The sequence below is a fragment of the Scomber japonicus genome, chromosome 10, assembly GCF_027409825.1.
Source record: "Scomber japonicus isolate fScoJap1 chromosome 10, fScoJap1.pri, whole genome shotgun sequence".
Taxonomy (NCBI): domain Eukaryota; kingdom Metazoa; phylum Chordata; class Actinopteri; order Scombriformes; family Scombridae; genus Scomber; species Scomber japonicus.
This window is the reverse complement of record NC_070587.1, coordinates 10,317,737-10,461,915: the sequence shown is the minus strand read 5'-3', so window position 1 is coordinate 10,461,915 and position 144,179 is coordinate 10,317,737. Positions and strand designations below refer to the sequence as shown.

General features: G+C 40.0%; 9 protein-coding genes across 11 annotated transcripts in view; 8 read left to right on the top strand and 1 right to left on the bottom strand.

Moving 5' to 3' along the window:
* efna3b (ephrin-A3b) overlaps positions 1 to 48,336 on the top strand; it is a 55,800-nt gene extending 7,464 nt beyond the window's left edge. The window contains exons 2-5 of the mRNA XM_053327875.1: positions 38,854 to 39,146; positions 41,191 to 41,256; positions 42,263 to 42,340; positions 48,218 to 48,336. Of these exons, the coding sequence (XP_053183850.1) occupies positions 38,854 to 39,146; positions 41,191 to 41,256; positions 42,263 to 42,340; positions 48,218 to 48,336 (556 nt within the window). The remainder of the gene's footprint in view (positions 1 to 38,853; positions 39,147 to 41,190; positions 41,257 to 42,262; positions 42,341 to 48,217) is intronic.
* Positions 48,337 to 85,035: 36,699 nt separating this feature from the next.
* efna1b (ephrin-A1b) lies at positions 85,036 to 95,437 on the top strand. The gene is made up of 4 exons (XM_053326976.1): positions 85,036 to 85,149; positions 93,556 to 93,851; positions 93,952 to 94,137; positions 94,296 to 95,437. The coding sequence occupies exons 1-4, from the start codon at positions 85,052 to 85,054 to the stop codon at positions 94,415 to 94,417; spliced, it is 702 nt and encodes a 233-aa protein (XP_053182951.1). The 5' UTR covers positions 85,036 to 85,051; the 3' UTR covers positions 94,418 to 95,437.
* Positions 95,438 to 99,608: 4,171 nt separating this feature from the next.
* Positions 99,609 to 104,219, top strand: slc50a1 (solute carrier family 50 member 1). The gene is made up of 6 exons (XM_053326936.1): positions 99,609 to 99,836; positions 100,076 to 100,153; positions 100,238 to 100,361; positions 100,453 to 100,614; positions 102,934 to 103,053; positions 103,185 to 104,219. The coding sequence occupies exons 1-6, from the start codon at positions 99,769 to 99,771 to the stop codon at positions 103,284 to 103,286; spliced, it is 654 nt and encodes a 217-aa protein (XP_053182911.1). The 5' UTR covers positions 99,609 to 99,768; the 3' UTR covers positions 103,287 to 104,219.
* A 7,866-nt stretch (positions 104,220 to 112,085) lies between these two features.
* On the bottom strand, positions 112,086 to 119,846 carry trim46a (tripartite motif containing 46a). 2 transcript variants are annotated; one of them, XM_053326907.1, is made up of 13 exons: positions 119,787 to 119,846; positions 118,626 to 118,884; positions 117,759 to 117,909; positions 116,722 to 116,920; positions 116,490 to 116,636; positions 116,308 to 116,403; positions 115,642 to 115,895; positions 115,408 to 115,529; positions 114,980 to 115,309; positions 114,074 to 114,303; positions 113,872 to 113,939; positions 112,628 to 112,749; positions 112,086 to 112,591 (listed from the first exon to the last, which is right to left on the bottom strand). In XM_053326907.1, exons 1-13 carry the CDS (start codon positions 119,844 to 119,846, stop codon positions 112,296 to 112,298), a joined length of 2,334 nt encoding a protein of 777 aa, XP_053182882.1. In that variant the 3' UTR covers positions 112,086 to 112,295. The 2 variants fall into 2 exon arrangements, with proteins under 2 accessions (XP_053182882.1, XP_053182880.1); XM_053326905.1 differs by having other exon boundaries at positions 112,086 to 112,749.
* A 970-nt stretch (positions 119,847 to 120,816) lies between these two features.
* On the top strand, positions 120,817 to 123,613 carry tmem107l (transmembrane protein 107 like). 2 transcript variants are annotated; one of them, XM_053327180.1, is made up of 5 exons: positions 120,817 to 120,948; positions 121,779 to 121,846; positions 121,918 to 122,018; positions 122,833 to 122,929; positions 123,240 to 123,613. In XM_053327180.1, the coding sequence occupies exons 1-5, from the start codon at positions 120,862 to 120,864 to the stop codon at positions 123,307 to 123,309; spliced, it is 423 nt and encodes a 140-aa protein (XP_053183155.1). In that variant the 5' UTR covers positions 120,817 to 120,861; the 3' UTR covers positions 123,310 to 123,613. The 2 variants fall into 2 exon arrangements, with proteins under 2 accessions (XP_053183155.1, XP_053183156.1); XM_053327181.1 differs by lacking the exon at positions 122,833 to 122,929 and adding an exon at positions 123,002 to 123,098 and having other exon boundaries at positions 123,240 to 123,309.
* A 324-nt stretch (positions 123,614 to 123,937) lies between these two features.
* Positions 123,938 to 127,674, top strand: krtcap2 (keratinocyte associated protein 2). Its single transcript, XM_053326770.1, has 5 exons — positions 123,938 to 124,055; positions 126,306 to 126,460; positions 126,695 to 126,758; positions 126,971 to 127,037; positions 127,134 to 127,674. Exons 1-5 carry the CDS (start codon positions 124,052 to 124,054, stop codon positions 127,252 to 127,254), a joined length of 411 nt encoding a protein of 136 aa, XP_053182745.1. The 5' UTR covers positions 123,938 to 124,051; the 3' UTR covers positions 127,255 to 127,674.
* Positions 127,675 to 129,018: 1,344 nt separating this feature from the next.
* On the top strand, positions 129,019 to 130,529 carry s100a10b (S100 calcium binding protein A10b). Its single transcript, XM_053327035.1, has 3 exons — positions 129,019 to 129,151; positions 130,024 to 130,178; positions 130,279 to 130,529. Exons 2-3 carry the CDS (start codon positions 130,041 to 130,043, stop codon positions 130,435 to 130,437), a joined length of 297 nt encoding a protein of 98 aa, XP_053183010.1. The 5' UTR covers positions 129,019 to 129,151; positions 130,024 to 130,040; the 3' UTR covers positions 130,438 to 130,529.
* A 5,477-nt stretch (positions 130,530 to 136,006) lies between these two features.
* On the top strand, positions 136,007 to 136,437 carry LOC128366296 (protein S100-A6-like). The gene is made up of 2 exons (XM_053326978.1): positions 136,007 to 136,147; positions 136,264 to 136,437. Exons 1-2 carry the CDS (start codon positions 136,007 to 136,009, stop codon positions 136,435 to 136,437), a joined length of 315 nt encoding a protein of 104 aa, XP_053182953.1.
* Positions 136,438 to 141,610: 5,173 nt separating this feature from the next.
* Positions 141,611 to 142,293, top strand: LOC128366598 (protein S100-A6-like). Its single transcript, XM_053327336.1, has 2 exons — positions 141,611 to 141,751; positions 141,860 to 142,293. The coding sequence occupies exons 1-2, from the start codon at positions 141,611 to 141,613 to the stop codon at positions 142,025 to 142,027; spliced, it is 309 nt and encodes a 102-aa protein (XP_053183311.1). The 3' UTR covers positions 142,028 to 142,293.
* The last annotated feature ends 1,886 nt before the right edge of the window (positions 142,294 to 144,179 follow it).

Sequence of the window (144,179 nt, the reverse complement as noted above, 5' to 3'; positions counted from 1 at the left end):
CTTTCAGAGAAGAGACAGAAGGATTGCAACTAAAATTGGGATCAACATCTGAGCGATGGCTGCGACAGATACGAGCTGATAGACAGGTGCTCCGTTTACATCCACTTCATGTTGTTGAATCACAGTGACTCGCTCTGGCATTCAACAAAAACTAGGAAATATGGCTGAGTGATGCTTGTTAATACAATATTTCATTTTTGAAGGCTCTTTATTAATTTATTGCACCAGCGACTACTTCGCTTTTACAATCCTTCCCCCTCTGTCATCTAGCCTCTCATCCCACCTGGATGTCAAGAGAGTACATTTCAGCCTTTAGCCATTTGACGAAGTAGCCATCTATCCATTGTGCTTTTCTGCCATTTACTCACTGAATATACATGAGCAAGACCTTTACCTTTGTGGGACCATACAGTTGTTTTTACCTGTAGATATAAGAAAAGAGACACATTTCACAGGAAGGCAAACATCACCTACATTGATATTGTCTTCTCCATAGCTGATTTCAAGGTGTTTTAAAATGTTTTCATTGTTCTGCTTAACCTGGAGGTAATCTCAGGACAGCATGTGTATAAGACATACAAAGAAATGTAGGAAAAAGAGATACTAAACAAATGTTTTCAGCACATTGTGGTCTTCATCGGATCTTTACGATAAATTCTAATTCTTCTTTGAAATAACAAGAGGAACTGTGTCAGAGTCTTGCAGCATTTATGCTGATTTAAGGTAAAATGAATTGCCTTTTTCTCCTTGACAGCCAAATTATTGAATGACCGTCTTCTCTGATTATCTGTAGATTTTAGGCAAAATGTGGGGTGAAACAAGAATTTATCTTTCCCACCCATGTGTTAAATTTGAACAAATTGTCCAGAGAGAACAAATCCCACAGCGATGGGCTGGAGGCGAAACAGAAAATACACACACACACACACACACACAAGCTCATGTACTCACTCAGACGCTCACACTCGATGTTGTTGTTGATATCAACATTATTCTCTTAGCCGATGCCTAAGCTCCAGCAGTGTAATCAGGTGCTAATAACAAGGCTGTGATGTTTACAAGCTGTTCAAAGCGCTTTATATATTTGTGTGTGTATGTGGGTATTCTCTATGTGGTGCTTACTCTATTCCCCACCAGCGCTCTTGGGGCTTTGGGAGGGGGGTGGGGGGTACTAATAATGTAGACTGTCAGCTCTTGCACACATGCACACACACCAGATGCGCATATGGTGTGTTTGTGACGTGGCTAATGATAGCAGCGTAGCGGCAGTCTGAGGCCATATGCTGAGCCTGATTACAACAGAGCAGAGTGGCCTAGCATTAATAAACTCTACCGACATGACAATTAGGAATTAGGATGCACAATACTGGATTTTTGCTGATATCTGATATGCCGATATTTTCTAAGTCATTTGGGCTGATTGCAGATGCCAATACTGATATATACACATTTCTTTTTTCCTCCTCAAATCAACTTATTATTATGCCTACTTGAATGCAGACATAAAATACATTCACTGGGTAAAATAAAACATATAAAACTGTAAGACTCATCCTACTTTAACAGGCTTGAATGTTGATGTTTTTTAGACTATCCCGACAACCACAATCAGGACAAGTTTGACCAAACAAGTAAATGTATGTAATGTCTGTTCACAGAGATCATGTGAAAGTAAGTCCATTGTACAACTGAATAGCAATTTGAGCCAACTGAAAGAACCTTACATATAGTGTACCAATACTCTAATGATATCATATATAATTATATATCAGTCATAGAGGCCAAACCACCATACTTTAACTACTCAAGCTGATAATATTTTTACTTGAATGCAGGACTTTGACATTGCTGTATTGGTACCTTTACTTTGGTAAATGATTGTAATACTTCTTCCACCTCTACAATAAAGCTGGATAACATCCAGAGATCCAGGGATGCAGTTCTTCCACACTGCACCGGTCAGTCATGGCCTGGGTTTAGCATGGAGGATCACAGAAGCTGCTCATGTTTACAACAGATAACAATCTAGTCATTGAGCGTCTACACTGAATGATTTGGGCTTTTATAGTATATAAATAAAGCCCACAGTTACTATTTCCTCACTAACTGCCCCATTCAAAGCTAACAGTAACACTGAGCATGGAGTTATCAGTGAAACTAACACAGAAGCATGTTTCTTAGGACATTAAACCCATTTTCTTTTCGCCTTCCAGCAACATCTCCAAACAACTGTCAAGCAGCACGAGTGAAAATATTTCAACGTTAATTAATTTAGCTGTTTTTAAATACCTAACATGGTGATTACATCCACCTACACGAAGCGTGTTTACTGGACTAACAGTTAAACAGTTCATTGAGGATTTGGTCAACGGTTCGCATTGCATGAGCATAATTAAAGCACCATCTTATCAGCCTGTTATACTGGCAGAAATGTCCATTTTGGGCTGATGTCAATATTTCATCATTTCAAGCCTTTTTCGGCTGATACAGATGACGTGCTGATATCATTGTGCATCCCTATTAGGAATTCTCCACATTAAGGGAGTACAGTCACACGTGAAAGTGACCATCACATCAGGAGTCGACTGCTGCTGACGAGGCAGAGGAGCAGCGGGGAGCTGCTGTATTGACAGGAAAAGTGTCTACTGTCACAGCTCGCTGGGCAGAAGTGATGCTTTGATTATGAATATTGTTAGTGGTTCCTCAAGATGTAAACAACTTAAGAATTTCAGAAATAATGAGAGCTTTTATTCAGTTTTATGCTAAATGTAGGAATGGTTTCTCTGTAACAGCTTTTCATAAGAAACAATTATGGGGAGATATGAGAAAGATTTGATTGTGAAGGTTTGATGTAGCAGTCAGAGGGAGAAATGTAAGGCGGGGTCCTCACTTCAGTAAACTACAGAGGACACCGAATTATGCTTATTCCATCCACAGAGAGAGCGCAGCAGAGAGGGAGAGTCTTTAATTGAGGTTTTATCCATTTAAGCTGTCACTAAGAGGCCAACTCAGAAACCTTTTAAGCACTCTTCGTTCAGTAATGACACAAATCAGAGAGGAAATGTGTTTGTGTCGGAGCGTAGGTGCGAATGTGTGCTGGTGCCGTGTGTTCGTGTGTGTTAGCGTTTGTGAGGCAGGAGGGTAATTATGCGGAAATTGGGAAATGGCTAAGTGAATTATGACCTTGTTTCAGCAGAAGGCTTTAATCAGTCGCAGCCAGGCCAGAGAGGCAGGCAGAAATGCTCGCTGCACAAGCACTCTGCTCCTGATGGCAACAGCAACCAGTCAGTAAAACTGGTCTGTTGTGTCAGTCAACCAGTGATTCATGTAATAGCAGTCATACACAATACCAATGGTAGAAAGGCTGAAATAAAAGTGGCATTCTTTTATTTGTGTTTTGGTGCCTGTTTAAAGTCTTACATTTTGCAATTAGTTGTGTGTACAGTGAAGGGTCATGTGTGTAAAGTCTGGGCAGTAATTCAAATAAATCATCATCTCAATTATGCGCAATCATTGGTTGCGGCCAGTTTCCCATGGTGACATCAGCAAATTACTTTTATTGTCTAAGAGGCAGGCCAAACTCAAACCCGAAGACACTAAGTTAGCTATGATATAAAATGCAATAAATCCTCACAGTCAAAAAGCTTATACTAGGCTTTACTACAATAAATCAGCTGTTAAAATCGCTGTAGATCATTTTTCTGTCCATCAAATAATTGTTTCAGCTCCTAAGATCATATATAAAAAATTCTGCTGTCCAAATGTATCAGTCCAAGCAAATAGCAAATGAAACTTAACATTTGTATAAGGGTTTTGTTTGGATATAGAATATTTTCCATATTTTGATCTAGTCAATGTCCCAAAAACATTCTTTTTTATATTGTGATAGTGATTTCATACAGCGAAAACACAAAATAGAACTGCAGCAAATTCAAATCACTGAATGGTGCTCATCATGACAGCAAGGCACTTATCTGATAGGGAGGGGGCTCGTAAATCATTGGGTTAAAGTTTGAGATAAGAGAAGTTACCTTTTTTTCTTGATTGTCTTTGCTGTGCTTTTGTGCACAAAATCTCTCACAACTCAAGCACGTTCCGACTCAAACTGCCAAACTGATTCATGTCAGAATGAACAAAGAAAAAGGAACATGAATAAAAAGGGTAAACAAAGATAAAACAAACACCAAGAAACAGTCCAAAGAATGCATAAAAAATAATAAAAAATAATGTGTGTGATGATTGCAGCTGGTGTTGCACGGAACAAAACACAAAAGTGAGAATGGTGGCAAAGTGTGTGTATACTGTTGTGATGGATGCCAGCACAACATGTCACTTTGGTCTCAAACTAGCCATTTTGACAGTAAAAGCAGCTGAATTTAATATAGTTTTTGCACATTTTGGCCTGTACTGTTCACGTGTTTTGAGTGTGTGTGTGTGTGTGTGTGTGTGTGTGTGTGTGTGTGTGTTCATGTATGGGTAGCTTCAGCTCTTTTATAATAGCTGTTTGGATGTGTGTCGGCCGGGTCAGCAGCACTGCTGTGTGTCAACCTGTCTTAGTGAGCCTCTGTTGGTTCTGGTCTGGCTGTCTATTTCTGTCAGTATTGGATCGATGGCATCCTACAGACACTGCACTCCTGTTTTGGATGTTTCAGCCTGTTCTTTTCCTCTCTCACTGTGTATCTGCTTCTCTGCCCTCCCCTTCCTCCCTCTTCTCTGTAAGTCTCTCCTGCTGCCTCTCCTGTTGGCTCGGCTTCTCTGCATCACTTCCTCTTCTCCTCCTCATTTTCCTCCTCTGCATCATCGTACTACTCTCGAGTCTCTCTTCAGATCAGACAATGAGCTATCTCTCTATGTGTGTGTGTGTGTGTGTGTGTGTGTGTGTGTGTGTGTGTGTGTGTGTGTGTGTGTATTTTTAGTGATTCTTGCTGCTTCTTTGTGAGGGATTCCTGTGCTTGCCTTCGAATCTTGGACAGTTTGTGAGTCAGTGTGCTCAATGTAAATATATGATGCAGGTTTCTGCTAGATTTTAAAGGAATTACATGTCTTTGTATATGTGAGTTACAGCTGAAATGATCAGTTAATGGAACTGATTAGTCCAAACATGAAATATGAATCAACAATTATTTTGATGATCAATTAAGCAAAGGGCCATTTACTGGTTCCAACTTCAAAAATGTTAGGACTTGCCGCCTTTCTCTTGCTAATCAAATATGTTGGTGTTCATTAAAGACATGAGCAAATGGAATAGTGATTGTTTACTTAAAGATCAACTGAAAATAATTGTGATATTAATTAATCATAAAAATATTCATTATTTATAGCTCTACTGTGATTAAGAGTGTGCAATATGGATGAAATCTTCTTTCATGGTATATGCAACAGTGCTCAAACAATAAGTTGATTCATCTATTGGTTTGATAAGCAATTTGTTGTTTATGTGATTTATCAAGCAAGGGAATTTTTAAAACCATTTTCTGACTTTATAGACTAAATAATTAAAGGATTAATTAGAAAATGTTTAGAGTTTTTTTTAAATCAATAGATATAGCACATTTCCAAATCAAAGTTCATAAGATGCTCATTTCAGTGTGCATTATTTATTTTTAGGGCAAAACATTGATATACATCAGTGAGAAGTCATATAAGGGTTTTGTGTTTTCTTTGTTTCTTATTGTTAATGCTCGCTGTATGTATGCTGTCTAATTACCATGTATTGTCGCTTCCACTTGAAAAATGAAAAAAAATTGGTTGCAAAATAAAAAGTTTTGTGTCACAGCCCTAATATACATATGTATATAATGACTGGTAATATTCTAGAAAGTCATTAGAGAAATTATTTATAGATGAAATAAAATATGGAAGTCTGGTTTTGTTTAATCCCATCAAATAAATATCTGACAAATCAAGGTTCTTTATCACAGAGATGCAAAAAATTCAATACTGCCATAAAGCAGCCCCACTCATTGATTTTCACCTGCAGTGAGAATTGACAATTTTCTATGGAAAATACAGTATTTTATCGTATGTGTTGTACATGTGAGGTGGAGAGCATATGTGTGTGCTCCTGTATGTGTATGCAGTTCACGCATGATTCCATGTATACCACCTTGTTTCTGACCCTTGAAGATAGATTTTGTAATGTGCACATGCATTTACATGAGGGACAGCGGTGACTGTGTGAGTACATACGTGTCTGCACACTGAACAGAGTCAATGGCTGTTAATGGAGGGAGATGAAGAATAAGGATGGCTGAGCGCTACAGCAGTGATGCTGGCTGGCCTCAGTGCTGACACCCACGCTGTCTGTAGGCTCTGCTCTCTGCTCCTACGCGTTGAGGCACAGGAATGTGCTAGCCTTGCTGTAGTAAGGCCGCATATGAATGAGTGTTTACTATCTCTCTTAGCCAACTTCTCTCTCCTGCATGGCTATCATGTTTTTAATGAAAGTCCAGGGCGGCTGCTGGATAGAAGTAGACTGTCTTTATTTCACTTGAGTGACGGGGAGGGAGAGAGAGAGTAGGGGATAGAGGGGGTGGAGAAAAGAGGGTGCAGGGGGTGCAAGGGATGTGGGGGTTGCAGGGTTTTAATGAATGTACTGCAGTTAAAAAGAATTCTGTGTCACTTCCCGGGAGAGAGAGAGAGAGAGAAATAAAGGTGGTGGAGGGGTAGAGGGAGATGTGGGAGGAGATGTTGCGAAATAGGATGTGTTGTGTTGATGGAGCAGAGATCTTTGCAGCCAGGCAAACTCTCCTCCCATCCTTGTATGTGTGTATGCGTATGTGTGCGTGTAGAGGGGGTGCAGATAGAAAGCGAGAAAGAAGGCATGTGAATGCCCCACAGCCTACAAGCATACCACCCACACACATTACCCACATGTATTAGACCCATACATATGCATGCTCTTCACTCTCCTCCTCTGCTACCTCTCTTTTCATTTTTCCTCTTGGTTTTCCCTCTTCCACACACACACACATACACACACACACACACACACACACAAACACACACACACACCACATACACCACACGCACACACACAAACTCATACACATGTGCAAGAAAAACTTGTTTCACAGGGACAATCTCTGTCATTACCTCCTACAGATTCCTCTAGGGAGTACATTGTTATTTTCTACCAGCCCTGATCAAATAAAGTGGAGCAAAGGGGGAACACACACACACACACACACACACAGACGCACACACACATTTCACCACATACAAACATATACAGCAGAAAAACCCACACCATACACTCCAACATTTGCTAAATTGTGATTGAATACAGGATGATGACACCCATCCGCCCACTCACACTGTGTGTTGTAAATTGTCAGTCACACATATTGAGTGCCCCCCCCACCCCCACCCCCCTCCTGAGGTGAATACATATTGCATCGCATGTTGCAATTTTCTACAGCATCAATTCAAATAATCAAAGGCTCCATGATGGCCTCCTCTTAGAGCGGATAGGGCCCATAGATGGGAGCAGATAGGCAGAGACCAGTTTAACTCTCCATCAGCCGTATCTGTTGAACTCTGTTGTTCCTGGAAAGAGAAAAAAGACACAGAGAGCACAGAGAACAAGAAAGACCAGACTGAGAAAAAAAAAACATTGATGGAGGGCGAAAGGGAAGGAGGGGAGGACACTGAAGAATAGAGAAAGGAGGGCCCTGCAGAACAGTACTGCCAAAACCGAGGTCAATTGTGATGAAAATGGCCGTTCACATGACCACAATAGCGGCTGAGTGACAGCACTAAAGCAGCATGGACGGGCTTATCCTGATCACTCAGGGCCTTGACTGGGGAAATCACAATGCCCTAGAGATCTGTCCTTTTTGGGCTTGGAGGATCACAGAGCGCCCACGGTCCCAAGCTTTGGCCCTGAAATGTCCCTGACATTACCATATCAATGCCGCCCTGGCTATTCCGCCAAGGAGCAGGGCAGCTAGCGATAGTGCCTCCTGGTTAGCATTGCCCTGTGCCTTCACAAGGCTATTCAGCGGGGAGTCAATGCTAACTCAATGCTAAGTGTGAATGGGAAGAAGTGTAAGCTCACTCCTGTAGCATGAACTCATGTCTGGCGGTCCATTCAAGCCGGTGTGTGTGTATGAGTCTCTCCTTCCCTTTTTTATATCTCTGCCTCACTCTGTTTTTTATGTTTTAAGTTGTTTTCATGTATATTTCCTCCATAGGGCTGTGTATCAAGACTTGATATGTTTTTCGTGCCAATTAAAATGTGTCTGGAGCATGAACTATGGAAAACTTTCAAAAACCAAAAGCTGGCATTGAATACTTGTCCTTCTGCACTTGTAAAATGGATTTTATTTAGGCCAAATTCTGCAAGAATTTAAATTTGTTTGAGAAGTTTAGATCTTTTGTAGAAAGAAATCCTCCCAATAAATTAATGGAAAAGGTCAACTACAGTTTCAAAGTCAAAAATGCACTTAAAATGGATTAGGAGTCCTTAAAGTTATTCCAAATCCCAAACTAAAAACTTCCAGGACAAATGGGCAACCTACCTCTAGATTGGGCTGCACCAGCAATTCATAAATCTATCTTAATATGTAAAGCAGTTGCTTCGTTAGCTACGTAACAGTTACACCTGGCAGTTTGTATACATATTTAGCAACAATAATGTTCTATATGTAAATCATTAACTGTAAATTGGTACGACACATCTCCACTTCCTACCACTATGCAAAAGTGAAGCCAAAATTCCTCTTTGTGGGATTTGCCATCTTGTTTGTGTGATGTCATTTGTGACCAGAGTCTGTGTAGTAAAGTTAGGAAACACCTCCTCAGCTGTCCTGCTGCCTGATGGAGGTTCAAAAGCAGCTGTCATAGCTCTTAAACATGACATCACACCCTTTTTAATATAGTCAAATAACTAATTAAAGACACACTTGTGAACTTTGATATTTTAGTTTGGCTCATGTCCCATCTGCTAAGAGGGTGGGATTTGTTACCTATACTGCAGCCAGCCACTGGGGGCGATCAAGTTATTTTGTGTAGTGTGCTTTAATTTAGTAATGCGTAAATATCCACTTAGTAACAGTTTGAACTTAAAAACAGCTGCTGTAAATAATCAAGATCATATGTTTGAACGCTACAGAACAGCTGCTACATGGACCTCATGGTGAGATTGTTTTCTCAAAAAGAAAAAAAAAAAGTTTTCTTATCAGTACCACAATTCATGTATCATATCCGCTGAAGTGCCTTTTACTCCACAACCTTGTACAGCTTTCTTCAAATAGAATATGACGGAAACAGCAGTCTTTCGGGTGTGAAAGAGAAAGTAATATTGTGTGAGAACAGCCCTCCTGTGTTGTGAGGATATTATATCACGTGATGCTCGCCATAGATGGGTTTTGATATCATCAACTCAATTAGAGATAGCATCCCATAAAAGTACAACCCACAATGCAGTGCTAACCTTATTATTACACAATGGGAAGGAAATGATGATCTAGAGAAGAAGGAGATTTGGGGGGGGGAGGTGTAAATGATGCAGAAGAGACTGGGAATGAAATAGATGGAAAGGAAGGAATAAAGAAAGGATGGAGAAAATCGATGGCTAAAAGTAAAGGATTGGGAAATTCAAAGGGCAATGAAGAGAAGAAAATGAGGGAGACAGTTGAGATATTGGCCGTAGACTTCTTGCTTTGTCATTAGAAATCAGAGCTGTAGGGCAGGACACTGATTTGCTGTTCTTGTTTTAATCTGTCAGTCTGCACACTCACAAAGGCATGCACACACACACACTCACAGATAGCCCCCAGTCTGTCACTGAGTATCGGCAGAGAGCTGAGGGGTTATCATGCGTCGTCAGGTGCCAGACCGACTCTTGGTAGCAGGTTTGTCATTTGTAATTAGAGAGAAAAGGAGAACTGGCTTGTTTTTTTCTCGCCTCTCTCGCCTACTCTCTGGCTGAAGGCTGTCTCTGGGTATCGACAGACAAGTGACGAGGCTTTCTCTCTCACACACACACACACACACACAAACACACAAACACAAACAGATACATGCACTGAATCACGTTTGATGGGCCAAGTTTGATTCCATTAAGAGGAGTTTGTCAGTTAGTCAGTGAAGTGTTGGGGTGAATGTTGATGGTGAATCGCTCAGAGCTAAACAGGATCTGAAGCAGGCTGTTCAGACACTCACAACACTGAGGGTGACTGAGCAGTGGCAAGCCAAACTATGACTATTTTATGTCAGTCTCTCTCTGTCTCTCACACACGCACACACACACACACACACACACACACACACACACACACACGCACACAGCCTATCTGGTGTTGTATGGCTATGTGGTCACGGTCCATGCAGCTCTGAGTTCTGGTCACGGTTAAAAAGGCTTCCCTCTGGAGAGGAGGGGGGAGCGGAGTCTTAAGACGGAGACTGAGTGGGGGGGGCAGCTGGTGGGGGGATAAGAGAAGCAGGAGATAATAGGAGAGGGCTAACAGTGGGGGTGGAGGGCTGGGATGGACCAAAGAGGGAGTGAAAAGGGGAAGATATAGGCTGAAGGTGGGTTTTCGGAGTATGAAAGCCTGTGTGCCTCCATTCCTGTGCCATTGATGTATTCTAATGCTAAGTGTGTAATGCTGGGCCTCGACTGGTCTCTGGGAGAGACGAGCCTTTGATAGGCACAACCAAGCTCTGGGACAGATCCCTTGCATGCCATTCATATGCATATCTCTCTTTCTGTGTATATGTGTGTGTGCATGTACACACAGTTTTTTGTAGCCATTTAAGTAACAGTTTTTTAGCCATTTGCGCCATTGCTAGATTGGTGTAATTTCCATATCAATGTGACCATGTTTTAGACTTGTTCTGAGCATCACACACCCAAACACTCATTTACCCCCTAGGACTATGCTGGTGGATGTTTTTCATGATCTGGCTTCTATGATTGTGTGTGTGTGTGTGTGTGTGTGTGTGTGTTTTTTCTATGAAGGGAGCATTTGAACATACATCGTTACGTGTGTGGCCGCATTGAAATAGACCACATCTGATCATGTAATTGGCCATCTGCCGGACAGGGCAAAGTGCAGAATCTCAAAGTGGACTACATCTCACCAGCCTGTCCGCGAGGTGTGTGTGTGTGTGTGTGTGTGTGTGTCTCTGTGTGTGTGTGTGTGTGTGTCTGTGTGTGTGTGTGTGTGTGCGTGCCCCAATAAGCAATGTGTGTGAGAAGAGATGGTTGCGTCGTTGTGCGGATCGCTTTGTTTGCCATGTGTTCCGGTCCCCAACCGATTATAGCATGAAATTCCACACACATTGTAAAGCAATGGGGAGTCTCACATGTAGACAGACACACACAAGCAGGCAGACATGCACAAAAACACACCAAAGTGAGAAGTCAGAGAGGCCGGTTAATGACTGTCGAGGACAGAAAGGGAGCAGAACTGTGGCGGTGTCAAGGCTTTGTGACAGATGCTGGTTGTTAAACGCCTTGCTCACAGGTTTATTGTAATGGAAAAAAAAGTAACCATCAAATTCAGCAAGATTGATGCCTTTCCTTCTTTCTTTCTCACTTTTTCACACACACACACACACACACACACACACACACACACACCCTGGGTCCTAATCCCCTTCTGAGCCCTGGAGAGTCGCCCCCATCAGTGACCCTTCTATCACTTGATAGTTAGTTTCTTCCCCTCCCCTCCTTACTCGGATTTGTTCTCCTACTTTAACCTCCTCTCCTACTTGTTCATCTTACTTCACCTCATCTCACCCGCGTACTTCTCGCCACGCTGTGTATTTTTCTGTGTGGGTGCGCCCCCTGTGCGTGTGAGTGTATATGTGTTTTTGCGAGATATGGGCGGGGGGGGGGGGGGGGGGGGGGGGAGTGTGTCAAAGAGTGCTTGCCTTTATACTTTCATTGCCTCTCTTTCTGCTCAAGAAAAATGATGGATGTTTCAAAACAGAGCGAAGCCTGAATATCAGTGCCAGCCACTGATGTTGCTTTCACCTCCGAGTGTGTGTGTGTAGGTGTGTGTGCCTGCGCTTAGAGGCACTGGAGGTTATTTGATCTCAGTGTTGTTGGAGAGAAGGCTGCTCTCTTGCTTTATGACCGGCGCTGTAGGGAGATATTCAGCTTCACCTGCTTCTCCTCGACAATCCATCATCCCTCTCTCGGCAGACAAACGCACTCCACTCATCTTATTACTTCCTTTTGCACTTTCAGAAACATTTAAGACTTTCTTTCGCTACGTCTCACACGCTGCTGTAATATATGCACATATTCCCTGACTTTCTCCACAGTTTGTCTCATAAACCAAAAGAAACTAGCAAAATTGCTGGAGTCTTTGTGTCTTTCACAGCGTGTAAATGGGCGACAAAGTGAGCACGCGTGTTATAATTCTGATAGCGTTTCTGCAAGTGATTATAAGCCGCTGCAGTGTGAAGGCAATGCGGCTCCTTCGTTAAGATGTTAAGTATGTTGTAAACTGAACAGGGACGAGGACTCAGCTAATGACTGTTTCTGCACACTTCATCAGATTGCTCGCCCGCAATATTGCCTCATATCACTCTCTGGCACCACTGGCGCTTAATAGTGTGTGTACGTTTGATAGTGTTTGTGTGTGCGTGTGTGTGTGTGTGTGTGTCTGATCACGACGTACATTGCTTTGTAGAGCCATTACAGTTTAATAGGCATAGTGGAATGCGCGGCGTGTTAATGCTCTGGCAACATGAAGTAATGACACAATAAAACAATTAAATATGGTGGAGCAGAATTACTTTTCGAACAAGCTGCACCTAGAAGCAATTTGGACTGAGGCGGAATAAACAGAAAGTAGATGATCGGGCTTATGAAGAGAAGAGAGTGAGCTCTACCTCTCTCTGTCTCTACCTCTCTCTCTCTCTCTCCTTCTTCATTGGCTTTCACGCTGTCAGTATGACTGTATATGATTCATAGACTTAAGAGCCAAAGAAATTCTCTTTGAAATAAGAGAGATGTGATTTTTCATTTATTACATGTCTACGTGAGTGTATATCAAAGATGGGCTTAATGTGTTGGTCTCTAACACATTATAGTGTTTATATTTATGGCCACATCAAAGATAGATTCGTTCCATTATCGATGAACCTGTTGGCAATTTTTTAAATTAATAGTTTTATCTATAATATGTCAGAAAATTGTGAACAATTACCGTCCCTGATTCACAGAGCCCAAGGTAAATTCTTTAAATTGATTTTTTTCAATCCAATTATATTGAATTTACAGTAATATTAAACACAAAAAAGAAGCCAATCCTCATATTCAAGAAGCTGGAAGCAGCAAATGTTTGGCATTCTTGCTTTATAAATGATTTAAATGTTAAAGTCAGTTCATAGAAATTATTAAAATTAAAAAGATTTTTCAACCATAAAGACACTGAAAAATTGACTACTTCCTTACAGATCCTTAGATGCCTCCAAAGTCATTTTTCCTTTCCCAATTGGGGCCGTTTTGACCAAGACTATTATATTTCAGTCTACATGAGAAGATTTGTTGAAAAATCAGATTGATTACTTTAGAAAACGGTTATTTTTCTCATGTTTTCCATTTAAAAAAAAATCTTTTCTGACAATTTTTAGTCCGGCTGCCTATCAGGAGCCCAAACAGAAGGTTCATATGTAGAGAAAGTGTGTCTTAAATATACTGTGAAAGTATCATAATGTGTGTTTTACTAACTTTGTAATATAACTACTTAGTATTTTAAGGGTTAAAGTTTCTATGAAAGGGGGTTCAAAATTAATTTTGTTTGTCCACCAGCCAAATGGCTAGTGAATGTTTAACGTTCACCAGCCACCCAATAGATTACATCTATTAGATCACATCTACCAGCTGCTTGCATATTTGACCAGTTGTGTTTTTTGAGGCTTGCAAGAAAGCAAAGTATCAGTAAAGCAGTTTTGAAAGTGGGTTGTTTTTGTAAGTGTGTGTCTCATAAAGACTTGGAGATGAGCTAGCAGTTACTAGCAGTAAGCTGGACACCTCTCACTACCACTCAGTAACAAACAGTCCCCTTTTTTATGTCTGTTATTTTGGAAATGCTTTGACACAATAATGAGATGTGTCTTTTTCAAGGTCAATCTAAATCACATAAATGTTGTCTGGAGTTAATTCAGAAATACCACAAATCAGTGTTGAGATGTTTTTCCAAAGTGTTGTTAAAATCTGGCCATCGTTTGACAAATGCACAAACAGAAGGAGACCAATTAGGGTCAGACTTCCAGTAATATTCAGTGTGGGCGACAGTCATATGTTTACAGTATATCTGTGTTTAAATGTTGATTTGTTTCTGTGTGTTAAGTGTAGGAGTCAGTGTGGCGGCAAATGCACTGAACAATCAGACAGGAAATTCTGAGGTGATTTGTCAGTTTTATGTAGGTGTTCAGTCTTTCTCCTTCTTCTTCCTCTTCTTCTTCCTCTTCTCCTGTCTTTATCTTCCTTTGTCCTCTCTCTCACACATGTCTTTATGTAATCGTTTATAGAGATCTGTTGAGAATTAGAGATCGAAAACCCATTTACAGAGGTTACCTACGTAAAGTCAGCCTATTTGTCTGCTGTGAAATCGAAACCGTACCCTCTACCGTTCTCTCCCTTTCTCCCGCTCTTTCTCCTCCTCTCTCTCAAACTGCCTCTCCCTCAACCCCTCTCTGTCAGGGGGTTACAACACCACAATGAAGGAGCGATGAGAGGAGAGATAAGATGATTGGGAAGAAATGAGGGAATTTGTTAAAGATGGAGAGATGGGCAGCGAGGTCGTTAGTGAGGAATAAAGAGGAGGCAGAGCGTTGGGGTGAAGCCACATTTGATAGAAGATGGAGAGCAAAGCCGTGTTCGCATACTGCACATGTGTGTAAAAATGGTTTCTTTTTGGCTTGTACACTAACCTGATGTCTTCAACCGGAAAATGAATCTTATTGAAAATGCTTAAAGCTTCATAAGAAATTGAAATTGCCATAAACATTTGATAACACCCTCATATCAGCATAATGCATTAGATATAATAATGTCTTAATCATAACATTTTATCAGTTTTTCTGTTTCAGATATATATTAAATATTTCAGACCTGTTTTGGGTATCTATGTCTTATATGGGGCTGCAACTAGAAATGATTTTCCAAATTGATTAATCTACTGATTTGTTTTCACGATTAATCTTTCGACTAATGACGACTAATTTTCCAATGTCTTATTTTGTTCGACACACATTTCAAAATACCCAAAAATATCCAGTTAACTGTAATTTAAGACAGCAAATTCTCACATAAAAGAAATTTGGTATTTTTGCTTAAAAAATACTTTAAGGATTGTTTTATCATCAAAATAGCTGCTAATTAATTTTCTTTTGATCATTGCAGCTTTTATTTGTGTAAAATACACACCATATTACGACGGAGTATTAGGGCCACATTGAGAGAAAAAAAATCACAAACTTCGAGAATAAAGTCGTAATTTTATGAGAATAAAGTCATAATATTACGAGAATAAAATCATAATATTACGAGAATAAAATCATAATATTACGAGAATAAAGTCATAATATTACGAGAATATAGTCGTAGATTTATGAGAAAAAAGTCATAATATTCTAACCTGTTGTTTTAGAGGACAGTTGGTAAAATGAGGGCCGTGGAGAATTTTGTGGAGTTGTACTTTAGGATAGGTTTCACAAACAAGGAGATACTTAATCTTTTGGCACATCAGCATCATATCATCATAAATATTAGGACTTTAAAAAGAATATGCAAGTCTGGTTCTTCCGGAGAAAGAACCAGACGGACTTGGAGGAAATCATTATGACTTTATTCTCGTAAATTACGACTTTATTCTCGAAGTTGGTGATTCCCCCCCCCCCCCCCCCCCCCCTCAATGTGGCCCTAATACTCGTACTATATAGTGCCCTCTAAAATTCCCAATATGGAATGGGAAAAGTAGTTAATGGCATTTCCACTACTACAATCCTGTAATCTGTTGTGTGGCATTTTATAGATGTGAAAATTGTAAGTTGTTTGGCTCCACATCGATGCTAAATGATGATTCATGAGTGTTGAAAGTTTTAATTTATGGTTCACTGTGGAGTAAACTATACAATGATTATTATATTGGGAGCAGTGAATGAGTGAATGAGAGAATTGTTTTGGAGACAGCAAACAAGATTTTGTTTGAATAAATTACCCCACTTTGATTCAGTGGGATGACTGAACCGATTGTGAATACTTTACTAAACATCATGTATTGATATTGGAACAGAACAAAGCTTTACCTTGACAACCAAGAGTAATGTCCTGTCAACTCGAAATGGTCTACACTGCTCACCAGATGATGGTGTTGGAATGTCACCAGAAAAGGACACAAAAACTGTGCTTTCAAATATATCTGCTTTAGTGTGGTCGTGGCTAAAGTGAACGAGAGAGATAAAAAAGATGGTTTGGAGGAGGGGTGAGAAAGTGTTATTAAATGATGCGTAGCGACCGAATGGGGGGAGTTTGTGGATTTATGGTGAGAAATAGCATGATGTGTGTGTGTGTGTGTGAGAAAAGAGAGGAGAGCGCAGAATGATGGAAAACAGGATTAGATAGACAACGCCGCAGGGAAGTGGTTTGGGTCTGTAGCAAGGAGAGCTGTGTGAGTAAGTAAAGTGACAGTGAGAGCCAGTGTATGAAAGTGTGTGAGAGAGACATAGAAAAAGAGAGAAAAGAGGCATAAATGAGTCAAGGTAGGGAATGAGAGAGGATAGGCTGGGACTGGGCAAAGGAGGAGGATGAAGATGTGTTGGACAGAGGGGAAGGCAATGAAGGAGAGAGAAGAGGGAGACAGAAAATCAGTGTAACTGTAACAGGGTCTGACACAAAGCTCCAACCCAAGCTAATAGCACGACTATTAATATCTCCTGCTAATGACTGCCACTCCTTGTCACAGAACGGCAGAGAACGTAATCCTTATTCATCAGTTTTTTTACTTCCTGTATAATGATCCTAATAAATTCTTTAAATATGGAGGAGAACAGGTGCAGTAGCTTGAACCCAGGAAGAAAATTTGGTTTAAGGCCGGAAGGTTGAAGGTTTGAGTTCCTTGATCAGCTGAAAAACGTGTAGGAGGCATGCTGAGTTTATGAAATAGAATCCACGAAGGACAGTTTAAAGTCCCCCTCTGCTCAAAAATGTGTTGAGCTTCTTGTTCCTACAGTTGGATGTTTCAGCTTCAAAGTGGAGATTGATGTTTGTGCAGAGTTTGAAACTAGAAGGCTGCTTTCATATTCGTCTGCTGAAAGTGGAAAGTTTCTCTGTGCTATCTGAAAAATCTGACTTTAAGGTGTGTACCTGTGAGCAGAATTTATGACATCACAACTAGTTTGGAGCCAATCGTAATCCAATATACAACCTACAAAATGTGATGTGGAGACTTCACAATGGACTTCACAGTGTAGTAGGAGTCATCTTGTGTTTAGCAGTTAAACCATTGAAATGAAAAATATTTAGACTTTTAATGAGGCAGTAGGAGAAGATGTCATTTTGCGGATTTTAAGGAAACATTTTTTTGTGGAAAAAACATGTCGGGCACAGTTTATTATTCCAAGCAGACAATTCTTAAGCCTCTTTCACACATGTACTGCAACCTTGAACTTATCTGGACATTACACGGAATGAATGTGTGAATACAAGCGATGGGGCTACAACCGTTCGCTGCCGTTAGTGGAACAAAATCAGGCAGTAAGGGAGACGGTATGAGCAAAGTATCCAAAAACTGTTAAACAATCACAACATAAAATGAAATACGACGTCTTAGACTTCCAGCAGTCAACACCCCTCTCATCCACATCTGCTATTTCACACATGTGACTGGTGCTGGATAAACACAGCAGGCCAGCTAAGCTGCGTTGTTTTGACTGGACTTGAACACTAATGGGAGAGGGGTGTTCTTGTGATTTCTCATAGTTGTTGTCAGTCAGTTGTTTTATTTCTGATAAAAAGCTTAAAAATGCTGAATTACAACCACAACATACTTTTTGCATCATGTCCTGCCTCCTATACTTCTTGCCTAATCCAAATGGAGTACTTCTAGTAGGTGAGAATGCATCCGTACCTAATTCTCCGGACACTGTCCAAAGTTCATATGTGAAAACGGTTTTATGTCTTATACACATCCGGAGGGAATCTTTAGGTAATATGCACACTTTGCAGCTGCTGGAAACCAGTTTGATATGGTTTATCCCAGTCTTACTCATAACAGCCACCCACTACAACACTTGTCCTCACACCATTCCTCTCTGTTTTCAATGCAGCCGTTCACCTCCTCCACCATTAAAGAGGCTTTTCCGAACATAGACCGAAGGAAATCAACTGGTGAGGATAAAATAGATCCCCTTCTCTTAAAACTTTGAGCTACTTACATTGCATACCAAATTACATATCTGTTTAATCTCTCAATTTCCTCTGGAGTCATACCCATAGTCTGGAAAAATGGACATGTAGTCCCACTTCATAAGATTGGTGATAAATCAAATCTTAATAACTATCGACCAATTTCCAAATTACCCTGTCTTGCAAAGGTCCTAGAATCAGTAGTCAATAATCAGCTCAAATCATTCGTTTCACATAATGATGGGTTGAGTCCTCACTAGTCCGGTTTCCGAACCAAACATAGCACTTCTACTGCAATTACATCAGTTAACAAATGACATCATATGTGCTATGGACAAGGGTAAATACTTTGCAGCCCTATTTGTCAACCTAACTAAAGCATTTGACACCGTTGACCATGCTCTGCTCCTACAAAGACTGAAAGATATCAGATTTGATTCGAATCTGATATTCGATGAAAATGGTTTCATAATTATCTGTCTCACTGACAGCAGTGTGTAACCCTCGAAAACTATCAATCTGCTTTTTTTTTACCATTAACAAAGGGGGTTCCACAAGGCTCAATACTGGGTCCTGTAAATCAACAGGTAAATTAAAACAAAAATTAGGATACCTATACCGGAACAAAACCAATTTCCCCTTGCCCTGCAGGAAACAGCTCATCCAAGCAGTCTTTTTTTCAGTTCTAGATTACGGTGACATCATCTAACATGCCTCTGTCTCCACTCTAAAACCACCGGACTCAGTTCATCACTCTGCACTCAGATTCATTACTGGTGACAGCTACTCCACCCATCATTGCACTTTATATAAAAAGGTGGGATGGGCACCTTTACCCACGAGATGAGACATGCACTGGTTCTCTTTCATTTATAAAGTCTTGAAAGGCAACATGCCATCACATCAGCACTTTATTAAATTGGTCTCACAGTAACTTTTCAACACATTCAAATGATTACTTAATGCCCAGCATTCCCTGGATTAACACTGAATTTGGTAAAACTGCTTTTATTTACTCTGCTGCATCATCCTGGAACAGACACTCAAACTCATACTTTCCTTTTTTTTCATCCCTTAATTTGGTTTTAATACGCGTGGTTAAATTAGTTTTTAAAACTTTTTGCGATACCTCTCAGCCTTATTAACTCTCATTCAATTACAAACAGCACAGAAAATCTCAGAGACATCTAATTCATTCAGTAAAGGTAATCAGTTACTGTGAATGAGAAGCCAATAATTGTTTTGTCAGCACTCTGGCATCAAGCTATGCAGCTATACAAACAACTTCAACTTCAGTTTGCCTCCTCACATGAATCTACACATTCAGAAGAAGAGTGATCAAACACAAGAACACCAGAAAACTAGACCTAAAGTTTCCTTACTTGTCTGACTTTTTTTCCTCTCCCAAAAAAGCTCAAAAATATGGTGGAAGTCAATTGATTTCTGTGTCACAGGCTGAAGGAGGGAAGATTCAGAGGGTGAACATGCATAAATTGTGAATTAAGAAAAAAAAACAATCTCTCTGTCATCTCTAGCGATGTGTTGCTTCCTGGAAAATTGCAACCTGACAGACAACTAAAATGTGCATCTAGATTTACAGTTTAAAACAGGCTTCTCTGTGCTACAATATTTGTTTCAGGATATTAAAACGGTTACAAAGGAGGAATGAGAGAATGTGATGCATCGCATTCATTCGTTTGATGCTCTTATCCAGACTATTCTGATGAAAAGTAACAAGTCACACTACACCCACTGCTTCCCTTCTCGTTTTACCGTGTACCTGCTCATCATAACCCAAAAATCCACCATCTTTACTTTGGTTCTTCATCATTCCCAGTATATCCCCTGCCTCATTACTTCCTTAGGGAGACTCCTGATGGACAACTACAACCTGCAAGGAGCGGATCACCTGACAGATAGAGATGGTCGAAGCCTAGTTTTCGATAGCTTTGCTGGCTTGTTAAGTTGTACTGTAACATAAGGTAAACAGTGAAGAACAACAAAACACAGCTGGTCGTCGTTGTCCTTCGAGAGTCTATTCACTCTCTTGAATCCCTTCCAAAATCCGTCTAGTGTCCACTTACAAAGCAAAGAAGGATTGTAAGGCTCCAAAGCGAGGACAGATAAGTCAGTGCGACACATATTTGTTAAGTTGTTAAGCAGGATTTCTTTGCTTAGTGAAGCTTCATGTCACACATTTCGACTCCTCCGGAAAGCCAGACTTGTGCCTGTCCGCCTGTCTCCCTCCATTTCTGAAGCATTTATCTGAAATCTCCCTGTAGATCTGACCCTTGATACAGACACAGAGAAACACACACACTAAAGCAAGGGTATGCCAAAACACACACAATGTAATGTTATGCTGTCTCGGGTTGCTCTACTTTGCTCCTTGCACAATGGGTTATGTAAAGACAGGGCTAGTGTGTTATCACTGCTAGTACTTACACACATGCATGCAATATAGGCTACCATACATGACGTTATATTGTCACGTCATTGTTAAATGGTGCGTTTAGCCCTCTGTAACGGGCGGCGAGGGGAGCGCAGAGCAGTGAGACGTGTAAAGCGACATCATATAGGCGCAGTTGCACTGAGAGGACATGATGACATGACATCACTGCATCTTCTCTGCCATTACGACTGTACAGAGAGAGAAAGAGGCAGCGAGTCGGGGGAGGAAGGGAGAAGAGAGTGGGATGGTGAATAAGTGTGGAGGAAAGTAAACAAGATGAGAAAGAGAGAGGCGAGAGACAAGGGGATAATAATGGGAAAGCAGGGGCATGAAGGCTGACGCTGCAGATTCATACTCAGTGGGAGGTCCGAAGTGTTGTGTGTTTCTTACACCTCTGAAGTTTCTTTGTCTCGTTTAGTCTTTTATAAACCGGTGCTGATGTGTGTGTGTGTATGTGTGTGTTTGTGTTTGTGTATCAGACACGTGTCTAGACTGTCTGCTGCTAGATTCAATCTCTTGAAGACTTTTAGAGTCACCGGGGTGGCAAACACACACACACACACACACGCGCAGGATTGCTACATGTAAATGAAGAGCAATCTGTTCCTTGTTACAGCTCGCATGACTCATTGTAACGGAGCAGTGCCTCAGACAAAGGGTCACATACACATTTACACACCCAGCATATTAGCCAGGCTTGAAGGTTCATGCATCTGGAAACATCCACACAGTCCTCACCCTCGCCTTCATTTTCTCCCTGACCTCTCCAGCCTCTCGCTCTTTCTCTCTCCCTGACCACCCTCACGTCCTCCCTCCATCCCTTGCTCCTCTATTTCACACGTCACTCACTCTTCCCCCCCTTTATCGCCAATTCCACCACTAGCATCTTCCATCTCTTTCTCTCAACAAATCTAAAAACAGCGACGCAGTGGCATGGGCACACACAGACACACAACATAAACAAGGGTTTAATTTGTGTGTTTATGCAAAGCCAGTATTTGCTATTCAAACCAGCCGACCACATCCAATTACAACCAAACCAATTACCTTCAACATGCAACACTTGATATCAAGAAAAGGTCTGCTCAGACCTCAGTGAACAATGCTGTGACTCCAACAAGCACAAAAGGATGTGTGTGCATGTGTGTGTGTGTGTGAGAGTGTGCATGGCTGTGTGCTAGCTGACCTGTAGGTTATTCCCTGGTTGGCTCGTCGTCATGTCTGATTGGCTGCCTGCCGGTTTCATCACATTGCACCAGAGACAGAAACAGACCTCGTGGCCTCTCACCCACAGGTCTCTCTCTTTCTCTCTTTCTCTGTCTCTCTCTCGCTCCATCTCTGTGTGTCTCCCAGTCCGACTGAGCTGAGCTCGGAAGCCCAGTGTTGGCTGACTTTGGTTTTGTCTGGCAGGCCGAGCTGTAGGGAAGCACTTTGATTGAAGAGACAGAACAAAAGCTCACACTGCCATCTTTGAAGCAGCTGTCCTGCGCATGACAGTCTCACTTCTCACACACACACACACACACACACACACACTGAGAGAGAGAGAGAGAGTGAGAGATAACACACACACACATGCCAGACAAACTGATGTGGATACAGTAATTGACTCACACATACACACATGCATAGGCATGCAATCACGTGAGGTTTGTCAGCCTGTGGGAGCAGCTGTGACACCTACAAATGTGTATGTAACCTGTCTGTCTGCTTTTTATATTAGCAAACAAATGCCCCTTTCTTCTACCTATCCAAGTCACACACACACACACGCACACAGAAACACATACACCATCTGCTTATCATCTCTTCGTTAACAGCTAATGTTGTGGGCACTGAAGCTACAAAGCTTTACCTTCATTTGCTCCAGCTTTAGAAGGACATGTAACAGATTTCACTCTAATCTGCCCAATTTGGCAAAGACTGTCCATAAGGATTTGTAAATGTATATCATCACAGAGATAAATGCATTTTCTGTGCATTTTCTAGTAACCATTTATAGAAAAAACAGATAGGGATCAGCACCAGGTGATAACTGTAGTACTTTTCGCCATCTTCTTCCTGTATTTAACAGACAGGAAACATGGGGAGAGCAAGAGGAGTACGAGATGAAACAAAGATCACTGGCCAGAACCACAGTGGGGATGTCATGGCTGTATGGCTTGAGCTCGAAGGCATCGTTCCCATTCAACTTGAGGCTGCACTGAAATGTGTCTTACCAAATGGGGTTTTTCAATATTTCTGTTACATGCAGTATAGTGTTAATAAGTGTCATTCAATTGTAGTTGTAGTTAGTTACTAATAGGGGAAACATTTGCAATAAACAAAAGCTAAAGCAGATAATTATTGGTATGTGAGCATTAGCATTAGTGTGAAACTAAAAAAAAAAGAATATAAGCATCAGGACATTCCTTATTGGGATATGTATTTTTAAGTCTGTAACTTAACTCTAATGCAGCCTCAATGATCATATTAACTAAATTACAGACAATATTAGACCATCATCATCTCTTCTTTTTTGCTTCTGTTCCCATTGACAATTACTCAGTTTGCTGTTTCCGTGACTAGAAAAAAGAAATAAATTTTGTGATGAGAACATCAGAGTAGGAAAAGTGACTTTTGGACAGGGAGAATAGTCAGACATGACAGAGGGAGAGAGGAAGAAATGCAGAGGCCACCATGAAATAAGTTTACAGCTAACTGCAAGTGCAAGTATTTAGAGTGAGTGCCTCTGAGAGACAAACTAAGTTCAGAGTTCAGACAGATGAGCAAGTTGCTGGCTGGCTGCCGGCGCTGTTAGCTCAGTGGTAATGATAAACAGCAAACTAATGGATGGACGCTACAGCTGCTGCGGTCTCTGATGTCGCTTTATCTTCTCTCTTAACACCCAACACCAGATTGCTCACAACCTTCGCAGCCTCGCTCAGCAATGTATGCTAAGCAAATCACTACTGCGCGGACTGACAATAAAGCTCAGGTTTGAATTTCAATCAGCCCGTGACCAGGAGGAGGGATAGAAAGATGGAACCAGGCAGGCAGAAGGAGGGTACTGATGAGAAGAGATAGAAGGATGGAGGGAAGGAGGCGAGAGATGAAGGGGTCAGCCCAGTGAGATAAGCGAGGGCAGGGAATGAGAAATGGAGTATGAAAGTGAAAGCAGATGGAGATATTTTACATAGAGGCAGATAGATGGATGACAGAGGGTGCGACAAGGGGACAGGGCGGAGAGATAATTACTAAGATAGAGAAGGAAGTAAACGACAGGAGAGAAAAGGGGAAAGGGATTACAAGTTTGCTCCACGGTGGATAGACTGGCATTGCCAGACAGACAGAAAGAGAGGGAGGACAGGTAGGTTCAGGAGACGAGGGGAACAGGTGATGTCGAACGGAGAAAAAAAAAGTGTTTTTGAAGGGGACTAAGGACAGTGAGGGAGAAAGTCCTTGCCAGAGGGAGTGAAAATGTCAAAAAGCAAACAGTTGATTCATTTCTCTCATGTGTTGTTTTCTTTCTGTGTGTGTGTGTGTTCTCTCTTCACACTTGCTTCATCTCACACGTCTCATCCTTAGCCAGCTGCACACCGCCATCCACAGATGCACAACAACAGCCTCCCAAGACACATAACAGCATCTTTTCATATTCCTGAAATTGGCTGAATCAAAGTGCTGTTAACAAGGCAGGGAGTCAGTCTGTCAAAAGAGCTCCACAGCAGCCGAGGTGAGCAGGTGGCAAATCTGGTTTCAAAAGAGATATTTTTAAATATCAAAAAGAAGGCAGCAGAGTATCATCAGCAGTCCCTGAGTATTGCTACATTCACATTTTGGCAATATCCAGTACCCTGGAGCAAACTGGAGGTATCACCAAGGAAAAGGATAGTAAACTCTGAGAAACTGTCGTGAAGTAGGATTAGAGTAGAGTTATTTTGGGCTCCAGAATTAAAATCCTGTTCATTTCCTTGCATAGATGATGTTAGGTGACTCCTGGTTAGCATAAGATGAGCAGCTGTTTTAAGAAATATCTCATTCTTTCAAGTCAAAGTCAAAGGTACAACCCTTTGTAAGTAAAAAAAGAAAGGAAAGGAAAGAAGGCAACTACAACTCCCAACAACAAGCATCTAATAATCAAGCTTAAACACAGTTGCATGATCTAATTCCAAGCATGAGCCAATGATTAGATTTCACAGGAAACATTCAGCAGTTTGTATCAGTTCATTTTGGGATCCTGGATAGATCTTCCATGAATTGTGAAATGTCAGTTGTAGTATTTTGTTCCCAATTGTAGCTACTGTACAACGCATTGTCAATTCACACACCTCTTTCTAGCTTTTTCTACACAACAAAAACAACTCATGAGGCTCATGGGTAATGCAGTATTTGGAGCCATACAAAATTGATGGAAAAACATAACAGAAGCATAACAGAAATGAATATTTGAAACTGTTGGTCATAACAAAAACCTATACTATTGTTCCATTATCCAGGAAATTGACATTTGAAGTGAAGATTTTTTTCTGCAACCAGCAATTCCTCCAGTGCTGCACCGCTACACACAAAGAAGTGAATTATTGCACCTGCAGGTAGAGCTTGGCAACAAAGATAGAATTTTTCTAACTTTTGCCCTCTGTCGGGAAGGTGAAAACGAGGTAGAGGCTGGAAAAGTACACATGCTCGTTTCCTCCAACTTTTATTCTTACCCTCAGTCTTTCGAAATAAAATGAGAGCTTTCCACACCAACCAGAATATGCTTTTTAGGTTGCAGTGACAAGAGTTGCAGTGGCCATTAGCAGACTGATGTTGGCTCCACCTGTGCCGATAAAGTTTTAGGTGTAAGCGGGATGGAGGGATGAGGAAGGAAGAGAATGAAGGAGCACAGAGATTAGATAAAGACGAAGCCCATCTTGTAGCTGTCCTGTTTGCGTGTACTCCCGTCTCTGTCTGCATGGATGATAGAATATGACGCTGACTTAGTGTCAGACTCCTTGCTGACACACACACTGTAGTTAAAAAGAGATTAGAGAGATGTGGGTGAAAGGAGGGGAGGGTGTAGGCAGAGAGTGATGGAAGGAAAGAAAGAGATGAAAGGGGACAGATAGATTTAGATACAGTGGTGTGTACCCAGTGGTAGTCTTGTCTGTAAATGTATCAAATGAATGAGACTCTTCTCTCTTTTCGAGTCATTCTCTCTGTCTCATTTGTCTCCACCCTCTTCTTCTTCATCCCTCACCTTCACTTCTTCTTTTTTTGTCCATTCTTGTAGTTCATCCTTTTCTCCTTTGTTCTCCTGCTCTGTTAACACTTTCCACGACTCTGCTCTTACTTTGCTATCTGTGCATTTCCTGTCACCATCTGAAAAACCATTTGACCTGGCTTTTTCTGATTTACTCTCTCTCTCTCTCTCTCTCTCTCTCTCTCTCTCTCTCTTTCTCTTTCTCTTTCTCTTTCTCTTTCTCTTTCTCTTTCTCTCTCTCTCTCTCTCTCTCTCTCTCTCTCTCTCTCTCTCTCTCTCTCTCTCTGTTACTCTCTCCCTGTGAGTCTCATATTAAATTTGAATTCCCTGCAGTGGAGAGCTGGATAGTGACAGAGCCTGATGGAGGCGAGGTAAAGAAAACATAGACAGAGTGACAGCTTAGAGGTGTGTGTGTGTGTGTGTGTGTGTGTGTGTGTGTGTGTTGGGGGACAAATACATATGTTCATGTTACTGTATGTGAAGACTATGTTCCTGTGTGACAGCTGTTCATAATGTATTTAGATTAAATTTGGGATGAACAAATGTACACAAATGTCAAATCTCTTCCCTTTCCTAAATGTATGTGCATGCGTATGCCTTTGCCTCTTATTGCGTGTGCACAGTCAGCAGGAAGTTGGCACTGAAACTGATAAACCATTATGCACAATGTGGGAGTGCATGTTTATGTGCCATTTTGTGTGTATGCATGTGTGCCAGTGTGCCTGTGTGTGTGTTAGCTTTAATGATCTTTTTTGATGGTCTGCTGTAGCGGATATTGAGATGGATGGTCCATATGCTCTTTATGGTCCATGCATATTTCATATTTCAGCAGCAAAGCAGAGTAGAGCAGGCATTGCTTATATGGCAAGGATGTTGCACTGGGACGTGGGCTGACTTTATGAGAGCTCATATACACATCCCACCGCTTTTTGTCCCCTTTGAATAAATGTCCAAGTACGAATAAATACAACACATTTCATAACGCTTTCAGAAAGACATCTACATATCTATAAAACCTTAATGTCATGCATAGAATATCAGATTTTAAATGGACTTGTGGCCACCCACTGTATGATTCACTGCTGATGTCACAAAGTGCGTGTTTGCATGTCACACATTGCAAAGGACAGTAGTTGAGTGAAAGTAATAACTGGCAGTATTCACGTAAATAAACGCTAACTTTGCTACTTTTCATTCCCATTTATAAAACACAATAGTGATTCAGCCGATACCTTTTTCATTTCCTGTTCTTTCTTGAGAATTACCCTTAGGCACACAAAAAAGATGTTTTTTATGCTTCCGGCAGCAATAGCAGCAGTTTGTTTTGGTATAAACAGATGAGCTCAATAGTAAGAAAGAAAGAAAAGAATGAAAACCAATAGCAACTTAAAACTCATCAAAAGAGTGCAATGAAAGGACAGTTTTTTTTATCAGTGAAGTCACTTTTTTGGGGGTTGGGGATGAAAGTACAAGTCAACTGATGATTAGTTAAAGCAGAAGTCATCGACAAAGTAATAAAAAGTAGTGAAAAAAAGTCAATGTGGATTACCGCTTAAATTAAAGCAGTAACTCAGTAAAGCTGCAGCGTGAGTAGGGACACAAACCCACACACAAACACACACAGAAAGTACTTCCAGCATGGTGAAATTACATTGTCAAGTCCATGACACAGTGGCTTGTCATGTCATGTTACTCGCACATATTAGTAGAATTGCATAGGATGTTGACAACATGCTTATATGTATTTGCTATTGGCTTCTGAACAATTTGTAAAAACATGTGAAACAGAAATGAATTATTTCTGATGAGGAACATTTCCTTTTCCTTTGAAGCATAATTGTCTGGACAAAATGTAGTATGTCAGTATTTCTGATATTTTATTTAATACACACTCAGGTGCACTTAGAAAAGCCTCCCCACACAGGTACACACACACACACACACACACACACTGTCCACATGAATGCACATTTTGCTGACTGTCATATGGTGATTGACAGGTTGCCGCCACATAGAGAGGCATATTGACTTCACGAGAGAGAGAGAGAGAGAGAGAGAGCGAGAGAGAGAGGGTGGGGACGACAGATTGACAGGCCAGTAGAGGAAGACAGAAAAGGAGGGAGAGGTGTCGTCGGAGGAGTGAGAGGACGTCAAAAAGATTGAACCTGAAATGAAAAATTGAACGAGAGACGGATGGAAGGACACTGATAAGAATGGAGAGACAGAAGAGGAGAGCGAGGGCAGAGCGAGTGATAGTGGGGGAAGAATGAGAGTGGAGGGAAACGGGAGAGGGATGTTCCACTGATAGACTGTCGAGTCTGACAGGGTCTGCTCATGTTCAGTGGAGAGAGTCAGCCGCATCATGAAATACTGACACACACGCGTACACAAGCTAGTATATAAGTATATAATAACAATTCTTCTGAAAACACACTTTGATTTATTTACATTTGAATTGCTGCAGGGAGGAAACAGCATGTGTTCTGTTGTGGCCCGTCCACAAGCTAAATATGTTTCTCTGCAAATTCTACCATTTTCATCACTGTTGTGTCCCACTTTCATGTTGTATTGTGTAGTTGAGTTGTACGCTTCTGACAGGTAATTAGCTGGATCTGGACTTTGAGAACATTTCTCAGACCTGGTTAGGAGTTAGGAATCAGGAATGAATGAAAATAGTGGAACAATGCTTATAAAGATACATCTGTAACACCCCACCACCCCCTCACCTCCAATACACACACACACAGCTGAGTGATACACTGCACAAGCTCAAGTTAAAATCTGGCATTAGATGGCTCAGTCGTAATCATCACCCACCAAAATCGTTTAGTTTCTGTTATCACTTTGGCCTGCGCACCGAGGAAGGTCTGAAGAGCTGAAACATCTGCGCTGTGCTTGTCTTTCATGTTCTGCTTTGATAAAGAATAAAAATAGAAAACTCTTGAGATGAAGTGAGCCTGAACATTGTGTTTTTTAGAGCGCAGGCCTTTCATTGTTTTACTCCATTGATTCCTTACAGTGAAATTATTTTCCTAAATGGATAATTAAACACTTATCGCTTAGATTAGCATTGTGTCTCAATCTGCGTTCCTTAATTTCAGGCCTTTGTGACCAAGTATATATTAATACATTTAATTAATTCTCCATGCCACGGTGCATTAGTACAACATCCATAATGTTTGAAATGTGTGAGCTCAATGTCATCTCCTATCTGACAAGATTACCCAGATGTATTTAAACACGTTTTTAAAGGCTGCTGGTGTCTGTGTGTCCTACTAACTCTACTCTTTATCAGACTGTCTTTGTATATGTGTGCAGTGTGCAGTGCACGTGTGTGCATGTGAGTGTGTGTCACTGCCTGAGAGTAACAGACCTTCTATTTGACCCTAAAACCCATGTGGTTGGCCTTGTTACCAATTTAAAAGGTTTGAGGCACAAAGAGAGCCTGACTGAGACAAGTCCACTTGTTATTTTGTTTGTTGAAACAGACGCAATTGTTTAAATTTTAATAAAATATTCAGCTCAGTCTTTATTTTAGCTTTGGGTGTTACCACATAGCTCTGCACATGCAGCTTGTCGGACATGAGAAGCCCAAATTTTGCCTTTAGCCCTTAGTAACACACCAATGCTCTCCCACGCAGCTTTTAGCCTTTATTCTTTGTTCATTTGCAGCCAAACTGAGATGTTAAAAAAGAAAAAAATTCTCCTCCAGAAACCAGTGTGAAACAGAATTTGCCACAGTAATAGCCGATAATTTGTGATAATGTGGAATAGTACAAAGTGGTCCTTAATTAGCCATTAGTGAGACAGAGGAGAGATGGCGGATAAAGAGAGGATAGATGGGTTTGTGCACAAAGCAATGAACCCCTGTAGCCCCCTTTTTTGGGGGGCTACAATAGCTCCATAGCTGGGGCTTCTTCTGTCGTCATGGAGACTAATGTTGAAAGCCAGCTGTGGTTTTGTCTTGGAAGTCCATTAGGCTAGAGCGTAGTTGGCACTCCTCTCTGTATCGCTTTTCTTTCTGGCTTCGCCTCCTTGGACTTACAATGGTGAAAATACCCTATCCGTGTTTAACTTGTCTGCGATATCGGACATGGTTCAAATAACGGCTGCAAATCACTCTGAGTCTTTGTTTTACACTGTTTGAAGTGCTAGATAGGGGCTTATTTTCCCTATATTAGAAGCAGAATGAGTTTTTAAAAGTTTCCTTTCAACATCTTACATATAACAGACCCCACCTTCCTTGCAGTTCAAGTAGGTTAAAACGTGTACAAGCAGATACAGAATTATTTGCAAATCCTATCTGACCCAGGTGTGCTTGATGAACGGCACTGCTTCTCATTCCACTGTGTCCTTCTGCCTGGCAAGCACCGTTTCTCTGCCCTGGATCCTTTATTAAATGTGGCTCAGGATAGGGATCTGAGTAATGTTGTTGTTGTAGTTGTTGAGGATGGTTTATCCCAGCACTGGAGCTCTTTTCTCCCTGCAGCCCTGATATTCAAGCCTCCAGACCCTGACCCAAACACATCAGTCAGCGGGACGCAGTGCCATGTGACCAGGCCAGGAAGTGGGATAAGGCAGGGAGAGAGAATGATTGTTATGCAGCAGATTGATCAGGTTTCACAGGACACCGCCAAACTATCAATCTGCAGGACTGTACACACAGGCCAGTGTGTGTGTGTGTGTTTTGTTGCACGGGGCAGGGTCAGGGCTAGTGTTGTGTGTTTGGGACAGTGAATACAAGAATCAATAGCTAGGTCAGAGGGTAATGTCTCACTGAGTGCTGAGTCTATACACAGCCATCAGACATGATCACTATCAATCATGGGAGAGCTTAGGGAATGTACACTCTTTCTCTCTGTGTGTCTCTTTGCCTCAGCTGGCCCAGTGTCTGATGGGATCACTATTGCTCATGTTAGGGCTTCGGGAACAGAGGCCGAGGGAGATGTAGAGAAACAGAGGGATAGAGACGCCCAGGAAGGATTGATGGGAGCAAAGTGATGGAATAAGAGGGAGAGATTGGTTGTTATTGGCAGATACACACGGTGAATGACACATGGGGTTTGAGAGATAGAAGAAGCCTTAAAGTGAAAAAAGCCTGTGGAGCATAAAATAGGCTGTAGAGTGGGATGGTTGTAAAATGGATAATAAATTAAAGTTGAAAACAAAATCAATAAACATGCAAATTAAGGTAAAGACCACTAGTCCTGATCTTATTCACAGGTGAAACAACATTTTTCTTCTTTATCGAAGTGGTCTATCATTCCCCGTTTCCGTTCTTGTCATTCATCCTTTCATCCACCCACATCTCTGATCTCCGCTCGCTTCTCTTTTGTTGTCTTACTCTTCATGTGTTTACGGCCTCTGTGGCATCTGTCTGTTCATTTTTAATTCCTCTCTTTCAATCGCTCCCTCGTCACATCCATCCATCTGTGTGGTGTGTGTTCGGACAAACACCACCAAATAAGGCACACGTGATTGATTCCAAAAGCATGCATGTGAAGGAGAACATGCTCGTGCACATAACTGCTCGGGAGTGTGTCTGTGAAAGTGAGACAGCTCAGTTCAAAGGGCTCATAACGCCTGCCATTAGGTTCATGCTGCTGTAACACTCTCTCTCACCACATAGTCAATACCCACGAGCAGAGAGAGGAAGTGAGGGAGGGCATGATGGATAGAGGAAGGGGAGGAAGCAGTGACGATGAAGAGAAAGAGGACTTCAGAAATGGAGAACAGCAGAAAAATTGAGCAAACGAAGGGAGAATATTTAAGAAACTGGTGGAAATAGAGAAATACAGAGAGTGCTGGTCGTTTTACGGGATCATGTCAGCGCAGTTTATGGCTACATGAGAGGCCTCTTGGCAAGAAACCCTGTTAGCTGTAATACTTTGATCAATTACCAATGATGAACCATTGCTCTGCAGGGCAGGGCAGGACTGTGTGTGTGTGTGCGCGTGTGTGTTAGAGAGAGAAAGAGAGAGAGAGAGAGAGAGAGAGAGGGAGAGAGAGAGACAGAGAGAGTGAGAGAGAGAGAGATAGAGAGAGAGAGAGAGAGAGACCTTGAGAGAAGGAAGCGTCTGTTGGACATACTCTAGACCACTGGTTCCCAACCTGGAGGTCCAGACCCACAAAGGGAGTCACCAAAGCTTCAAACGTCACATGGTCTTCTTGGTTTTAGGGAGTGTAAGAAAACTTATATATGTATATCACAGCATTTCATTCATGTCTGTGAAGAAAATAACTAAATGTAGTTGTTATTTTTAAAGGTTTAGATGTTTAATTTTTAAGACAAAAATGTGGATAAGGGAGTAGTGAAGACATGAATACAAGATATACTTAATCTCTGCTCAACAGACTCGTCCTGCATTAGACAAGTTAAAGAAACTAAAGAACTAATGAAACAACAGCTGAGCGTGAGGGATAAGAAAACACATTTGTCTGTATGCTAATTAAAAATAAATAATGCAGAGTATTGTATAAAATGTTCATAAAATATCAGGAAAACTCAGTTCTGATGGAATATTCACATAATCTGCTGAATATTCATCCACATTTCTCATTTTACACCAACTTCCTGCAGTTGTTGCATTCACTATTTGGGTTAATTGTCCAGTTTCCAGTTATTCTGTGCTTGTTACTGTTATGTATTCAATATGTAATATGAAATATCCATAAAATATGTCACTTTGTCAGGGTACATCTGTTTACTCAGTGATAGAAAAGGTGTCCCTTCAGGAAAAAGGTTGGGATCCACTGCTCTGGACAGGTATTGATTTATATTGGGAGATTTTAGAACCTACTCAACCCATACACACACTGTCAGACACGCACCCGAAGGCACACGCGCATGCTTGTTTTCCAATGGTCCGGGGAAATATGTTGGGGAGAAAGAGAAGAAAGACAAGAGGCTGAAAAAATGAGAACAGCAGTTACACCTATCAGTATCATCAGTGTCAAACAATGGTATCACTAAGAGACATGTTGATGCACAGGTTCTTTCTTAACACTCTTGTATGCATGTTAGACAGAAACAGAGAAATGGAGAACAAATGCACACAAGGAGACAAAAGAAAGAGGGAGACAGGCAGAGCAGAGGGAGTATGAAGAGGAGGATACAGTAAGAAGGACTCCTGTCTATGTTTGATGAAGGCCTCATTGATGCTACACATCTCTGGGAGTCTCATTTAGCAGGGGAGCCATTCAATTATACCTACCGCTCTGCTGGCTGATTGGAGTCCTCCCGCAACAATGTTAGCATCTCCCCACCAAACTGAGATGGGATTAAGCATTATGGCCTCAGGAGGCAGAGTGGCTTTTAAGTCCTGATTGGCAATCATTTGTAACACTGCTGGACAAGTTTTAATCCAGCCCAACCTTGTGCCCATCAGCAGTGTCTCCTTTGATTTCTTTAACCTTGATGTTTCTTGGCATGCTTGTTTTGATTTTTTTTGGCAGTTCTCTGATGCTCACACAGTTACACACACTTACACCTTCGCAACCCAATCAGCCACCTGTGATTTACTACTTTTGATCGCTGAGTGCTTAGTAGGTAAAAGGAATTAAAAAACGCTAAAATTGTGCCAGTGTGTGTCAGATGCGCCATTCTAATATGCTAGCGTGATCGTTTTTTCAATGTGTCTTTTGAGAAAGAAATTAAAGAACCTAAAACATCTTGTATTATTTTTTTGTTGTAATGATTTCTAATCAGAGTCTTGTTTTGTTTTCAGCACAAATAACATGACACAAAACTCCCACACGCTGTCTCACGCTGGTAAATGATACACCTTGAGGACACACACACACATCCATGTAACTAGATAAAGGCATTGTTTCTTAGAAAATCTATACTCACACATCCCCTGTACAAGTGTGTACGAGGAACTGTTGTGATGCTTGTTTTTAAATGCATAAACCAGAAGTTACGTGAGACGATGTGCAGGTATTTTTCATTTTTATTCAGGTTATGCTTTTAGTCTTATTTAGATTTTTTGTTGTATTTATTTTAGTTATGTGTCAACATCGCAAAATACAATGGCTGCAGTAATTAATGAAAATCAATCATTATGCATTTTACATAGCACATATCTTGGCTAGTCATAGTAGGGAAAGCACAGATTTTACGAATAACATTAAAAATGTGTATGTCTATTCAAATGTGCCATGTGTCATTTTAGTTGTATTTTTTACACCTGGGCTTTCCCTATTGTCCCATGTCAAGGCCTGTCAATGAAAGTATGTGAATCTATAGTAGAGCCAGACCAAGACTGGACTTTGGGGGCCAATGCCAATACTAGGGCCCTATGATTTCCGCGATCACGGAATTGCGGATGGAATCGCGGAATTGGCCGATTAAAACTGAATTTAGTTTTAACGTGGAATATCACGGAATTTGACATAATTTGACTGAAATGCTGTTTTCGTGTGGAAGAGGAACGTATGTCTGGGGAAAACTGCACGGAGGGAAGCAAATCTGGGTGGCACAACAAGCCCCCTCCACACACTGAGCCCATTCCCCATTCGACTCTAACCCCTCAGTACAGAGCCGAGCAGTTCCCGAAGGACTTCTATGTGTCAGGTGAACTGTTGTTTTGCAAAAACACACAGGTTTTGTTAGTAAAATAAGAGTAAAAAAAAACGGAATTCACAAAAATGTAAACGGGAAAAACGGAATTTGGGAAAAAATAAAACAGATTTTATAGGGCCCTACAATACTGATATGAGGGAGTGCAAATATTCCGATACCGATACACCGGCAGATAATCTTACACATAAACACACATTTTTGGCAGTGATTCCTCAAATATCCTCATATGTAATGGAGGCATGATATTTAACAGTTTAACATTAAACTTTATTATCTAAAATGACAGAAGGGCCCTGAAACAGTAAACGTCACTGGGAATTGAATAATTACATATAACTATCATTTTAAAAAGCACATGCAAAAACAGTATGTATTGAATTTAATGCCATGCTATCACATCGTCATGGGAAAAAGTACACTTGCTGCCTTAAATCTTTGAACATCCTCGGTTCCTCAGTTCCCTCTTCCCGCCCTCTTCTTCACAAAGTCTACCTTCTTTCCAACAGAGAACAGCAAAGTAAGCTGGTCCTCTGAGCTCTTGCTACAAAAAGGAATGATTGCTCTTACTGTCAAAGTGTTTTATTGATGTACGATGCACCAACAGGCCAGGAAGATAATAGGCAGGCAGGGGGTAACTCTGTGGCATTATGTTGCCTACGACTGATTTATATAGGCAACATACCCTCTCTGTGTCTCTCTCTCTCCCTCTCTCTCACACTCTCTAGTGTGATTTTACAGTAGTGACATTGATCCAGGCCCACTTTGATCTTGCTTTTAGCTGTTGCTCCTTCTCGCTCCCTCCCGCTATCTCCCTCCACTCCCTGGTGGCCAGACTCTGCAGCTTTTAACCCCGACTACCCCGACTACCCCTCGTCTCATCCTATAAATCCTCCGATCCTTCTCTCCATCTTTCTCCCCATCTTTCTCCCCATCCTTCCAGTGCTCCTTTCCTTTGGTGGATCTGTATCTAAGTGTTCGTTTTGCTCTCGGAGCCTCTGCTCTGCTCCTCAGAGTTGTGTTGCTGATGATCCCTCCGCTCTCCCTCTGCTGTCTGAGCTTCAAACTAGCCACGAATCACCTACGAGAGAGAAAAAATTAGTGGTGATCCAACACGAAACGAAAAGGGAGGCATCTGGAGGGAGCAGAGGCAAAGCAATTCTCAGTCAGAATGAATTTTCTCTCATGATTCTTAATGAAACTAAATTTCAAAATACAAGTCGCATTGCGGTGTGTTCAGTGTTCTTTAAACATAATCAAATAGTTTATTTATTAATGGCGTAGATTCATTACATTTCTTCAGTACACATCTAACGCATTATAGCACTGTTAAGGAGAAAATAACTTAAATAAAAATCTACAGAGACACTGAGAATCTAGAAAAATATAAACACAATGTGCAAAACATATGATATCTTTGTTGAGACTAGTGCTAGTGTTATTTGTGTTGTTATGTTGTTGACTGGTACATTTTGTGACTGTTGTTGAACTGGAGTGCATTATAATGAAAAGCATTCTCATATTTTTCCCAGCATATGAACATATGCAGGAAATACATTTGTACATAAAAGAAAACCACAACCAATAGCTGTGAATAACCAGGATTACCACAGAGTTGAATCAATAACTCTGTGACACATGAACAGTGACCTACAAAATTTAGAAGAAGGAATTCACTGATCCCGGTTTTTCTCCTACCGTTCCTGATCCCATACCAGGGCTCTTTTCTTTCATCTTAAAATCTGTATATCATAGTGTGGAACTGATTGCAGTCATTGTTCTATCTGTGAATGAATATGCAGATTTAAGTAGACATAAATGGTAGTGAAAACATTCTTTTTGGGCTTGTGCACATTGTAATCACAGTGTTCACAGGTTTACAACATTGTGCTGTTACAGTACGGTTTTTTAACAACCGAGACAAAAAACGTATTTAATGTGGATCAGTTACATCTGGGTGATAACTGATCCACTTAATAAGTATATCAGCGCCTGTACTGATTCACCACTGATTATACATTAATGTCATACTGGATTATGTTACAATTTACTGATCACTCATCTTACATGTAATGTAATGTTAAAAACATAGAAATGTTCCAAATGGCACAGACAAAAAAGATAACTGGTAATACACATCTCACTGACAGTTTGTCTCGTTCCGCTATATATTTACATAATCTTTACATGATGCACAATACAATTGTTGATTTCACTTTAGGGGCAATTAAGCATTAAGCAAATGCAAAGACAGCAGTATCATTGTTACGTACAACTGAGACTGCAGAGATATGATTAAAAATCATAGTTTTAATACCTTTAAATTTGTAGTTCACCAACTCAAACTCACTTTGCAATTGGCTGCACACTATTATCACTATGATTATCCACATGTTGTGGTCTTTGATGGTTTTGTACATTTACATGATAATGTCTTATGGTTACATCACATTTTGGGGTAATTATCGTCATTTTTTGTATTTGTGTGTTCATACCAGAGACACACCCCTCATAGATGTCACACTATCAAATGCAAAAGTTGGCAGATGAAGGTGAAATGCTTTGATGTCACACATAGAAATGCTTGTTCACACACACAAACACATACGCAGTGGGAATCCTAAAGCCAGCTTGTATCTTAGAGATTTGCTCAAGATGCTCCAAGCTGCCCTCCCCCTCATTTTTCTCTATTTCTTTTCTCCCATTATCCCTTCATCTTGGAGCAACTTGCTTTTCTTTGGTAGTGTAAAACTCTCAAGCTGCCTCTTGCCTTTTTTTCTGTCTGCTTCGTTCTGGCTCTCACAGCTCTCTTACTCAATTTGCATTCACGCCTCCCTGGTGGAACCAAACTCATCCCTCACTCGTGTTCTTACTCTCTCGCCTTCTATCTCCCTCTCTTTTTTTTTTGCATTGAAGCATTTTACGCTTTTTTTTTTTGTACCACTAATACCATAAGAAGTAAATCTCCTCTGCAGGCTAGTAAATGATGTAATGAGAGAAAGTGAGAGGAGATGAGAAGAGAGGAGAGGACAGAAGCAAAGGATGAATGCTGAACAATTACTCTTCTTCCGTTCATGTTAGTCTGAAAGAAAGATATTAGAGAAATGAAGAGCAGGGAGAGAGAAAAATTCAGGAAGGATCTGAGGAGAGCAGTAAGGAGTCATGGAGAGAGGGAGACATTAGGAACAGTGTTTCGATCTTCATTTAATAATTGAATAATAATCTCCCTGGAGACATGACCTAGAACTGGCAAAGAGGGAAAGAGGTAGCATTAGGCTGAGGATGACACACTGCTGCCCCCTTGTGATTTTGCAGTGTCACCACTATGAAATTTCAGTGTGTATATGTGTGTGTGTGTGTGTGCATGTTCATCGGCGTGTGTATGATTTACAACAGCAACCTGTCTCTGTCACACAGATATGGGCCCGTGTCTGTGATGGGGAGAAAAAGAGGGCTTTTGGATGTCAGGAAAGAATCTATTTCACTTTGTCATACACACACACACACACACACACACACAGACAGAATCAGATCTTATCTTCCTGTCAAGCCAACTCTTTTTTAGGGTTGACGCTGATATATGAGCTTTGGGGGTGAAGAAACGTGGCCAGGACGTTGACGGCTGACGTGAGCGCAACGTTGCGCTCAGGTTGATGTACGAGCACTGGGGTTAGGGGACAACGCTGCACTGACACCAGGAGAAGGAGCTGTGGCCCTGGGGCCTTGAGTCCATACTGAAGAGCCAGCTCTGCATTCTCTGCATGCAGCAGCCCTGCAGCCACAAATACACACACAGATGCATACACTCACTCGTGTTATTAATAACCTGATAACGCCCAAACTAAGATCCGCATGATCCTGGATGAACATTCAAAGATAAATGCATACATATAGACACTCTACATGCAGTACAGTGTTACTTGACCTTGCAGGTCTGGAATGTGTCCGTGGGTGTTGTTTATGTTTATATGTGGATAGGTGACAAGGTGTAAAACTTTTGAAAGCATCTGAAAATGTTCTAAACATACTTCGAGCCAATTATTGCCATTTATTGTAGATATGGAAGTACTAGTGCAACTACATTATGTACTACAGTTTGTGCGGATGTGTGTGGTCATATGTACAGTATGTGTGTAATATGTCCGTGAAAATCCTAAAATATAATTTAGATGATACAGAAATATTATGTTATTAACTCTGTTTCTGCTTTGTCTCTTTGTGTCCAGTCTTCGCAGGGAGGGCTACACAATGCAGGTTAATGTCAACGACTACCTGGACATCTACTGCCCTCATTACAATGACAGCCAGCGCATGGTGGGCACCGGTGAGCAGTACGTCCTCTACATGGTCAGTTACCGAGGGTACAGGAACTGTGACCCCCAGCTGGGCTTCAAGAGGTGGGAATGTAACCGACCCCACGCCCCCCACGCGCCCATCAAGTTCTCTGAGAAGTTCCAGCGCTACAGCGCCTTCTCGCTGGGCTACGAGTTCCACGTTGGACAGGAGTACTACTACATCTGTGAGTGGACCAGTTTTAAGTGCTTGTGTTTGTCCTCAGAATTGAAATGGGAAAATTATTATAATTATATATCATTATTGTAGATAGACTATAGTAAAAACATGTTATTCTTGCAGGAGGAGGTCATTGAGACTAGAGCAGTTATCATCTAAGATTGAACATGTTATTTTTTTAATTGTTGTGTGAATTTGATTAATACTAATAATAATAGTTCAGTTTACAGACACACAATCTGTCCTGAGGCACTTACTGGAAAACAAATTGCTGTTTCACATCTAATAATATCACCCTGCAGTCAAGCAGGCTCATCCATTTTGCTGATTGCTAATCAAATGAATTTGTAACACTTTGTGCCAAACTGACACTCTATAAATAATGAATGGTTAGCTTGTCATAAAACAATTTAAAAGCACACATTTTCCAACCAAAGATAAATATGTTATAAATTAAATAGCAGTAGAATAAGTGCAATACTTTTTAAACCTGCATTACTTGATAGGAGACATCTCTGGAGGGATGTTTTGTTCTGCAGCTGTTCAGCGTCTTGTTTTGTTTTTTTTTTTGTTCTCTACAGACTGGTGTTTGCAAAACCTCAAAAATACCTTTCAGTTTTCAAATCAAAGTGACATATCAGTTTGAAGTATGCATGCATTGGTTTGGTATTATTTGAATAAAGATGTTTGAACTTGAAGAGAAAGTTTGACAATTTGATGTTTTTAAAAAAGAAATCCGGTATACCTTTTATTAGGCTTTTTTCACAGCAGGCATTTTGACTTGTACCAGTTGCACAAGTACAGGTGTTACTAACAACATTAATGATTCTGTTCAAGTGTCCCAGTTAGCCATGACATGTATATTCACAAGCAAAAATGACATTTGAAATTCAGCTGTCATTGAGGTTGTTCTTATTTTAACCTGAGCTTTTACAGCTGACATGTCAAAATGTTGTGAAACTTTGACTTATTTATAATTAATTCAAGTGAGCAAAATTAAGACTTATGAATTGTCTTAATTATTATGAAGGTTGTAGTTGGTGTTTTCAAGTTTGTCCCTAAGTTGCCTTTTTTTCTTGGTGCTCTTTTTTTCCTAGCTGATGCTCATACAGCCAGTTGAGAGAATGCTAAATATGGTACTTGTATATAGAGATATACCATCTAAGTTTCTGACTTTAATTAGCTGGATTGTGAAAGACAAGTAGTTTGTAGAAGGCTACCTTTGTACGAAAGAGCTCACAACGAAGATTAAAGGGATGTATCACACTTTTGAGACATAACTTCTATGACTTTAACAGTTGCGTTTGGTTAACTATGATAGAACTACTCAATGAGCCTTCCACATTGTTGCATTTACCAGCTTCCACCATGGTTGTAAATATTGTTTTGTGGTTATGTTGAGGGCAAAAGAGGGCCATTAAAATTAAGAAAGTTTACCTAATCATACGCAGAGTGCTCATTTCATTTTACTTCATAGTAATGTACACAGTGTAAAAACTATCGGAAGTAAATATGTTTGTAAATCACAAACACTGGCTGTACGACGCTGTGTCTGGGATCATATATATATATATATATATGTGTGTACATATATATATATCGCAGGATAATTAAGATTGTAGTGATACACTGATCCCACATTTTCTCTTCTGATATTAAATCTGAAACCTAGATTTAAGGTACTGATACCACCTGACTGTGTGGAACTGATGTTCTCACTAGTGGGCATATTCATAAACACATTAATTATAGGTTTGTGCTAAATTAAATCATATTGTTTAAAAGTTGTGTTAAAGTTTTACATGAAATTTTAGGTTGCCCGTGTTTAACAGTGTTAAATGTGGAACAGCCATGTCCAGCTGTTATCTCTTTAATAAGGTCAATATCCGTGCTGGTACTCGGTGCATTACTTTTGAAATGTTCTATATTATAATAAAACCATCTTATCAGCATGTGGACAGACAAAACTTTATTTCAACTCTGAGTGCAATAAAATCACATGAATAAAGATCAGCGTGATGTTGACATGTTGTACTTTTTTATTCTCACAGCCACGCCCACCCACCACCACGGCCGCAGCTGTCTGAGACTACGAGTGTACGTCTGTTGCTCCACGGGTGAGTCTCTCACTTTGTGTGGGTGTGTGTGTGTGTGACCTGTAATACAATGCTTGGACCTGTTTACAGGCTGTACCTGGACCCATCTGGCCCCTCTACCCGTTTGGCAGGCACCGGGCTTCCCATAAACCCACGCACACAGACTGCATACAGATGCATACACAATCTAAACACAGTCTAAAACAGGCAGAGCTATTAATACGCCTGCTGAGTTTCCCCCTGCAGCATGTTCACTCACAGCACTGAGCCTCCCTCGCTCCTCTTTCTCTTTCTTTCCTTCGTGCCTTGTTTCCTCTGTCTTTTTTTCTGTTTCTCCCTCCTTTGTCGTTCCTCTCTGCTTCTACAGCAGCAGAAAGGAGTAGCTGTAGCTTTGAAGGCCCTCATCCACACCCCCCCCCCCCGCCATCCTCCATCTCCTCTCTCTTTCCTCCCTCTTTCACCCCTCCTCTCTCGCTCCCTGTCAGAATCCATTTATTGCTGTGTGCGGTCAGTGGGTGGCTATGTATATGTAGTGTTAACCTCTCTCACTCGCTCCCCTGCCAACCTTCCATCTCTCGACCCTCTTTCACACACACACACACACACACACACACACACACACACACACACACACACAGATACACACCGACTTTGATCCCTGGCCTGTCCGGTCCTTTTAACTTCCACAGCCCTGTAGTATTAACCTCTCCTCCTTCTTTCACTCACCCACCCACCATCCCCTCCAACTCCATCCCTTTTCACACACTGCCTCTCCTCAGTTTGATCTCCCTCTCTCACTTTCTCGTTTTTTCTCTCAGGGCTGCTGGTGATGTTATGGCTTGTCAGTCTGTCTGCTCCGGGGGATTTTTTTAACCCCTACACCCTTCCCTTGCTGTTCTCTCGCACGTTTCTCTCAGGATGTCAAGTTGGATGTAATTAAAATCCTTTGGGTAGGAGCAATGGTTTAACCCTTGCTCCCTCCCTCTTTTTCTGTCTCACTCAATTTTTCTCTCTCCCTCTCTCTTAGCCTCCGATGTGGATGATGAGCCAGAGCCAACAGAGCCAGACTACACGCTTAGACCAGGCCTAAAAATTGACGATATTGGTGAGTCATGAACACACTCCCTTAAGCTGATACACACTTAAATCTGAGTACGTGTGGATCACATCTATCCAGCCCATCTGGATTCATAAAAAACAGACAAAGACACTTATTTGTCATTCAGATCACATCAGTCATGAATGAATAAAAGAATAATTATTCATCATCAACAATTCTCTCCATTCTCATGCCCAGGCCCATTTAATTCTTCTGAAATAGTTTTTAAAAAAAAACAAGTCACAAAAATATATATTTATAAAGGTTCAGTAATTTCCTAACACAACTGGACATTATAGTTTTTAGTAATGTTACTTTCATCTGTTTATTGAGGACTATTTTCAGTCGTGAAATAATACATATTTTATTCTTCACTACAGCAACGGGGAGATGTCGGTTTGACTCAAAATAAAGTACAATGTCCATGTTTATGTTATTAGGGAACATGTAACCCAGTGCAACTGTGTGGCTCACTGATGTGTTTTAATAGTTTTTGGAGAAAAATGACACAGAGGAATATGATGATGATGATGATGATATGAAGCCCTGGCGACACTGACAATACTTTTTATAAGTAAATGCTTCTTCATACTTCTTTACTGTCTTATCTTTGATTAATGAGGAGGGGGTGAAATGGCCCTAAAATAATATTACATTATTTCAGGGTATTTCTGCGAAAATGATAATATGATATGAGAATATAACAAAATACACTTTTTTGGTTCTCCTCATACTCAACCAGGTGCTTCTGCTTTTTTAAATTATATTGAAAATTATATCCATATTATCATAAATGATACAATGTGACACACCCTTCATTTTGGTGTCTTTTTAGGAGAATACCATATTTCAACATTGTCACTTGTTGATCAGGACTTGCGTAATTTTTCCAGATGCTTTCTTTTGGGCAGCATCCAGCCCCAATCAGCCCCATTAATTAGATATTCTGGAGTGTTGCCAGAATAAAGTTCCCATAGCGCTTGTTGTTGCAATGTGGGAACATAGTAATAATTCAAAGTAGATGAACGCGTCCATATTTTTTATAATGTATAACTTTAAAATGTGGCGGTATGGGTAATTTGCAATTGCGAGAGAAAATAGATCATTACTATCTGATGGCAGAATGCCACGCAACAACAAAAGTGACCAGCCAAACTAAAATGTGCCATTTCCAAACGAGACCTTCAGCACAGTGAACTTCACAGCTCAGGCTGTCTTAGCAAGCTGCTGATCCTGCTAAACAGCTCCATGCATATTCATTTCACACTAGCTGTTTTCACCCAGATAAGAACACAGAGTTTCATGGTTATTGACCAAAAAAAAAGAAAAAAGAAAAAAGAAATTCATTCAGAAAACTGAGACTTGTTCACATTTCTTACAATTTCTACATCTTGGCAAGTGATTCCTATTTGCCCTTATGTCACTGTCGTCTGGATTACACGACTGGGTGAATGGGAATTATATGAATCATGTCAAATCTGTTGCACTGGCACTGTATGGATTTCGACAGCACTTTAAGAGAGAAGCAGAGCAGTAAATCAATAAGTAACAGACTATAGTATAATCTCTCAGATGATCATGTGGTATCTTCTAGTGTTATGGCAACAACAGCGCTGCTCCACAATAAACAATAACAACATGTACACCTAGCTTGGCCTAGCTAGCTGCCACCCATTACACAACCACACACGTGTGTATCAATCATCATGCTCGTCAAGCATTTAGACTGTTCTCCAAGGTAGCCTGTAAATATATGGTGCTGTGTTGTTAATCTGTGTGTGGGTGTGCATGCTCCAGTGTGTGCGTAATAAATCAGTCTGTTCTCATAACTGTCATAAGAAAACTCATCACTGCTGTGGAGAATGTCTGCAGGTTAAATAAGTTTGTTGAGATACCTCTCCCTCACTTCTTTTTTCCTCCCTCTATCCATCCTTCATCTTATTTCTCCATGCCTTCCTCATCCACCCACCCTTTAATTCCCATCCTCCATTTTTCCTCCCAGTGCACAAGTAGGAATGCAGTGGAGGGGAAAGACACCAAAACTCAGTTTATTCACCTTCTGATGTGTGAAATTGAGTTTTTTCTCCTCTTTTAAAATTTTTCTTTCAAAACGATATTAATCTTTGGCTTTATGGTATGCATTAATGCTATGATGATGATGTAAGCCATACGAAAATAGAGAAATAATTATATTTCAAATGTACATTGTTCATGGCTGTTTACCTCATGGGAATCACAGATTAGAGTTAGTTCACCTAGATTTTGTTTGTCTACATCACTGAGCATCACTGTACATTCTCGTCACGTACCCTCACCACTTGCACTGCTTCCCTACTTTCCAGGAAAGACTTTTGAACACAAATGCAAGAAGATGTTCATTCCAATAACAAATATACGCTTGAATCCAAATCACATATAGTATGCATCTAATTACAAGTTACACTAAAGAGTGTACACAGAAGCGAAGGTTATTTTCACAGAAGAATATCTGTATCTGATGTATGTACTGTTAATATTTAGTGAACGGCTGACACAATAGCAGAGCACAAATTACCCCAGCTCCTGTGGGTCGTTTTCACCTGTAGTGCTGTGTTGCCAATTAAATTAATAGGATAACCCAAGTGGTGCAAGAGGAAGTGAGGAAATCAGCAGGGAGCTGTGAAATGAACTGAAAACAAAGAGGCAGTACAGTCTTCCTATTCTTCTCCCTTGTTCTCAGTCCTCCCAACTGCTGGTTCGACTCATCACATCATAATTTTAATTACTGTTCTTCAAAGTTAACATCAGCAAATTCACAGAAAACACGAGATGACACACAAACTGTTCAGTTCAAATCGGCCTGATTACTGTGTCTGAAAATGTTTAACTAAGCTGAGTGTTGCAGGCTCATATTGTGAACTGCCCATCTCTCTCCCCTTCACTGCTCACAGTTAATTTCCTGGGCGCTGCCCCTTTCAATCAGTGTCTACAGCTCAACAGTAGTTCCCTCCTGAATACGGCCTCTAGTATTAGATTTCATTTAGATCTCATTTACATCACAGATGGAATGGTGCTAGCAGCTCCCCGTGCAGCCATGTGATTACTGATGGCTTTCAGTGGGAGGATACTTATTTACCCACCCTGCTAGCTTGAGTTACTGCATCTGACGATCAGGTCCGACCCTTAGTGGAGAAATCGGAGTCTTTTTCTTTAATGGGCTTTGTTGTAGCAATTACCACTGCGTTAAGCGACAGGATGTTTGACTTCCTTTGCCAGCAACATTAGGTTGGATGTCAGTGGGCAGAGCATGGTATAAACTGTTCTCACTCATCTGAATATCACCTCTGCTGTTTGTAATATTTGCAGCCAAGATTAATGATCTATTATTAATGATTACATTTTGTCCAGTTCTACCAGTTAATCATATATGTTGTAAAATTTATATGCTTATAAAATATACATATTTATGAGTGATGATATTTATTTTGGCCAATTTTAAGAAGATTTAATACGTGATACAACTATATGATTTGTACATGCTAAATAGAGGCACGTGCATATTAGAGTTGGCAAAATATTTCATGACATAAAAATGTCATGTTATGCAATATGGAGATTAAAAAAAGGACACCACTATCAACTAGATCATGTATCATCTATACCTCCTAAATGTCACTTGTTCTGTTTGTTTACATCCAGTCATGCTGCCAGAATGTGAAACTAAATAACAAACACTAACAAAGCGAACTGTCAGATGTGACAGCTGATGTCTGAAAATGTGCAGATTTTCTTTTAAAATGTCCTTGTCCTAGATCAGAAACAAAGACTCAGTTTTGAACAAGTTTAAATGAGGTCAAGCTGACCAAGTTCAGAGATTTGCTCTTTATCTTCCAATGGAACTTTACGCGTCACAGTCAATTTACTAGTCACATGAAGGTTTACTCAGACTATGAAAACAGTTGTAAAATGTCCTCTCTATCTTTGAAGGAGATCTGTCAAGTATTGAGTTTGAAAGAAATGAAAACATGGCTAAAGCTAGAAAATGCCTTAGCCTCTGCTGTATCATTTTTGACCTTTTTCATTTAAACTATCTCTCCAAAGTGATCCAAATGTATGAAAGTACAATACTAAATCACTGGAATGCATCTTTAATGAAAACAACTCATCCAGTCACCACCAGATATAACCTTAAAGAGGAATAGCACAGAGTTTAATCAACACCCCTCTAAGACAGTGTCGTCAACAATTAAATATCTTTTTTTTAAATAGTATTTATTACAGGACTTGTGTATTAAATTCTATAATAATGCACAGGGGTTACAAGAGATACTTTGTTTTGGACTATTTAACTTCCATATTCAATGTAATATGTGGCTATTATCATTCTGCCAAATTAAAAATATATTCTTTGTAGATGTATATCATACAAATTCTATTAATTATTTCTTACATACAAACCACTATAGATGATGACCACTGACAAACACACAAACACCACATTCAGACACAGACAGAGACTGTCACAAACACATTCAGACACTAAGATATCTCCTTGTTCTTTTCAACATGACGCTGGCTCATCGACGCCTCCAGGTGTCTGGGCTTCCTAATTATGAGAGGGAATCTACCTGCTTTTCTGCTTCAAACTCTGGCACACACACACACACACACACACACACACACACACACACACACACAAACAGCTTCCCTTTTTGACCTGATGTTTGGCACTGGAACATGTCACAAGGTCACAATGTACGTCACATACCCGCTGTACAAACAACGTGCTAAAAGTGTGTGTCATTAATTATGTGTATCTTTGACAGCTAGTGAGAGACAAGCAGGTATGTGTGGGTGTATCATGAAGCGATTAGCAGACCCACACTTTAGAACCAGTTGTGCAAGATGCTCTGAAGTCTGCTGTTTGTGTCTTCAAAATCACATTCCTCTGTCAGCACCAAAGTAACACGGTGTCCTGACCCTGCAGGCGCACGCTCGGTTACAAAACGGTCAAAGCATTTAACCTGAACTCCGCTGCTGCATAGACCTCATTAGATCGGACAGCATAGCATACCGGAGTAGGCCATCTCAAAAACTAGGTGTCAGCCAGTCATTACTATGCTGTCTGACCCAAAGAGCAGCTGGGAATATTTTGCAGCCAGATATGGTGTTGAGTGGAAACTCTGAGAATACCCCCATAACAATTTGATGCTATTGAACATTACAGTACGTGCTAATCAGCATCAGCTGGTGTGTGTACAGACTTGAAAACTGTGCTCATGTCTGGTCTCTGGTCTCATTAATCAAATGGGTACAGAGGGTGTGTCTGACCGCACTTGTGTCTCATAAGTGCAGGCATGCAGCAAACTGTCTGGTGGCTCAACGAGACATCAACACTCAGTGTGCAGCCCACAACAAAAAGACCGCAAACTATTTTTAGGACATCGCCAGGTGTATATGAGGGGGCGTTTGAAGGGGGGTTATCGTACATACAATGTGTCTGTTTGCGGGAGTGTGTGTGACTGGGAATGTGTCCGTTTATTAGAACAATAAGAGCTCTCTGATAACAGCTGCAGTCTGCCGAGCCACTGCTGTGGTGTTGTCTTTGTAGCAGACTAACCATATTTCAGTGGGAGTGAGACCGTGTGTGCTGTTAGTTGCCTTATGTGCAGTGAGGCTGCTTCATTAAAACATTTTTAATGTGATGTTTTAGTAAAAGCCCTGTAAGCAGATTATTATGAACAGAGATAAAGTCATTTTAAACTTTCAAGTTTTTGAAGTGTAGGAAATTATCTGCTTGTACTTGGAATAATATTAAGACATCAATCTCTTTCTGTCTTTCCTTCTTTTTTCTTTTTCTTTCTTTCTTTAATTATTTCTGTTTGTCTGTCTTTGTTTTTCCAGATGAATTTAACCCTTTTGTTCCCAAACTGGAGAAGAGCGTCAGTGGAAGCAGCCCATCCAGGGATCGCCTTCTACTCACCGTGACAATGCTCCTTCTGGCCACTCTCTTCATCTCCTAGCAACGGCCATCCCATCAGCGTCACCATGCCAACTAGCCTTGGGAGGGTGTACAGTACCAGCGGGTGGGACAGGGGGTAGTCAGGAGGAGGAGAGGAGAGTTAAGGTACCACAAATATAGCAAAAGGCAAGACGTGCAAGACTTTGGAAATGAGAGTTTTCAAGCATCACATTGTGAATGTGTGTGTGTGTTTGTACAGCTGTGTGTGTGTGAGGGAGTGTGGTTCTGGCAGAGCTGAAAGACCTTCAGGCACTCAGTGACACAGGCTGAACCCTGTATTGTATTAAATTCAGCCTGTGCACAGATGCAGGTGGTGGTCTGATAGACTGCGAGTGAGTGTCTGTGTGTCTGATTGAGTGTCTGTATGTGTGTGTGTGTGTGTGTGTGTGTGTGTGTGTCTGAGTCTGAACAAGCCACATTTTGAGCTTGTTGAATCATGCACACCACACAAAGCATTTCTACAACAGGAGAGGCAGGGCTGAAATCCAAATAAAATAGGAGAAAAACATCAAATCCACCCAGCCAATTGAAACCACTAGAAGATTTTCCCTTGGATCTGATTGGCTGTAAAACTTCCTTGGGGCTAGTTGCCATAGTTTCTCGCAACAAGACAAACTGAACTCAAATGAACTGAATCAAATAGATTTCAGCAGAAGTTAACTGAAATTGCCTTTTTTGTTGTCGTTGTTGTCGATCTCGACGCTGTGAACTTGTGTCCCAATCCGCGGAGAATTAAGGAACCGGCTAACGAACTGTGCTGGTCCCATGTATGAGACAAGTCAAAGTAGCTGATAGTTCATAAACACCACCCTGGGACTCCAGACGCCAGTGTTTTAGTTTCCATCTACACTCTGCTGTGTCATCCTGTGTTCATCATTAATCTCCAGCAAGTCTCTGATGAAGGACTTAACAGGACTGGAAGGGGTGTGGGGTGTGTGTGTGTGTGTGTGTGTGAGGGGGGGGGGGGGTCCAGAGCATTTAAATAATGAATCATTTCACTTTACTACTTTTTTCTGTCCTGTCTTTGAAGTATACTCGGTTAGTCCTCTGTCATCTCCGAGGTTAGCGAAGCACACGATGGCTACGGAGCAGCCATAGATACACTCAGCAATACTGCCCTCCTCTCAGCTGCCAGGAGAGAGCAACTGCAGGCTGGTTTGGGGGGAAAGAGGAAGAGGAGCAGGGAGGAGGAAGGACAGTCACCCACACAAGCATCTGTGGACAGGTCCAGCCCCACACAATAAGAAACTCTCCACTGGTCCACGTTGGTGTAGCGACCTGCTCCACCAATCTCATCCTCTAAACCCATTTGTCAGATGCCACATGTAAACAGTTTTCTGTTACTGTATGCCTATATGTGTGCCCGAGTGAGAAAACATATGTCTGAATGTGCACGTGTGTGTGTGTGTGTGTGTGTGTGTGTGAGAGAGAGAGAGTGAGAGAATATTTTAAATGGTACTAACAGCCTGAAATTACATCCACATACTGTACATCTTATAAGAATGAAAATGCAAAAGGAAAAAAAAACTGAAAAAGAAATCAAAACACAACTAAAGCAACAAGTACTACATACAAACCAAGTGCTTTGGTGGGGAGGTAAGACAATTCAAAAGTCAAACAACTGTACCAGTCGGTTGCTTCAGAATAGCGTTTCCATAGCAACTAGCACCTTATTCACCATGGCTACCCTACCCTGCCAACAATGGACTCTAGTAGGGCATGGCTTACCATAGTAGCTGATAACAATGATGAAGGTGATGATGATTAGAATGAAGATGATGATGATGATGATGATGGACTGCGAGCTGACATGCAGCTCACCCACCGGCATGTGAGACATTCAAGTACTTGTGTAAATGTCACAACGGACAAAGAATGGAATTTCAATGTCTTGAAATCTGCCGAGAGGAAATATGATGTAAGCTTTTTTTTCTTTTTTTTTTTTTACAAATTTGAAGTTGAGTTTTCTTGTGGTTTGTTTGTATTTTTTACTATCATTTTGTTGAGTTTGCTATGGTGTATAGTTGGTTATCCCAAGGGGAAGGGGAAGGGGTTTAAAAATTGGAACTTGGGTGGCTTGAGCCATGAGTAAACCTGGGCTGCACTCTGTCCCTCCACTCAGCCGACTGATTAGAAGATCAGTTTCAACATCATGAGTACCAGTGGTTCCCAATCATTTTGGCCTCTTCCTCTAGTAATGAAGCTTGCACATGTTGCATATGCCTGGTCCAGGTTTTGGCCAGTTGAACCAAATGGTGATTATTTCCTCTCTGAATGTTTTATTTGTATACTTTTAGAGTCATCAAAAGTAATTTTTTAAAGAAAAAACAGAAACAGAATAATAATAAAAGTGTCAAATAATAAAGCAGATTTTTTTGTGAAAGAAATGTCTTTCTACTTTCCTATCCTCTCAATCATCTCACATTTGTGTTTTTGCTGACCACTAAGTTGGGAACCACTGATAGATTTAAATCTAAAGAAGCCACTTTTACTTTATTGTGTGGTTACAGTTGGACAGTAATGTCAATTTTCTTTTTCCAAAGGTGTGCCAAATTATTTTGGAACAAAGTCTTGCAGCCACCTTTGCATCTTTTCATCAAATGAGAGAGAATTCTTAGGGAAACAAATGAGGATCCTGTAGTTTTGCATGTACAGTCAGGTACATGACACTACAACCAGCCCAGGTGTATGTATGGCTCTTGGTGGGAGGGCAAGGTATAGGAAGGGCTCCATGGTTCTGGTGTGGAGTGGAAGGGTTGAAGAGATGTGTGAGACGGTAAATCATTCTTCAAGAAGTTGCACTTAAGAACATAACATGAGAGCAAGAGTGTGTATGTGTGTCTGTGTGTGTCTGTCTGTGTCCATTTTACTCTGTATGTGTGTCAGGGACAGTAAAGGCTCATTTCTGTTAATCACTTCATGGCTATGTGCAGGAGCTTTAGCATGAGGTGCACTCTGTCTTTGTGTTTACCTGTATGTGTGTGTGTGTTACTGTGATTGAATGAATGGGTGAGTAACAGTCTCTTTGTTTCTGCTTTTTTTCCACGTGTGTATGAAAGAGGGAGTGTGACCGATTGTCTGGCAAAACAACAAAAGCATTTAATAGTGTTGGAAACAACAATTACAATCATGTTTACCTTCGACTGGAATGACTTTAAATGAACTTGAAAATAAACTGTAAAACTGAACAAACCATAACAGAGGTTATAACAATGATCATGATAACAAAATAATAAGCTTACAAATCTTACTTTTAACAAGATGTGTGTTCGCCTCTTTATTTATTTGCCTGCCTTCCTTCCTTCCTAATCCCCCCTCTCCCTCCCATCACCCTCCTTGCTCTCTCTGTCTTTGAGGATCTGAAAAAAAGAGGAATAAGCATGGAGCTAATCCAAGACAACAGATGGAGGGGTTGCAGGAAAGGTTTTACCTGGTATATTCAGTTCTCTGTAGATAATGTTGTTTGGAAGCTCACAGATGTGATTTTCCATATCAAAGTTGGTGTGGCGACACTCTGCCTCAGCAGTAATACCTTTACACGCTCCGATTAGGAGAGATTAGCGCTTCAATCACCAGCCCAACATTTGAATGACAATAGGACAGGCTAGCAGTGTGTACCTGTGAGTCTGGACTGACTGATGGAGAGATAAAGCTCACTGCTAGTTTCAGAGCGCAGCCAGGCTCAGTCTATGATCTTATGCAACAGGTCTTTGTCATACAGGTGGAGATATATTCTCTGATTGACAGGACAGCACAAGAGAGAAGATGGACAGATAGAGTTCAGATGACAGAGGTAAGGTGGAGGTTGTGTAGAGAGATGGGAGATGAAAAGGTAGAGATTGAGGATAAAAGATGTTGCCTTTGGCTTTAGGAAAGTGAATAATGTTACTGCATGTATCAAATAATTAATTGATTAATCAAGATTAACCATTCATGAACATATATTATCAGTTACAGCCCTATTCCATTCATAGATTTATAGCCTTTTTGCTCTATGAAGGATGACATTTTTGCAGCCATCTTTTCATATCTACAGGAAATTTGATACTCAGTGTACAGATTTTGGCTGGAGTGTCACTTTACTGAGATATAATCAATAAAGACAAGTTCCATGTTTGCTTTTATAATGCTTGAGGTGTGAAGAGTTGGTCCAAATGGTTGCTATTATACTGTGATTTTTATTTAACTTTAAAACAAGATAGAGAACAGACAGGAATAATTATTGCGCTGATCTTAGCATCATCATTTCCATCTGGAAGCAGACACATCATCAGCCCAGTGAAAGAGGATCCAAGCAGTGATTCAGAGTTTGTGCAACGTTCGAGAAGTAGACTTGAGGGATGAATACTATGACTGACACCACCCAGAAAAACATATTCTGTCTGCTTTTCCGGTAATCACCCTGAGCATGACTCACTTTACATGACATCAAGCTTCTAGACATTTTTTTAAATTTGTAAAAGAGTTTTAATAGTCCTCATTATTGTTCACTTAGCTAATACATGATGTATCAACAAGAATATAGGGTCTGAACAGAGAACACAGCTTAATTTTACTCAGATATAAACCTTTCAGTCCATTTATTCTCATTTCTAAGATGATGCAGATGATTCACAGTAGAACCCAAGTAGGTCGAAACATCAAAGCTCAATGAATGGGGGAAAACTTGGTAAAAGGGCCACATGAAAAATGAATAATTATAAGAATTCACTAAAAATCTGTCTCAAACTATTCCTTTCTGCAGTACCCAATTATGACCACTTGGTGCTGCTGTTCAGTTACAGCTTTGTTGAGCGGAGCCGCTTCTTCTTAATGCCCCTGTTTTGTAATCCTTTATCTGAAAACATAAATCCATTAAAGCCACAATGGCCATTGTGTAACTGCAGTCATTGGGATTAAACATGCAGATTTATTTTACTAGGTTATGATATAACCGTTTATTCGCAGCATGTTGAGGCAGGTGAGTTCATGGAGATGGTTTATTGTGACTCCCCAGAGGTGGGAACATGGTTGTGTTGAGGCCAAGGACGTGCGCTCTCTCATGCCCACCGGTGAAAAATTATGCAACGAATATCCATCTGAGGCTTTAACAGATGACTATTCGAACTCAAGGTCTTCCATTCATGGACTTGAAAGCAGAGTTTCTATAATCATACACAGAGATAAACTGTTAATTCAGTTAATGTTCCACTCTAATTTTCCCCTCCTTTTACAACATTCAGCAGGTAAGTACAATGTATAGTATTTCTATTTTAGCAATTTTATTTTCACAGATAAACTCAAAAATAACTAAGTTATATCAATCTTTAAATTAATAAAAATGAAATACATACAATGTGATTTTCTGGATTTTAGTTTTAAATTCCGTCTCTCACAGTTGAAGTGTATCCATGATACATGATTACAGACTTCTACATGCTTTGTAAGTGGGAAAACCTGCAAAATCGGCAGTGTATCAAATACTTGTTCTCCCCACTGTATATATATAAAATACATCCATGACTCATCCTAAAGTTAGCCTAGTTAGCGCTAGCCACCGTTAGACATACGATAACAACGCTGAAAACTACCCAAAAGGTCCACAAGTGATTTCTTTCCAATTAATATAACGGTACATGGCAATATATAGTGGACAACACAACCTTCTAGTGAATAAAAACTGTTTCTGTTGTTTTGTATGACGTAAGGTAGTCACTTTAACTTACATTGTCTCCATCATGGGCGTACCCAATGACACTTTTCGCAGGGAACGCGTGAGACTCTCTTGGAGAAAAACTAATCAACCTTGATTAAGAGTTCAACAGGTCGATCACAGATCAACACATCTGGTATATTCATAACCTCGCTTTTAACCATTTTATGGAATATGAAAACTATATTTACATGTATACATTTTCTATTTATAAATGGATTCTCTTTTAACAGTGTGTGTGATACTGTATAGTCCTCTCAAAACATTGTGCCCAAAGTTCAAAGTTTGATAGATGCACATGAAATCAAACAAATTGTCATATTTAATATTTTATGGAAAATGCTTTGCTGTGAGTGCTCTCTTAGGCCTTCTTTACAGCCACCTACCCAGAGCCAGCAAGCTCTTGCGTGCTGTGCGATCTGTCCGCCTTTAGTTTGGTGTTCAACAAGTGGAATGTAGCTCAATCAGATCAATATCAGGTGAATGTGTGAGAGGGAAGGGACTCTTTAAACATCCATATGTGTGTTAAAGACTTATAGTGAAGCTACTGAGACAACACTCGTAGCTGCCAAAGCATCACCATAGCTGACACGTCTCCTCAAACATCTTCAGACATAAAACTTTGATTTATTAAAACTTGGGTTTTATTTTCATTGCTCTGGACATTGGTTCTATTGGTTATAATAACATTTTATTCACCAAAGTAATTGCCAATATTTTGAAACATGGCAACATCACAGAAAATTGGTCCAACTGGGAAAAAAACAGAGGTGGATAGACAATTTTACATCTTGTGAAAAAACTTCCAGAACAGCTGCAATTTTATTTGGATGTACAAACAAAAATGATTGCACCTTTAATGACACTAATCATGCCTCAGTACACATGAGAAACATGAGTGTGCACAACTATAGCAACTATTGTCAGGTTTGTTTACAACCTGAATAATCATCTGACCACTGATGTTTGTTGCCTTTTGTGATGTCACTTATGTAACTCAAGTTGAAAAAGTTAACATGTCATTTTAATCATCTACAGAATGCCCACCACACCCAACCATCTACAGACCATGACACATGATGACAAACAGATGATCCCCTGTGTTAGCACACACCCTGCTCCTCATGCTCCTTCAGTGATGTGTGTGTGGTGATGAGCCCTATGACTAGCACATCCATGAGGCAAGGGTAGACCTCCTACTCTGCCTTATGGCTCCTGGTTAAGAAACCTGCTCCTCGTCACATGAACATGCCTATCTGCCTTGCACGTTGTTTGGTGCACATGCATTTGGCATTTAATATGTGTACATGCATACATGTGTGTGTATGTATGTGTGTGCGTGTGCGTGTGTGTGTGTGTGTGTGTAATTATAACTAACAAGGGTGACTGACGCAGCATCTTTCCAGAGCCACAGAGGGTGAATGCCAGCTGAGTCACTGATATCACATTGTGGTACCTGGGGCCAAGCTCGGGAACTCCTCTCACCCACCTGCTTAATCATCAAAACTTCATGGTGATGAAACTCAGGTGTAGTTTATCTATTGGTGGGGGTAAACTCAGGGACAACTTGCGCTTTCTGTACTCTAAAGAAGAGTAATATTTATCAAACATTTTCAAGCTGTGTTGTGTTTTTCTATGGATTAAGGGGAAAAACAGGCAAAGTTCTCACACTTGTTCTCAATCTTTCTTTTCTCTGCAACCCTACACATGTTTAAGGTCTTAGAGGAATCCCCACTTGAACAAAATTACTATTTACAACAATGTCTGGTTTATGCCAAAATAACTCACTAGTACCCCCAAAGATCCCACCAGGGTTAAAAAATGCAATTTCGTCACTGATCATTCCATTTCTCAAATGTCATCTGGTAAAGACCTTATGGTTAAAGTTTTCACTCAAGAACACATTGAACAGGGAGTTTTATGGGGTAAATGTGACATTATCATAAGAGTTGAAAGCCATGATTTCTGGGCACACAATAAAAAGAGCCACACAGAACAACTCAAATGGCCGCATGCGACATAAAAACAAAAGAAAAGAAAAGAAAAGAAAAGGAAAGAGTTGCAGCTTGTTAGCTCTATTGTAAATATCTTTTTTGACATTTTGCACTTTTATTGATTTTGGATCTTACAGACCCTGTAACACTTTCGCACTGTAAGCAGAACTACAGTGGAGAACTTGGGCAAAATATGAACAGTGAGAATTTGAAAGCAGCTGAACTTTTCAGTGCCATCAGCAATGAATAGGCAATCAGGTGTTTGTGCCTCGTTACATCTTGACCAATGTAATGTTGTGTCTCCACCTGGCAAATGTAAAACAGATGGGATCTAGATTATAGCTTTTCAAAACTGCCCAGTTTGCTAAATCATTTTGAAGGAGCACAGATTTCACCATTACTTGCAGAGCATCATGCTAAATAAATGAATAAATTTAGTGCCTTTTCGATCACTTCAAATTCTGCTTTAACATGAAGTTTCCATTGATTTCTCAGGGGGCAATTTAATTCTCCTTTTTTTCCTCAATCATCCAGCATTTTTGGTGTGAATAGTAGTTATTATTAACCCTGTCTCTAATCAAAAAGCAGACACACACACGGAGTAGAAGCAATTTTGTTTGCATACACTTAAGCAGAATTCCTCTCGGCTGACCACCAACCACCTTACCACGACTTTATTAGACAGTGGATATTTTTATCCAGCTGTATCCAGGCTTTGATCAGATAGTATGACAGTGTGGAATGTTACAAATGTCTCTCTTTAAATTCTCAATCTCTCTCTCCATCTTCATTATTTGTACATTCTCCTTCTGCCTGATTCCTCGTTCCTCACATAAATGGATGCATCTTTCCACTGCCTGCTTTGCCTTCTCCATGTTCTCATCCTCCCTCCAAGCGGGTGTTCTGACGTTGTCAGTCGCCCCCAGATTTATGCTTTTGGTGTTAGTCATTGCCTGGCCTTCCTTCTCGTCCTCTCAGCACATGTCCCCCTCTTCTCTAATCCTCTATTTCTGAGACAGCATCTGTACATCACTAACAGATGGGAAGGTTATATTTGTTCTCCCTCTGCCTGGCACACACAACTATAGGCTATAATGCACATTTGCTTTAACATAGCTATAGAATACAACAACATTTAAATACACTTTGGAGATGAAAGACTTACTGATGAAAGTATAGAGAGTAAATATGTAAATTGGAGGTTTATTTTGATCTTTCATCTCAAGACATTAGAAAAATATACAGTTTACATATGATGCATGTTTTCAGATGATAATTAAAGTGTGTGCTTGCCAAACGGTAATTCATTATGTCATCTTGATTAGGTCTGCATGTTTTGCCTGTGAGTATTTTTGTCCAAATATCTGCATCTGTGTGAATCATCTTGGAACAAGTGCAGGTTTTAAGAAAAGGCAGACAAGTTATCAGATAGAGTTAATGGATTTAGATTTAATTGATTAATCGGAGAAGTGGAGCTGCGTGGTTTAACTGTACCTCTAACCGGGCCTGTCTTCTTTTCTTATCCTCTAATCACCAGCTTATCTGCCATAAGATTACCGGAGTCGTCATTCTGGAGTTTTCACATTTGTGACGACAATAACAACTTGTTTTGCCAGTCCATGTTACACATGAAGGTAGAAGTCCCCACTGAACTGTACCATCTGTGACATAAGTCATTTGTTTTTCCTGAGATCGATACTTACAGAAGAACAGAAAATAACTCTGATTTCTATAAAGGCAAATGTAAACAAAAGAGTCGCTCTATGCCCCCAAAAATCAGTCACTCCAAAATTAATTGACAAGTCTTTTGATACAAAAACAAGACATTTAAAATAAACTAAGTGTGAATTTTTTGAATTGTCTTTTTTTTTTCTCTGAACAGCTGAATAAAAAGTGGATGGAGCACTATGCATAAAATCATGACAGCTACTGACCCGGTAATCCGATAGATCCATCTCCATGACAACTAAGCAATCTCCATCTGCTGATGAAGGTTGAGGGCTCCAGACAAAGCTAGGAAGTGGATCTTGAGTTGGGGTTATTTTGTCAAACAACAATTTATTTCAAACATGAACTTTTTTTGTTCAATATTTTTTCTCCTGCTCTTAAAGTATTGCCAACATCCGTATTGTTTGCCAACAAACCAGTAAAAGAGAAAGCACATTTACCTCTAATACATTAAAAATTACAGATCAGACTTTTAAAGGTACACGGACATGTAAGGGTTGGATGGTTAGGGTTGGGGATCCTGGCTTGAACAAGTACAGATGAAAAGATTGAAAAGTGAAGATTTCAAGAAATGCTAAAACAGCCTGTTTCACGCAGTGGCTGAACTGAAGAGCTGTGTAAAGGGTCAGTATTAAATAAGGACAGTTAAATAGGGATTTTTTAAATCTCTAAATCATATGACCCATGTCACCGGCACTGCTAAGCAAAAGTGTGAATGAGATCCATGTGACAAGTCTGAATCATCTCTGTCAATAAGCGTGACACCCATGTATGCCCATTCAGTATACAGGCCCTCACATAACCTCATACTGTACATGTGTTCACATATGTATGCACACAAACACTGACACAGACGCCCAGGGTTGTCATCTGGTCTGCCATATTGTCATATTTGTCATGATGCGTGGTCACATCAGACTGTTATGTATTCCTTTGCACATGCAGCACATGTGAACATGTATATTGCAACCACCTGCAGCACCCAGTGTGACCGCTGTCCCATAATTCATGCATTTATTCATACCACACATCAGTAGAAAAAATATGTTTACTTCACAAACCAAAGTGTCAGGTCAAGAAGACAGAAATGATGCTGATAACTAGGTACAGCTGCTCATCAGCATAGGGATGTGACAAATCTGTACGTATTTGGTTGGCAATTTCCAAGATTTTTTGCTGCTTTAAATTAAGGTGGCTCTCTATCTTGCTTGCAGGTGTCACAGATGAATAGTTAAAGGGATTCTAAACTCAAAACACATTTTTAACTGTCAAACACTCCACCCCTATAGACATGGAAGTGGCTGTAATTCATTTTAATTTCCTTATTTGCAGAAAAAAGCGGCTGTGGTCTGATTAGATTCAGTCAGTGACAATGAATCCCAATGTGATCAGTGATCATAGAAAACTGTTCCTAGAAACCACATCAATATATAATAATAATATATGTACTGTTATATTGGATATCTTTCCTAAATATGGTCAAAGTCCCAAAATTTGGACGTTGACATCCTGAGACTACAGATGTCTTCTAAAAGGCAGTTTCCAAGAGCTGGCCAATCAGAGAAGAGCAAGCTCCTTGGAAGGGGGCCTTAAAGAGATGGGAGCTAAAACAGCCTGTTTCAGACAGAGACTGAACTTCTTCTATCAGTACTTTTGGCTGTGTAGAGTCAAACCATGTCGCATTGATTTGCATTTCCATTTTCAGTTTACACATGCTGAGATGGACCATCTCTGAAGTCAGAGCCCGACCCACCTCCAAGCTGGTTACAGTCACGACAGATGGTCTTCATCATCATTGAGCCGGATAACTTCCAGTTTTGTCCTTTGCTAACTTGAATGGGATAAAATGAACTAACTAAATGGGTCAAACACTATCAGGGAAACAAGTCATTTCACAGGGATTGTGATGGTCAAAAAAATGTTCCACCATTTTACAGCTTCTCCTTTGACCACTAGTCACAGCCTGGCGCACTTCCTGGAGGCTTGATTAAAAAGCGCTAAAGAAAGTGCTGCTCTTAAATGTCATTGACTCAAGACAAATTAAGGAAAAATCACGTCATCAGTTAAAAACACACCTTCAAGTGGGTAGCCCTGTTGCAATGGAGATGCAAATCTCTGCCATGCTGAGTTGACATGCCCAGTCAAATCGACTCAAGCCAAGCCAGCACATGTATATGGAAAACCCCCTATGAGAGACTGTGTAAAGGGTCTGTATAAGATAAGACACGTTTTTTTTAAAAACTGTAAATCATGTAAAGATGCTTCACTGGAGCCCCAGATTAAAATATAGCCCTTGAAATGTGCACGTTACCTGTAACCACTCCTGCAGTACTCACTCTTTTACTGAACATATGTTAACATTTGTTGTTGACTACCCATGGAAACAGTGTACTTTTGACAATATGATAATCATCAGAAAAGTGGATCATGCTTCAAGAATTATTTGAGTTTTGATACTTTTTTACATCTGCCAAATTTTGTCACCATTGGAATCCATTGTAACCCAAGCTATGGAAGATTTAAAAAAAACCATCCAACTGGTTTCGTCTAATTTTGGGTGTCACTTTAAGCCTGCATATTCTTTTGTCAATGAATTATTGTGACTCCACATATGCTTCTGAAAGAATCTGCTTGTTCATGTCCCATTAATTTATATGGTGATGAGGAGAAAAATAAAAGGCTTAATACTACTTGTTGTTTGGCTAAGTTGAGCTTCAAAAATCCACAGGGTGCAAATAAGTGCAACTTAGACTGACCCTGACTGGGTGGATAATGGCCCATGGGGCATATGGTGTGTTGTCTAGTTGCTGTTTTTGTCCCTAGATTTCCTCTTAATCTCTCATGTGTCTCATTTGGACTGTGTCTACTCTTCTGTCCTGCATAAAAAGTATGGGTCTTTTTTTCTTTTTTTTCTTACTTTAAGAGTCCTATTTCCACTTTTATCCACACAAGGCCCTCAGATACCCAACGACTCTGAAACAAACAGCTCAACCGTTTGGCCAACACACATGCACACGCACACACACACACACAGACACACACACACACACACACACACACACAGACACACACACAGACACACACACAAACACACACACAGACACACACACACACAGAGCTGATGAGCACAACTGAAGCTGCAGGCACGTTGCAACTTGCTGAGTATGGCTTTGGCCAAATACAGGAATTAATGAGGAAAGAAATAACAGCCTGTCCAAATGGGACACTGTGACAATGTGTATGTGTGTTACAGAATAAGGCCTCAAATGGCTGTGATAAACTGAACAATGTGGATTGTGTGACATAATACATTGTGATTGGATGAAGATGAAATGTTGGTCTGTAGATCAGTGTCCTCTTGCCCTTTTTTTCCTCAGATACAATGCAGAATGTCTGTAACCCAGTGTTTTGTATAGTGTTCATTATCTTTTGGCATTTGATTACAGTTAAATATTGTTTTTTATTTGCGGCAACTTTATGTTCAGGGTCACAAAGTGTCTGTTCTTGTGTCCAACATTTGCTTTATACTTGCCATTTGTGATTAAGTCACCTGAAACTTTGAACTTTGAAGTCAGCCTTGTTGGAATAAAGCTTATCTGACTTGGAATGACATCAGACTGCATGTCTACGGAAAAAATATATACGTGCGATATGAAACCAAACTGAAAATTGAAGTGATTGCTGTTTTCCTGGGGTAATGAAGATGCTGTCACACAGACATTGTAATATTCATTTAAATGAACCCTAGGTCTTAAGAGTTAATTAAAAAACCTTATCAGTTTCTGCAGCAAGGAGTCACAAACTCTGCTTCTTTGTAAGTGTTATCACCAGCTGCACATACCACTCTATCACTCTCTTTCATTCTTAATTCAATTCAGCAACTTTAAAATGTATGCAGATAGCTGTTTGTCAGTTCAGTTGTGTGCAGACTATGCTGTCATTTTTCTAGTCACTTGTCATTTCCTATTTTTCCTTTCTTGTATTCTTCATTTATCTCTTTGTGTCTCTTCAAATCTATATTTTACTGCATCATAACTTGTTGGTCCAGATCTCTTAACGGCAACAATAATAATAATGCAAAACCAAATGTAAAATCAAAGGCTTCTGATATGTCCTCAACTGCCAGTTTATCACTCACTAACACACACACGAGCTGTATGCATCCTCGCTTTCAGAAACTGATTATTAAACACCTCAGGAGCAAACAGGAATTGGTGATCAAAAATAATATTCTGTTGGTGTGTCGCTACACGTGTGTGCATGCGCACGCTTGTTACACGTGTACTTGTTAGCACATGGAAGCACAGTGAGAACAGAGAGGGAAACATCTTCCCGTGGCCCCAATGCTCTGAACAGACAGCACAGTGGCCTAAGCTTGTAAAATGAGTGTATCATCCCGTGCCCCCCGGAACACAAATAACCTCTCTCATTTAGTCAAGACATGCACTAAACCTCTACTCATCTTCTTATCTCATGTAATTACAAATCAACATTGGCTTAATGTCGCAGTAGCTTTGTATGGAGTTTCTCAAAGCTGTTCTTCTTCTGTCCCAGACCGTCCTTTCATTTTGTAGGGATAAGTTACCTCAAATCAACCCTCACGTTTCTCGTTTGAAATCTCCAAGGGATTCAGGATTTATCTTGAGCTGTACCACAGATAAGCTGTGCCCTTTGTGCATTCTGAAATAAAGTTGTTATCAGGGTCAAGATTTCAGCAAGTAAGGATAGATTCCAGATGTTAGAAACCTAAAATCTACTCAGTGGTTTTTGACTTCAAAGTCGGATTTAGTGGCGGATATGTAGGATTTAGTGGCGGATGTGTAGGATTTAGTGGCATCTAGTGGTGACGCTGCAGATTGCAACCAACTGAATACTACTCCCACTCCCATTATAAGTGTGCAGGACAACATACAGTGGCACAAAAATCACAAAAAACATGAAAAGTCCTCTCTTGAGCCACTTATTGGTTTGTCAGTTCAGGGCTACTGTAGAAACATGGCGGTGCAACATGGTGGAGTACGTGGAGGAGGACCTGCTCCCTATGTAGATACAGAGGGCTCATTCTAAGGCAACAAAAACACAATGATTCTCAGTGTGAGGTGAATGTAAAGTAATGAAAACTTATGAATATTCATATTCAATGTCTGCCAAAATCCTGCACACTGCCCCTTTAATGTTTTTCTAGAAATTAATTCATTGAAGCCTATAACTTGTTATGTTTCACTGGTTTCATAACTGATCCTGTGGGCTTTTTCACTGCTCTGCCCTGATCTGTCCTGGCCCCTGAACTTAACATCAATCAGATGCCAGGAATAAACCAACTGCTTTGATAATGACAATGAGATATGGGGTATTATGATGACCATTGTATAACACAGTTATTGTTGTTATTGTGTTAAATCTATCGGTACAGTAGATGTGGCCTTTATAGCCACAGTCAGCATTCAGGTCAACATCTCATTATATAGATAGGGCCAATCCTTTTCTTGTCAGTGCTGTCTCATTAAACCAATGTGTTACAATATGGTGCCACTAACCAAGAGGAAGATATTAGAGTCTATTTTCTGCAAAAATTATAAAACATACTCATGCATTATCTAATGCATAGATATAATATAACCACCCCCCCTCACAATCTAGCAGATGTAATCTCTATTTTGAAATTTTGGGTCATTACAAGGCTGTGGGTCTCTTGATGCTTAACCTGATGTAAATGTTATCCTAATGGTTGCTCATCAAGTCTAAATTGAAGGCTCCATCATTGTGAATGTGAATCAGTGCCGGTGCCTTCAGATGTAATTCTCTTTTTTCCATCTGAGCTGTTTGCCATTGACATTGCTGTTGCTGTTTTCTCTTCGAGCTGCTTTCGCTTTCTCACAAAACCACCCATTCAATTTTCTGTCTGTAATTGTGATTGTCATATTTTCTGCTAGGATTATAATATAGTGTGCACTGCTGGTGTGGATCAAAACGCACACTTCTGCTGATGCCTCCTTTCTGTTCTGGGCTTTGGGGCTCTGTTTTCATGCTGGTTGCAAATTAAATACAGAAGCCTTGTACACCAGTGAAGTGGCAACGGCGTGAGGCAAAAAGCTGTGCTATGATTACACCACTATTTTATACAATTTCACTATCAGATCATAAATAATGCTTGTATCTTCTCCTCAAATCATCTGTTGGTAGAGGCACACAAAGACCCTTCAAAATCTGTTTTACCTTCACACATATTCTTCCATCAGTACTAGACACGTGTACACTGCTGGAGTATGAGGTAATTCTTACCAATATTTCTTATCTACTACTGCTGACAGGATATCTGGAGATATTCCCTTTCGTTGCCATCCAAAAAGCAGCTAGAACAGGCATTCACGTCTAATCTGCAGCGCCCTGATTTATAATGCACAATTTTGCTTGCCTCATCCAGCGTCAGTCTTGTAAACGTGACACCAGGCTTGTGCAAAACATAGTAAACAAAATACATTAAAATTACTTTTCTGTAGCTTTTGTGCACAAGCCTCTTTACTTCCACTAATCATTCAAGATTTCTGAGTCATTTTCGGTTGAGAAGAGCTAGTATGACAACATGATTAGGAGTGTTTGATTAGGTTATTGCCTCTGTGTTGTTATCACTGTAATACACTGTATCAGTGTAAACATGACCGTTAACCGAAGGGAGCTCTTTAGTCAGGTAAAGAGGCAGTCAGCAAATGATGAAGTCACATTTCACATTTCATGGCTCCAAGTTCAGATGGAACTGCATATCTGGCTATTCTGTGTCAGTCATCATCTTCGACTAAAAGCCTGATGATGTGCATCATTACACACAATAAACATGGTGATGAATATTTCAGTAACTTCAGAAATGTGAATTCAGCTTAGAGCAGGGTATGATCTACCTTACAGACATACTCTGAGAAGATACACAGTGTAATTGTTTTGAGTTCTGTGTATGGCACATTTTGCACGTTTGAGTTACTCATTTATTAGGCCCACTCAGTGTCATATGATCCAATAAAATAGCCCTGCAATAAACCATATCTTTATGAAGCTTGTAATGTTTTTGTTGACATTGTCCTCACTGCCAGAGTGGTGTTGATTCACCTCTATGGAATTTTTTCGTGGACTGTTATATTGAGAAATCTTCAAAACATCCAGCTTTCCTTATGCAGTTAAATTTCGGCCAAAACACCTCACATAACAATCAATGCGGTGCTGAGTCTAAAGATACTCCAATTGAACTGGTGACTCAGTTTTTACTTTTGCATTGCCACAACTTGAAAGACTGTGGACTACGATAACTGTTTTTAAAGGAACTTGATTTGACACCGATCCTATCACATATTGATAATGAATTCCTCCCTGTCAACTTCTTTTATAACTAAATCAGAGACACAATTTTGGTCATTATATTACCAATAAAAGTAAACTCACTTACTGTAGGGACAATGGGCATAATTCACAAACAATGTGCATACATAAATCTGTGCTATCTGAATTTTTTCTTAGACCAAATCATAAACGTTCCTCTTAAAAACTGATATAGTCAATATTTGTTCAATGTAAGCAGTATGTTAGAATCACAATTGTTTAAATTATGATTGGGTCTAAATATACAATGTATTACATACAATATATTACTGAATGAGACTCATTGTGCTTTCTCCTAGTGCCTCGTTGTGACTTTAAGGGACAGACGATTTGAAATTTGAAAGAAAAAAAACCTTTTCAGCCATATTAAAAAAACAGGTTAGTTATAACATTATATAACATTTTGGTGTGACTTCATACATAAGGGGAGATTTGGTCCCTTGTTCTCTCTTAGGTCTTTATTAAGGACAAACATATTAGTTTGTGTAACATACTCCCATGGACAGACCCAGATAAAACAACACAAGAGCCAAGACACACACATTCACACACTCACTGACACAGATTGTACAGTACATTAGAATGAATTCAAACACCTCATTAACACACATCCTGCAGGCTGTCCTTGATTCATTTTGGCATCAACAACGTATTAACACTCGTCTATTAGAAGGTTATACATTCTAGTTTACAGACTATAAATACACGCATGCCCTCTACAAAGGAGTTATACATAACAAGTCCAAAAGTACCACTTTGTATCGGTGAGGAGATTACATGGGAAGAGTGATTGACAGACAAATACATAGATGAAGACATGGACGGAGAGAGAGAAAGGAGATAAAAGGTGGGGATTACACATATCAACAGCAGTAAGTCAGTGGGGCAGGACAGAAGGGTGAAGGATGATGGATAGTGGTGAAATGGAGGGATAGAGTCAGGAAAATAATAATCTGGCAACATCTGGACATGGCAGCAGAGAGGTGGTGTCTTACACTGACAAACGGGTGCTCACACAGACGCACACTATCCCTCTTTCTCTTTCTCTCTTCATACAGAGAACACATAATTTTTATTGCATGACGTAAGAAGTCTGTCACCCATTTCTGTACTGTAAGTAATCCTGTTTTTTTTCTGTGCCTTGTTTTCAGGTGTCTTTTTACTGTGTCTACCCAATTTAGCCTCTGAAAAATAAAATAAAAAAATCCTACATTTCCCAGAACCACTTTCATCATCCCTCAGCAAACATGTCTGGACTTGTTATGTAGTTAGACAGCGCAATGGTGATAGTGGAGGTGATAATGATAGTAGCAACAAGAAAGTCACCGGACCAGGAGAAATGAGAGTTGTTGTGCCCATTGCCCCAAAACACAGCATGTGTTGTATCACGCAGCAAATGGTCATCATCATGGCCTTCTGAGGTCACTAACGGTGAAGATTTGATGTTTTTGCTTCCTCACCTCAACTGGGAGACACAGGATTACTCCCTGATGGGCATCATGGACAGTATGGGTAAACTGGTGAGTGGCCATGATCTTGATGTTTGTTCTGACAGGATAACTACAACTTATATATGTGTTTAGTATTAAATGAATCTTGATTGTGATTTTACTGCATGTTTCGATGTCTTGTCCACATCTGGCCACTTTTGTTGCTAATAACAAAGATATACCACTTGCATACTGTACATAGCCTACATACATTTATAATTAGTAAACGGTCTAAGTGGGAAAAGCACAAGTTTTCCATTAATGATGGTTCCATTTTATTCTGGTGTCCCAATAAACTGTGTTACAGTGAGCACACATGCACAAAATCAGGACTTTCACATCAAAGCAGCTTTTCCTTCTGAGACATGTCAATATTTTTCGAATAGTTATAATACACTGAGTGGAACTGAGCCATTGTTAATATGATCAGTAACACCTGTGCTTTTCCTACTATAAAAGGTCTGTGATGAAAAGGCCTAAACCACTGTGTAATGAAGTGCAAGAGCAAAGTTATGCCCATGTAGTGACAGACATTTAATTAACACGCTTCTGTCTTTTACTTTCAAACTTAATTAATCGTGTTTTCTTCCACCTCACACTTTTTATTTTTAATTTCTTTTCCACCTCACACATTTTAGAACAGTGTCAAATCAGATATAAACTTTATGATGTATGAAGTAACTGTAATCTTATCAAACCCATATCTTGTTCACCTCAATGGCTTTAGTGTTATACTGCTTGGCAAATAGACATTTTTAGTCACTGTTTGACCAGAGAATTGTATCAAAGAGTGAGGTCATTTCTCACGAGGTTTTCCCCACTAGTGCTGTAATGGATCGTAGTATTCCAGTGTGCCATCAAGAGAATAGACAGAACATTTGGAAAATACTGAAAGGGGCTGGACTAAAAACTCTTGTTTGTAGGGTTTTCATCTTTATTGGTGTTAAGCATGTTTTAGCAGAAATATCAATTTAAGGGAAAGTTAAATTGCACTCAAAAAAGCTGCAGATGAAAAAAAAAGCAGATGAAGCTGCAATCTTGGATGATGCTTTATCATCTAAGATTGCAAAAAGCAATCCTAGTCCAGTATGTTCATTTCCATATATTGCATAACATGCATATTACTGGTAATAGTAAGAGACAGTCTGACATATCTAGTGTGTGTTTGGCATTGTTCAAAAGACAAAGGTAATCAGCAATGGTTTCATAATCACTAAGCCAAAACACACTTTCGCTTTCTGTCTTTTTTTTTTAACTCCATTGTGGTTTTTTTCCTTCTCCAACATTAATCCCAAAACATTCTCTATTCCTCTTTTTTCCCTTTTATCTTGTTTGAGCCTGTCTCTGTCATAACAAATGGTCGGTTAATGAGTTTGTTCAGTTACGGCCTTGAACGCCCCGCTCTTCTTAGTACACTCACCCACTAACCAATGCACACACAGACAAACACACTGAACTGAATTGTTTCCCTTTGGACACAAACAGAATTGTGTTCAGATCCATCACTGAGCAGACACAAACAGACCAGATTTGAGACACAGAGAGCTCTGTGGTACGAGGAAATGGCAGCAAAGTTAAACAGAGATCAGGCCATTGATGGAGGTGTGAAATGATGGAGAGGACAATATGTGCAGAGACTTTGATCTCTTTTTGACCTAGAATCGAGAGCTGGGCCACACTGGTTCCTGTAGGGTCAGACTTACACTATCACTCTTTATTCTTACCCAAAAAGAGCCTGAAAAAACTTATGTAATTTGAGCTTTGTTTTCCCTGAAATAACCAACAAACTTTAAAGAAAAAATAAATTATTTATCATATTTAAAAAGGAATACTTTGACATTTTAGGAAACTCGCCTATTTGTTTTAGTTTTTTTGCAGACAGTTAGAATATAAGAAGCTACATTCATATCTATACACTAAATGTGAAACTGGTCAGTTAAATTTAAGTTAGCATGACAACTGGAGGCTTTCTATCTATCTATCTATCTATCTATCTATCTATCTATCTATCTATCTATCTATCTATCTATCTATCTATCTATCTATCCATCTATCCATCCATCCATCCATCCATCCATCCATCCATCCACTGTTTTATAAAGGAGTGTGTGCCAGACTATTTCTTGGCCAGGACCAGTTCCCTTTCAACCAGCAAAGCCTCCACTGGGAATTACCAGTACGAAAATGTCACACTTTTCCTCTAAATATGTACTTAGACTTGCCAAAGCCAGAGCTATAAAGAAGCATGTGAGAAACATCAAACCATGAATTAACTGCACACTATGAATAGTTTGTAATGATAGATTGTTTATTATCAAACAATCTGGTTTGATAATAACATTTCTATGCTACAAAAGAACCCAAGCACTTACTGTGGACTTGGGTATTATGGTAAAAAGATACATTGTGATAAAGAAAATTCTCACATAAGCTTCTCTTCTAGTTGCTTTTGCTCCAGAGATTTAATGTGCTTCACTGTTTACTTGGCTCAGCTTGCTTTTCCCTTGAAACCAAATCAAACCTTTAATAAAAAAAAGTGTAAACCAACAAGAGCAGACAAACTACAATTAGCAGGTATACAGGGGCTGGAGTGGTAATACTACACCGGTAACATAGGCTTTATAGCACAAAGCAGAAGGCTTCATGTTTCAATGCCTGGAATAATGCTGACAGCACCATGGTATCACACAGGAGTGGACAGTGTACTGTAGCACGTCGATGGCTGAGTCAGATGCAGGAACACAGAGCAGGTAGTGAGGTAAACAGGAGTAGTGTTTCTGGATGATGTGTAAATAGTGTGAGTAGTGTAGTATCAATGACCCGCCTTACCAGCAGGCATGATGTCACCTTGTTTAATTTGTGATAAGACGACCACTGGGATCCTTTCTTTCTATTATACTACTACAATAGTATTTTGACAGACTGAACTGTTTAGATTCTGATTGTACTGTTGCCTGAATTTTTAACATTTTTTTCAGGCAATTTTTAACATTTATTAGAATTATTTAGAATGTTTGCTTTCTTCCTTTCTACTTTTTTACTCTTTATGCTGTTTGTTTGGGGGTTTTTTCAGCCCAAATACACTCTCTGTTTCTTACATTTTCACATCAATGCGTGTGTTTTATGAGTTTAGTGACTGAGCTAATTCTTCTGGGACACTGACATGCCATCATGCATGCATACATAAAATCACATGCTTATACATACTATTAGATGCCTTTCACACACTGCTGCACAAGGCAATAACCACACACATGCATGCACAAGCAGAGACAATAGTGGTCTGATGGAGGGACAAAAGTGCCTGTGTAAGCCTTGTGAGCGTTGCTGTGCCTGTCTTTGTGGGAGTTTAATGGATTCTACTTCAGCCAGACACAGCGAGTTTGGAGCATACACTTTGTCTGTTCGGTCAAAACAACAGAACTTTGCACACTTTGAACTCTTACACTTGTATGATAAAAGTTTTATTGAGTTATGATAACGGGTCTCTCCCTCTCTTTTTTATATCTTTTTCGCTCTGGCTCCTTATCTCTTCTGGGACAAGGTGCATACACACTACACACCTGGGTAATGGCTCTAGCAAACACAGAGTTCACCATGACCTAACGCACGTACACTTACACATGTGACTCAGCAAGCGCAAAAAGCACATCATACATCACGTTAACATGAGCACGTAGCAAGTAATTACACACAATCTCACAATCATAACTCACAAACCCTTAAGTGTTAATAGCTCCAATATTACATTTACAAGCACATCTTATGTGTATCCTCATGACTGCTTGTATTGTGTGAGCTGACAGTCTGTGAATATGTGAAGAAAATCACCAGTTCAGCATCCCATAATACCACCCAGTTGTGTCTGTTGTTGCCAAGGTAACCTAGACTGACTGGCCGGTGTGAAACAGGACCTAATTACAATCTGCCACCCTCCATTCTCTCTCCCACTCATCCCTCTTTCTATGCCTACATTCGTCCTCGTCTCTGGCTGCATAAACCTCTCCTATCCTTTCATCTGTCCACATAGCTCAGTCTTGACAGAAACAAGAAAATGTGTCTTTTTGATAACTATACAAGACATAGTCCTCTTTGTGTCTCTTAGACATCTGTCAATTAAATTCAGTCTGTCTGAAGCTGTCTGATCCGGCTGACCTGCAGAGACCAATCAGTCCGATCCAGGTTTGACTGTAATAATCAGTCTTCTTAATTTGTGGAGACTCACAGTGGACAGTGGTGCATTAAGGACACAGGGATCAGGGACAAATGTCTGAATAACTGCCCCAAATACAGTTTGTCCTCTGACCATCCTCCTGCTTAATTCACAGAAACAAATGCACAGCCTTCATTTTCTCCAGCAGCTCCAACAGTATTTGCACTGTACTAATGGCACTGGACTTGGATGTTTAAGCTGTAGTAGGTGCCTGTGATGTTGATCATAAGTACAGCTTAGCCTACTGTTGGCTGTCTGAAACTATGGACATGGGCAGGCAGATGTAGGTCAGGGCAGTCCATTTGGATGGACACTTGCATGTTCGACAAAATGTATGAGAACACACACACACTCTTATTTTTTTAATCCAGTCTGTTCTTTATGGTCTGACAGAAACAATCTGAGTGATACTGGCCTTGTTCAGGTTGCCATGTTTCAACACATTTAGTCATTCTTAGTGGAAAAGCCAACACCAATCGTAATAAAACATTGACACTGCCAACAAGCACACAGAGTCAAACATCCCAAGGCTCAACACCAAGTGTATACTCATTCACCCCACCCAAACAAATAGAAATACACCACCCAGGCCCCAGAGAGCAATATCGTATGTGTGCGTTGGGTGTCTCCCTAAAAAAAACAGTGATTTTATGGATTTGACTTCTTGAATTGACATCACCAGTTCATGCATGCCATCGTGATTTTCTGGTTTCGTCAGCTGGCGTGTGATTTATGTTGGATCCACTTTTCCGAACAACCTCTGTCCATGTGCATTTACTGTTGTGTTACAGTCAATCATGCTAGTTCATGTGGTGGAGCAATCAGTGGTGCTGTATTTGCCTTCATCTGACCTCTTCAAACAACTTGACAGGCTATTTATCATTCAGTCATTCTGCTCTCTCTCTTCCCTCTCCACTTATTTTCTTTCTCCTTTTCAGCTCTACTGTAATCTTGACTTTTCTTCATATCTGATGACATTTTCTTTTCAAGTATATCTCTGCCTCATTTACTTTCTGTGGCAATATTGGACTCAGTTGCTCCTCTTCTCTCCAGCTATGTAGATCTGCGTAGTGACACGGAGCTGTTTCTGTTGCCTTCCAAAATAAATTTGGCTTTATCAGGACAGAGATCAGGTTACTCCCCCTTCAGCCTCACCCTATCCCTCTTTCCAGCTCCCTTTTTCCGTCCCTCTTTCTCTGTGTTTCAGAGTCTCTCTTTTTAAAGTCCCCATATTTCCTTATGTCTTTGGAAACATTTCCTGCCTATTTCTTGCCTAATTCCACCATTTTATGTCTTCCTTAAAATTCTCGCTTAGACTCATTTCCTGCACTCTCTGGTTGTGCACAGTAAAATGAATGGCATAATTAGAATCACACACTCTTAATTGGCTCTTTCCCAGCTCCATTCATAATAACTCTATTTAAAATCACACCCTGAGCGTCTGCGTGTGTCACTGGAGGCAAAAGTGTGAAATTAAGCTCGCCAGAATGCAGTAAAAGCACAGGGAGCTCTGGACACAGTGTGTGTATATTTGTGTGTGTCCCAGTGTATGTGTGTGGAGTGCACTCATTAGCCCATGTCCTCTAATGAGAGCCACGGGTGGTTTAACACCTCGGCCCTATAGACGGGGCCCGGCTATGCCAGGCTGAATCCAGCCTGATTGTAATTATAGCAGTCAGTCTGAACAGACCACAGTGCATTAACATCCCTCTCTCTGCTGCGTTCTGTTCTGTAATTAGAAATGTCAGAGCTGACCTACTGTGTATCTTTGACCATTTCACTGCCCTGCTTCTACGGAGACATTCAAGACAAACAGCTGGAGAGGGAATTGAACTGGCAACTCTGTTGGCAGCCTTTAGTGGGCAGGGGATTATCTCCTGCGCGGTCAAGATGGAGTGGAGGCCAGAGAAGAGGTGATGCAAAACTACAGGGACTGGTCCCATGACCCTGAGTGTGTGTGTGTGTGTGTGTGTGTGTGTGTGTGTGTGTGTGTGTGTGTGTGTGTGTGTGTGTGTGTGTATGTGTGTGTGTAACAGAAAAGAGAGAGCGGTGTGAGCATGAGCACAACGCTGAACCACAGTGAGCTAACCACAATGAAGAGCTGCAATTAAGATTTTTCCGAGAATAGTGAGAAAATAGCAGAGAAAACAGTCAACTTCTATACTGACCATACGTCTCATACAGCAACCATCACAGTGCGTGTTGGACTGCTGGGCAACACTCCTCTCTTTTCAAATACTAAAGAAAGAAGCCACATTAAATGTCTCTGCAAAATCTGCAATTGCAAAGGCAGTTTACCATTCACTTCCTTATCAGCAAACATAACGCACCTCGCAGAATATGACAACCTTGAGAGAGCTTGACTTGAGAGCCTTTCCAAGCTGTCAGGGTTCACTGATTAATTTGGCATTCATATCATCCAGCAGGCTTACCTTAATGAAACTTCAAGTTTGCTACATTTTATTTCTACCAATTTTCTGCTCCCCAAAATACACAGTGTAGAGTAAAGGCCAGCAGTACAAATCAATTTCAGAAGTTGACATTTTATTGAAATCCATATCAGTGTTGCTCGGAGGATCACATGAATGCTAAATTCACCTGTGGCTCCAGACAATTTGGAAATCCTCTTTAAGTCTAGCACAGTGACATTAAAAGATAATATTTTTCAGTTAAAAAAGGATTTTCTTTCATAGAAGGAGAGACAGAATGACACAAAGTAAAAATGCGAAAAAATGTGAGAAGAAATCTAGACACATTCAAAAACCCACAAATAAGTAAAGTGGCATCTTATATTTTATATTGTATACAAAAACTAAAAGACCCCAGAAAAAAATGTGAAGGGAAACAGTAAATTGAGTTGAAGTGTGTTTATTAAATGCACACTTACATGATGCGAATGCAAACACACTGGCACACATGTAGAACCAAAGAAATACACACAAGCCTCCAGACAATCTGCCTGATGCGATGTTGATAAGGGATGGTGTTTTGTTTGCCGTCATCATTTTTCAATCTGACATCCATCTTTGACTGATTTAGGCCAACGTGCTAGCAGACTCCATAGTGTTTTCATTCTATAACACATTGTACAGTGAGCTGAATATACACACACATGCATGCATGAACATACACATACACACATATCCCTGTGATAGGCATAGTCACTGACGTTAACCCACTTAAGTATAATATCCAATAATGGAATTAGCTCTTTTATTCCATTGACGGAGAGGAGTAAAGAGAGGAGGGGTCCCACATGCACTGAGACGACCATAAAATGTGTCCTCAGCGACGCCACAGGATTCACACTAATACTCTATTTCCCTGTTGCTCTTCTCTCAACTTGAAGTCGAACCAATGACAAATGTAACATTTCAGAGGTGAGATGAGGTGCCATGCAGATTATATGACAAATGTTTAGAGTTCACAGAGATGATCCAAAGTGCTTTGAAGCTCACAACCTTTAACTGTAAGCCTGTTATAACCAGACTTAGCTTGCATCCTCTTCACAGCGTATCCCCCCGCAAAGACGTGAGCACTGTAATGCGATTGGTTTTAATCGAATGAAAGTAACAATAGAGACTCTGAGGAGTTAAATAATCCCGTCCGGTACTGTCCTCTGTATAACCCTGTGACCTGCCGTTTAAGTGTATCCACTTTAACGTGACCCTGTCTAGGAAGCTGTATTAGATTACATTCCTCCACTCTACAGACATTGTTGACCAGGAGGAGGCTTTAAATACTTTATTTTCTTGTAAACTTCTATGAATAAGATGAATTTAATTTAAAAATGTACAATAAATACTTGAGTCCTACCAATGGATAATCATTCAATATGTGTAGTCTTAGGCCAGTTTTACACCAAAATTGGATTCTGTGTCTGAAAACAAAGCAAAAATAATGACAGGTTTGGCCCGTAAACCCGTGCAGATGGCGGTAATCTGAGCCAAATATGATCACAAAGTATTCCTTTTTGTCAGCAGACACACGCACAGTTTTGATTTTGCTTGGACTTCACTTCGAGCCTTACTGTCTTTTTCAAAATCAACTATGATGACAGGGACATGTGTTTTGCAAAATGTATTACAATGTATCAGATACATTTCTGAGGCTGCACTTATTGTGCACTTACAGTGACTAAGACATCTTGGTTGTGAACACATCCACACTCTGACAGTCCTACACAAGTCCACATCAGAAACGAACATTTTATTTGAATGAGTAGAGTCCCTGATGAAGGGGCTCAACCACGAACACCTCCCTTTCATTGCAACTGAATGATCAGAAAAACATCCTTCAGATCCCCACGAGCCTCTTTCTTTGCAGGATCAATGTGTGTGTGTGTCTAACTGAATCAGAGTATTTTATTCCATTAGTCCATTCTGGTAGAGGACACCATCTGTTTGCAGTTAAGAGCCTGGAAGGAGACCACCGCCCCAACTGAACTTTCTCTCACTGCCTGTTTTAACTCTCCCTGTAACCTCCAAAATCTGACCTGACCTTCCCTCAACCCATCACCTGCTGTCATCAGAAACGTGGATGCACAACCTGTCCACACTTTGGTAACTTGGACATTTTCAGTGCCTGCAAGTCAATGAATCACTCAAGTGGAGCATGCCTATCTGTGTGTGGATGACCCTTTGCTGATCAGGTTTGGCAGCACTGTGGAAAATCCCACAGGAACATGTTGTGCATGTATCCATCTGCCAAGGATAAACCATCCAAACCTCCTAGCATTTGTGTGTGTGTGTGTGTGTGTGTGTGTGTGTGTGTGTGTGTGTGTGTGTGTGTGTGTGTGTGTGTGTGTGTGTGTGTGTGTGTGTGGTCTGATATACTTGTGAGAACTAACTAAAATTTAATAAGGACATTTTGGTTTATAAGGAAATTCTGGCAAGTCCTCACACTGATTTAGGGGTCACTGTGTGAGATGAGGGCTTTGGTAGGGATTATGGTTGTTGCCAGAATCAGTGGTTAGCAGTATGTAGTATTGGCTAAAGGAAAATTCCTTTCCTACATCAAGTTGTAAAAAAAAAAAAAAAAAGCCCAGTTTTAACAAAATGCTTAGGAGAGAAAACAGAGTCAAACATTTACATAATTAGTCATCAGTGCATTACACTTTGCAGATTACCTTCAACCTTCCATTCTTACTCAAAGTAAATTGTGAGCTCATATTTTTTTCTATGCATTGAGGGATTGCAACTAGGGTATTGGGTGCATCAGCCTTCATCCTGAAATATGTGGTTAAGATAACATGGCTAAACTTGACCATCTGAGCCAGGGGCAAAGCCAGGACTTTAGAAATATTGAGTCCTAAGTATTAAATCCATTTGTAGAAGTACACCCACCCACAAACTGGTGAAATCCTCGAAACATTAATTATTGTAGTTATTACATAATATTTATTCTATCTTAGGATCTCAATTTGTATGTATATATATCAGAATCACCAGAGTCACTCTAACAATACCATTGTTGTATGTGCGTCAGTGTGGGATGTAGGATGACTTATTCCTGGGATAATCCCCCACAAATTAGCAAAGACGTTACACAGGGCATGACCTTGATGTTCTCAATGATAGCTATAACCCTGACCACTCAAGTTCCTTTCCCAGCTGGACTGTAGTATCAGATCTAGCTTGTTAACTAGCTGTGTAAACTAATACCATAACCAACAAGGTTATAAAGATAATTGCAGATTTTAAAAAGAAACTGATTTTTTTTTTGCCTGTAGTGAATTATTCCTCTGCAATACTGTGTCAATAGAAAGTCCTCACAAGTGCAGAAAAAACAATATGTGTGTATGTGTGTGTGTTTGTGTGTGTGCCTTTGTGTGGAAGTTGTACTAGACATTGCTGCCGCCCACTTATGTAATTTAGAAGACCCTAAGATCACCATGGTGATCACACTTTGCCGAGAGGTGTGTATACACACAAAACGCACAACATCTCCTTTTTGACTACAGAGTGTATCAATTATTAACAGAGTGTTCATTTCTAGCCTCTCATTAGACAATCTCCCAAAGAATTACATCTGTGCTCCCATTCTGAATGAATTCTCTTTGTGCTGTTATTATTATCAACATTTTCACAATGTGATCTCAGGGATCTTTTACAAAAGCTATGAAAATATAAAAAAGTATGACTGTGTACAACATCTGCAACAAAAAACAGCGAACAAAATATTTCACAGAAGAGCATAATAAGTGTATCTAAGAGGCTGAGTGTGGGTGGAAGTTATATTGGAAGTAGCTTTCTGTAATTGCATTAACAGATGTTTTTCTAGTGGCACATAGCTTTATGTCACATTTTGGCTCAACAGGAGAAAAAAAAAGAGAAGTAGAGATGATGGTTTAGACGAAGAGCATGATTGATTTCTTGTCTGTATTAAGTGTGTTTGTGTATAGAATGGAACAAGGGCAGCCCCTGACATGCCAAGTGCTAGACTGAGCGTTCTTGATAATAAAGCGACTGTACAATTATGCAACGAGTGTCACCATGCCAATGATAGACAAAGAAGAGAGACAGAACAGGAGGCAGAGAGAATAACAGCGTGACAGAGTTGGATGAATTACTGAGAAAAGAAAAGAGAAAAGAAAAAAGGAAAGAGAAGAAAAAAGAAAACAGAAGAAAAGAAAAGAGAAGGCGCTGAATGAGAAAGATGTGCTTTATCGAGGTGTTTATTATGTTTGGCTGAAGTTAGTTGGAAACTTGGCTTTATGGTGTAAATTGGGATTTATGCTACAGGCAAGCATGCAGTAAACTATATTTGGAGAGGGTCAAGCAATGTGTGTATGCATTTAGAGAATGTGAATGTATCCATGACACACAAACATGCACTTTGCCCTTGCACCTGTAACATTGTAACCTTAGCAGACCATGTGTGTGTATGACCTAAACTTGGTTAGCACAGAGGTTTTAACGCTTTGCCTTCTTGACATGTTGATCCTTCTGCTTCTATCCATAGAAACATTTAGCATTGCATACATTTTTGTGGATCAATGGTTTAACTCACAGAAACATAATTTTGCTCAATCACAGATGCATTAATATTTGTAACTCTAAAGTTATGCAGCATAACCCTCCACTGCAGAGCAAAGTTTGGGGTTTGTGGATTTCCAAATGATTTTGGAACTTGGCTGCAGGGATTTGCTCTCATTCAGCCACAAGAGTATTAGTGAGTGAGTATTAGTGAGGTCAGGCACTGAGGTCATAAGGCCTAGATCACAGTCTGTGTTCCAGTTATTCCAAAGGTGTTCAATGGGGTTGAGGTCAGGGCTCTGCTCTGCACAGGCCAGTCAAGTGCTTACACCTCAAACTGGAAATCCACTTGTTTGCACCTGGCTTTGTAGGCATTGTCATGTTGAGGGACCCAAATTATTCCTTTGGAAACACACTATTGTCTCTGTATGCTGTTGCATTAAGCGATAGGTTTACAAATTTTCAAGTCTGTCCCAAATGAATATTGACACGTTTTTTTGCAATAATCATTCCTCCTGTTCATACGTGACATTAGGAGAACCCTTCATACTGCACTTTGAATGTAAGTAATGGGGGTCAAAATTGACAGTCCTCCATTAAGCTAATTTGAAACGTATATAAGGCTTCTTAATTTTTACTAAAATACTAATTTTGGAAGATATATAATCTTAATCTGACTCGTAACTCAGGCTACTGAAGCTTCGTATTATCTTCAGAGAAACCTTTTTCCTGCATTCTTGCTCAAAGTGACAACAATTGATTTTGTCCCCCATCCCTTGGAATTGTAATACATTTTGAGGGGATATTCTAAGGGTCAGTACAAACAAGCAAAACCTGTTTCAATGTTCATTTGCTGACCTGACTATTGTTGTAAGACTGCTATATTGGAATTACAACTCAACCCAAACCATAAAAACAATCAGATAAACCAGATAAAAGTACACAAAGTGGGGGTTGAGCATAGCTCAGCGGGTAGCGCACCCGCCCCATGTGTTGAGGCTATAGTCCTCGTTGCAGGCGACCCCGGTTCGAATCCCGATCCGAGCGGTCTTATCCTGCGTGTCATTCCCCCTCTCTCTGTCTCTCTACACTGTCCTGAACATTAAAGGCAAAAAAGCCCAAAAAATATACTTAAAAAAAAAAAAAAAAAAAAGTACACAAAGTGAGGTGAAAAAGCAGTTTGGGCCACATTGGCCTGTAAAGGTCAAGGACTGTTTCTTTATTAGGAATTCCTCAGGCATCTTTATGTGATAACAATACAATGTATTTAAAGCATATATTTCTGTATTTAAAGCAGAAATGTATCATGCACATTTCCACAGTTATATTGGTATTCTGGAGATCTGCTGTTATATATTTGCATGAGTTACAGTTCACACACAATTTATCTTATATTGGCCTTTTATAAAGGCCCTCAGTTCAGCCTTTGTCTCATATAGGCCGTTTTAGCTGCTGTCTCTTTAAGACTCCCTTCCTCTGAGGCCACACTTTTCTGATTGATTAGCTTCCCTCCAGCACTTCCGGCAGCTCAACACTTCAAGCACTACTGGAAATGGAAACTTCTCAAATACATCCAATCTGAAATAACAACCACCAACCTTAGCAACAAAGGCTATGGACTAAACGGCCTTTCATGGACATGCTGATGTCACAAGGAGGGAGTAGAGCTATCATTGCAAATGAAATGTCCAGAGTAAGCTGAAGCTTGGGCTTTTGACTTGTTGTGAGCATTTTTACATACGTCTATCTCAAGGTTTTGGGTGTTCAAATATGTTTGCAATGGACATCTGACATCGTAACAGTATGAAATAACAGAAAATCAATATAAGCATATGTCCCCTTTAAGGATCTGACTCAACCCTTCATGACAAAGACGTTTTATATTAAAGTGATGAAATGTATGGCTTTTCATTCAAAGTGGCTTTACTCTGAGTTCATTTTGTCAAAATGACTGCTTTTGAAATTCACTTTCATTTGACTTTGTGTCTCAACTCTTTTCTCTCACTTTACATTCAAAAGCAGAATTCATTCATCATGAATCTGCATCCTATCTTCGATGCAGTCTGATCAACTCTATTGTTGGCTTTCTGAAAGAAGGGCATGAGAGATGCATATCTTCATAACAGAGCAATCGACATGCCGGGAGAGAATCAAGAACGCAAGCTCTCTTACTCAAATGCTAATATGAGCACATGTACCCACACACATGAACACATGTAGACACAGTCATGCACATATGTACGCACGATTATGCACACATGCAACCCAACAGCCGCACATGCACACACACACACACACACACAAACACAACCGCCCACACACACCCTTGGAAGAAGCCACTCACACTTCGCCCCCGTAGAGTACATGTCAGTCCATCTGGGATCATTAACACTATGTTAATGAATATAGGGCTGGGGCCAGGAGCATGTGAGGAGAGAGAGATACAGACAGAGACAGAGAGAGAGATAAAGAGGACAGAGGGTGGGAGGATGGAGGAGGATAATGGATTCGCTCCTAACAAATGCACTGCCTGGGGTACTTGTGGGGAAGAGGAAAAAAAAACAGGGATAAGAAAAGATTGGAAGTGAGGCATTGGGAGGGGAAGGGAAAGGGAGCTGCTCAAGAGTAGTCAATGTGAAAAGAAAACAAGTGAAAGTAAAGTAATCAGGAAAGGATGTACTCGGTACATTCTGGCCAGGGGCTGAAGGGGGCTCTGTGGAAAATAAATGAACAGAAGAACAAAAGAAAGGGAAGGAAAGAAAGACAGCAGAGACAACAGATGAGCCGAGAGAACAGGCAGGAGAGAGACAGACAAGGAGATACAGTATAACAAATGATGGCAGAGGCAATGCAAGCTGAGTAGTGTGGTTAAATATTTCACTGGGGTTTGTTTGTGCTTTTGTGTTATTTTGCGTGTGTGTGTGTGTGTGTGTGTGTGTGTGTGAGTGAGTGAGTCCCTGGAGAGAGTGACAGGGAGAGAGGGAATGGAGAAGTGTGCCTGTTGACTGGGCAAGTTAATGATTCCTGTGGTGTGAATGGTGAGACAGTGTTAGTCCGGGAAGGAGGGAGGAGACTCATTTACCCCCTACCGACACACACATGCAACATTGTTTGAGTTTGTTTATATGCGTGTATATCCACCACTTGTTTTCATAGCCTGTGAGCTTATGTGTTGCACATTTGGAAACAACTCAGCCTCAGTGGCAACTTTCCAGCCGATGCTCAGAGAAGAAACACCACCTTGTTGAGACCTTGTCATTGCAAGTATCACAATTTAACCCCCTGCTGGGATAAATCCAGACATATGGGGCACTATTACATAGAAGCGTGCCTCCCTGTGTTTATAATGTGGGGGGACCACCTGTATGCAGATGAATGGGTGTGAATAGTGGCTTGGAGACATGCCTTTGTGGTGCCAGAGAAGGAGCAGCTTGTTGGAGTGTGCCGCTATGAGCCAGAGGGCTAGGAGGCCACAGGAGGCCATGGATAAAGGGACAGAGGGCAGCAGGGTGACAAGCTGTCCGTGTTTAAATGAAACAATGCCAAGTGTTAACAAGCCTAAGCTAGCGGTAATGACAAAGGTTGGTTGAACAAAAGGCTACTATTTGAAATACAATCTGTGATCAACTAGAGTCAATACGGAGCATATTATAGTGATTTAGTTCCTTTAAGCCCCTTTCATACCCTATTCGTGGTATCATAATGTTGATCTTCTATATGACCTTTTTTTCGTCAATGCCAGTTATGGTTATTCTATGTGGAGGAGGCTGGGGAGGAGAATGGTGCATCAGCAGCTGAGGCAGAGGCTCCAGGGCAAGACAAGTGATGACGTGATAAAGTCAGGACAAAGAACGAGGCAGAAATGTGATCAACAGGATAACAGTGTGCTTTCTAATGCAGCAACAGGGAATCAGAGCCCTCCTACACATCTTCTCCAATGCCAATAAAAACTTATGGATACATATGCCTATTTAAGAGCATACAGCATGTAAACCACCAATAAGAAGTTTCTCTACCATTCATGTTTGGTCTTTGTTATTCTTTGGTGTGGCTGACACCCAGTGTTTCCATGTTTCAAAGTTTCACTCCACCTCATTTTGTTTTTATTCTCTCCTCTCTATTAAGCAATCCTGCTTCACATTTCTGTGTGTATGCGTGTCTGAAAAAACCTCTCCGAATCTCAAGACAGAGATCCCTGACCAGCTCTAATCCCCGCCTGGGGCCAACAGGATGAGAGCGGAGAGAAAGAAGTGGAAGAAAGAAGCATGATTGAAAATTTAATAGGCTGAAGGGACTCAAGACTTTTTCTTTAATAGCTGTCTCCTACATATCCTTAACTCTTCTTACCAAAACTCTGGTACCACCTGTTTTTGTTTTATATGTACCTCGTCACTCCCCAGAACTCTATGTGCAGAATATTAAAAAGAAAATCAAGTAATGCAGGTACAGGTAGTGTCGCACAGTCTTATTGTTTTGTTTTACTTAATTACACGTGTTATGTAATTGCGGGATTTCCATAGCATGTTGAACACCTCCTAGCAAGATACTGTGACGCCTGGAGACAAGTCCTTAGAAAATAAACAAGCTGATTTCCTGAAAGGTTTGTACGTCTGTCAGGTCTTCCCCCGACTTCCTTTAATCCACTTTTAGAACTGTCAAGCTTTCCATCGTCTCTTTTTCTGAGGGTTTTTTTTTTTGAGCCATCAAGTTTTCTTCCCTCGCTGTTGCTACTTAACTGTCATCGACAGAAACCCTGGTCTTCCCTGCCTGTCTGTACTATATGTGTTTGTATGGGCTGTGGGAGGATTAAATCTCACTCTGAGAGTCATCTGTGGTTTCTACTAGCAACAACACTGTCACAAGAGCTGACGGAGAAGACGTACATATTTGTTTGCATGCATGTTTGTGTACATGTATGGTATTATTTGCTCATATCTATGTGTGTATGTGTGTGTGTGTGTGTGTGTGTGTGTGTGTGAGCGTGCGTTTGATGGGAGATCCCATTTAATTCTTGGCTGCAGCAGCAGAGAGGAGGTGTATTTGTGGGTTGTGAATTTCTAAATTCGTGTTGCTGTCTTCCTGCACGGTTATGTGTTAAATAATGAGCACCATGAGGAGATCCCATGTTTGAGCAGCGGAAGTATGCTGGCAACAGGGGACAGTTTGAAAAGTCACTCCTACTCTAGTGTTGTGTATGAGTGAAAACTGGGGTATCCTGTTGCTGTGAATCATTTGCTAGATTTGGAGCTGCTGGAAAAGTATTTGCATTTCAGTCATTCCTCCGAGGAAATCAATACATATGTTTAAACCAGTTTCTAATGTCAGTAATGCTAAGCGAAAGAAGCTGAATATACATGAATAAGCACTTGTTTAGATGAAATTATCCAGAGGCTTCACATTTTTCATGAATTGGCATTTTTTATTACAGTGTCAGAATTTGTTAAATGGAACACTTGTACCCATTTAACTTCATCACACATTACTTTACTCCTTGCTTTTTTCCCCCCTTCAGTTTTGGGGAGACGTTATAGAATGGAAAATCACCCTGAGCTGTAATTAACCCCCCACTGCCTACAGGATCTACAGTCAGAGTGTGTATGTGTGATCCTCTGTCAGAACGCCAAGACGTGTGTGTGCTTGTCCAGCCAAGCCTAGGGACAGTCAGACACTCAGCTTGTCTACACACACACACACACACACACACACACAGAGAGAGACACCAATGCATGCACTCATAATGCCCCCTCCTGCTTCTCTGTAGATCTGGAGCTCGGAGCCAGTTGACCCAGGCTGCAATCCATTCCTGCCTGAGGGAAGGCCTCTCCTGCTGGGGCCACAATCCCGCTGACACCCCATGGTCTGGACTTTATCCACTCCATCTGTGTGGTTAAGCGGAGACTGCAAGATTAGACGGACTGATACAATGGTAATAATTCTTTACTATCTGACAAAACATGATCAGGAAGCTACACCAGCGTGCCTAGACAACAGCAGACCTCTTCAGTAGAGAGAGTTCTCAAATCACTGAAACACAACGCGAAAGACATCCAGAGCCAAAATCTCTTTAATATACAATATGCTTATAATCTGTCTGCAGATTAGGGCAGCAAAACATCAACAGCAGAGTTTTTACATTGCACTCCAATAAACATTGCAAAACGATGCATTTCAAACAAAGAAGCACAAACAAAGAATACAACTTGACAAACTACATTACAATGCATCATAACCACCCAACAACTTGCAACATACAATGCGTCACAAAGCAATGTAACATGCACATGACAGTGTTACAAAACAACAACTTAAAAAAACACAACAGAGTGACATAACAATATGGCTGTAAAAAAATATACTTTAAGAAATCACTGTAATTATTAGCTCCATTTTTCACTTGTGGAAATTAATTATATGTTAATTTTTTAGGTGCTTATACTGCTTATATTATTTTTAGGTGTTTATACTACTAGAGTATTTCCGTTTAATGCCACTTTATACTACTACAACATTTACATACTGACCATATGTTAATGCAATTATGGTCAAAATCTGCACCATTAGTACTTTGACTTTAAGTAGGTTACTGTATATTGCCAATACCTCAGTATGGATTTTTATTATTGTTATCATTATTATTATTTTGTGTGTGATTTTATACCTTTACTTCATTTTACTTCAAGGAAATTATTTAAAATGCTACATTTACTTCTTGTGTTGTACATATCTGCTATGACATTTAGATGTGGCGTGTGCTGTTGTGCTCTAAAACAAACAAACAAACAAACAAAGCTATATTTTTCTTCACATTTTCCTTTTTCACTTTTTTCTTTTTTCTTATTTTATATATTTTCTTATCACGTTATAGTCCAATCTTATTCACTACGTTATCATTCGGTGTTTTTATAGCTCTGGTGGAGTTGTTTTCGTGTTTTTTGTGTTCCTGGTATAAAGTGAGCAGCTGGAGGGCGCGTCTCCAGCTCCTACGAAAGGAAGGGAAAATCTCATAGTGTCGCTGCTATTGGCCAGTAACTCATCGAGGGGCGGAGCCATCGCTAGACAAAACAGACAAGTTGCGCTCCCGTGATTTCAGTCAAGTGTTGCAACTATTTGGTGAGCCACATCGCTGTGATTACTACAGGAGAAGATAAAACTCGTCTGGTCAACGTACTATTACTGCATTTAAATAGTCAATAAGAGAAGCTTTCGTTACTCATCGCTTACTGGTTGAACTTGTTTCTTTGGAGAAGAGGAGCTATGGATACGGTGCGTCTGGTGTGCTTTGCGCTGAGCATCTGTGCTTGGTTCGCCTCTGCGGAGAGACACAGCGTCTACTGGAACAGCTCTAACCCAAAGTAAGTGATGATCTGTGTGTGTGAGTGTGTATCATGTATGTTTGAGTAGTTGTAAAGGGTAAAACATAGACTAAATTGCTGTCTGTGTAACTGTGTGTATGTTTCTGTCTCACATATGGTAGTCGCAGATGTAACTGTCTCCTTTCTTACAATTTAATAGCTGTAAAGTCTCATTCTGTATTGTTTGTTACTACAGGCCCTGTGGCTACTCACGCTGTTAACCTAAGCTGTTGTTGTTTCCATTTATGTGACAATTAAAGAGTTCATGTGAGGTGCATGTGGTCTGCCTTTTAAACTCTCCTAACAGGATTGTGTATCAGACTGTACAGTAGCGGTGTGGAAAAGCAGAGGATGGGCAGCAGATGCCCAGACAGATGGACAGATTCACCACTATATTTAACCGCAACACACATAGACACAGACATGGGCTACTCTAATAGTAATAAATAGACTGACGAGTACCAACTTGGCCAGTGACTCTGTCTGTAGGGTCTGCACCTGTGTGTTTGTGCACTGCGTGTCATGCAAAGAGTCTATAAGTGTAAATGAATCACAGAGGGTTCATAATGCGATAATACATATATCACATCAAGACTCTGTCAGTAGGCTGCTAAGTGTTTTTTCATTGGGGGGGGGGGGGGGAGAGAGATCGTGCGTGCACGCGCGTGTGTGCGTGCGTGCATGCGTGTTTGTGTGTGTGTGTGTGTGTGTCAGAGAGAGTGAGAGGCACATAATGCTGATTATTTTGTTTTGAGGTCAGAAATGTAATGCAATCCGACCACTCAGTGGAATCGATTGAGCTTGACAGACGCGCAATATCACAGCGCGATTTATTGAGCTTTTAGCGACGCTTGAAGTATTATTTTATAACCGAGCTGAAACAGAAGGACGGGTCCCCGCTTGCTGCTGCCTAGATAGGTCGATTAAAACCCGTCACCGAGACGAAACAAGGGCAAAAGCCATTATGGCCTTTTTAGTCTGGTCTTGATTACATTACTGGCTCTCTAATTGCCCTTTAACAATGACAATAGACGCAGGGCTTAAAAAAGAGCGCCTCAACAGGGAAAACAATTGTCCTGATAATTGAATTAAGAGCAATGGAAAGTCCTGTCCTCATGAGTAGTGTTTGTGTCATGGGTTAGTCCATGTGTGACTCAGTTGCCCACCTGAGTTATACCTGAGTCACCTGAGTCAGAGAAGAGGGCAGGCACTCTGGTTCAGGTGAGCAAAACCAGAGAAGACTGGATGAAAAGAAAACAGAATCTCTAAATTTTAGGCCCCAAAAAGAAAAGCTGATAAAAACAGAAATATGTCAGAGAGAGTAAAAGAACAGGGGGTGGACTAATACAGAGTCAGATCTGTTGTCAGTCTGCTGTCCCTAATCTGGCTCTGGACTATTTCTGCTGTCAAATGGGAGTTGCGTAAGTACAATAAGAAAAATCATAATATAACACTAATCCCTGTTGCGAGAAATCTAAACATAGACCCTGACAGATAAACACTTCACACATCACTAACAGCTCACCCCTCACAAACATGTGACTAAATAGATGCAGTAAATGGCTGTAAGTGCCTCCACCCCTGTCTTATCTGCCATGGGTAAAATGAAATAGACTTTCTGGGAAAAATCCTAAACAGAAATATTTGTATGACGACAATAATGGCAGCCAAAAGCCAAAGTGAAACCATAATCTGCTGACCTCCACAGGCTGCTCATATCATATTTTTTTTCACCACATTTCACAGTGTAATCTGTGTTACTTTTATATAATCCCTCATCACACCCCAAAGTCCCACCTTCATTTCTTTTCTCCTCTTTTCTCCCGTCTTCTCTCTTGTCTTTGGGTTTCCTTCAGCTTCACTAAAATCCCACCTGCCTTTTATTGTCTCCAGTGATCAATCAGTCACTTGTTCAGAGGATCCACAGATCCATCAGCAGCATTTGACAGCAGAGAGCTGTGGATAATTGATGCTAATTGATTCTTGGTCTAATTGTAAGCAGCAATGATTTTCTTTAGGTTTAGGACAGTGACCAGATGGCAGCATTCTGCCTATTCATGTATAAAGATGTGAAACATTGACTGTAAGTGTGTGTGTGTCTGTGTGTGTGTGTGTGTGTGTGTGCGTGTCTCTAAACACAGTATATGTATGTCTCTGTGTGTTTGTTTTCCACCAACTTGTTGGTTCAACCTAATGATTATGACTTAATCCTGCCCTTTATGCCCAGGAGAAATTTGATACATTATGTTTTTTTCAATCCAGTCCCATCTTGTTCTCAAACTACATGTCTCTGCTCGTGTCGACTTTATGAATGTGCGTGTGTGAGACAGAGGTTGAACTTGTGCTGCCCTTAACCAGATTTTAACTGGAAGTGATGTTATTTTCTTGTAGACGTGATTGTTTCTGTGTACGTGCCCTAACGTCAGAATAAAACAGGGAGTGGCCGTTACCGTAGGCAGCCTTACCGAGACATGATAAATGTGTGACTCACACTTACACACACTGGGGGGCAAGAGGGAGAACTTGGATGTTAATATTAGCCACAGCCAGCATTCCTCCCCGCTGTTACTATACTCAACTCTGTCAGCTGTGTGTGTGTGTGTGTGTGTGTGTGTGTGTGTGTGTGTGTGTGTGTGTAACTCCTTCTGTACCTGTCTGTTCCTCTCCCCGTCTTCACTCCTTTCCCTCTCTTTAACAGCTGGATCTCCTCCCAGACTGGCTGCTGGCCCTAAGCCTTCCATCTCTTTCTCTCAGCTTCAAGTGTATTCAAGATTTTCTGCATAGATATGAATGCTATTAACACAGAACGCTGCCTTCTTCATGCCTGTTATCTCTGCAGTATTTGATTGTTTTCTTGCATCTCAGGCAGACTGAGTTGCTCCGCAGTATCTGTGCAAATATCTTTATTAGGACTTTAGTGTAATGTAATATTCTGTTTATGTGCATCTGTGTCTGGCTCTGTCTGCCTTGCAGCAGAAGGGCCTGCCTCAACACGTACATGCAGCCTGGGGAATGAATATGGGGTGAATGAAGGTGGTCGATGTCACTCTCTGCAATTCCACCCTTTAATTCCAACTCCAACTTTTTATATTCTGTTCCCTCTCTTTGCTTCTCTTTCCACTCATTATTTACCCCTCCCAGACCTGTGTCCCGTCTGGTTTGCTAGCCTCTAATCTCCTCACAATGAGAGCACACACACACTAACATAGATTACAGACGGCTTGTAATCTGACCATCTGACCCATAGACACAAAACCATCATCCTGCTGGCTTTATTCTATATATATTTATGCTTCTATGATCCTGTGATGTAACTTGGATCTGTGTCATTACTCTACATTTTGTGTGTGTGTGTGTGTGTGTGTGTGTGTGTGTGTGTGTGGTTGGGTGGTTGGGTGGATGGGTGGGTGGGTGGGTTAGTATGTTATGGCATACATAAATTACAAAACAAACCTGCAGTTGTCACAGTGGATCAGTCCTGACATAATCTCCCAGATGGGGTTCATCCTACATCAGAAAAAATCAATTACAAGCACCACAGGACATCTCCATTTGGTTTTCTATGAATGCTTCAATATCAAGAGGCTTTTGTAACTCCTGCCCTCTTACCTAACACGCTTAGTACTTGCATACCTTCACGTACAAAAGCAAATAGCAGAACCTGGGAATTACAGTGACCGTACAGTTTACAAACTACGGTATGTACTTTAACATTTAAGTTTCACATCTGTGATTGCCCCCTACCCAACCCCCCTTCACAGAATCCATGTATCTCTGTTTTCTCTCTGCTCTTCCTTTTGCTTCCTTATCTGTGGTCCAGACTTCCTCTCCCTCCCCTCTCTCCATCAGTCCCCCGCTTTCTCACAGACCTTCCTCTGTTTTTGCCTCAGTAGATTTCCACCGGAGGAGGACAGAGCACCTTAGCCCTGAGAGAGGCCTGTTTTTGCCCAACGTTATCGTAGTATGTGTGGGCAAGCAAGCGTGCCTGTGTGTGTGTGTGTGTGTGTGTGTACACTGCTCATTCATAGCATTTCAGACATACCTTGGCTTTGCTGTCCACTCATACAGCCCACCATTGCCCCCTAAAGGGTGGAATTAGCAATAATCAGATGGACTTCTGCTTCTGGACTATCTGTGTATTTTTAGTTTTGCCTGGATTCATTCCAAATGTTTTTGTCCAGTAAAAGTTATAGAATAATTTATGTAAATTTTGGAAGTTACTGAACTTGTTCCCTCTAACTGTGTCAGACAGACAGACACAGATTAACTCTCTATGACCCCCTAACATTTTAAACAAAGCATGATACCGTTTGGCCTTTTTCTATTCATCGCAGACAAAAATGGGGAGGCTACAAAAAGGGTGACGGGGTGAAAATATTTGGGGGGTTGGAAAAGAGGAAGGGGCCTAGATTCAGGGTGAGAGAAAGGTTGAACTGGTGAAAGGGGTTTGTGTTGAGAAATTAGTCTGGATGAAGAGCTCTGGTATATTATGTCAGCATTAAGAGAGAAGACAAAATAGAAGATAGGGAGTGGGGGGTGGGCCGCTTTAGTGAGAATAAAAGAGAAGCAGACGGAGGGAGGAGAGAGTGGACAGTGATGGATGAAGGGAGGGGGAGAAGTTTGGAATTGAAGTGAGAAACGGCAGTGCTGACAAAAGCCCTCTCATTCATCCAAAAGGATTCTTAGCATCTTAACTATATCATGCATCTGTGTATAAGCACAAACATATTAGAAAGTCCTGGAAACTGAAGCTGGATTGATAATCTTGGCAGGGACTGCAGATTGTATTTATGTGTAGTGGAGGAAGAATTCCCACTGGCTTTCTTCACTGCAATAATATGAGATAGAGGAAGAATGCAGGTAGATTAGGTTGGAACCTAATATAGAAAGACATTTCAGTGTATTAGATTGGCTCTAATAGAGCATCCCACTAGTGAGCAGCTAAACCCATTAGAACCACTGACAGCTCCTCAGCCTCTGTGAAAGGAGGTGTGAATCTGCCATACCACAGCAAATTAATAGGGTATTACGTGTACACCTCAAAGTAAAAGTGTGTGAGAGTGTGACTGGAAATTTGATGAGTGCGCCATTTGAGAACATCGTCCAAACCACAGCCCCCCGTTGTGACATTCCAGTGTGTGCACACTTACTACTGATTACCTGCAGAGCAAATGGTGGGGGATGCATCTGTTTAGTGTTTCAGTGGTGCTGACTTGTTCCCCGAGTGTGTTCAGTGCTGAGTCAGATGCTAGTGTGTGTGAGAAGTTACGACCCTGAACTCTAACCCCAGCGACCCGGCTGCCAGTTTGAAACACTCCCCAGAGAAAGGGTGAAAGACAGAGTTCCTGTGTCAGTTGTTTGACCGAACTAGTGAGAGCTCAGGGGACAAATGGAGGGACAGCAGAGTTGTCAGGGAGCGATGGGGGAAAGGAAAAATGGATTGACAGGGAAGAAGAAAAGAAGAAGAGATAATGGCAAGGCTTCAAAGTTCCAGTGACGAGGGCAAAGTGTCGAACAACTCACCTACTGTCATAACCACTAGTGCTCCAATTATTTTATGTCCTTAAAACACACACATACTTTGCCCACTGACGCAAATGCTACAGTGCTTCAGCAGTGAGGAATGACCTGGTTGTAGGAGAGAGGAAGAAAGGCTACATCCACCCTCAGCTGTTTACCCATACCTCAGTTACATGCACACACACACACACACACACACACCACACACACACACACACACACACACACACACACACACACACACACACGCACACGCTCAAGCACACAAGAGGCTCCAGTACGGCTTGATAAACAGATGTGCTCATGAGCCCGGGGCATGAGACACCCGTAACAAGGGTCTTCAGAGAATCCCTCTACCAGGAAAACACACTGGGAAAGAAACAGTGTGGAAATTAGGTTTGCAACAATGTGAGCTCACTCACACACCTGGCTCCCCGTCTCACATAGCTATCACATCCATGCGACTCTCACTCTCCCGAGAACTGTCAGTCAGAGACGAAGGAAGACGCAGGGAGATACAAGAGTCTCCAGCATGTCGAGAGCTTTGATGACTGAGACGTAAAGTTAGAGTACGAGGAGGATGGATAGGAGAGGACGAGTTAAAGACACAGTGGAGCAAGATGGATTGCAACCTTTCCCAGTTCCTTGACTTCTTGTCACATAAAGATAACTCAATCCACCAGAAGAACTCTCATTGAAACAAGCAAATCTCAGATGCTTTTTGTAAAAACACTAAAAATGCTCTCACAGTCATATGAGCACATATATTACACACAACCACACCAGTTAGAGCAGTGAAAGCACTGCAGGGGGTAAGGTAGAGGGGTTGAAGAGGCCCTGTAGCCTTCAGGCATTCTGTCTTTGGGGAGGGAAAGGGTATAATTACACCCCATTCATTCCTCCTCCCCTCCTTTTCTAGAGAACACATTGGCCCCAGACCCCTAACAGCTTTTAATTAGCCAGAGCAATGGAGGAGGGGGAAATGTGGAGGTGAAAAGAAGGATAAAAGGAGACTTTTTCTTAAAAGCACGAATATGAGCCATGAATGAAATTAGCAACAGAATCGGTCTGTTTTGTTGGCTTTTGACAAGCCTGTGTTTTCATGCAGAGGTCAGTCAGGCCACTAACAAGGACACAAGTGTGGGAAAAAAGGTGTATCCAACACAATTTAAAACTATTCATTCTTCAAAAGGAACCACTTCAAGATCTCCAAACATCTTGTTTTCTCCAACTCTGTTATTACTGGTTTGACCAATTAGTGTTGTTCCTTTTCACTGACTGACATACACCCCAAACACACACACATACATATACACACAAACAAAGGTGTCCACACCTGCACAGGAGTGTACACACTCACAAAGAACTTTTTTAGAGAGAGAGCATTGATTGTAAGTGTAGGGTGGTGATCAACCTATTTTCCTTGAATAACAAGTGCAGAGAGCTGGGCTCCGCTAACAAAGCATGTTTTGACAGGTTAGTGTTAACCAATACACACACACACACACACACACACACACACACACGCAGGAAGGAGAGGTTAGAGGCCCACGTTTGGAGCCAGTGTGTCTGTGACTTGGCCAGGGGGTCCTAACAGGAGCCACAACAACAGGAGAAGGGGGGTCAGAGCCACCACTTTGATGCTGAGGCACACACTTACAACACATAAACAATTGCAGACACAGGAGCTGTTTGGTTGTCACTTTCACTCCCACACAACACACTGAGGGGTTCACACAAACACAAGTATCCACAAGCAGTCCCTCAGTTTAAACACAGATCAAATTTACAGATTAAAGCTTGTTAGCCCCGAGGTTAAATTCAGAGTAACACCCAAATTATCAATCCTTCTTCACCTGCTGGCTCTTGGCTGATTTTACAGCAGCAGCCCCACATCACATTTACCTGCATATTTTGGCCTCACCTGCGTCATCGTGACTTTAAAAGACCACATTTGTTACACATTTGTTGGAAATTTCATACTACTACCTGCATCTCCACTCTTGTATTCAGACTTAACATCTTTGGAGTTGTACTTATTTTCCACTGTTTCTCTGCACTTCATTAGGACAACAAGCATGGGAAGTGAGCAAAGTGGAGACTAGACAGCTCAAAAGAGCCATAAAACTAAATGAAGGGTAATGATGAAAAGAAAGAAGGAGAGCAATAGACTGTCTCCACCCACTCTGTCTCTGTCTTTGATGGAATCAGCAAAAATTGAAAGAAGGAGAGACAGAGATACAGATCTGAACAGGAGCTGCAACACTATTGGAAAAACATCTAGGTGGAGAAAATGGTTTAAAAAGATTTGACAGAAAGAATCACCGAGTTGAATAGATAGAAAGAGGTAAGCGGTGGACTAGCAGAGAAAGTGAAAAGAAGGATGGGGGTGAGCTGTCATTTAAAATCTTGTCTACTAGTAAGCAGGTGAGAAGTGAAACTCTGCTCAAGGCAAAACAAGGAAAAAGAGCAGAAAGGTGTGGTAGGATGGTGCGATTCTAGGTGTGTTTCCTTGTCTGAAAACTAAATGAACAAGTCCGGCCTGATCAGGCTCTTTCTAAATCTGTCACAGTGATGGGCTTGTGCAAGCACATTGAAACATGTCAACAAAAACCATCCTCACATGCAACCTGGCACGCTACTAGTGTGTAAAAGCAAGCCATGCGTGTGAGTAAGTTTGTTTATCGGTGTCTATGTGAGGTTAACCCTCATTATTATTCTTAATGGTTGTGTTGTAAGAGCCAAGTTTCCAGTGTGTGTGTTGGACATGTGCACAAAATCCTAGCAGTTAGAGAAACGCCTCTATTATTTATGTTGTTATTCTTTTTGTAAAAAAGGGTGAGGACATTTGTCAGTAACCACCTGTTTCTTTCTGTCTCCCTGCAGCTTCCTATGGGATGAGCACACAGTAGAAGTGCGCATCAACGACTATCTGGACATCATCTGCCCCCACTACACCCACGGCGAGGTGTCATCGCATGCAGCTGAGCGCTATGTACTGTACATGGTGGAGAAGGAGGACTACGACGTGTGTAAACCTCACTCCTTCGACCAGCTCCGTTGGGAGTGCTCACGACCCTTTGCTCCCCACGCTCCGGAAAAGTTCTCTGAGAAATTCCAGCGCTTCACACCCTTCACCTTGGGCAAGGAGTTCAGACAGGGAGAGAGCTATTATTATATCTGTAAGTAGTTAATATTCATATTCATTACACTATATAATCTTATTATGCTCCTGAGAAACTTTCTTGTATTAAAATTTCCCCCCTCTCTGACTCTTTCCAGCCAAGCCAATGCATCACCATGGCCAGGATTGTCTGAAGCTAAAGGTGGATGTTGTCGGGCATAAAGGTTCTGGAAAGACCCATCCAGACAAATCCAAGGCAGAAGAGACAGAGAAAAATATCCATGGAGGAAAAGTGAAGTTCCCTGCTGGAGGAGCACACAACCCCTCTAACCGGCTCCCAGCAGGTGAGGATTCTTTTGCAAAAAAACAAAACAAAACCCAGACAGATTCAAAACAGTCATAACAGTTCTGTGTCTGAGATGAGCTCAGCTGGGTGTGTTTACCGTGACTAAATGATGAAATCAAATACTGACTGTCCCTCCCTTTTTTTCTTCTTCCTTAGATGACCCTGCTGTCATGGAGCCAAATGTTCAGAGGAGTATCGGCAGTTCAGGAACACAGCTGGTCTCCTTGTCAATCTTCTCTATCGTGATCTCAGTCTTGTTATCCTTGACGCTACACTAAGGCTTGCTGGGACGCTATCACAGAGACAATGCTAAAACCTAATGCAGGTCATTGGGACCATAAAGACTCAGAGATTTTTTTATACATTTTTATATGAGCATGGACAGTGTCGTGTGTGTGATTGTGTGTTTGATGTGTTTGTTTTGCGTGAATGTGGAACGTTGATCGTTCCAAAGAAGAGGACCTCAAAGATGTTTTTTTATTACTTCATTCAAAGGACAGCGATTCTCATTTTTTGACCATTTAAGATACGAGCAAAACTGCAGCAAGCAACCTGATCAAAAATAATGATTCATTAATATCAGATTGAAAATTACACAAGGATTACAATATCCTCAAGATCATGTTTTCTTTTTCAATTGTTCATACCATTGGTACAGTAATTCCTCAGACTCTCACCTTCATTTTTCTTCCTCTACATGTAGAGAAATGATTAATTATGTGTTTTGGAAATGTTGTTGGTAACTGCCAACGTTATGTAGGATTTTTGTCATGTTGTTGTGTAGCACTCAGCTCCCGGTTACTCAAGTCTCTGTCAAAACACCACTGTGACTCCAAAAGACAAAATACACTGGCAGACATTGTTAATTAGGTATTTTAGTTTAAGTGCACCATACATAAAATATCTGACAAGTAAATAAAGTATATATTGGATAATGTTTAAATACCACTTGTATGGTTAAAAAGGCCAACTGATCCAAATGATTCTGGAATGATGCCAGAAAAATTGCATACATTATTCATGCCATAAACCATCACCAATATGTCATTGTTGAGAGCCACGTCAAGAAAATCAAACAGATACATTTTAGGGAGCTGAGCTTTTTTAGCGCTTACTAAATCTCAAATATACTGTTGTGACAGTATCATGGTACACTGGCTGGTGATTGCAGATGTGATCCAACTTGCATGTTGTCAAACCTCAAAGTGAAGGGACTTCTAAGAACACATTTTGTTTTCTTCTTAGATAAACTTGTTATCATTTTGTAAATGTTTATATGTACATTTGTAGATATGAAAAACTATAAGAAACTGTTTTAAAATTTGAAAATAAAAAAATGTGACGTAATAAACATTTCTGTCTGTCTTTTAATCAGTTAAATGTATATTTGCACAATCATTGAGAGTTTGATGGATGACACAATATTTTGGCAAAGCTTTCCATTTCCCGGCCGAAGAAATCTCTCCAGCTCCCCTCCACATTTCCACCCCCAGGTCTTTCCCAATCTGTACTTTCTCATCCCCTCTTCTCTGCCCTTCTGTCTTTCATCCCTTGTGACACAGTTTGCTCTGGCTTAGATTTCACAGTCTGAAAACCAAACACGAGGGACTAGAGGGGGGACGATGAAGGAGCGAGAGAGCCGGATAGTGCAGGAGAGAGCCCCACAAGCAAACTGACAACTAGGTGTGAAGGTGTCACTCTCGCTTCCTTGCTCACACGCTTTCACTCTTTTTTGCCCTTTCTTGCCCTGTCTTTAACTACTCTGTACATCCTCTTTGGAGGGAAAGCTAAAAAACTGTCTGCACAGAGGTATGTTAGAATGAAGATGAGCGCATTGTGCAAACCTCAGAGCTGACTGAAAACTGTCAAAAGTCTCCATCCACTGTAAAACCACGCAACATATACATTCAAAACCAGATCATAAAAATGACTTATTTGCTTTTCCACAATCACGTCATAGTTTCATACCTTCACTGCAGATGATCACACAGGCGCAGAGAGCGTGTGTAATGTAACACCCATGTAGAGGTACTACATGTGTAGATGCAAGGCAGCCTTTCACTGTTCATGATGGAACAGACCAAACATGGTATTCGCTCTAAAGTGGGCCTCTGTAGTGTGCGTCAGTTTTGAGATGATGTCATATAGCAATATGCAACAAAGCAATATGCAAAATGCAGTCAGATTATAGCTGTAAAATGGATGATTACTCAACTATAACACAAAACAGTAGTGGAGTAAGATTTCAGTTCCTGCATTCAATTTTCTGCTTACATAAACATCAAAATGTAGCTGCTAAGAAGAAAGAAGAACAAGAACAAGAAACAAAGAAAGAACAAAAATACCTACAATTTTCAATTTGTACAAAATGTAGGTGTAGATGCAAAAATCCTCCCATCTCCAGTTTATATGGGTTTTCCATGTATTCAAATTAGTTGGACAGTTCTGTTGGCTTCTTTAGGATTCCTTGAGTATAAATTCTCTAAAACTCAATCAGAACCAGGTTTATTGCCAAGTAAGTTTACACATACAAGGAATTTACCTTCTTCTTGTGGAGCATAACAATCAAAAGATATGAAATCATTCGGACCGAATGATATGATTGGTCAGAGTTTTCACAGAATATTATGAGAATGGAATAATGATTAGTTTCTATGCCTGGTGGATCACTCTAACATTTTAGAGTGCCATTACCTTATCAACCACTTAACGCACGCTGTTCCGTTTATGGGACGGGACGGATGTTAGGAGGTAGCCACACGTTCTTCTGAATGTTTTAAACACCAACCCTTAAACATATATATTCGATGCCGTACATCGTTGGAAAGCTTAGATTGTCCTGATTCATTCAAGACCACTCACGACTTATATGGTTGCTCACAGCCGTAATAGTATTAGCGATTAGCTCGGCTAGCCCCTGAGCTAAGTAAGAAAAGCTATAATGCCTACATACCTTCCCTTCATCCCTTCCCTTCCCTTTATCCACAACGATCATCTTATGACTCAGGACTTTCTGTACAGCTCGCCAAGTATCCATTCTTGTGAAATATGAAATCCGTTTCCATAAAACCGGAATACTTTCCTCAATATGTCCATGTATTTAGTCCAACACGTAATGTAATAACACAAATAACAAACCATATACGGCCCGTTTACGTCATTTCCTGCACGTCCATCTCAGAGTACACGTGACTAGATGTTTACGACCGTGAGCCTCTCCTGCTTCTGACGACACCACAGACAAGCCAATCGGTGTTTAGGTTTAGGCAGTACATGTCTCCAAAGCCAATGAGAACATGTGACCGACAACAATGACGACATGGCTTTGATTGACTGCTGTTCTAGCCTATGGAAATATTCGGTGAAATGAAGTTGACGCATGGACATACCTGTTGAAAAATAATTCAGAAAAATTCATCTTTTGGTCTTTTGACTCCAAATTTGGACTGCATGAAGCCAAGACCTGTGGCTGTGGCCTCATTGTGTCTATATCCTGCCGAGAGGTCCCTGAATGTCTGTACACATGTCATTGTAAAGGCAAACCTATGGGCGAGTAAACAACCCCATCATTGTAACCTCTGCCACTCTTTGTCAGTAAGTCACAGAATCACACAGACACTTTTACAAGAATCCTGAGAGTGTTTCCTTTCCAATGATACCAGACACATCTCTGAGTCTCAAACTATGTGGGATCTGTGCTGCTCGCAACTTGGGCATGTCGTTTAGGCTAACAGCATAAAAAACAGGGGCGTGTGTTAAGTGGTTAATAACATTTTAACCTAAACAAAAAATGTGTCAAAATGTAACAAAGGTAAAGGTAGCTTTAAAAACAAAAAATGTATATAAATTACTTTCCATCACTGAATTACACGAATAACATAAACATATATATGTGGAATGACCAAGGGAATATAAATAACAAGGTCAGATAAATATGTACTTTTAAATGTGTATATTGTTTCTAGGGGATTAACAAAAATGGGAGAGGAACTGTCTCAAAAGGAGAAGAAATTACAGTTTAATAACAAAAAGATCAAATATGAGCCAGAAAGATAAAACTGCTCAACAGCCAAAGTATTATAGAAAATGCCACTGAGGACAAAACAAATTAAATGAAAAAAATTAAATGTCAAACAGATGCAAAATTTCAACAGGACTAGAACAAAAGGAAAATGAAGGAGAGGAAGAGAGAAAATTATACATCAAAGACTGTTGGTAAAGGTCAAATTTGAGAGCCTTTTGAAAAGTGAAGACTGACTGAGGATGAATGAGGGTCTGTGGGAAGAGCTCCGCAGTGAATAAACTGCACCACTGAAAGCCTCATCTACACCTTTCAGCTCTGATGCTCATTCCTGACGGCTGAATGCAGGAGATGAAGCTGGCTGATTTGAGGATCTGTGACGGTGGGGGAGGTAAGAGAAGTAAGTAAATACTTTATAGGTGATTATAATTAATTTGCTGAAAGGAAGGTAGCTGTACTTTAATTAAATGATGAAATATGAAACCTCATCTCAAATGCTGCATATAACATCCATGAAATTACTACTGACCACTTAAACAATTATACATATTGACTGAAATTTGAAGAAAATACATTGGTGTGTCCCACCCTCCCATTGGTTGTAATTTTGAACAAAAACATTATGAAAAAAATATAACTCAAAGTCCATCTACTATTATTAGTAATAATAATATTAATAACTATTATAATTATTTAATCAAAGCAATGTCAGGCCTATTACATTTGATTACTCTTTGATTACTTTTCTTATTTTTCCAAGAAATGTTTTCAGCAGTTGGGGTGAGTACCCATTAAGCCACCAAAATCTAAGTTCAGGTGTTTTTCATGGATACTGACATGATTTATAAGGTAGATCATTTCTTATGAAGCAAGATTTATTTCTCATTTGAAAATGTATTCATTGGTTCATATAGATTTTGGAATATAAAATAAAGATATTTAATGAAAAAAAGTCAAAAGTCTGGCATTGGCTTAATTGGATTTTTTTTTCAAAGAATTAAAAACAGCAATATATGAATTCAGTAACATATTCATTTTTTATGAGGGAAAATCCCTCCTCCTGAGCAAAATCTTAAAGGTCTGACTTCAGATGTAACCTCCTTTGTAATCATCAACATTTTCAGAAGTAACTGAAATTAAATTACACATTACAGATGTGCTCGCCTCTCTGATTTCCCTCCATCCATCCATCAAGTCAAACCATCTACTTATTATAATATTTTTTTTTATTATAATATTCATAATATGCATCCAGGTATACACAAAACTCATCCTCCAGCTCACTGACAGCACGTTTCACATGTTTTTACCATAGTCTGTATGCTTTTTACTTGACGACGTCATGCGCGAGTTCCGCCATCGTTTTGGAGCCTTATTGCCTTATTGGAGCAAACCCAACCACGTGTTTTACCACGCAGCCAGTCAGCGAGCAGAAAACCTATACACACTGATTGCAAACACGGAAATACTGCAAGAGACGAAAAGCAGCGTTTGGGACGTCAGCGCACTATAGTTATTTGCTATATTTAATTTCATTGCAGCTCCGACACCTTCTAATCAAAAGCAGAGTACCAGAACTGGCAGTGCTTCTGTTTTTACCCCCCTTCTATGGAGTTGCTGCAGCTGCTATCATGGGCCTGCATCGTGTTTACAGTCGGGATGTTCTCGACTGGACTGTAAGTTGAAATGTTTATTGTGGTGTCATTTTTATCCTTATTAGTTATTCTTTAACTTCATGTGGTAGGTAGAAAATAAAAGAGTGGTAAAATAGATGTAGATGTTCTGAAATTGTTGCACCTCCATGTGTAAACTGTCAGCCACACAGTGATGGTGACTTGTGATAACTTTGTCTTCTGTATTGACTTTTCTTTGCCTATCTCTCTGTCTCTCTCTTTCTTTCTGTGTGTTTTTACAGGACCGACCTAAAGAAGATGCGAGACTCCAAGAGTGCCGACAACATCCAGTTTCTCCCTTTCCTCACCACGTGTCTTAAGTAAGTTATCTTTCACTATGATAAGATCAGCACCTTTATATGACACTCTGGTCCGCACATCTAATGCTCCTCTTTTTGTCATAGTAACCTGGGTTGGCTGTATTATGGGATGCTGAAGAGAGATCAAACGATTGTATTGGTCAACGTTATTGGGGCTCTTCTGCAGATCCTCTATGTTGCCACGTATCTCCACTACACAAAACAAAAGGTCAGTATGTGGACTGAGGATCAGCTTACATTGGGTGTGTTGTTTGCACACCTATCTGACCGCACCTTCATGTGTTTGTTTTTTGTTTTAGAGGTTGGTGATGTCCCAGACACTTGCAGCAGGAATGGTTCTGACCTGTGGCTGGTTCTACTTCACCACGTTTCTTCCTCAGGGAGACACTCAGCTCAGCCAGCTAGGCCTCACCTGCAGCGTAATCACCGTCAGCATGTACCTGTCGCCCCTAACTGACTTGGTATGAAACATATGCATTACAGACAGCATGTAAAAAGTCACATGTACTTTTCTTTTTTTTTTACTCGACTCATATACCCCATTTACACCTGGCATTGACAAGCTATCTGTATCTGGATGTGAATACACTCAGAAAGTACTGTAATCAGACTATGATCTGATCAGTCAGAACACATTTAGAAGCAATCAGATGCAACCTGTACAGCGTGAGCATATTCACACGTAAAAAAAAATCCATCCAGCAAGTTGAAAGGTTGCATAACTTGAGTAGTTGAAGTGGCTAAAAGTCTTCTCTTTAAAAAAAAAAAATAATAATAATAATAAAAGAATGATGCCAATCCACAGCATTGCTTTCCATGACCTAAGACTTGCCATGCCTGTTGTGAAGTCCACCAATTTGCATATTGAGATTCAATCATAGTGCAGACACAAATGAGAAAACAAGAGCGTGTTTTAATACCAGGTGTAAATAAAAAGACCCACAGATCAGATGTCATTATCAAGATAATGTATATGAATATAGATCCCATGTTAATAGCAGGTGTAAACAGATTATGTAATATGCTGCACTTTGAAATGCAGTCACAGTTGAGTGATCATGATAATCACAAGAAAACATTTTGCGATTATTAACAATATCTCCTCATATGCAGAACATGTCATTGGTATTCTTTGGTGCTGAAACGATCAGTCCCTTAATATTTGAAGTCATTTATCAAGATAGAAGCCAAACATTTGCTGCTTTCCAGCTTCTCAAATGTGAGTATTTTTTACATGTCTGTAAATAGCACATTTGTTGGCTTTGGATTATGTATTGGACAAATGTAGAAATTTGAACACATCAAGTTATGATCCTCCAAATTATGATGAGCATTCTCCAGTCTATTTTTGTCAGATATTGTTGGAACAAAGTGTCATCTTTTATTCTTCTTTTTTCGAAAGATGGTAGACAAGACAGTGAGTTATTGCTTTGCTTGAACTGTGATCTATAATTCATGGTAACTAGTCATTTTTGTTTTTTTTCGCCCATGAAAAACCAGAAAAAATATGTCAAGCTGGTTGCATTTCAAAGTGCAGCTTGAAAATTGTGCATCCCATCATCCCCATACCTCTGAATTATAGTGTTTTATATTCTGCAGCACTGACAATTTGCCATAAAAATAATCTAACAATGGCAAACATTTGGATTTGTAAATGTAAAAGATGATTTTACCTCTGAAAGTATGGAGTATTTTAGATGAATGCTTTTAAACCAATTAAGAGTTTGTGTCCCCGTTGTTATCAACATCACAATATTTACTGGAAAACATATTTTGCTTTTTGCTGTAACTTTACAGCTTGCTGTGGTATGTCAGTTTGATTTTCACCTCAGACTCTTTTTCATTACAGACAACTGTAAACAGCACATTTAGTCTTCTTCTCTGACCTTATGTGCCATTGTGTCTCCCACACATACGGCTATTTACCAGTGAAGACATAAATCCTCTGGCCTCTCTCTTTCCTTTTTGTCTCTTTTTTTCATCCAGTGGCTCAGTCTACTATCCTGTTTGTCTCCTTCCCTCCATCTGCCTCACTGCTCCAAATGACCCTAAGTCAGTTTCCTGCCTTTCTTCTTCTCATCTGTGTCTTCCTGTTATTCTCAGCCTCTGTCTGTTTGTACTTTACATCTCCTTAGATACATTCTGTTGTCTTGCAGTTTACTTAATATCATGTTTGCACCACACTGAATTATTCAGAAATGGCACTAAATGAACAAACTTAAAGCCAATCCTTGTGAATATTACCTTTACCTAATTGAGCTTGTAGTTTTAAAGAGAAAATGTAGTTTACTATAGTTTGGCTCTTATCTGTGTTGTTTTGGACATCATTCCTGTTGGTCTTAGTAGAAGATTACTCACCAAGTTGATTTTTGAGGTCTTGAAACGCAGCTAAAAATAGCTAAAAAATCCAAAGTGAGCAGTCAGACAGTCTTAGAAAAAACCAAAGCCAAGAAAACAAAGGTAAATGGCAAAAACATCCATCACAGTTTACAGACAGACTTCTTGTTTCAACTGTTGACTTTCTGTTCTTGCTGTAGTCTTGTACACACTGTTTTCTTGTACAATTAGAGATTGTGTGTTTTGAGTTTATTACCTTTTTGGGCTCCTTACTCTGACATTGTAGTGATGTTGCTGTGTTCCCAAATCAGCAGTTGTACTGGTGAGTTTAATGTCACATTGGCCAAAACCTAAGAAATAGACCCCAAGCTTTAATGGATGTAATATAATGTATTGTTAACGGGTTGCTGCCGTACTCTTTCTCTCTCTCTCCTCTCTTTCAGGTGGAGATAGTGCGTAGCGGTAATGTGCAGTGCTTGTCCTTCCCTCTCACTGTAGCTACTTTCTTCACTTCAACCTCCTGGGTCCTCTACGGCCTCCAGTTGAACGACTACTACATTGTGGTATGACACAGAGAGACTATGCAACTGTGTCAGAAAGTTAATAGCATGTGTAAATACATTTTTCAACACTGATATGGGAAATGATTAATATCCTCATTTCTTCCTTTTGTGTGTGTTTATGTCCACCTCAGGTTCCAAACACACCTGGGATCTTCACCAGCCTCATCAGATTTTACCTGTTTTGGAAATTTGCGTCTAATCAATCACCTTCCTATAAGCCGATGCAGATATGAGGATATTAGGGAAAGAGATGTGAAAAAGGGGAAAGTCAAGACGTATGTGTTGACTTTATGGAGGGCTGCAGCAAAGCCTTCCCATTGATTGTCTTGTGTTTTTTTTAATCATACAGGGTGGAGCAAAACAAACTGTCAGTGGGGCAACACCACTCCTAAAGTGGAGATAATGTATTGTGTTTGTTCACTTTATCATTCCAGGAAGGGATATCAAGGAGCACAATTAGTCGGGAGAAATGATGAATTCACTTGAGTTGAATAATGACAGATGTTTCTTTTCTGCAGCTATTTATCAAACCTGTAACCTGTGTCTCCTCCTCTTGTCCTTCAAGTGCCTTCTGTTAGGTCATACTTGCCATTAAAGATGAATGGCATTTACTGATCTACCAGCATTTGGGAAGAGTTTCTGATCTGTGTGTAATCCAGTGATTTGGATTGGAACTTACTTATGTCGTACTATCCAAAGATTTTGTGGAGTTGTAACTTTTGCAGCTGCTACTTTAGTAGGTCATACAGTTGCTCTGTTCACTGTTACTGACATGTAGTATGAAATACTTTCATATCTCTTCAGAGTTGCCTCCGCATCACCATTTAAGTTATATTTGTTTAGAATTGTTTTCTATACTTTTTCTATATTTTTTTTTATACAGAATGTGTATGATGGCCTATGTCCAAGATTAAGTATAGTTAATGCTATTTTTATAAACTCTTGTATATGAGATTAAATAAAATGCAAATAAAATGAACACCATTGGATTTGTTTACAATAATGAATAGTGCTTGTTTTTCTGGTGGGTAATGGAGTCTCCTCATTATTATCTGTAATAAGGACATATGTTATGCAAATACAAGAGCTCCCTGTCAGTGCTGATCACTAATTTCTGAGTGAATGGAAGATCTTAAAAAGTACCATGTTAATAAATTTTACCTTCACCATCAGCAATGTGTATTTCCTGATTGCTTGTTAAACTGTGAACATGGAAGAGATGAGATGTGTTTGGTTTTTTTTAGCTTAGTAAAGCCAGAAAGCTGTACATGACCCTTTGAAGTGAGAAGATATGTGATGTAGTACGGAGGTTTTGTTTTCGGAGGCAGTAATGAGCTTACACGTGGAGGTGTGTGTGTGTGTGAGAGAGAGAGAGACTGGGGTTGTGATTGTGCAAGAAGAGACAAAAGCCCATTTGATGGTGCTGCAGTGAGAATGAGCTTGTTTGTGTGAGTATGTTGATACAGAGAGGGCAGTGGTGGGAAAGGCCACACCAGAGGTTCTCATCCCATGTTTGTGTGTTGTGTGTGTGTGTTACATTAGCTTCTCTTCCTGTGCTCAAAGAGCCTGCCCCTAACAGAGCACACAGACACAACACAGTATTGTACTGAAAATGGGTTTTATGTAGGAGAAAAACTAAGCTGAGAAGACTGGAGGTGGGAGATAAATGAACAACGGTTGAAAGTGGGAACAAAAAGAAAAGGGAGAAAATGTGACGAAGCACAAGGGAATGTAATGTAAATTAGACTGAGGTAAACCAGTAAACCTGGGACAAGAATAAAGGAATTATTATATGAAACTTGGGTTTGACTTGTTGTAACATTTAGTAAAGTTTAGTAAAACAAGATGAATTCGTAGGTACACATTAACGGCTCTGTGAGGGTTAGGGTTGTATTTCATAGTCTTATCATCTCTGGTCTTCTGTTTTAATAGTCAAACCCAAAACCACAAAGAAACATGTATCGCCAAACTATGAAAGATAAAAGTAATAAAGGTTTCAACTTAGTTTTAATAAAGAAATGACATTTGGTTTTTGACATCAATTATCAGTCACTGCATGTTGAGCTGAGCCTACTAAACTCAATGCACTCAGTCCCAATCTAACTGGTTTAGAGGAGGGACGCATTTATTGGAATATGGCCTAACTTCCTGTCAGTGAAGACTGCCCTAATGGTACAAAAAGTATCCCAAATCGTCACAACCCGCTCACATTCATTATACACTCATTATTTTATCTAATAACATAATTACTTAGGCTAATTAAGTAAAAAGCCAGTGCTGCCAGATTGGTCAGAAAACTGCAATCTGGCAACACTGGCTAGGGGAACAGTCAGATGGTCACCAAAGTCAGCAGAAAATACTGTCTGGGAAGCTTAATATCACTAAGTCATTGTTGAAATATTTCTTTCTAAAGTGGTAGACAGACAGCTTCGCCAAAATGGCTAGAACATTTATTTTAAGAAAATCTGGGACAGGATAGCGTAGGCAAGTGAGTCAGTCTCATCAGGTCTGCTCTTGACAAAAAATATAAGCCAACATGTCCTGATAAACAACCCAGATACAGTCAGCTATAGAGTGGAGACCTTGAGACTACAAATTAGTCATTTAGGAGGAAAAGGAAGGTGGTGCGGGTAGGGAGTTAGTGGTAAGAAACATGAGTAAATGATGAGTCCTGGAGAAGATAAGGGAGGATTGGATGTTGTCTATTCTTGAAGTGAAAAGACAGACATCAATAAGCTTGGAGGGACAATAGCATGGAGTCAGATAGACTGGCTGGACACACCCCTCATTAGAAACTGTGGCTTCATTCTGAAGAGACAACGTGCAAAGTGTTAGGCAGGAAACAAAAGCACGGCCCAACACTGGTGTGTACACGTCTTTGGTCGACAGCCAAATAGTAACATGAGGCCTATGTTTTCAATATGAGTGTTTGTAGGGGTGATGAGAAGGGTAATCAGCTGAACAATGAGTTCAAGTCACAAACAGGATCCCTCTGTTTCCTGGAGTAGAGACTACGTCCTTAAACAACACACACACACACACACACACACACACACACACACACACACACACACACACACACCAAGCTGACTCTTGTACTTTTGCACACATCCTTTAAATCACAGGCGTATACACTTTGTATGTACATTATCCTGCTGTCTCCTACGCAGACACTCCCACAATCTCTCCCCCACAAACACCATGTGTGCATTTGGATGTCTATTTTTGTCATTATGGACGAATTATGATCTATGGGTTTTGTTTCCCCCATAATTACACACAACAAAGTCCCTGCTAACATGCAGTCTGCTGCCAGGCTAGTGTGCATACTCAGCATATAAACACACACAGCACACAGGGAGGCAGTCAGCAGCCTGTGCACTTTCTGCCATCAGTAAAAGCACACCTGTCCCAGCTGCTGTTTTGAAGAGAACAAGAAGCAAAGGAGGAATGTGCTTCTCTCAGTTTTCCTGTCAGCCCCTCACCCTTCGCCCACCTCCCTTGAGTTGTTTATCTCATTATTCCCATGGTCAGCGATTGCTCCTCCTCTTATTCCACACTGTCATTTTATGTCTTTCTTTCTCTTTGTTGTGTTTTCCTTGATCCTTTCCCCAAATTGTATTTTTAATTACTTATATCTTCGTACTGCTTCCTCTTGTGCACGAAACAGTATCAGAATGTACATGGTGGTCCTGCAAATAGTCAGACAGCTGACTGCCATGTTTCATACACTCAGATCATCTGCAGTGATAATCAGCTCTGCTCCATGAACCTGTCAGCCAGTCTAAGATTTATGTAACTGTAGATTTTATAAGCAGAGAGAGCAACACACAAACAGTCTCACATGAGAAAAAAATCTTATGTGCGGCAGATTTCACAGATTAACTAGAAGTCACCCAATTAACACTCATACTAGACCTATAGCTTTTTTTATTGATGTTCATGTATATGCATGCACTCCCTTGTTGGTAAGAACAGTTGGTGCTCTAGCAAGTGGCTTTCTATTCCAAGTTTTACCAGCTTCTCCATGTTTGGCTTTGTAATCAGCATTTTTCTTCAGAGTCTCACAGCTGAGGGGCTCACACAAAAACAAGAATTTTATGCATGCATACGTTGTAGGTGACACACAGAAGCCACCCACCTCCCTTTTTTTTCTCTCATACACACACAATCACACATGCAAAAATGTGACTCTTCAGCTCTTTCACTGTGAGCAGTTGGCGCTAAAAGACCTTTGCTCTATACCTCAGCCATGGAAATAGATTAACAAGCAGAACCTCTGATGTGTCCTAAGGGTTTGAGGGTAGTTCAGTACATGCTGTTTCGGTCTCCCAGATAGTTTTACATTCTCTTCCTCCTTCTTCCCCTTCCTGCTCTTCCCTATGCCTCTGGTTCCACTGGCCTTCAGATTGGGAGAGTGAAGTGATATGTGGACAGCTAGTCATTAAGCTGTCAGAAGACAGCCTATGGACCAAAACACTGTCAGCATGAATGAACATACATGTTTCACCTAACATATAAATCATTCATCAGGTATCCTTCTGTTTTACCAGTGGAGCATATCAGAGATTCAACAACTGTGCTTAACACTGCTGGGCAGGACACAACAGTAGGAGCATTAACTGCATCAAGCACAAAACCTATTTAGCTCATTTCAATAAAGTTGCATCTGTTGCTGTGTTTTGCTTCTTGATCATGTTCTGCACATCTTTGCTAATAATTGTATAGTGTATCCAGTCATGCAGGCAACAGACTATGTGAAGAACACAATTAAAGGTGGGAACAGGTGGTGCAGTACAGTTAAAGACTTTACAAGGAGCTAATGTTTTTACACACACACACACACACACACACACACAGAAACACACACACACACACACACACAAACACACACACACACACACACACACACACACACACACACACACACACATACACATAAATACTCACAGGGCTTGAGGAGCTTTGATCCTGTCTCAGCATGCTCACTCATTTTGTTATCCATCCAGAACACACACGTGTGGCAGATTTGTGTGTGTGTACGTATGGATTTGGAAGTCTTTTATTTTTATTTTTACGGTAACCTTGTAAAATGGATTTGGATTTGATTGCGTGGATGTGTGTGTGTTTGGGGGAGCATACAAAATTGTTTTTTGATGATGCTCACAAACCTCTCAGAGATCCATTTTGTTTGACAGTTTTACAGACCTTTAAAAGCATAGATTACCGTGTGTTTGTGTATTTATGTATGTGTGTATGTGTGGGCACGTAGGACATACACGTCTGCTGCGATGTGCAGAGGTACTGAGGAAAGACAGGAGACACAGCTGTTCAGGGGACTTAGAGTCTGTGCTTGCTATAGCAAACATTTCTGCAGCTTCCTGCACAGTGTGCACATTTGAAAGTTCACTAGATCTCAGTGCGTGTGGAACTTATTCTGCATGGCTATCAGCATTTTTATCAGTTTGCTTCAGTCAACTCTAAACAGGAACTAATGCATCATTGGCTACTCAAATAGTTTCATTCCAAGTAATTTTGTCAACCAGACCTTTAAGATATACTGTATGAGTACAAAAACATTATTCTTTGGGTAAAATATCTTTTAATTGAATACTGTAATTAACTGATTTAGTTGTTTGTTACCTTCTGTCTATCTTTATCTTCATCAGGCAATTAATTCACTGCTCTGATAAATCATCCTACAAGGAAAAAAAGTTTCCTTGTAAAGTTTCACAATACTTTCGAGTTGGAAGTTCAGGGGAATATCACTCTTGCATGTAAACTCACTGACGCTCACTAGCTTATCGTTTGTGTGAAAGGTTAATGTGTGTGAACAAAGAGGCAACCACAGTGGAACAAGAGCCTTGTGGAGGTGTAATTAAGACTAGGAGAGAGTGAAAACATTTGATTATTTAGAGTAATAATGAGGACAAATATGGTGTCATTTTTTAAATTATACTCTCTTCTGTTGTGTTACGTCACTTTTGGTATATTTGATATGAATGCATTCTGGCTAACCTAAATAAATAAAGAGAAAGAGAAGAGGAACAGTCAGAGAGAGACAATCTTCCAGATGTAAAACAATGACTAGCACAAAGATTTGCTCAGGAGAACCACACAGAGACTGAAATCTCTTTAATTGTAACATCTGACATGCCATCACAGCTTTGTCACCAGACTGGCCAGTGTTGACACAAGGCACACCTGTTGCTGACCTTTCACTGAGGATATCAGGAATTTACAAACATGGTCGCCCTCTAGTGGTGAATTATATTGCAAAGTCCTGCAGCAAACAGGACACTATTATCAAACGTTTGAGTAGCTCTAGTTTGATTGCAACAGTTACGTATTGACATTTGCAGTGTGTACTTGTATTTGTTTTGCATTGTTTGTGTTTAATACTCCAACAATGCTGCTGTCTTGGCCAATTCACTCTTATATAGGCTACCGGTCAAAAGTTATAGAACACCCCAATTTTTCCAGTTTTTTATTGAAAATTTTTTTTCAAGTGTACCATCTTGGTTTTCTTTGGTTTTACCATCTTTTTTCCTGAGGTAGTTCTGGCATATCAAGGACTTATGTTTTGGGTCATTATCTTGCTGTAGGATGAACTCCTGACCAACTACGTGCATACCAGAGGGTACTGCATGGCCCTGCAGAATGCTGTGGTAGCCGACCCTGGATCCAGAAAAACAGCCCCAGACCATCATGCTTCCTCCTCCATATTTGACAGTTAATGTCACACACAGAGGAACCATCCTTTTGCCTACTCAATGGCGTACAAAACTCCTACGTGATGAACAGAATATTTTAAATTTTGATTCATCAGTCCATAACACCTTCCAGTCTTCAGTAGTCCATTGGTGGTGTTTCATGGCCCAGGCAAGCCTCTTCTTCTTATTCTGACGTCTTAGCAATGGCTTTCTTGCTGCAACTCGACCTGTCAAACCTGCAACTGGAAGTCTTCTCTTCACAGTTGAAACTGAGACTTGCTTACTACGACCACTATTAAGCTGTTGTCCTGTGAACCACCTATCACGCAAGCTGTTGACTCTCAGAAACTTGTCTTGTCTGTACTCACTGACACCTTGACTTTCTTCACAATTTCTCTGTAGGAAAGACCAACATTTTAAAGTGTTTTTGTATAATTGTGTTAGTTTTGGGTAACCTTACCTTTTTTTAACCTCTGGCAGTTCACCACTTACCTTTGTACCATTTCAAGCTATTCGTTCTGTATCAGGTGTCCTAAGGTGTGTCCTGGCACAGAACAGAGTGGGATTATTATATTTAAACCCTGTGGCACAAAAGATCCACTGTACCTGTTCAAGCAGCTCTGGCACACTCAAACGATTAACTGCATGCTTGCCCTTACATGCCAGCAGGAACCACAGACTCTGAGACATCAGTTCCTCTGTGACATTCAAACAACAAGAGAGTGTGTTTTCACAATCCCTGCTGAAGCAGTGTTCTGCTATTTAGAGTCAATCAAAATGTCACAACTTTATAATCGACAACAATTAAACTGGCAGTTATATTTGACCAAAAACATGCTGATGATTTGTGCTGCAGGGTAGGAACATGACAGGTGATGATGGAAGGTTTAAGGTTAAAGTTTCTGTCTTACCTCACATCATTGCCTTTACTGATAATATCATGAATATAAAGGTTGTAGAGTTCACTTTATAGCCTCTAGTGTGATCATTATTTGAAACCAAAGAGACCCCATGTTACTGTTATCAGTCATTTATTTTTTTCTCATGACATGAGAGAAACATTCTGCCAGCAAGGCAAAGTCTAAATAAGGAGATTCTGATTTCTGAGATGCTACAGACTGAAGTATTTCAAGTGCTGTACTGTAATGCAAGTAGAGGAGTCTAGACACGTCATTCAGGACAAGACGCACACATACACACAACAGAAAGCATGAAAATCACAGCATGAGCTCAGATAACTTTCCCACAACACACACTTACCAGAAAAAATCATCATATTATATACCAAAAATACAGTCAGAGCCAGTTGATTTGAAAAAATTACAATATAGACAATCTCTGGCTTTGAAGTGATACTTAACTGGGCTCTTACGTCCCCCAAACATGACTGTAAATCAGTTGGAAAAAAAAGTTACAGTAAGAAAAACAAAGAAAAGATCCCATTTAAATTCAACAAAAGCTCATTAAATAAATAATAATTAACAGCAGATCCTCATTAGCTTATCTCAGCTGATCTGAGCTGAAGTCATCACTCTAGACGTCATTAAAATGTATGTGCAAAACACTTTAACACGACTTAATACTGGAAGAACTTTTGGCCATCCACGTTTTTAGCTTTCATTAAGATGTTTAACACTGAAATGTATTCACACAGGATAATGAAAACATTATTCGCTGGAACCTTTGTTACTTTGATTTCTGTTCTAAGTCTGAAAACATTCAGGCAACTGTGTTAGTCAAGTTAAAACACACAAGTCCTTTTGAAATGCAAAACAGCAGCTATATAAAATACTAACTGGGACTGTGCAGACAAAGAGACATGATCCTGACGGAGCCAGCAGAACGTTACAATTCAACAACAGAAGTACGCTCACTGTGTCCATGTTCTGCATTACATACAGTATGTCATTTATAGTTGTTGGGGCTACATAAAAAATGAATCCCAAAGATAGAAAATAGACATACATTATATCTGAGGTACTTTTACATGGTGACAGTCAGCTATCTGCATATATGTAAGTTATGAATCTTAGTTACACTTGCATGCAACTTTTTTTTGCCCAATTATTCTGGGACAAAAGACAAGTGTAAACAGAGGGCAGATTTTTCTTACATTACAAACAGATCTTCTTTACCTATAAAGGTGTTTCACTCACCCTGTCGACAGAGTTCTGCATAGTCTAAAATCACTTCAGCGACAATGTCCATAGGAGCATTGCAAAGACGTGGAGTAAGAAAGCAGGAAGAAAATACCAATAAATACAGCCAGAGGAGACATTTTATATTTTCAAGCCAAGTGCGGATGCAGGATAAAGAACCACAAATATTTGTGGTCAGATCTCAAAAATTACACCAAAAATGAAAAAAATGATCATGTTCACAGTGACAGTTCAATCAAGTATCAAAGCTTGACAGGATCAAGGCAAGGCAATTTCATACATGGGAGAATAAAGGTCTATCTGGTTTCTCTCATTACTGTAAACTTTGATCACTGACTGAACTGTGCTAATAAACTGCCTCCCTCACAGTTTATTTACTTAGATTTGTTGCACGTGTTTGGATGGTTACCCTCCGTGGTGGCGGGTCTTCGATGCTCCGATTGGCCACAAGATCCTGCAGCTGCAGGGCCCCTCCACCAATGAAGCAGAAAGCCGGACACACAGGAGCTGAGCAATCTACATGTCCCTCCCATAGGATACGCAATGAGTGGGCATCATAGAAGGTGACGCGTCCTTTGTCACAGTCCAGACAGACCCCGAGTCGGGGTGGCAGAGGAGTGGTATGAGGGTGTGGCAGACTACTATGGCTGCTACTGTGGGAGTGCGCTCCTCCCTGGCTCTGGCTCTGGTTGTCCACTTGGCTCTGATTGTGACCATGTCCTTGAGGAAGCAGAATTTTGCCCATGCCTATGGTGAGGAAGCAGATGGGAGGGAAGTCCTGGCCGTCTTCTGCCCCGCTGTCATTGCCACTGTCTGGGTCACAGCTGGGAGGAAAAGAAAATTAGGCTGAACTGATGAAAAGCTGTATGAAGGAGGAATATCTACCTCATGATTCTGACCCATAAGTTTGGATACAGTAGGACCTGAAGATGTGATATATCCACTTGCAATGCTAGCTTACCACCTCAATGACACAATAACATAAAAATGTTTTGATTTTTTCAAGCTCAAAAAAATGGTTCGAGTCTGTCTGATTAAAGCCATGCACATTGTTCCTTAAACCTTGAGAACAGTTCTGTTTGAAGTCTGTTTGCTCTTACTAAATACGATTACATTGTATATTTAACGTGTAGTTATTCAAATTAAGTGTGCAAAACAGCTGTACTGTGGAGACCTATTGTTATGATTTTAATAATCAGATTAAGGCTGCAACTTACAATTATTTTCATCATGGATTTATCAGTTGGTCTATAAAATGTGAGAAAATAGTGACACATTTCCCACAGGCCAAGTTAATGTCTTAAAATGTTGTTGTTTTGTCCAAAACCCAAACCCTTTTAGTTTACCATCATAGATGACAAAGAAAAAGAAAAAGGGCCTTTTTTAACAGTGCAGTGCAAAAATATTTTTTACATTTCTTCAACACATGTTTTTGCATAGCAAAAACAAGCTAAATCCTTTATAAAGGGTCACCTTTACTTGGATACACAAAACATAAAGAATGTGGTCCATAATGTAAGTACTGAATAATACGTAATAAAAGTATTTTAAAGCATTTTAAATCAACAATGGATCAACTGACTACATGTGATGTGAGAGGAGTAAGGCGCAGCAGGGGATATCATGTCAATGTGTCGTTTACATGTTGTTCTGCTGCCCCCAAGTGGCCACAAAATCAATTAAAAATCAATTGATGCTACTTTAAGTATGCAGGAATTGTGGCATGGCTCTTAAGCCTCTGTACTGGGTTGTGTAAATGAAGGTACTTGCATCAACAAGAGCCCTACAAATCAATATGACAGAGGCAAATCCCATTCATATTTGAAATTATGGTTTTGTGGTTTTTACGTTGTCATAACAAACAGACCCGTCCTTTAAACAGGCTTACAGAAGACAATTAATCTAAAGCTTTAAGAGACATAAATAGGATAGTAAGGGTTATTTACCGAGGGCTGGCCATGTCCTGGGGGAGATGGAACCACTCTTGTAGCTTTGTCTCCTGTCCTACTCCAACCTGCACGAGGGAGAAAGAAACAGAAAGACAGACAGACAGCTTTAGCCGTGAACATTTCAAGTCAGCTTGTCAGGTTAAGCTGATTCTAAGTGTACAATTCATTATAATAACAAATTAACAAGTATCCCTCTCACCTTGACCAGGTAGGAACCAGGCTCAACAGAGCATGCCCAGTAATGTCTGCCTTGAGTGATGGCCAAGTCTGCCACCAGCAGGTCAGAGGTCAAGTGGCAGGAAGTGAGTGTGCGGTCAGCAGCCTGCAGAAGGGACAGGCCTGGCACACTACGTGCATAGGTCTGGCCTCTACCCAGTGCCAGCCTATCAGCGTGCAACCCCCAGCGAGAGTCTAAAGAGAAACTTAACACTGGGAGAAGGGAGGAGTAAACAGGGGGGGGGGGGGGGGGAAGGGACAGAGGTGCCAGGAAAGTGAAGGACAGGAGTCAAGAGGGATGGAGGGAGGAGGGGTTAGATTCTGCAGCTGCAACAGAGTCAGGCTACAACAAGTTTGAACACATGGAGGAACAGCTAAGGAAGAGTTGTAGGGGAACACAGAATATGAGGCAGCACAGGAGAAAAGGTGTAGTCAAAGTGACTTTACCAGAAAATGTGGGAAACAGAGTAGAACTGAGGGTATGTCCACATTGGTTCAACTGATTAGAACGTTTTATTTTTAAATTAAACATTATTTTTAAGGGAATTACTTTGTGGGATAATAACAAAACAAAAAATATATAACAAGAACAAGACAGAATTTTAGAAAGTACAGAAGACAAGAAAAACAAAGGTGGATATAGCTTGACTGGGATGAAACAGGAGTGCAGAACAAACAAAAAGAAGATTTGGTGCAAAATCAAAAAGATGGGGGAAATCAAGAGATGGAGAAAAAAAAGACAATTGGTCAATGTTCAAAGTATGATTCCACTTGTTTTATTTGTAGAAAAAAGGAAAGATAAAGCTTTTTGCAGTGAATCACATGTGAAAATGAAATGATCTTGTATAATGTAATATGTGTAATATGTATAAATATATGTGTAAATTACCAGGTGCAGGTGGAGTGTGGAGGTAAACCTCTTCACTGTACTCTCCAAACCCGGCCTTGTTGCAGCCTCTCACCCTAAGCACGTACACACTGTCCATCTGCAGCCGGTCGACCACAGCACTGGTTCCTCTAACCTCATCCAGACGCAGCCATGTTGTTAAAGTATTAGGGGATCTGGTACCGCCCCATGTGGCTCCAACTACTCCTGCCCGTCGTTGGTATTCTACAGAAAAGTGCCAAGCCGGGGCCGAGTCCTGAGGGAGGCGCCAGCACAAAAACAGCTGGTCGTATGCTAGTGTCTTCTGCGTGTCAATGACTGGGGCCAGTGGGGCTGTGGATGAAGTGCAGATGACATTAACATATCTCAAAGAAGTAAAATTTCACATCTACATGGTTAATATTGTAGAAAGAAAGGAGCAAACAACCCACCACGTATGAACTCCAAGCTGTTGATGAGTTTGATCTCTTTTGATGCGTCTAGGTGAAAGTGTCTGAAGGAGGGATCAGCAGAGAGAGAGAAACACTGCAGGTTTTCTATGGCCTTCACCAGCCTGGAGGGGTAGAGACAAAGAGACAGAGAAAGATAAAAAACATAAGAGAGGATTCAAAGACAGAAGGGAAGACACAAATGTGGAGATGTCAACAAGCTTCTGCTGAAGCTACCTGTTGTGAGTGACTCTGGCGGCCTGTACAAAACAGGGTGGATCAGTCTCTTTGAGCAACTCCTGTGTGAAGGCCATGAGGCCTGTATGCTCCAGCAGGCCTTGCTTCTCTGAGACCTGAAAAGACAGGGCATCTTGCCTCCTGTTGTGGGATCCCTCCAGAGCAAGAGCCAAAAGCCCCTGACGCTCAACTACAGCAGCTCCCAGCTCCTGAATAGAGTGGGTCAGGTGCTGCAGAGCCACTGCACTGTTCGCCTGCAGAGAGACAGAGAGGGGAACCCACAGAATGGGAATGAAAGTGCTAAATGAAACAAGACTGAAAGTATACAGACATTCTAGTGGCTCTGTGAGCCTGTCAGGTGCTAAACTAAAAATGAATACATCTTAATGGCTAATTGGTATCTAATATGAACTATGGCTGCCATCATTAGTTTTGCAGGTATTTTTTAGTATACTGAATAATTGGACAGGTTAGAAATTTGACCTGACAATTCATTATTCATCCTGAGGGGAATATCTACGTGTGTACTACACAACAGTAAAGTAAAGGATTGCAAGACATGTAGTCTAATATTATTACACCTGTACAAATACATGAGGAAATAAATTAGATAGTTTAAATGGCAAAGCAGAAGAAGATGTGCAAAACACAGAAAAGCTAGTTCACCTCCATCTGTTTGATGGCAGCTTCCAGTTGAGTGATCTGACTCTGTATTGTTTCCTGGTTGGCCAAGATGAAGTTAACCTCCTTGGTAACTTTGTCCTGTAAGACCAACACAGAAGTTGCTTTTTCAGTGCTGCTAACACCAGGATCCCGACAGTCCAAACAGATGACAGACACAAACTTACCTTCAGGGCCTGGTAGGCTTGTGCTATTGGCAGCACTTTGTGTCCATGGTGGATCCGACGGAGCTTACAAAGTGGGCACAGCAACCTCTGGCAGTTACGGCAGTACCACTGCAGTCTTTCCTGCTCATGCTCTGTGCACGTTAGGACCTAGGGGACCACAGAGGATTATGGCACAGTAATAATATAAGATAAGCTACTGTGTATTGTGCAGAAAACACAAAAGAAAACAAACCTTAGGCCGAAAGCTGTTGGTGGGTAGAATGTGTTCGTGCTGGGCTCGGGGGGTTCCCCAGGGGTGGTAGAGTTTGAAACACTCATTGCAGAAGTTGGACTTGCAGTCAGCACAGCCCTTAGAGGCCTCCAGAGACAGAGGAGGTTTACAGAAACCACACATGATGGCTATGCTGCCCAGATTTACTGTGTGCCTATACCTGGGGGGGAACAGGGGAGACAGGGAGATAAGGTTCGATTCTGCAGCAGTAAAACAAGAAAGAAAGCAAGAAAGAGTCTTAAGAGAGATAGGAAAGATGAGTTTGTCCTGCTCTCTTTTCAGTAGTCCAACTCTTTAACTGGCTGACCTGGATACATCACCAGCTGCTGCTTTGTTAGTGCATCCTGCACAGCAAAACATGCACTGTCACACTTTCCTGACCAAACCAGCTTCTGCCTGGGGAGGATGCAGCTGCGCTCATCAAACTGCTGTGTGTGAAACAGGGAAACTGCATATCCCCATAATTCTCTCTCTACCCATCGCATAAGACTTCTCCTAAAGCAGCTCCTCTCACTTTGATCTTATCTGTTTGAACTGATAAGAGGATGATTAACATTAAAGAAGGCTGAGAAGTATTACACTCCAAATTTGCTCCACATAGCTTTGGTAAAAAATTAACCATTTTTACTACAGTTGTTGTTGGACACTGCAGTTTTTGAGCTGTCCAAGCAGTCTGCTCTTAAGCTTATCCTCGGATCAGGAGCAAAAGCAAGATTCATTGTTGAAACTCCTTCCAGCAAATGATTTCCTGTCTCATTTCTAAAGTGGTATTGACTAACTCTTTCATTTGCTGCCTTTCCTCATTGCCTGCAGGACTGGTTAAAGGGATTTTTATTCAAAACCCTTGATTATTTAGTTTCTGATAAGATATCATCATTAGAAATAAATAAAACACATTCCAAAGTCATTTTGAGAGTCATTGACAGCAGTTTCAGCTCTGACTCTATCTGCTACAGGATGTACTGTATTTATGAATGTGTGTCTGTGCATGTGTATACCTCTCCACAATCCGCTCCAGAGTGAGGTTGCGGAGGCAGTCTGTCAGGCCTTTTTCTCCAAGCTCTACGTCCTGCTGACAGGAAGGACATGGGAACAGCATGGGGGGATGGGCTGTATCCTTCCGCCTACGCCCTGGGTAGGTCCCACACACTGAGAGAGAAGAAAAATGGATGGAGGCAGAGATAGAGATGAGAAAAAGTTAAGCGAGTATGAGAGGTGTGAAAATGCAGTCATGCATGTAAAAGTTGAGAGACAGGGAATGGAGCGAATTTAGAGAAAGTGAGGTAAAAAAAAGAGGTGAACTCTTGTTCGTTCCTCATACTGTATATCCATGGAGAGCACAGTGATAAAATAAAGGTCAGCTCTCAGTGGAGGAAATTATATTTGCTTACACACACACACACACACACACACACACACACACACACACACACACACACACGCCTGAAAAAACACCTGCTCGGCAGCTGCTACAGTAACTACCTTTTCTGCCTCCTTGACTGTCTTTGCCTCTGTGGCCCTTGCTCTACGTGCAGTTAAATAAGTCATGAAATACAACTCTGCATGTCTAGAACCTTAAGATATTAATGTGTCAAGTAGGTCAAAGCTGACATATCAAGGTGTGTTTCAAAATCATATTTCCCTTTATAAATGACGGAGATACTATAATTAATACATATCAATCTTAATATGTGTTAGTTATTTTGTTTAATTTATTCTTTATGTTTCGATAATATTGTTGCTGCAACATTCACACCAATAAAGCAAAATTTAAAAAAAAACTCAATCAATGAGATCCTTCAGTTTTTCTCTCACACAAGAGCACCTTCAAAGCACACACACATGCACACACATACTCCCTCAACCTGTTCTGAGGACTCGCTCCAGGCGGTCGGGGGTCCTGGGTATGGGTCTGCGTGCCAGTCGTGGGGAGCGGGTGTTGGGTGTGGAGGCTGGTGAGTTTGGTTCCGGGGGCAGGTCTGGGGGAGGGTAGCCTCTTTGTACCAACACCTCAGCCGCACACAGCAGACACACACTATGCTGGCATGGCAGAAGGATGGGCTGCTTCACCATCTCATCACACACTGGGCAATGCAGCTCCTTCTCCATACTCTTCATGTTGGACTGGAAAAGAGGAGAACGGGTAGAGAATAGAGCTGAGCAAGGAGTCAGATCAGGCACAGGCTGAATCACTGGAATAAGTACAGAATCTGCTGCTCTTTACATTCTGCACCTCATGTGACCTGAAAAAAAATGTATATGAGATGTGTAGGAGTTGAGGGCTACAGAGGAAGCTGCTGCAGACACAGTTACGTAGGCTGGGGTTGGAGATACTGAGCATGAGAAGGGCAAATGCATGAAAAATAGCTTCATCTGATTACAGGTGTGAGCCAGCCCCTTTACAACATGAATGTCATCTAGCTTCACCTTTTTTTGACATCCAGATGCAGGTTAACGAGCTCTGTGGTGCCTTGCTGTGGTAGAAAGTCTGTATCCTAGAGGCGAGATGTTATGTGCATCACGTCAATAAAATAGATTTTAATATTTCTGCACAGTTCGTGGCGTGGGCCTCGGTGTTACACATGCGTTGCTGATCGAGGCCAAATCCTAGCGTTGCAGCAGCTAAACGCAGCATCCCGTTTCTATGACAACGCGCATCATCTCTGCTTTCTCATCATGTGCGGCCCGTAAGCCACAATAAAGCTTTCTCTGATAAAACGTTTGGATCTTATAGGAATGTGTGTCATCTGGGGCTTTTCTTTTATGTATCAAACTACAGAAGGCTACAAGCTTGCTTTGACTAAACAGTCTTTGTTAAATTCAATAGATAGAAAAAAAAATCGAATGGAGAAATTTAGCTACACCCATTTCCTACATCACACGGACTACCTGTGCATTCAGATGTGTCGACAGGAAATACAGCAACATTTAGTGAAGAAATATCAAGGTGTACGACAAAAGACATGTATGATATTTTATTTAAAATAAGCACAATGGAGATAGAATAAAATGCTCGCCATACTTACACTTATACGAACCAACGCGTCCATGATAGAGGTAAAGGTTTGTAACTCCGCTTCTGCCATGCCTTCACGATGCCAGCACCTGTGCTTCTATATGCAATACGGCGACTAAACCCCCCTTTTTTCTGGGGGAAAGCCAGGGGCAGGTTGTGTCTGTCGTGACGAGCAAACGTCGGCCTGGACTGGTGAACATGCAGCCACAGATACGCTGTAGATGATTTTTGGTGTGCTTAATACGTGCTGTTGCGCACGCTGTTCTCCGTCGCCTGTCTGCAATCGTGGTAGAAATAGGATGGGAGGGGGGTTTGGGGGTTAAGGCTATCACAACCGCATTGCCCAAGAAACCATGTTAGGGTGGATTTTAGTAGTATAAGGTCATAATGACAAATATTTCATTTGCAAATTTACTGACGCCAAATTACACATATACTCGGCCAGTGAGATCAAATATTCAGAATAATTCAGGATATTTTTATAAGAAAAAAAATCATATGCGTATGCAAAAACAATGCATCACTACATATGTTACCTTCTCCCAATCAATTATCAGAAGCTCTGTTTCTCAAAATCAAGCTCCTGGTCGGTGATGTGAAAGGCTGTAGCCTACTCGTAGCCCCAAAATGTTCATAAAGCACAAATAATATGCCAAATTGACTGTGGCCCAGTTTCTGGAATTGCCAGTAGATGGCAGCATCGAGTAAGAAAAAAACATGAACAGTCCTCTCTCAATTGTTCTCCGTGTCCGGAACCTTTGAGTGTAGGTTGTTCGTTCCTCCCGTCAGTAATAAAGAATGCACCGACTCTGCGGTTGTTGTAGCAACCACACAGCGTTGTGTTTGCATTGTGTTGCTTTTTTGATGGTTTGTAAATAGTAACTTAAAAAGTAGCTTAATAACGTGGTGATATCTACTAAGTTAGCTAAATTAGCTAAATACGGTAACTTAACTAACAGTAGCGGCGGGGCACATTTAAACTGCGGAAACCCTCATTACATTGTTTTTTTCATCAGTTCACCACTGGATCCGAGTTTTTTTTATATTACATGTTGATTTATTAAATAAGTAGTTGCAGCCTTATAATGTCGGTTGTCAGCAGCCTTGTACCTGCACGGTTCCTGACCATCATCGCTCACCTTGTTATTGTTATCACAATCTTCTGGTCGAGGGTAAGTAATGAGGATTTATCAAGTCCCTCCTAATCCAGGGTCGCTGAATTATTCAAAGGGATCACGAGATGATAGTGACAGGAAAAACATACATATATTTTGGAAACAACACATTATTTTATTTACGAGCTTTCTTCTGATTTCTGCTTTGCTTCTTGTGGATTTCTGCTTTACACCTTAAAGTCTCCAACCAAAAACATCTTTCTAGAGCTGCGAGGTTGGTCGATTAGTGAATCAGTCTATCGGCAGAAAATTAATCAGCAACTGTTTTGATAATTTGATAATTATTTGAGTCATTTTAAGCAATAATGTAAAAATGATAATAATTTATAAATAAAAAGCTGGTTAGACTTTCTCAAATATGATAATTTATTGCTTTCGTTTTTTGAACATGATGATAAGCTGAATATCTTTTGGTTTTTAGACTGTTAGTCAGACAGACCCAGACATTTAAAGATACCTTATACTGTGGGGAACGTTAACCCTTTAACAGTTATTTTTCACTATTTTCTGACATTTTATGGACTAAACAATGAACTGATGAATCACTGGCCAAAAAAGGTTGGGAACCTCTGTTCTAAACAACTGTGATAAATTAAAAGTCTTAGGTGCTTTGGTGGTTACATCTTTACAATTTACAACTTTATTCTGAAAAAGTCCAAATTAACATTGAGCAATTATTCATGCAGACAATATATAACTTATCTAATACTGTAAAAAGCCTTAATAGGGTATGGCAAACCTTCATCTGAAATAACCCAATCATGTAATGTGTAAAGTAATTAATATTACAGTTCATCAGCTATAATTCTCATGCTTTTGATTTACAGGAAAATAACGTGAAGGCCTGTTTGCCTTTGGATTTCACACAAGAGCAATATGAGAATGAAGATAGAAGGTAAGTAAGATTATGACACATCCATATACACACATTCACACATCTGCACCGTACTAATCTTTCTGTCACAGGTTGGTGGTGGCACTGGCGGTCACTCTCGGTCTGTTTGCTATAGAGTTGGTCGGCTTCTTCTCCGGAGTGTCCATGTTCAACAGCAGCCAGGGTCTCCTGTGTATCCTTTATGCTGACACTGTGGGTCCAACTCACTGATGATGCAGTTGTTGATACATATACAGTATGTGCGAGTTACTCGTACTAAGATATTACAGTCAATGTATTTGTCTAAAATCATATCCCATGCAGTTGTTACTGAGATGTTGATATGACAATCTCATGTTTTAGTAGAAAAATAAGATGGTTACTATAAGAGCAGCAATTATTAAAATTTCATCTGCTTCTTGAAAAGAAAATACTACTACTCTTACTACTCCTACACTTACTAATACTCCTCCTCCTAATACTACTACTATTATTAATAATAATGATAATAATCATGATAATAATGATAATGATAGTAATTATTTTATTTGTTTAGCACTTCTCATGCTTTACATAGACAGCATAAAAGACAATAACAAATATAAGAAACAAGAACACAAGAACAGCAAAAATACAAGCGCACAATACAAGACCATATAACTGATATTAACAAATACAACACCCAAAGGGTAAGTCAATATATTAAAATAAACTCAAAATCAGTCAATTGCACCACAGAGCTGTGTTGACTAGATCAGGTCAGGTGAAAAGGCGAGTCCATAAAAATGCATCTTAAGACGAGATATAAAAGCAGAAACTGTGTCAAAATATGGTGAGAATTCATACTCAGAAATTCAGTGTCACATGAAATATCTCCTGTGAATCCCACAAACTATAACAAGTGTTACTTGAAATAATACACTGCAGGTTCATAAGATCAGGAATACTAACACTTTAGTGTAGTCTTCAGTTATACTTCCATGACTCTTCCTCTTCACCTACAATAGCAACAGGAGTCCATGCCAGTGCCTCAGTGGCTCTGCTTTTCTTTCTATTTGAGCAGTGGGAGTGTGACATCTACTGGTGGATCCTTGCCATTTGCAGGTTAGTATAATATAGTTAATATGTGAAGGTATCTTTCTGAGAGAGTTTTTCCCTGACAGATGTTTCACCCAGCACTGGCAGTCCACTGCAGCGCCTCCGTCTCCTTGTCTTTCTTTGTGTTTGAGAGGTGGGAGTGCTGGACATATTGGGTTATTTTTGCCACATGCAGGTTGGTGTATTCTTGTTGATGTGCAGGCATGTATTAACTTTCAGGGAGTGGACTGAGAGTGAAAGTAAAAACAATGAAGTATCATTGTATATACTGTGGTTCTGTCTTTCTCTGCATTTCAATCTCTGTCTCTCCCTCTAGTGTGCTGCCTGCGTTTGTGGAGATTGTTCTGTTCATTGCTGTTTTTGGACTGAAGAAGAAGCCATTATGAAAGGCACCCCAGATGTGAAATCCTACAAACTAGCGTGGATGTAATTCCACCATCGCTGTTGCAGTTTATCTACAGACACTGTACTTACAGAACATCTATCATCAATTTAATGATGTACAGAGGATTTTAAATTGTCATTAACATATACTACAACCAATCTACACGCCACTCTGTCCAGAATAATTTTTATATTTTTATATTTTGTATGTGAACTGAATGTAGAAAAGGCATTTATATTATTATGTTTACTTGTAACATGTCCTGAGTGGTTACTTTAGAAAGAAATGTATCAGAATGTCAACTCTTTAAGATGTAGTTTTCTTTTGCTGTCAGACTGTCACACTTTGATGGAAAATTAAAAGCTTCTTAAAAGGTTACCTTAATCCAAAATCATTTTGTATTTTTCTGTGAAGCTATCAGAGATTATCAGTTCTTTCTGCTTTGAACCATTTTTGTCCCCTCCTGGTGTGTGTGCAAATCCCGTCTCCTTCATCCAGATTGTATTTGCCAAAGCTTACATGGACCAGGGTCTTTATATTCATATTATGAACAACCATAGACTGTAGTGAAAAACACAGAGCCTCTTTTTCAACATGTGGCTCCGCCCACTGGTCCCACTTGATATTTGGTCCGACTGATGATCAGGCTCTCAGTTCCTACATCCTGACATTTCGCCGGCTCAACGAAGTTAAACCTGATTCACACTGGTTTCATTGTGATTATTCAAACTCAACATCCAATAATGGGTATGTATTGTATGCTTAATTTACCTTCAAGTACTTTTGCAAAGCGAGTTTGTGGATGTGTAGATATTGTTGCGATGGAGCGTCATGAACTGACGTTGATTAGAAACATTTAGCGTTTAACTTAGAGAGCTGCGTGATGCACGGCAGCAGCACTTTTCACCCTGTCGACACTAAACAGGTAGTAGATCAAACTGCAGTTTCTAATGTGAATATAAAGCATGAAGTTTTCTAGATGAATAGCTGCTAACGTGGGTTGGCTAACTTGAAGCTAGCTGTGCACCGGGAACATTTACGTGCGAACACTGACGTGGCGTTACCATGGGCGTTACGCGCTATGGTTACGCGTATATTTGTCTATGGCGTTACGTATTTAGCGTTAAACTGGAGACGTTCAACGTCACCAGGAAGACAACCTTTTTTCTTTTTTCTTTTTTTAACAAACTTTATTTAAATCTTTAAGACAAAATACAATACAAACAGTTGGAGACACAGGGAGTAAAGTGTTGAATATAAAATATATATATACATATATATCGCATAAAAAAACAATCAGACCAAAAATGTGCAAATGATATAAAATCTAACAGATAAAGTAAATAAATAATTAAATAATACATCCAAAAAACATTAAATTAAACAAATGAATAAAAATAGATAGTGGGAGCAATATTTTATCTGGCAGTATGTTCTACAATATCTTTTAGTAGGCTGGATGTCTTGAAAGCTTTTTTGTTTTTAAGTACTTTTACATACAGAATCATAAAAAAATCTTAAGATCAACATGAGACGAAATTTCATTTGGGATAAACTGAAGAAATCTGGCTTTATGGATATGATATTTACCCAACAGACACAGCAATTTAATTACATTGTCAATTTTCTTATTGTTAGATTCGACACTCAAAAAGACCATACTTTCTGTAATGGTGACCAAGACTCTCAGAGACTCCCAAATTAATAAAGATATTTGAGTCCAAAAATGAGAAGAATGTGGACATCCATAAAATAAATGAGAAAAAGACTCCACCTCTTCTTTGTAGAAGGAACATAAAGGTGACACATCAGGTCTAAACTTGTTAATGAAATCATTGCAGGGATAGTATCTATGCAAGAGTTTAATATGAACTTCTTTAACTTTATTGGGGACAAAAAATGTGTTAAATTCAGTCCAGACATTCCTACTGATGTTAGGAAACATCACTCTCCAACGATGAAAGGAGTTGGGATATTGACTATGAAGAGAAGTAAAAACACTCCTAATATGAGCATTATTACAAGAACATTCTAAACGTTCTGGGACCACTAAGGGGTCCCACTGGATTACTGTGCAAAGTATGAAAACTGCAGAAAAAAATATTCCAAAAGTACACTGATATTCTCGCTTATTTCACTTGCCATTCACAGCCATGTTTCTGATCTTCCCATGGACGTCCAACTCATTATTTCTTACTAGGGTAACCCTCAAATTTACAAAAAATTACAAACGTTTTGTGCATGGTTGGGACTTCTTTGTGAACAAGCTTTTTCCTGTGGTGCAATGGTTTTACTGGTCCGGCCCACTTGAGATCAAATTGAACTTTATGTGGCCCTTGAACTAAAATTAGTTTAACACCTCTACCCTAGATATTCATTAAAACACAGTTTATGGAAACTATTTTTTTTGTAAAGGGTGACTTCACTGATATTTCCTCACCAAGAGGAATTTCAGTTATTGTTATTAATATTATTATTATTTCAGTTTTTACAAATAGAACAAAGGTTTCACAAAGCTGAAAATGGCTCTTTGGGGTCTCCTTGTTGATCTAGTCCAGATTTGATAAGTGTAAGTAAAACTAAAAATAAAATATAGGTTACTCAAATCTGAAAGTGTGTTATTTGAGTTGATACACTTGAAATTTGATGGCATTCTTTTACAATGATTCACAGCAGCAGAAAGTCTTTCAACACCAGCTCTAGTGAAAATGTGTTCCCATTCTGCTGAAAGATTTCTGCTCTACATTTTGTTTCCGCCTTGCAGTTGTGTTGATATTATATGTGTCGAGCACATACCTATGAAATCTCATATCAGTTTAGTTACAGTTAAAGTGTCTTGTATCTCAAACTGGTCCTTTTTAGTTGTATAAATGCTCCTCAATACATCAATATCAAGGTATCCTCAGTTTCTCTGTATATGACTCTCTAAATAGTACTTTGAATTGCATATGTGTTGTTTAGAGGTGTGATTAACCTGCCTTGTTTTTCCTTTCCTAGCTGTGAACACAGGCACCTCTCTAGTGCTCTCCAGTCTACTGTCAGTGCTGGTGTTTGCTGGGATGCAGATGTTCAGTAAGCAGCTGGGATCTACCGAATGGCTCACCATCCTGGGAGGTTTCTTGGGATCAGTCCTCTTCATCTGCTCTCTCACTGTATCCTTTTGATGCTTCAACACATGCTGCTGATTATTAAATTACGATTATATAGCAGCTCATGAAAGTTTAGGTCATGTTAGTGAACAATCCATCATCTTGTTGCCTTTTGTATATTTAATTTTACTATGCAGAATTTATGGATGAAACAACAGCAAAAGGAGAGTTTACATTTTTGAGGTGTTTGATCTGTGACTCAGAAAAAAATCAATTCCACCTTAACTTTATATCCAGGCATTTAACAATCTGGAAAACCTGTTTTTTGGGAAGGGATTCCAAGCCAAGATTTTCCCAGAAAGTAAGTGGAGACAATATGGAAACCTTTTATTGTACGATTTCTTACATGATGTTTAGTTTTGTTGTGTTTTTTTTAAATACACAGTTGGTCAATGATTTAATACCTTATTAACAGTATGTCCAGTACATTTTATGTCTGATAAGTCTCTACTATTACTCATATAAATCATTCAGGCTGTGTTCACATGTATTATTCATTTTCCCAATTTCCAGTTCTGTTGTGCCTGTGCTTGTCCCTGTTTGCCTCTGGCCTGGTGCACCGTGTCTGCGTCACCACATGGTGAGTAACAGTACCTCTGCAGAATCCCATACACCTACTTTGTATCTGAATGTATTTTAAATCTTATTCTCTTGCTTTCTCATTTTTTCCATCCAGCCTGATATTCTCCCTTTTTGCCCTGTACTACATCAACAAAATATCTGCTGCCCTGTACCAAGCAGCTGTTCCTTCAGTAACACCGGCCAAGGCTGCCAGCAAGGGCAAGAGGAAGAACTGAGGAATCAATTCATCTTTTGGGTCACATTTGCATCCAGTTAATCAGTCAATATTACCCAGATGCACATTTTGCCACTATCATTTTTTTAAAAATTCATGGTCCTTGTTTGGGTTTCTCTAAGCTTTTAAATTTGGTTTTGGGAATATTACTTGTAAAGTAATCAGAGTACAAGCTAATAACCGATGTAACAGCTTAGTGCTTTTTTTTGTTGATATAAATTTCATAAATGGAATAATGTGTTGGTATTTGTAAGTCCACAGAGAATAGCTTAATGGCAATCTACATTCCACTGTGAACATTTTCTTAAACACTTTTCTTTTTTCTATTTTTAAAAAACTGGTTGCAAAGAGATTAAAATACCCCATCAAATTATTTGTACATTCATCAGCATTCATTTTGTAATTAAACTGTGTGAAAGACTTTGACTGCGTTGTTCTTCTTAAATATCATAGGTGTGGTGGTATCCTAAAACTATGAGTCCAAAATGGTCAGCAGTTTTCAGGAAAAGGTGCAGCCGGGAGAAACAATAGCCTTGTCTGTCACCAATTGTTGTCAAAATCCCCCTTGGCATATTTATTAAACCACAGCTACTTCATGGTCATCAGAAGTAGACTGGTCCAGCTGTGTGACTGTTTGCTGGGCCATGATGACAAAAGACTTGGATTCAGACCAAATACATACATGCATACATATATATATAAATATATAAATTCTACTGAGGATGTTTTCATGTGTTGGCTGATATGACTGTGGGGTGAGTTAAACATTCAAGACCAACAAAGCTCATCAGAATGAATAAAAATGGGCTTACATGTCAAAAATGTTAAATATACCAAGTGATATACAATAGGAGACTGGATCAGATGAAGCCATGAGAGCGTAGAGGAAAAACTTACAGGCCTGGATGCTTGACCCCTACAGTGAGGGGGTCTGGTGGCTCTGTTATGCTTTTGGGGGCATTTTGCTGGCATGGTATGGGTCCACTTGTCTCCATAGAAGTAAAATCAATATAAAGTCGTTGTGAGTGATCACCATTATCCTCTGATGAACCATTTCTATCCTGATGGGAGTGGTCTCTTCCAGGATGGCAATGACCCCATCCAGATGGCACAAAAGGTCACTGAATGGTTTGATGAGAATGGAAATGATGTGAATCATCTATAGCCTTCACAGTAACCCAGTTGAACACCTATGGGAGATTTTGGACTGACGTGTTAGACAGCACTCTCCACTACCATCATCAAAACACCAAATGAGGGAATATGTTTTGGAAGAGTGGTGTCCATCCCTAGAAGACAAGCTGTTCTGGTGGCATGTGGTGGCCCAACACCTTACTAATACACTATATGTTGGTTTTTCCTTTGATTTGTCACATGTTTGTATGTTACCAGAGATCTTGACTCAGATCATCTGTTACAGGCCCAAGCTTGCCCATCTTTATCATGTCCCAACATCTTTATTTGTGTGTGTGTGTTACAACAGTTTTGTCTCATGTTACTGTCACTTTAATGATCTAACTTTAAATGATATGATATTTGTACAATAACAACATTATGTGTCAAAGTTTTTTTCTCCTGGGGATCAAAGTTTTCTTTAGAATTTAAGTAGCTCACAGATCACTGACAACATGTTTAACCAACTATGGTGTCACATTTCAAGTGGTTTGATCCCATGGTTCATAGCAGACGTGTGGGAAAACATGGATAGGGATGGGATGGTGTTTGGACATTCATTTTATTTGCTGCCTGTCCCTGCCTTTGCCTCTGTATCCCTCCCTCTCCCTCCCATCTTATAGGGCGTTGCCTTGCTGACTATAAATTGTTCAGTTAACTTTCAGTGAGTTCCTGCCCTCCTCATCGCATTACATCTTACACTTTTTCTACTCAGCCCTATTCTGGTAAGTTTGAAATGATCGTTTTATGTCTCTAATTTCACTGTTGTCTCGCGTCCTTTTTTGAAAAGTTAAATTCTTAGAAAAAAAACCCGGATTATTCATTATTAAAATATAAGAGACAAAAGATGCAGCTATATCTTAAAAGATCGCTCATCTCAGTTGCTTTAAAGCAGTTTAAAACGTGTAGGCTACGTATAAAAGCTGTTTTCTCCGCAGTTTTGATTCAGTCTGTAAAATGTTCCACATGCTTTATTGGGTGGGCTTTGACTTTTTTGGTGCATTACGTCAGACTTTTCTCCTGGCAAGTAGCGGCTGGTCCTGTTTACGATCCTTTCCTTTTATTTCCACTCTTCTTGTCTGTAATTATATTTTCCGTACATGCATGTTCCATGTTCTCTAAAACTTCTGGGGAGGAAGCAGATGAAGGGAAACGCAGAGGCAGGCAGGGTGTGAGATAAGGATTTAAGTTTTTTCCAGACTGATGTCTAATATCCAAAGAATTTGCTCTGACTGCCAGTAAAAACCAACACCCACATCCTCACCTCTTGCTATGTTAGTTTTGGAAGCAGTAGCCCACTGTTTCATAGCAACCATACCCTAGTAATGAGTGCAGCCATGTTAAATGTCTACTGAAAGTTAAAATGATATGTTTTACAGAAGTATCATTTAAAAACTGTTATAATGTTGTACAGCAAGTGGTCCAGATGCAGATTGAGGTTTAAATAGTCTACATCCTGTATTCTTAGGTAGTCATTTGTATGAAAAATCTTCTTCTGCAAAGTAACATAGCAGCTGTTATATTTGTTTACTGAGGTGAAATGTTTTTGTTTTTTTTAAATGAAATGTATTCTTAGATTTGTCTTTCCTCATTTCAGCACATCTTCCTGCAGTCATGACTGACTTGGAGAAATGCATGGAGTCGCTCATTGTGATTTTCCACCGCTATGCCGATGAAGACGGTGATGGAAGGACCTTGACCAAAAAGGAACTGAAAAAACTAGTTGAGAAGGAGCTACCCACCTTCCTGAAAGTAAGGGTTTTCAAATCTTATCTCTAACCTGAGCTGTAACTTATTGCTCTAACTTCAACTTCACACCCTGAATTTGTCTCTCCTGCTAATGCTCTTTCAGACACAACAGAACCCCAAAACTGTGGACCATATCCTGAAGGATCTGGACCAAAACAAAGATGATAAGTTGGACTTTGAAGAGTTTCTTCCCCTCGTCGTTGGCCTTTCATTGGCCTGTGATAAGTGTTACATGCTACATCAAAAGAAGGGCAAGAAGTGAAGGGGAAATAATGGTGTGAATTTCTGTTATAATAAGAAACCTTGGTAGCACAAATGTATGCCAGACTGAAAAGTAAAGACAACTTTTAACAAGATTTCACCTTCTGTTTGTCTGATTTCTCTTGTATACTCTCTCTCTGTATACTCTTGTATGAAACTATTTTAATTTCTTTCTCTGCCATCTGGTTGCATTGTAATAGTTTCAGTTGATCTGTGCCATCCAGTATCTCTTGCACATGAGGAACCATTTTAACCAAAAGAAGTTGCAGATGCCAGAAAAATACCTCTGAAATACTGAGAATATTGGCAAATACACATCTGATACACATCACATGACCCATCAATCTTCCTTGAATGTCTAAATGAGGCAGCGATTTAAATGGTTCAATATGAGAATGTGCTGATATCAGATGTATGTGTGCTCCACCCTGAGTGCTGCACACATGCCTCTATGTTATAAGTTTATGAGTTAAAGCTACACAAGATACACGTTTAAATGTGCTTGTAAGTTTTGATGGGGTTTACTTGCTTTTGTAGGGCTTTTTTGGGAATGGTATTATTTCTGTCAAGGCTCTCATTCAGTTTAAATGCCAAACTGCTCATTCCGAGTTTTCGACTCACCTGCACAACGCTCTTCTGTTATCTCACATGTTGCACATGGTTTATTCAAAGGCTGAATCTCTGAACAGAACTCCACATGCACCAAGCAAGTCCACGGATGTAGGCAGGAACAAATGACTGTATAAAAAGTAGCTGAATCAAGGTTAAAGTGCAACAATAAGATACGGCATAGCTATACAACTATATAAGGGAGTTATTTGAAGAGGGCGATTGTGTCTTTGTCTTTGTGACCCTTTTTATTATTTTGATAAATATTTTTTTTACCAGATTACAAGGCTGGCCCAACCCACTGCCAACCAGCAATCCACTCCAGACCCCACTGGAAAACACCAGCAGGGGTCGCCACAGATGTGTTAAATAAACCTTTTTCTCAGCAGACATTTTAATGCTCACAGTTGTTACTAATAACATTAACCTGGTGCCGTAGCCCCAGTAAGTCATGATAGTGTGACAGTGAGCTGGCATGCACAGTACAGGACCCTGAAACTGAAGCAGCTATCTGTCTATCAGTCATTTTTAATTTTATTGTACTTTTACTACAGTGTCATGTCAAAATGCCTAATGGAAGAAGTTATCAAAAATGCAGTCCATGATTACTGTCAGACATACAATGTAGAAAGTGTGCTGAGGTTGTGAGGCTGGAAAAACAGACAAATATATGTTATCACAACACCTTGAAAGTCACCCCTGAGGCTACTTAATCATTAATCTATTAGTTTCTCTGTTGTTTTGGTACATTTCTCAGATCAGAAATGAAATTCTCAAAAGCACAAAGTTCAACCTACACATCATCTAGTCACTTGTACACTTCATAACAGCAATGTCTCATTCATTTGAAGAAACTGCAAATTCAACAATGTACAAATATACAATTGTCTGCTGTGTTATGATCCCTCCCTTTTATGAGTTTGTGACAGCTGTTTTCTACATGATCAATTTCTTATGTCATGTTGGTCAAAATGTATTATACTGGTGTTTTGTTGAATAGTCTTAGCTACCAAAACATCTTGGCATTCATTTATTGCATAAGTCATGACATGCAAAATGATTGAACCAGTTGTCATAATCTGTCTGAATATTTTCTTAACATTTTTGTATATGTGTCCCGAAAAGATGAATTGCTCTCAGATGAATCTAGGGCAATGTGTGAAACTAGATTAACCGATAATCAACCAGTTCTCTAAAATAGCTCACAGGTACGTCTCATGATAATAACAGCTGGGAAGAAGAGGAAGAATACAACTGCAAGTAGAAGGGTAGAAATAATGGCCACAAATGTGGACTAAGTTATTAGCCATGGTATTATAATGGCTGAAGCTGTTTGAAGGGTGCAGACGAATGTTGGGAAAACAACTCAATCATTCCTCAATGTCCTCAACCATTCAAACATTTTCTAGACAGAAGAGGTATATAATCCACCAATGTGCACTGTACTGTAATACTATATAGTTGCTGTAATGCTTCATACTACAGTATTTCACTTGCATTTTACATCAAATATATACAGATACACAGCCTACTGTTCATATATTGTAACACACACACACACACACATATTCACATATACAGTGTGTGTGTATATATATCTCACACACACACACACACACACACACACACACACACACACACACACACACACACACAAACACACACAAACACACACACACACACAGTGCTTGTTAATAATCAATAATAATCAATCTTGTGTTTTGCATTATTTTATTTTACTTTACTTTATTGGACTGCAGGATTTTCAGTCAGAGTTTCAATCATTGCCATCAACACCAAATACTGACAGTATCATTATACATGGCTAAGCATTTTGACTGACCTTGTTTCATTCTGGTGGATATTACATGTTCATTGATATAAATATTTACTTTTGAGAGATAAACTAAGTATTTGAGCAAGTTACAAGAACTTGAAGTTTGTCCACTGTGTGGTGCTGTTTGTAATAAATTATTTTGAGAAATGCACTTACTGTGAAATTTTAAGGATGATTTGAGAAATGTCTGAGCATTGCCTACCTGACAAACAAGAGGCAAACCACTCAAGGGCAGTCCTAGTTCACACTGCTAAAACTTAAAAACAACAATGTGAAATGCTGCAACAGTCAATCATTGTGATAACAGCACCTGTGCCAGCAGGATCTTCCATCAGGATATTTAAACAAAGAAAAACAGGTTCAGTGCTCCATCTTAAACAAAAACACAGGAAGGTGATGATTGGTACCTTAAGTAGGAGGCAGTGTATTGTCTTTAATAAACCACTAGATGTCATGAAACCCCTAAAAGTAATTTAAGCAGTCTGGTGGCTCATCCAGCAACCCTCTTACTGGTCTCTCCTTTTCAGTGAAAAGGAACATTTATTTTTATCCCAACATAGAGGAAAAATATTGTGTCACAGGGTCTGGTGCAAATATGAATCATTAACCAGTATTCCCTGACCCTGATGTTATAAATCTGTTGTAGATGCTAGTGTAGAGGTTGTGACCTTACTGCTTTGCAACCAAGACAAGTAATAACATTTGCATTTTACATTGTTTAGTGTTTTCATGAGTTGAATGTGTTTTCTGAGCTGACCTTTTCATGCCTTTCTTTCTAACCCTACCTATGGATATAATTACTTGCAAAACATACACATATACAATAGGACAGTATAGGAATAACATCTTTCATACCAAAGTGTAGAAAAACCTGTTACCAACACCCATAATTATAATGAAATAACAAAAGAAAAAATAACTACATTCATGGTGTATATGTCACAAAGTTGCTTTGCTACTTCTAGGCAGTATTTGTCTTGGAAAGGTGTTGACTTCACTTTTTTCTTTTCTGATGGATTACAATGTACTAAATATTAAAAGAGAACACAGTCACAGCAGCATACATATGATATATTACATTAAAGCAATTATTACATTTTCTTTTTTCTCTTTTTTTAAGTCTTAAAAACATGCACCTCTGAGGATGAATGGTAAAACATATATATTCAGAAGGGAGTTCAAAGCTATTTCTATTCATTAAGAAAGCTTTTTAAATACAGTGTGAATGTCCATGGTGCAGACGATTGCAGAGGGACAGAACCTCTCCAGCAGCAACACAATACCCCAGCTGGCAGAGTGTAGAAAGATGAACTTTTTTGTAATTAATGCCACATGATCCTTCGTCTCTATTTTCTTTTCCTCCCCTGCAAGGAGAATCTGATTCAATAAGTGAAAGTAATATGGGCTAACTAAAGATAGGCTTGCGCTGAACAGTTTCAACTGACCTATAAAGGGGACTTGGCAGGGGGGCAAATGAGGGGAATAGAAGAAGAAATGCTGCCTTTCTGCTGCCTTGGAACAGAGGGGTGGAAAATAGTGGTTGAGTTACATAACAGTCCAGCGGGATGAATGGGAGTGACTCAAACATGTCCAAACACAGTCAACACACTCACTGTGGCGTACTTGAGAGTTATAGTGTTGATGTACGATATTCCAAAATTCACATAACATTAATCATGAAAGCATACAAGACTTCAGCAGTCTGATTTAATCGAAAAGTTTATTGCAGTAAAAAGGTAATAACTTTGGAAAATATTTTCTGACCTTGTCTGACCTAATTTAGATTGCTGAAGACTCATAAACTTAAGGGCTGTGGATTTAGAAAGTGACGAACAAGATGAATGATTACAGCAAGAAAAATCTGTATCAGTGTGCACCTGATTATTGTTTTAAGAAAGATTTGACATTATTTCAACAAGGAAATATTATATAAAAGTCCAACACTGGCTGAAACACTTGTATATTTCTAAACTGTACAATATAGAGTTATTAAAATTAAAAATACAGCTTAAAAGAATTGCAAACAGGACATTGAATATATTAATTCATACTATACACATAAGCAAAACTCTTATGCAAACATGTTGCAGTTAAGTAACATGCAGACATAGAGACATGTTTCTAATAAACAAAAACATACACACCCATTCATACACATTCATGACTTAAATGTACCATTTGGGTTGGGCTGAAATCTACTGACTGTAAGTTTCCATTTAAGGCTGATATTTTTTCCCTAGCAGACAAACACTGAGCAGCTCTTCAGTTAAGAGAGCGATTTCCCAGCCTTCACACACACACACACACACACACACACACACACAGACAAACACACACACACCCCCCCCCCCCCCACACACACACACACACACACACGCACATTTGCATGGAAGCTATATAATATTAAAATATAAATATTTAAGGTCACTTTTCTCAATATAACATACACATGAATGTCATCGTTATGAGAAATGTGGTTACAACATGAGGCAAGACTGAAGTGGCTTGTTTGGGTGGAGGAGGGCACATCTCCAGAGCATGAATCACCTCTGTTATGTGTAGTTGTAAAGTAAATTACTGTGTGTGTAGGGGGGGGGGGTGGTTGGGTGTGTCTGTGTCAGGTGGTGTGAGTTTACTCTTTAAGAGGAGGTATCCCCTTCATTTTGAGATCAGTCTCTCCTGGGACAGCTGGTGTTACAGACGTGATCTCTCCTCACCTGGTGAACTCTAAGGTAAGTACTGATGAAAAGCGTGATATGGAGGGAGGGAGTTTAGCAGCATTTAATTCAGATACTGAACGTGAATGGGTGCAAGAGAGAATGAAAGATGTGATGACAATGACAGAATGTTGTTTGTAAGCCGTCAATATTATTATTAATCTAAAAGTTTTGAGAGTCCTTTCATGGCACTTACTGTAACTTTAATGAGTGCTGCTGCAAACACAAGTTGCTCTGAGAATGTGTCACCTTATTGTGTTGAATTTAAACTGTTAGCTCATTCTTGTGAACATATACTACATATCTAAATTGCAAATTTGCCCTTCAAAGGCATTTTCTTCTCTGCTTTCTTGTTTATTACTCCAAATAACAATCAACATTGTTTTGTTTCTCTCCCAGCTACAGCTATGGCTCGTCTGGAACAGGTCATCATAAACATTGTGGATATATTTATGGAGTATGCTGATGATGAAGGCAAGAAACGCAAGTTAAACAAGGAGGAATTGAAGAATTTGCTCCAGAAAGAAATACAAAGCGATGAGTTAAAAGTGAGAAACTCAATATCTGACATGTACATCTATGCATTGCACAGTCACAAGTTATCTTGTGTTTTATTCAACATTCATCAATGCATGTTTTAACTGTGAGAAAACATTTTTTCCAGGGGAAAATCAATACAGATGACATTGATGAGGCTATGGAGATGCTGGATAAGAACCACGATGGTGAGGTCAACTTCCGAGAGTTCTGCAGGTGTGTGTCTGCCCTGGCTAAAAGTTACTACCAAAGCAAGCATGGCAAAGGTGGCAAGAAAGACAAGGGAGCTGAACCACAGTAAAGATCAGCTACAAACCATTAAATTGTTTGAAAAACTATAATGTTTTTTCAAATATTTATACATCTTGCATGTATGCACAGTATATGTCATATCTAAGACTGCTTACCTTAACAAATGCTGGTGGTGACAGGACATTTGTACATTCATGATGAAGCTCGACTTGTGTTTTAAACGTGCATGCAAAATGTGATTTTTGTTCCTCTTTATTTTGGTTTACATAGAAATGTTCATTCAATAGTGGAGATAAATTAATAAAAAACTACAAGTTTGATTTGTTGTTTGCTGTTTCGTATTGACTTCACTCCCTATGGGCTTTGGTGCAGATATCGCTGTCAGCAGACACAAGAACAAACTTGATATTGGTTAATATCAGATTCTTCTCATATAATTGAAGTCACTGCCTCTCTCTTCCCATCTAATGTAAGAAACCACCTATTTATGGCTGTTTGCATCTATTCATGAATCTGGCAGCCAGTTCGAGCTGAATAAACAGAATGCACCTGATCTGATGTCTATACTATGAAGCAAGTTCAACATACCCTGGACATCTTTTAGTCAGATGGCTTCATTGAGCCTAATGTTGGTTGTCCAGATAGTCAGTGCTATGAAAGTGGTCAACCTGCTCAGTCAACTCTTGGTTTTCCTCTCCAGCAAAGAGCATTTCCTGGCAAAGAGGCTGGGTTGTTAATTACGAGGGACACCTTCAGAATCATGAATGAAGTGATGAGATGAAATGGTGATACCAATTACCTGCGGAAAACTGACAATAAGTTATATTCAAGGAAATTACATGTAAACGACAGTCTGTAACCATACAACAGAAAAAAAGTGTAAACAGTAAAAATACACTTAAGAAATATTATATATAACTTAGATATAGAGTATTTTTCACTATTTAGTTGGGTGATCAAGGACCCATTCTGAATATGTCACATAAACAAAGAAGTACTATAGTGACCTATCTGCGTTTATAATGATGGTACCAGTGCGTATATGCCTATAAAATACATGTTTTAAAATCTATTTCCAGTTATTATCAAATATCATCACACAGTTATCTGTTCGTAATAAAATAAACTTTGCACAGTAAAAATGCAGCTAAAATTATTATTATGTGTTTGGTGTTTATTTCTCTGTTTGTTAGAAGGTCTGTTTTAAAACTAGAGTAGAAATAGAGAGCCTTGAAAAATAAACTCTTTCAACTGACCTGTAAAAATACATATTGCTCTTTTTGACTTATCACTTTATTGTAAACTCAGGTTGTCCATTTCAGAATCCTCTAAAAAAATGATGACTTTTGTTTCCATTGATCTGGTCAGTGTCAGGTATTGACTGGTTGTGATCTTACCCTCTGAAGTTAACTCTGCTGCTCTGGACCAGGTTGGCTGAGCCTGTTAAGCATGAGTTACCATGGTGATGTGCCCTGATAAGAATTGAACCACCATTGTAGGACTGAAAACTCAGAGTTAAACCTGAAATTACCTCACTATATCAAATTCTGCTTAGACAGGCCCAACATGTCAGTAAACCAGTCCGTTTAATGCATGAATGGTTCAGATTCCACCCTGTCTGGAAACAAACATATATTTATGTTGGTTCTTGTTTGCCTTGCTCCTGCCTCCCTATCATGGACTTGTGATTGGCTGAAAGGGCTGCCTGTTGACTAAAATGTACAACTGCAAAAAATAACACAAAGAATCTCGTTAGAGGGTTGGGCCAGTTTGTGTGTTGCATAAGAAGTAGTGACATCTTCAAGCAATACAAATAACAAGAAGATGTCACCTTTACAATTGACTTCATGCTAAATCACCTGTTCTTTTTTAACCAAACTTAAAACAGAGAACGCTTAGCTTAACTCAAATCTGCATTATTCTGCATAGCTGACAACAAGATATCAACAGCTGCATGCTCAGTTATTTTTTTAATTCAATTTCTGGAAGTTTCTATGTTTAAAATGCTGCATTCAAAAGTCATCTGTGTAGCTTCTACCTTCATTTGATTTTTAAAACATCAAAGGGAATGACAAATGTTCCAGTTACATAATTTCAGATGCAGACTGATCTACTCTGATAATAAAATATACACAAATTGTGTCCAAAAGTTTGACATTATATATTTTTCTTGATCACATATTGTAATATAACACTGCTGGAATGCGATGCGATTCCTAAGTTCACTGCCTGAATCTATATTTCAACCAGGAGAGACGATTGAATGAAGCAAAAACGAGTTGTTTATTATACAGGTATGGTCAAAAGTTTATTGTGCTTGGACTCCACAGGGAGATTTGGAATTGAAGGACTTCAGTCCTGAACAGCGGCAGAATAGACCCCCCCACCCCCACCCCCTTGGAGTACAGACACTGGTGGCTGATGACTTCTGCTGAGACTGATCAGCTGATCAGGTTGATGAAGTGATGCATTGATGAATCAGCAAAGTCTGGGCGGTGATGGGAAGGTGGTGGGTCGTGCAAAACAGCATCAAGAAAGCACTGAAGCAGAGAGGGAGAAAACATATTTTAAAAGATAGTTGCAATATGATAGGCCGGCAATGTTGGTGTGTCACTGTGCTATTGGTTAGATGTGACCAGATGATGTGAACAGCTGACATATTAATTGATGCCCTAGAAATGACAGCAAGGAAAGTATGAGCTGTGAGAGGGAATAGAAATAACAGAGCAATGAGAAATAAAACTTTGGATGTGAGCATGCAAAAAGATGGTCTTCCTGACTGAACTTTTGCGAAGCTTCATTACTGTATGGCTGTATTCTCCCTACTGCCTGCCAGGTGGAGCAAGTGTATTAAAATACTGTCTTATTGGCAGAACAAGCATTGTATTTTCAAATGCATCCTGCTGAGAGTTTAAATGGACTTCTGTCTTTCAAAGTGAGAATGTGCGAACTGAAATCCACTTCATATATAAAATGTTTAATATATTTTCATGTCCTCCAACAATAAATTAAGTCAATTTGTGGTCTGCAACAGCCCCCAAATTACTGTCTGCAGAAGCACAAAATTAAAAATGTGTGAGTCTAAATATTCCCTAATTCATCTTCCATTCCATAGAGACAAGTCATAAATCCTGAGGAAGAGAAGACACTCTTGCATGCATCTTTTAGAACAGCATGTTTCTATGTCACTTATAAAACCTGTAAACACTTTTAAACCTTCTTTATTAGTGACCACACATTGAAGGAAAGGTACAACGTCATGTGAAATTTGCTTTTTTTCTGTCTCAACCTGCTTCCAGTCTTTGTTCTAAGACAGCAAATGTCATATCGCATGTCACTTGTCGACAACACCCCATGTGAAGAAAGAAACAACACCACTGCCTAAAACAGGAAATACCCTACCCAGGTGTAATTGCTTCCACCTCAACAAGAGAGTTAACTGTAGTTTCCCGCCCACCTTTTTTTATTCCCAGCTGTGTGCCGTGTGCATCATGTAATTAATTTACTGTATCAATCTTATTTTGGCAATGACACATGTACATGTTATATCTAGACCAAAGAGAACAATAAGGACACATAAGGAAGGAAAAGGAAATGAAGGATAGCCAAATAAAGTATTCAACTTTCAAAATGTTGCTCCTTGATTAAACACCATTGGTGGTGTTGCAGTTAATATATGTGTATGCATTATCTGTTTATTTTATTGTAATAGTCTTTTTGAACACTGGGACAGGTGCACACATTTGTTGGTATTGTAGACACTTTTGTTTGTACGTATATTATGTTGTATTATTAGAATAAACAGTTTTACAAGCAACAGAAGTCATCTGGATTGAAAGCACAAGTCCAAACTAGTTTTTACCCAGTCAAACAATCACTCAGCAGCTTTGAGTAGCAATAGTCAACCACAGATGAGCAACCACACATAGCAGATAGAAACCACGATCTAAGTTAGAAACAAACAAAAATGTATTCCAATGCTGCTATGAAACAAATAAAATACAACCTAAAATACATCATACATGAATCTGCATTGAGGTTAAAATGTGTTTATCAGTTTATAAGCCACTGAATGGTCTTGCACCAGTCTGTCTATTAGAAATGCATTTATGAATCATAGGGCCCCCCTCTTATCCTCTGGTTCTTCTCGTCTAGCTGTTCCAAAAAGCAGAAGGGAAACCATTACTGATGTTACTTTCACAGCCGCACAGATAAGGGAGAAGTCTAGAGATGTCAAAACTCCAGCAACACTTGTAGTATAAAACAACTTTAACACTAGGCCAACACGATTCGGCTTGTGGTCATCATCAAGGTCATCATGAAACATATCACAAACAACATATGAATTTAAATAGGATAGGTATGAAACTGAAAAAAAGGCAACCAGTCACGTACATCCAGACACGTAGCCACTTAAAGTTTCCATTAAAGGACACTTTGCTTTCACCCATGTCCCTTATTGGACACTCCACTGGTCTCTCTGTTAGTCTGGAACAACCATTGGTCTGAATCCAATTTCCCAGCCCATCTTTGTAGATGTCCCATTGGCTAAAATGAGTCAATATTTATAACATGAGACAAGACTAACAGAGTCTTGCTTGGGTGGGAAGGGCACATCTCCAGAGCATGAATCATCTCTGTTGTGTGTGTGTGTGTGTGTGTGTAGTTGTAAATTACTGTGTGTGTGTGTATTTGTAAATTACTGTGTGTGTGTGTGTGTGTGTGTGTCTCAGGTGGTGTAGGCGAGGCTTCCCCTACAGTTTGATATCAGTCTCTCCTGGGACAGCTGGTGTTACAGACGTGATCTCTCCTCACCTGGTGAACTCTAAGGTAAGTACTGATGAACAGCATGATATGGAGGGAGGGAGTTTAGCAGCATTTAATTCAGATACTGAACATGAATGGGTGCAAGAGAGAATGAAAGATGTGATGACAATGATACAGTGTTGTTTGTAAGCCATCAATATTATTATTAATCTAAAAGTTTTGAGAGTCCTTTCATGGCACTTACTGTAACTTTAATGAGTGCTGCTGCAAACACAAGTTGCTCTGAGAATTTGTCACCTTATTGTGTTGAATTTAAACTGTTAGCTCATTCTTTTGAACATATACTACATATCTAAATTGCAAATTTGCCCTTCGAAGGCATTTTCTTCTCTGCTTTCTTGTTTATTACTCCAAATAACAATCAACATTGTTTTGTTTCTCTCCCAGCTACAGCTATGGCTCGTCTGGAACAGGTCATCATAAACATTGTGGATATATTTATGGAGTATGCTGATGATGAAGGCAAGAAACGCCAGTTAAACAAGGAGGAATTGAAGAAGTTGTTCGAGAAGGAAATACAAAGCGATGAGTTTAAAGTGAGAAACTCAATATCTGACATGTACATCTATGCATTGCAAGTTATCCTGTGTTTTATTTAACATTCATTAATGCATGTTTTAATTGGGAGAAAACATTTTTTCCAGGGGAAAATCAATACAGGTGATGTTGAGGAAGCCATGAAGATGTTGGATCAGAACCACGATGGCGAAGTCAACTTCCGAGAGTTCTGCAGGTGTGTGTCTGCCCTGGCCAGAAGTTACTACCAAAGCAAGAAAGGTGGCAAGAAAGACAAGGGAGCTGAACCACAGTAAAGACCAACTACAAACCCTTAAATTGTTTGTATAATCATAATGTCTTTTTAAAAGTTTATACATCTTGCATGTATGCACAGTATTTGTCATATCTAAGACTGCCTACCTTAACAAATGCTGGTGGTGACAGGACATTTGTATATCCATGATGAAGCTCCACCTGTGTTTTAAGCGTGCATGCAAAATGTGATTTTCTTTGCTACTTTGTAATTTCTTTACACAGAAATGTTCATTCAATAGTGGAGAAAATTAATAAAAAACTACAAGTTTGATTTGTTGTTTGCTGTTTCGTATTGCTATCACCTTTGTCGAGCTGCAAAGGTATTTGATGTCTTGGGGGGGGGGCAAGCATGGACTCATCAAGAATTCAACAGACTTCACTCCCTATGGGCTTTGGTGCAGATATCGCTGTCAGCAGTTCTTGAATAGAAATGTCAGATCTATTATTTCCAACCTTGTTGACATGAGTCCCCCACAAGTACAAACTTGATATTGGTTAATATCAGATTCTTCTCATATAATTGAAGTCACTCCCTCTCTCTTCCCATCTAATGTAAGAAACCACCTTTTTATGACTGTTTGCATCTATTCATGAATCTGGCAGCCAGTTCGAGCTGAATAAACAGAATGCACCTGATCTGATGTCTATACTATGAAGCAAGTTCAATATACCCTGGACATCTTTTAGTCAGATGGCTTCATTGAGCCTAATGTTGGTCCAGATAGTCAGTGCTATGAAAGTGGTCAACCTGCTTAGTCAACTCTTGGTTTTCCTCTCCAGCAAAGAGCATTTCCTGGGAAAGAGGCTGGGTTGTTAATTATGAGGGACACCTTCAGAATCATGAAGGTTAGCTGTTAAGCATGAGTTATCATAATGATGTACCCTGGTAAGAAATTAACCACCACTGTAGGACTGAAAAGTCACAGTTAAGCCTGAAGTTACCTCACTGTACAAAATCCTGCTTTGTAGAACAGGCCCACATGTCAGTAAACCAGTCAGTTTAATGCATGAATGGTTCAGCCAGAGGGTCTGTGGTTAAAATGACAGGTATGAACCCCTTTCTCTCACCTTTTCTCTTCTTCTCTTGGAAATAGTATTTTTAAAACATGATGAAATTATCAACCTCTCAATGCACAAGATAATTCGCAATGTTTATTATGAACAAAACACAGGAGGCAGTAGTTATAGAGTACTATGCAAATGAGGCCTGACTTTGTCATTGCTGACTGATCCTTCAGTTTAAATAGTTCTTCTATTAGGATGAAGGTTATAAACAAATAATGCTAATGTATCCATACTAGTTTTATGATAACATAAAACCATCCATAATAGAGATTCAGTGTTACATCTTACAGGCATTCATGTGGATTTTCACCCTCTCTATGAAGTTTTAACTTACTCACATTCCACCCTGTCTGGAAACAAATGTGTTGTATCTTGTTTGCCTTGCTCCTGCCTCCCTATCATGGACTTGTGATTGGCTGAACGGCCTGCCTGTTGAATAAATTGTACAACTACAAAAAATAACACAAAGAATCTCGTTAGAGGGTTAGGCCAGTGTGTGTGTTGCATAAGAAGTAGTGACATCTTCAAACAGTACAAATAACAAGAAGATGTCACCTTTACAATTGACTTCATGCTAAATCTTCTTCTAACTTTACTTGATTTTAAAACATTAAAGGGAATGACGAATGTTTCAGTTACACAATTCAGATATATATGTGTACAGAAAATATGCTGAAAGTTTGCCAGTTAAAGTTCTTCTTGGTCACATAATGTGACAGGAAATGTAATACGATCGCCATGTTCACTGCCTGAATTGATATTACTGTATAGCTGTATTCTCCCTACTGCCTGCCAGGTGGAGCAAGTGTATTAAAATACTGTCTTATTGGCAGAAGCATTGTATTTTCAAATGCATCCTGCTGAGAGTTTAAACAGGCTTCTTTTGTTCAAAGTGAGAATGTGTGAACTGAAATCCACTTCAGATATAAAATGTTTAACATATTTGCATGTCCTCCAACAATAAATTAAGTTAATTTGTGGTCTGCAACAGCCCCCAAATTACTGTCTGCAGAAACACAAAATTAAAATGTGTGAGTCTAAATATTCCCTAATTCATCTTCCATTCCACAGAGACAAGTCATAAAT

Coding starts and splice junctions, on each gene's coding strand:
- efna1b (XM_053326976.1), top strand. CDS start 85,052: ATGGATACGGTGCGTCTGGTGTGCTTTGCGCTGAGCATCTGTGCTTGG. Junction 85,150..93,555: donor TGGAACAGCTCTAACCCAAA/GTAAGTGATGAT, acceptor GTCTCCCTGCAG/CTTCCTATGGGATGAGCACA. Junction 93,852..93,951: donor AGAGAGCTATTATTATATCT/GTAAGTAGTTAA, acceptor GACTCTTTCCAG/CCAAGCCAATGCATCACCAT.
- slc50a1 (XM_053326936.1), top strand. CDS start 99,769: ATGGAGTTGCTGCAGCTGCTATCATGGGCCTGCATCGTGTTTACAGTC. Junction 99,837..100,075: donor GGGATGTTCTCGACTGGACT/GTAAGTTGAAAT, acceptor GTGTTTTTACAG/GACCGACCTAAAGAAGATGC. Junction 100,362..100,452: donor TCCACTACACAAAACAAAAG/GTCAGTATGTGG, acceptor TTTTTGTTTTAG/AGGTTGGTGATGTCCCAGAC.
- trim46a (XM_053326905.1), bottom strand. CDS start 119,846: ATGGCAGAAGCGGAGTTACAAACCTTTACCTCTATCATGGACGCGTTG. Junction 114,304..114,979: donor CCACACTCCACCTGCACCTG/GTAATTTACACA, acceptor CCCTTCTCCCAG/TGTTAAGTTTCTCTTTAGAC. Junction 112,750..113,871: donor CAGGACATGGCCAGCCCTCG/GTAAATAACCCT, acceptor TTTTCCTCCCAG/CTGTGACCCAGACAGTGGCA.
- tmem107l (XM_053327180.1), top strand. CDS start 120,862: ATGTCGGTTGTCAGCAGCCTTGTACCTGCACGGTTCCTGACCATCATC. Junction 122,019..122,832: donor CAGCAGCCAGGGTCTCCTGT/GTATCCTTTATG, acceptor CACCTACAATAG/CAACAGGAGTCCATGCCAGT. Junction 122,930..123,239: donor TGGATCCTTGCCATTTGCAG/GTTAGTATAATA, acceptor CTCTCCCTCTAG/TGTGCTGCCTGCGTTTGTGG.
- krtcap2 (XM_053326770.1), top strand. Junction 126,759..126,970: donor AGCCAAGATTTTCCCAGAAA/GTAAGTGGAGAC, acceptor CCCAATTTCCAG/TTCTGTTGTGCCTGTGCTTG. Junction 127,038..127,133: donor CGTGTCTGCGTCACCACATG/GTGAGTAACAGT, acceptor TTTTCCATCCAG/CCTGATATTCTCCCTTTTTG.
- s100a10b (XM_053327035.1), top strand. CDS start 130,041: ATGACTGACTTGGAGAAATGCATGGAGTCGCTCATTGTGATTTTCCAC. Junction 130,179..130,278: donor AGCTACCCACCTTCCTGAAA/GTAAGGGTTTTC, acceptor ATGCTCTTTCAG/ACACAACAGAACCCCAAAAC.
- LOC128366296 (XM_053326978.1), top strand. CDS start 136,007: ATGGCTCGTCTGGAACAGGTCATCATAAACATTGTGGATATATTTATG. Junction 136,148..136,263: donor TACAAAGCGATGAGTTAAAA/GTGAGAAACTCA, acceptor CATTTTTTCCAG/GGGAAAATCAATACAGATGA.
- LOC128366598 (XM_053327336.1), top strand. CDS start 141,611: ATGGCTCGTCTGGAACAGGTCATCATAAACATTGTGGATATATTTATG. Junction 141,752..141,859: donor TACAAAGCGATGAGTTTAAA/GTGAGAAACTCA, acceptor CATTTTTTCCAG/GGGAAAATCAATACAGGTGA.